Source organism: Eleginops maclovinus, chromosome 23 (genome assembly GCF_036324505.1).
Source record: "Eleginops maclovinus isolate JMC-PN-2008 ecotype Puerto Natales chromosome 23, JC_Emac_rtc_rv5, whole genome shotgun sequence".
NCBI classification, from domain to species: domain Eukaryota; kingdom Metazoa; phylum Chordata; class Actinopteri; order Perciformes; family Eleginopidae; genus Eleginops; species Eleginops maclovinus.
Genome location: NC_086371.1, coordinates 16,594,953 through 16,715,484, shown reverse-complemented (window position 1 = coordinate 16,715,484; position 120,532 = coordinate 16,594,953). Strand labels below are relative to the sequence as shown.

Below are 120,532 nucleotides of genomic sequence, written 5' to 3'. Positions count from 1 at the left end.
GCTACTCCTACTTTTCATGCTTTGCTGCCAGCTCCACCATCAGAGGAATGTTTACATTTTGTGTTTTTAGGCATCAAATTGCTCAGTAACACAAACCAGCAGTGATATAGAGATAATGTGGACTCATCTTCTTTCAGACACTTATATCTTGGGTGTGCTTTGGTATGAAGTTGCGTCCAATAAAGACGTGAAATACGAGTGAGAGGCCTGTTTATGTGAGCCTTTATCTGTGCCAGGATGATGGTTTACGGCCTCGCTGTTCCCTGGATGTTTTCCACCCTGCTTGTTTCTAAGGCTAATGTGAGGCCGACCACCTGCCAGCTTTAATAAACAGTCACTACCCATATCAAAACCTCTAAGCTAGGCCAACAGCATGATCAAGAGACACACCTGAGGTGATCCAGGAGGTAATCTACCCTTCAGCCTCTCTCTGTGCTGCTCTCTTTGTTTATTCCTCCCTGTCTTTTGTGTTTATCTTGCTTATATTTTCTCCTAGCTTGGGATGGGAAGTGTATTTTGCAGTATCATCTCCTTGATGATTCGACTCAACAATAGCATCATCTTTATCTAAAACTCTCATATGCTAGGGTTTTCCATTTCCTACCGGAGACCCAGTGACCTTAGTCCATTTCATATACTGCCAACCGTGCACTTTGTCACACATCCCTTTTTCCCGTCTCCCTCAATTTCCCTCATATGCTCAACTTCCCAGCAGTTTAATGTTGGGAAGAAAAATATCTGTTTGCTTGGGGTCAGTGTTCATATTCTTTTCCTTGTGGGGTGAGTTCACCTGTACTCTACAAGATGAATGACTTGAGCGTTCTCACTGGGAAATCGCTGCAGTTAAACAATATGATCCCCTCCTTTCTCCAAGCAGTTGAATGGACAGGCTAAGAAATGTGAAAGAGAGGTGTGCAAAGGCCAACCACTGAACGTAATTGCTGTTGTGTTCACAAGGGAGAAAGAAACAACTTTCAAAGAAATTGTTTGCAGCACGCTATGAGAGCAACATATCAAATTGCACAGGCAGAAGTAGCTCAGGTTCAATCACCTGGAATGAACTAATTCATTTTAAAGCTTGGATTCTAAAAGGTATTTTAACACTCTTTCAGACAAACACTGTAGAAACACAAATACCAGGAGCCTATTAATGCTGCTGCTCAAGGCACCTTCACACCTTAGTGACTTTAAAAGGCAGCAAGAGACAGCTCTTTGAAAAATGTGCACTCTGATACCCAGACATCATCTAATATGGTGTCAGTAAACTACACACAGCACTCAGGTTTACAAACCTGGGTCATCTCTGATGCTTTATAACAAAGACTATACTAGAGGTAAAAGGGAGGGAAAAGATCAACTGTTCCTGGTCAAATATCTTTTAAAGGGTCTGGGTTTCACCTTTTCACTTGCTTTTGGTGGGAAATATATCTTGTGAGACCTAAATAACACATATAAAGGTTCTCAAGGAGTGAAACAAAAGTAGAAATACCTCTATTTAAAGCTTTTCCTATACTGTTTTCACTATTATCAAAAAGTGGTTATTAACTGCATCCACATAATATACATAGTTCATTCAGTTCTTTATTTTGTATTTTTTAAAGTATTTTCTTATCAGTTACCAAAACTACATCTTCTACAAATATGTGAAAGGGACTAAATGTGGCTTAACAAACACATGTATGGCATTATCACTTATTAAAACAAATGTATAATATAGCAATGACTAACCTAATTGCCTGGTTTTAATATGATCTACTGGCCTCATTTGTGGATATGTACTGCATTGCAATTCAATAAGTGGTTATAGGTGACAATTTGGTTGCTTACTTACCCTACTGGAACTACACTCATTACACCATAAGCTCAGATCTACCCTGATGGGAATGTCATCTGCTGTGTTTCAAAAATACTGGTTGTCCTAGAGAAAACCAGGGGATCACAAACATCAGCACAATTAATCATCTGTACAAAAGTTACAGTCAATAAATTGAGAAGATGTAAAGGTATTTCACTGGGTTAAACGTTTGAACATTTGGGACTAAAGGAAAAATCAGGGCATCACCAAAGTCTGTTAGATCCATCCTCCTGGGGCCATAAATGTCTGTGAAAAATGTTGTGGCATTCATCAAATAGTTGTTGGACTGACCACAACACCACTAACATGTCTTAAAATATAATACTCTTTCAGTGGAAGAATCCTCCAGAAGCATCAGGTTAAAATGGAAAACCACCGGCTTCACAACCTGTTCCAGGAACTGAAAGCACAATCTCTCCCCATGTTGTTCGTATGCATAGATGAGAAACTCATAATTGCAGTGTCTGGAAAGAAATGTGGTGGATGAAATTGAAGTCTGGGGTTCAACAAACAGCCAGTGAGAAAGGATTTACAGTCAGTAATAAATCCTGTGGAGAAACAAGGTGCATGCTATCAGTATTACAACATGGTATTGTGGGCTGCCATGGGGTTAAAAGCCCAGAAATATATTTATTGGTAATCGAGACATGGGGAATTAACCTTTATTAACAGGATTTTAGTCATTGTGAAGTCATCCTTCTGAGTCCAATCAATAAAATACGTCCTTTAAGATGGGACGTACTCTGATGAAGCAAGTTCAAGACCTGGATAAAATATGGGCTACCATCATGACTTTTATTATCATGAAAGGAATGAAATAACCTTCAACTTTACTATTATAGAATACTCTCTGGCCCTCTGAAATACATTTCATTGTTGAGCGAGACAGACAGACAGAATGATTAAAAATGAGCTGTTTTTCTCTCCAGGTTATGCAAAAGACCTAGCTACAACTTTCCTTGTCTAAGTTTGTGCTGCATGGCAGATATTCCCGGATAAAAAGCTCAAAAAAGCTGCTGTGCAGGGCTTTTTTACACAAGCGGGCAAGATTTTCCAAACCAACCATTTATTCTGCCCCCTGAGCTTTTCTTTCTTGTAAAACTAAATAATAGCCACTCAAACCCCGATAATAAAATACAGCAATAATCACACCTTTGTGTTGCCTGCCCATGTATTTTTCAAGTGTTTGTGGAAATACTACCACTCAGCACTATAGGTTCTTCTCCATTCATCTTTACTGGCATCGACTGTGGTGGACACAGGTAGTCTATTAAAACTGATGCAGCAAAGGAAGTAGTTCTTTAAAGACAACTGAAGCCATCACAGAATGTATGACCAGCTAAATTAACAATCCAATATAAGTAAACCTTAGTTCTGGATTTATTACAGGTGCCGGGATACATAAAGCCGGAGGTTCTAAATGATGTAGTTTTCAAAGCATGAAGATTTAATGCGGCCAAGCCCTGAAAGCTTGTTACACTACAATGACCATAATTCATTGCACCTTTATGACACAGCACATCTGTGCATCAGAGCAGAGCATCATGGATCCTCTGATTTGCACTGCATCTGTGGCATACTGAAAGGAGTGTCTATTTGAAATGTAGCCTTGATGCTCAGGTGGAAGCAAAGCAGTGACTCCGTTGAAATCATTGTTAGCTCATTCTCACACAGGCAAAAATACTTTTTGTTTCTTGTTATACGCTGGAATTCTTTAATGGTAAGTGAATATGTTGACATTAGATTAAGAAGGTGACGGAAACTAATAGACGTCAATGAATTCCCAACCAGGGCCTTTCCAACCCTGTAAGAAATGTTGAGATTTATTATTTAAAATAGACTCTTGAAAAGCTTTTGCTCTGAATATCTCAGTTTGACCTTGAAAAGTGCCTCAAATCTCAAACTGTCAGTTTGCGTTAGGACTTTTCTGCTGATGATCTCAGCTCCTTTATGTCCTCTATCTCCTTCCCTTCATCTCATTATCTCTCCAAATATCATAACTTATTCAGAGGCCCTTAAAAGGCAGACTACACCCTGACACAGCAATATCCAGCAGGAGTCCGCCAGTTCATTAAAAAACCTCATCAAACATGCACAACACAAACACGCAGAGACACACACACACACACACACACACACACACACACACACACACACACACACACACACACACACACACACACACACACACACACACACACACACACACACACACACACACACACACACACACACACACAATGACATACTCACACACACTAATTCAGCTTTCTGGGAAGCTTTGCCCCGTGGTGCTAACAAGTTTCCTTTAGCTCTCATATATTGTGTCTTATCAGGGTGCAAGATCTAAATGCTGTCCCTCTGAAAGGCTTTTGTCTGAAAAAACAGCAATAAATCAACGTCTGCTTTCATTGTGGGACAAGAACTTTACTGTACATGTGGAAAGAGTGTGCCGTCCATAATCTGCAAGCAACCTGTGCAGCTTTGGTCCGTCACAAGGAGAGCTGCTGACCCTGAAAACTTTTACATTATGTCATCAACTGTCACATACCCTTATAATTTCCCCTTCTGGCATCCAGCGTTCAAATTACCCACACGTGGTTGCCATGTTGGTTGCGTGTTTTTGATAAAAGGCACTTGCCAAGACGGAGTGCTTTTCAATAGTCTCTCGGCAGAATAGCTTAGGGCTTTATTAGGGACCATACGGCTGTCTGACAACACACTCCTGGTGTTGTGTTAAATCCCATATGCAGCTGTGTGTTACTCAGAGCGTCTTAAGGTATGTGTGTGTTGTGTTGGGTAAACGGCCCTCTTCAGCTTTATTACCTGGCCATGAATCATGAGCCTTCATTACAGCCTGCTCATTGTGCTCTGAAGGTTAAGCAAACCAATTAGAGTTCCCCACACGCCGTCGGGGTTCTCTGCAACAACTGCATCCCCACGCCTTGCATTCTAAACAGGCAAAACGAGGGCCGGGATTAAAAAGAAAGGAAGGAAGTGAGGGTTAGAAATGGGGATGTGTATAGGAGGGTGGGAAGGGTTCACGGCTGGCAGTGCATAAGAGAGGAGAAAGAAACTGGCAGCAGAAGAAAAATAAGAGAGGAGGGAAACAGAAAGAAAAAGAGGGAAAGAGAAAGAAAGAAGCCCTATTAAAAGAAATGACACCGTCATGGTTCACTGAGCGCCTGCACTGGGCGGCAGTAGCCCTGTGCTTAATGCTCTCTGGCTGTCAGTGCCACAGTCAGCAGCACTGCCTAGCTCTCCCAGGGGGAAGCTGTGTTGGTCTATGCTCTCGATTAACTCTGCCGCTTATTAGAATAGATACTGGGAGAGAACGCAGCCAGCCAAAGAGCAGATCCGATAGAGTGCAGACGTGGCACACTGTAATCATAATGTGGAGTGTAATATTGAGTGTTCCTCGGCAAGTCAGATCTGAGGTTTCGATACAGCTTTGATGACATCCCTACTTATGCATATTGGTTTTGACTGATACAGCACACAGAGGCCTTTTAACTTTTTATTTGTAATCACAATCATTTTGCCTGGATGAATTTAACTGTTAGATGTGTCTATCAGGAGCATGTGAAAGGCTGTGTGCATTTGCATGGGGAAGAATTCTGCATCATGTGATGAGACTGTAAAGGCTCTACTCTCTTATTCTGGTGAGCACCCTGGGGATTCAGGAAGCGCTGAGAGAACTGTCAAAGGAAGTTTCGAGAAACAGCTGAAATTATAGCTTTCATCGAAACGCAAATCGGATAAAAAGGTGCCTGAGATTGGTTATTTTCAGAAGGGTACAAAGAAAGGTCACTGCGTTTGAGTGGTAGCATGAGGCTGTTTTTTGTTTTTGTTCTTCCTGTCTTGAAAGAAACTTGGAACTTAACTCAGCTGACAGAGGGACAGAACAAGGGAGAGAGAGAGAGAGAGAGAGAGAGAGAGAGAGAGAGAGAGAGAGAGAGAGAGAGAGAGAGAGAGAGAGAGAGAGAGAGAGAGAGAGAGAGAGAGAGAGAGAGAGAGAGAGAGATCTCATCCAGGAGATATAAAGATGTGAGACAAAAATTGGTAAAGGCTGCACTAAGCTGCAATATTAGCATTTCAGAGGGAATAGTAGAGGACTCAGCTATGAAACAAAAAGGCTGGATCAGCACTGACTGACAGAACCAAGGACTAATGTTCAATGATAGAAAAAATCCACTCCTTCTCTATTTCCTTCTTCTCCTCCTTTCCTTCCAGCTGAGTTCAGCCAGAACTCTGGCTAAAGAAACAGAATGTCAGGCTTTCAATGTGTCCTGTGCTCCTTTTGAGCTAAAATCACTGTTGTTTTCCCTTCAGTCTGGCAGTATGTCTGTCCTCAGTGGTCATAAAAAGGTAAATACCTATTCAGTGGTGAAGAGAACATTACAATACACCCTACACAATGTAGGTTCTTTCTTTTAAACATGATATACATTTGCAGATGAAACCAGCCAATATAAGTTGTTAGCTGGTTTAATTAAAACAAAAAACAAACTTGAAAGGGGTCTTCTGCACATTTTGCTGCTTCATTTCAATTTCTCATGAAAACTTCTGCAATATTACCAAAGTAGCCCATCATTTTAAATTGTACTTAAATGTACATGTTTTTCATTACATGTAACATGTAACATGACAGACTTCATATGTCTCTTACTGGCCTGTGTTTGAAAAAGCTGTTTTAATTCGATGCTATTTCTTTATCTTTCCATATCAACTGTTTTGATTTGATTTGTTGCAACCAGAATTATTGTTTACACATCAAAAAGTCATGGGAAAGAATGGCTATGATTGTTTGTACAGCAATATACTTTAGGTGTTTACATCTCTGCACAGTTTATACATAATGTGCATGTTTGCATATGTATGACTGGCTCGAACACACTGTTCTGTTTCCTGGCGAGTGTAATGTGTAATGTAATAGAGCTGCGCACGAGGTTAGACAGTCCAGTCCGTCCCCTCCTCCTGTCACATTTTCCTGAAGCAGGGCGGGGTGCAGGGGTCCCGGCTGCTGCCCAGTCAGCTTGACCTGCTTTAAAACGCCACCGTCATCAGAGCAAAGAGCCTTGAAATGTCTGTTAGTGCTGAGCTCCGACTTCCCATTCAGAACCCTCTGAAAGCCAGAGTCACCGCAACCTGATAACGGCTCCAGGTGTCTGGATGCTGTCCAAATAGCTGCCTTTAGTCTTCACCCAGTTAGAATGGCTCAGTCGTATAGCGCCCATGTTTTCACAGTGTCCCTCCTTACCTCCTCTCTACTCATTCTACCCCAGTGCTTTTTTCCCACATCCATTTTCCCCACACTCGCTCCCCCCTGCCTGAGAAATCTTTGTTTAAGCCTTCTTCAAACTTAGAGTCTGCAGTGATAAACATGGTTTCCACATTTTTTGACAAAGTCTCTATAGCCTGTAAAGTCTACAGTTCAGTGCCGGCAAGTTAAACTGTATTCTGAGATTGGAGTATTATTGCAGTTAGCAAGTTGATTATGCCTTCCACTGCTCTGGTAGCTGCTGTTTCCATATGATTTTTTTATAATGTGACATCTCTAGGGATCGTTTGCATTAGGCGAGGTAAATCCATTAAAATTCTCTTTTTGCCATTTTATGGCCTTTCTACATTATTCATGTGCTACAGAGTAAGTAATTCTGGGTAAATTACTTTGAGGCATTCCTGTTCTCATATTGAACCAACAGGATATGCATATTTCTCTTATTTTTTGCTCCATGTTGAGCACAGCACAAAGTTGCAAATGTGAGATTTTGATAAGATAACAAACCCAGAATCAATGGTTCACGGCGCAGATGTAATTCTTACAACTATTTTCCCCTTCTTCTATTCCCATACCACAGTTGGGAAAGTGGTCAAACACTAACTCCTTCCATATCCCACTGGAAAACAGTGGTCACTAAAGTTCACTCGCTGAATTAAAATCTCTTCTTCCCATCACCCCAGAGTACAATGCAAATGCTCAAAAGTTCTCCTTCCATTTAAATGATGTGACTGGAATTGGAGAGTGCTAGTTTGACCCAGTTTCTCTATTGTCGTAAAATGTTGAACGTGCAAAAAAGGGAAGATGAGCCTCAAAATGTGAAGCCCCAGTATACCCCCGAGGGGTATGGCTGGAATGTAATCAACCCAACCCAGGCAATCTGTTTGCCAGGGAAGGAGACATTCGAGCCCTTTTGATATATTCATGTTCCACTCGTCCACTGAGCACCTGCCTTCATCTCGTCCTTGCCTTTACTTGCTTCTTGGCTTCCTGTGTGGGTGGCTCCTGTCCCACGGGCCCTCTGGCACTCATGAGGCAAGTATCAGTTAGACTGAGAGGATGTGAGCGTCTCTTCTCAGTGTGACTAAAAAGTCTGATGAGTCGTGTCCTTGGCTTCCTGTCAAATCTTAACCCCCACAGTGTCATCATCCCTGTCCATGAGGCCGCCTTCAGCTGGTGCATAAGCTGATAAGGTAATTTCCTTACCTATCTGACAATGTTCCAACAGAAATAACACGTTTTACAAAATTTGAAGCAGCTGCCGGCTCTTTCATTTCGGACTATCAGTTCTGTACTGGCCGCAGAACAATTACGAAGTAATTTAATAGTGCAATTAAAATATTGTCAGGGGTTTTCAGTTGTGTTTGCATGTGAATGCTATTATTGGCAGCCTAAAAGGCAGTCAGTGCTTATCTTGGATGAGATTCTGCTGTCACCCAGCTGCGCAAAACTGGCGTCAACTCTAAATGTTAGCAAACAGACCATTCATTAAAGACCTCCCCGACCAGTGATTGTCCACTCTTAGCTAAGTAACCATGTATCTGGGTATGGCAGGTCTGCAAGTCTTTGAATTTCTCCTATGGAGGTATAAAGAGACCTAGATACAACGTTCATTTCTAGGAATGATGCTGTATGACGCAATAAAGTCAAAAAAGATAAATTAGAAAATAAAAAAGAAAGATGGTAGATTTGGCTGTTGGTGCATTTTACAACGTTTGGGACCTCATGATTTAAATAAGTGCTACACTGGTGCTCTTACTATCTTGGTTACCTCAAACTAAAACATATCTGCCGTTTAACAGATGGGTAAAAGTATTATGTACTTCTACAGTTTGGCCACTAAGTCGAATTACATTCAAAGACAGTTTAGTTCCTGGATTCTTGATTTCTTCACATGTCGAGTGTGCACTGAATTGTAGAGGGATAATCGGCATCTAAAGTACTGAGGGAAACTCATCAGAAAACGCTAGATAACCAGAGGGAGACAGTGATTTCAAATAACTTATTGAGGGGATGTTAGCTTATGTTAGCTAGCTTAAGAAGTAGCTCAGAACAGCTAATTAAGCTGCTAGCAGCAGTTGCATCCGCTGGCAAAATCAATAGTTGACAGTTAGAAATAAGAAGCCTCCTTTTTGTATTATTAATTCTGCCACCATTATCACTGTAAACTGCGTGTTGTGTGACGACTGAAAGCTTTACAGGTGTAACAATTGGCTAAATAAGGGGGATTGAGCTAATCTAATTAAATCAATACAGAAAGAGTTCTGTACCTATAAGTTATCAAAGTGACAAACAGATGAGATTTTACCTGGAAAGTAAAATTGACTTTGGTGGAGTTTTGAGTTATTAGCTTAAAACCCATCGTTTATGCTGGAGTAATGACTGGAGCTGAAGTTGTCAGAAGAAGATTGAAAGTCAATGCAGGCCAATAAAAATGTGCAGTAGATCTAAAAATAACACACACACACACACACACACACACACACACACACACACACACACACACACACACACACACACACACACACACACACACACACACACACACACACACACACACACACACTTTCTGCTTCTGTTTATTCCTTCAGCCCTCTTACTCATCTTATGGCTTTCGCTGCAGATGGTGCAACTAACAAACTACAAACATATGAGTCATGTTTCATAAAGGCGAGCCAATTATTGAAAATATATTTTTTCACCCATTGTATATGAATGACTTAAATTAAAGCAGTTTGGAGCGTAGTTTACAACAAGTAGTGACGATGGTAGCTTAATGCTTCCTTGCCGCAGTAGGAGGGCGGTATCATGATTAATTTAAGCTTGTTTTGTCAGGGCAGGAAGCCACAAAAAAGCTCATTACAATCAGCTGGGTTTTGTCCTAGTCCGGGCTCTTTCTAATCTCCCATAGAGACGAAGAGCGGTACTGCCTCTCTGAATATGCATTGATGATGATTGCATGATTTATACATGAGCGTCATGGCATCTTAAGAACATCCCACCCAATAGAAGTCCTTGAAATCCTGAAATTAGAGCTTTTGTCACAAAATGTTTGTTTATTAAGGCACTCGAATGCATCACTCACTGGGCCGATCTTCAATGTGTCGGATTGCAACTGAAAGAGTGTTTAACTTGGAAGTATAAGATAACAGTGGCTTGTTTGTTTGAATATTTACCAAATGCTTTTACAAAGCCATGAGGAAACATGTTGTAAGCTGTCATGTTACTTTCAGACCGCATTCAGTATTCAATTTTGCATGTCTCTGTTTGACTTTGGTCTTCACTGACATTACCTGCAATCAGGCTGTCGTAATTTCCTGAGTTGCCAGCATTAGACTTGAATTGGAGTGGTGATTGATGGCTATTTGGGAGTCACAGGAGGGATGTGTACACTGACCTTCCAGTGAGCTCATCTCATGAGGGTGTTGACCCTTCGATAAACACAGACAAGGCCTCTCAGACAGCCCCAGTGTGTGTGTGTGAGTTTTACTGTTAGCTCTGATAGATGATGATGCAAGTTTTCTTCAGAGTGGCTGCCTTGTAGAAACAACAACCTGTGTGTGCAGTGGTAGTTGAAGCTTTATTTTTAAAGTTTTAATACCTAACAATACCAACATGTGGAATTTAAATAAGTCCTTCATGCTATTTATAGCCCAGTGTTTTCAGGAAAGGAACTTTAAGGGGAAGACCACTTAAGCTAAGTATTGCTACATTGTATATGTTAAATCCATAGCCTAGTAATGTTCGATCATTTTTTCAATACATTTCAGCTACTCTCTCAAAAAAAAACAGAGAAGTCTCAAACCATAAGTCCATAAGTGTAAAGTTTGGAGCTTCTCCATAGACAAAAACCAGGAGTCTTATTTTGTTAACCCACAAAAGGTCCTATTTCCTATCTATCCTATTTCAATCTATGACAATGCAGCATATTTTTAAACTGATAGGAGGTACATTGGTTTCAGACAGATGCGGAGGAGAAAAAAAAAAGGAATCCCTCTGAAATGTTGAGTAGAAGTATAAAGGCAGAATAAAATGAAGTAACTAACAAGTACAATATTGTCGTTAAGCATGCTACTGCAGTGTTTGCACTCACTTACTTTAAACCAGTGGGTGAGTCATAAGTCACCACAGATCGCTGATTGACAGCTCACCGTCAGCTCAGCATGAATGATGGAGGGAGCTTTTCTTCTCATCTTTGCGGAAAATCTAGTAGGCAAAATTGCATGTCATGATGTAAGTCTTTCAGGAATGAATGCTGAGCATTAATATGACATTTGAACATTTTCCTTTCAAAGTAGTGTATTAACATAACTGAAACCAAGTCATTCCAAAGCAATAGGCCTCATGATTTACCAAGCAAGCTATGTGTTTATGTACATCCTGTTTTAAACAGTGTTTATTTATTTTGGTTTAGGATAAAGTTGGCGATGATGTCTACTGTATATTCTAGGGAGAAAAGTTTCAATTTAGTCCGTTTTTAACTCAAGCTGCACTTATCAATCATTTAATTAGACAAAATATCCAGTATATAGTATGTTTTTGATACCAAAGCATGTTATCATGAGAATTATCAGTTAGTTTTCTCAGTTCCCCATAGCCATATGTTCTTTTATAGCTACAGTAGCTATGAGTAGCTAGAGACTTTGTAGAGAACACAACAATGATTTAAAAAAGATGGAATTTTATATTTATCAGTTAGCCAGACAAACTATGTAAACTGTAAATATACAGCTAGTCTCGCTATCGTGAAGTAATGGTAATTGAATAACTTGTGTAGGCTCAAATGACCACCTCTGTTGAAAGTGTGCACCTCTTGTTCCCGTCCATACTCTGTGGATTTATAAACAAGCAGACTCAGGTGGACAGACTCATAAGTCAGCGGCAGATTTCTGAGTGTTTACTATAGCGATTGACAGCTCGGTCGCAGCTCAGGATGAATGAAAGAGGGAGGCTTTTCTAACATCTTAGCAAAAACGCCTCTCAGGTGTAGTGTTCCCTCTTGTCGGAGAGGAGGCTGTGTCCCTGCGTTAGCCGATTAGCAGCCACACTAAAAAGTACTTAAACACTTTTGAGCCTTTGATGTCCCTTTGCATAGAAAGTCTTTCACTCGCCTCTCACCGCAGACTGCAACCATATTTTCCCCTCCTGCACATTTCTCCCCTCCCACTCTCACTTTGCTCTCCAACTTTCTTTCCCCCCCACTCTCTCTCATCTCCCTCTGCTGAGCCAGATCTCTTCCATATTCCTTTTGCCCAGGTCCGCAGGCTGAGGCAGACTTATTTAACAAGTGCCTGGCAGGCTGGGCGGTGGATGTGGCAGCTGTGGAAAAGAGGTTGATGTGGCCCGCTCTACCACAGGAGAGCGAATCCCAGGGAGGGAGGCTCCAGATGGGCTCAGTTTGAAGCAGTTCACCCCTGGTTCCCTTAGATGAGCTCCATACGGGATAACACTGCATATCTGAATACTAAAGGCATATTGACTGAAATTAATTACCTGACTCCCTTGAAGTCTTTATTTAGACCCTGCACCTGACACTCTTTTTTAACTGAGTTTGCAGTATTTAAACTACATTTGTCATCTTCACTCCAGTGGATGGTATGTTTTTTTTCCAAGTATTGCCCAAGAGAAACTGACCTCTATCATCACGCATTCACAATGCATGACAGAAGCTTTGATCTGTTCCTGCTACAATGCTCCTCTCTCCTCTGACTTGTACAGGCTGCTGGTATTCTCTCAGCGTGCCTCTGTGCTGACACTGCTTTCTCGGCATCTCATTGATTCAGGAGCCCTGAGTGATAGATGGGTTTAATAAAGCAAGGTGCAGTCCCCCAAAATAAATGAGCAAACGCAGGATTTATTACCAACATCTGCATTTTAAGGGGAGTAAACAGGGCCTAAGCTGGGAAACACAGTTTCTTTATACTCCCACAAGCTCAAAGCCTGGTCCAGAGATATTTAGGCATGCTAACAGCATTTTGGACATGCTTAGTACACACCACTGTGCACTATTCAAATCACTGCCTTTTTTCTTTGTTCCCTGTCCTTCATGCTCTCTGTCACTTAGTTCTGACATCTTTTGCTATTCATCTTTCTCCTTCAATAAAAGGAAACCTTGGTTTGCTGAAGCTCATCTTTGGCATCTTCTTCTGAGATAGGCCTACCGTACTTGTTCTTTTTTTCTTTTGTCTCCACTTTTATTCTGAAAGCATGGTCTCCTTTTGAAGCTGTGGAGCGGTTTCTCTTTGAACCAAAGTGCTCATCATCAGTGTGTCATCATATATGATAGTCTTTTTGTCATAAACAGTGGCACATTTTATTTGCCCTCTCTTTTTTTGGCCATGGCGGTGCTCATGGCAGTGCTCAAGGCTGCTTAGTGGTGGTGATTTATCCATGCACTGTGCCAGTAGAGCTAAATCTCTACTCCCCTTGGCACTGAAACAGTAGTGTGCATGGTTTAATTTCAGCTCTGAAAGACTGTCGTGCTGCAGTGATAACGCAGGCCTGTTTGCCAGTGATTGGGCTAATTAATAAGCTCACAGATGATTTGCGGCTGCCTTACCCAGTCACTGTGGAGGAGAGCGAAAAGTAGAGAAAGAGAGAGAGAGGGAAAAAAATAAAGGGCAAAAAATAAAGCGGCTTGACCCGTGAACTTCAGAGCCTCTTAAGAAACAGTAGGTTCTCTCATTAACTTTGATGTTCACGAAAAAGAGATTAAGCTACAAAATGCCACAAAATTGCACCGACAGATGACTGCAGTTTTTCCAAGCATGTTTGTTCATTAATGACAGCGTTTTTGACCAATCAGTGGATAATTACAAACACATTTAGCAGCTCTTCCACAGGGCTCACATCCGTTTTCATTTTCCCTTGTGCACTCCCCGCTGCGGCTTGCAAATCTGACACCCTGAAAGCTTTGTACAGTACTCTGTCCCTCCCTCGCTCTCGCTTTCTGTCTCATTGCAGATGACCCACTAAAGCTTCATACAATGAGTGCGACTGATAGTTATCCCTCTGTGTAATTACAGGCTGAGCTGTGACTAAATGAAAGAAGTGGTGTGTTTACCACTAATGCATTAGTCAACAATATGTTTCAGGAGGGGGGTGGGGGGGTATTTGTGAACAGACTTAACTGCTGACAATGATGAATGACTTTTGTATACAGCAATTTGTCCCCAAAACCCTAAATCTGAAACTTACAGTAAGTGTCAGCCTAAATTATATGTAAACACACGTACGCACTTTGCAATAGAAATGTTTGTCACACACGTGCTCCCTGTCTGTTCTCATGTGTGACGCGCTCTACATCATGTGCATAGTAAAACAAGGAATGTATTCACTTCAAAGAATTACTGTTTAAACAAAGCCAGCAGAGGGGTGATGCTGTTTTAACAGAGGGCGCCATACAGCAGTGAGAGATCCTCAAATGTGCGGCGCAAAGTGCTTCACACTCATTTGATTAACCCAGTTTACCCAGTGTAGAGGCACAGCATGGGTGTAATGTGCAACAATGCAAGTACAGATGTCTTCAATTTAATTTAGCTTTTGAGAGACATGAGAATCTCTGCAGTGGTTGGTGATGTGAGAAAGTTTGAGTGGTGGGTGTTAGTAAACTGTTCTGGTATTGTTCTAGTTTTAGCAGAGATGTGCTCACTTGATATACTGTACTTATTTAAGGAGGTCGGTTTCTCCAAATGTAGGCTCACTGGAATAATAATGGCTGATAACATCCATCATCAATATCTGCCTCCTCGTGTTTTACTGCTATACATATAAGAGAGACATCAATGTTTTAAATGCAATTCAAACTGTCAGACTTATAGCACTCCCTTTGTTAATAAGCTCCATAAATGTTGCTCTCAAATTGAATAATTTCATGTTTAGGGTCATTTTATTTTTTGAGATGACAAAAATTTAAATAATGGAGAAAACAAGGGTTTGTGCATTTAGGTTGATTCAGTTAAAGTATTTGATAATGTTGCTGTCCAAAACATGCACCATGTTATGAGATTAGATTTTTACAGATGACAGTAGTAGTTACAGTACTGTTGTACCGCTAGTTAACAGAAATTGTGATTATTAGATTAATTAGTCCAATGTTGCCCCTGCATTTGAGTACGTTTCACCTATTTCTGAAGTATTGAGCAGATTATTAGGATGTTATATTTCTAGGAGTATATTGAGTATAAGTGCAACATACATGTCTTTCTTTTTACCTCCCAAATGATCCGTTTCCTGTGATCACAGCAAGTGTGTCCGCAGACTTTGATGTGAGTTTGTCCTACCAAGATGATCCTACACCCGGTCTACAGCCCCATCAGAAGAATCAGACTGCAGTCAGCCAGCATCAAGCCCTCCCAATGGGGTGAACAGAGTGCAATGCTGCCTTAACTACACAACACAGCTTCTCTGCATGGACCTCTGGGGTCAGAATCATTGTGTATTCCTGAGCCACTGGTTCAGGGTTGCTTGGGGGGCTCTGAGAGCACAGCAGCATGTTAGCAAGCACGGCTGTAAATGATTCATATAGTACAGGCAGGCACGTTCAAGATAGTGCTGATTTTAAAGCAGCTGCTGAATGATGTCCTCTAACTCAAGGTCTGGGGTCCCTGAGTGGATATTACGCCTCAGGTTAGCCCTATTAATGAGGAGGAGGTGACTCCCCCTCCCTCTCTGTAATGTTGTTCACGTATGTTTCAGGAGAGTTTTGATGAAATGTGGCATTGGAGGGCCATTAGTCCTGCCATGCTCAAGTCACTGCATAGCTGATGGTAATCTGCTCTGGGACAATCTGTGCTGGAACCGTTCCCCCAGTGGGAACATGTCAATCTACCAGCAGTGAAATGAACACCTCTCATATTTTACACCCCTCCCTTTCCCCCTTCTCTGAGGGCTCATTCTCTCCTCTGCCCCTAATCTCAATCTCCCTCTCTTCCTTCCTTTCTCCCACCTCCTTTCCCTCCCTGATCTTGTAATTTACCGCAGTCAATCTCCAAGAAGATGAAGTGGTAGGATAAGGTCGCGGCATCTGTAAAGGCTCTCATTGGGGCTTAATGAATATCATTAATTCAATCGGGGGACTTGTTTGGATGGCCGTGGCCTTTGTCCAGTCATGATTAAGCGATGCTATCAGTTATCAATCGTAATGAGCTTTTGTGGTCGTGGGAGACGGGCGCCGGCTGGTAAAATAATAACATCTTGGTCTGACAATAGCGAATATAAGGCCAGACACCCATCTCATCCCAACCTAATGATATGATGTGTGGGAGGAAGTGGGGGCATACAGTATAGGTTAGTACTTTTCCAACTGATTCATCAGCACACTAATGCCTTTTGTATTGAGATAGTGATTCTTTCATTTGACAGGCCCTCATTGTAATCATATAGGAGCTAATTGTCTTGAAGCGGCTCTTATCAATAGTTTAATATAAACAATAGATAAAACAACTGTTTCAGGAGAAAGCGATTACTCGTAATGATGAACACCCAGACAATGTTTGCCCAACTCTTCATTAGAGTCTCTAAGCCAATCTTTTTATTGAAAATGATGGTTAAAATAAATCATCTTATTCAGTTTTTCATGCTAAGCTAAGTGTATCATTGCATTTACCATACAGACATGATTTTGAATGAATCTGCTTATCCAACTCTGTTAGCAAAAAGCTATTACCAGACTTCAGTCAGACAACTCACGTGTTTCATTAATATGTTTATTAGAAGCAGTATATACACTGCCCTGACAAAAAAAAGGACACAAGCCTGTGGGGGCAGTGCTATGATCTGGGGTGGCTGCAGTTGGTCTGGTCTAGGTTCAGCAATGTTATGTGCCCAAAGAATGAGGTCAGCTGACTACCTGAATATACTGAATGACCAGGTTATTCCATCAATGGAGTTTTTCTTCCCTGATGGCACGGGCATGCTCCAAGATGACAATGCCAGGATCCATCGGGCTCAAATTGTGAAAGAGTGGTTCAGGGAGCATGAGACATCATTTTCACACATGGATGGGCCACCACAGAGTCCAGACCTGAACCCGATTGAGAATCTTTGGGATGTGCTGGAGAAGACTTTGCACTGTGGTCCGAATCTCCCGTCATCAATACAAGATCTTGGCGAAAAATGAATGCATTGCAGAAGCTTGTGGAAACGATGCCACAGCGAATGTGTGCCGTAATCAAAGCTCAAGGCAGTCCAACGAAATATTAGAGTGTGTGATCTTTTTTTTGGCCAGACAGTGTAGTTTGGAGTCTAGGCTTGGGCTGCATCACTCCACATATTAACATAGAACATTGAGTGATGTCTAGATAATTATCCCCCGAGCCTAAAGGTGGAAGCTGGGGTGGTGGTGGGGCAGGCGAGCATCGCCAATGTCAACGCAGCAGCAGCAGCAGCAGCAGCAGCAGCAGCGAGGTGAACGCATTAGCAGTGTGGAAACAGCAGTGGCGGCAGCAACATTAGCGAGGCAGAGGTAGGCAGATACAACAGCTTAAATAGAGCGCCAGATTTAGGAGACTATGTTTGGTTGGTTGCAAGAGTGGCGGGGGGCGTTTTGTTCGAATGAATCATTGGTGCTCAAGTTGACTGCCTGAACAAGCTCGCAGGCTTTGCTTCATGTGTTGAAAAATGAAATGCAATATGTTGGTGTGAATCATGTTCTCACAGACCATAATAATGAAAGATAAGAGTTCGATGTCTTTTAAATAAAGGTATAGTAAGTTTTAACAAAAATATCTAAACATATTTGACTCTTTCAATCAACTGATCTTAGGATTCAACTGGTAATTTCTGTAGTTTTTGTCATGTCAGCATTCAGGTTCATGCCCACATACTCATTGAGAATGCAGCATCTGTATGGTCTTTGCTCAAAAGATTTAAATAATTCACACCGAGCGCAGTATCCATTCAGTTTTTATGAGCCCCCGGTGGCAGTTTCAGCCTGGTGATTACACAATCTCTCTCATGAGCCCTTATCCCAGCCTTTCTTAATTTTGCATTTGATTGCAGCCTTTGAAGCCTGTAACCTCCATGTTTTCCTCTTGTTTTTAATAACAAGCTCCACAGCTATTACAGTCATTGTGTAGTCTTTACAGTCTTTGTAAACACCCACCACTATGATTCATGGTGCAGGTTTAAGTGCACATACCACTTTTAAGATAAACCCAAGGGCACATTCCTGGATAGCTTAGAAGTCTACCAACAAACAGAAACAAACAACCCATCATATACATCGAGGCACCAACAGCTACAGAAAGAGCATATTGTACAGGACGGCTGAGCATTGCCGCAGCAGGCCCGGCGTGATGCACTATTCTCATCTCTCTCATAACGTTATTAAAAGTTTGAGCCTGGAGGCCATGAAGGTTTAGCAGAGGATTATTATTTCAAGCTCACTGCAAAAATAAATCAATCCTTTATCAAAGTCTGCAGTCCCCAAGAACTGCATAATCAAATTGAACAGTGTTCTAGGCTAGTATTGCGTTACTGTTCTACTAAATTGAGCTATTGCTGTGGGAGATGGCTCAAATATAGCCTCCAACACCGGACATGGGTGTTATGTGCAGACAATGGAAAAATCCCACAAAATTGTTACGGTAAAACATTTTTCCTGAAGGATTCCTTCTTTGATGTTTTTTTCATCTCTTCATTACCTTCTGTTTTGTGTTGAGGAACAACATTGCATCTCTCAGTCCACAGTATGGGAAAGCAGTGGTGGTCGTTTTAACTTATGTTCCAGCTAAATCCTAATTTCTTAAAAAACTCTGGGCTTTGCATGAGTTAACCAAAAATGCCACTCTGACATTTGGAGAGAATACATTGGGAAGACATATTCCTATTGTTATTTCACATATTCCTGTAATGCAATTTCTGAACAACAGTATCTCTCCCGCTGCTATGACTGTCTTTTTCTCGTCCTGGTACGCCTGTCCACGCCCTATGATTGGACAGGGCCTTCCTGCAGGCTCGGCGCTTCTATTCAGCCTGTCCCTGTTGAATAGCCCCCGCGGAACCGATGAAGTATTTTTGCTGTTACAGTCAATGAAGGAAATGACAGTGAATTTGAAAATATGCTGATGAATCCACTTGAAACAGCAATTCCTCTGAATTTAGATGAGGTAGTGTTTCCATCACTAACCACCACACACACACACACACACACACACACACAAGATTTACCCAGGTTCCATCACAGGGTTTCCCATGTTGTGGGCAGGGCTTTCACATTGGAAATGCAAGCGAGATCCTATTGTCCAGGGCAATGAGTACAATATGGATATCAGAGGCCATGCTACCGCAATGCTGGATTACATTTTTTTTCTTCTGTCTGTCCTTGGCACAACATGGAAGTACATAAACATCTGGATGTAAACATTTTATAGAAACTTAGTCATGCACATGTTCTGGCAAACCCTGTAACTCTGATCTTAAGGCCAAGAGTGTAAACCCTCTATTTTGGGTTAAAAGCCACTCAACACCTCGCACTTACTAAAAATGTAAAATAAAAACAGCACCTAATCAAATCAAAAAAGCATTTTAGCATTAAGCAACATTGCTGTAGAGGCTAAAATATCTCATTAAAAGTCTGCTGGTATCTTGCAAGGTCATTTGTATAATAGAAGCAAACCAGACTTTGTTAACATATGTGAAAAAAATCTTTGTAAAAAGAGCCGTTTCATGCTTGCAATTAGAGACTGTTTTGTATGCTAAACACAACGATGGCGTTTGCACTCTGCATCTCATCTCTGTTATCCTAGTCTATGTCATTAAAAGGAAGAGTAGAATAGCAATTTAAATTGAAGCATGGTGTGCATCCACACCTGTACCACAAGAAAGAGCTGCTCTTCCTTTATTGTAGTAATTATGTTCAAGAAAGGCGGCAGTGACAGGGATTTCTCTTCCTGTTCAAAGACGTGGACTGTGTCGCTCTTCTACTGTGTCACCTATTTCCCTCTTGTGTAGTAATGAGCTGGGCTCATCTTTTCTGTTTGTCTCATGCTGGTTTTGTTATTTTTACACGCTCGCCTTCAGATGATACAACTTATTTATTTGCTCAAGGGCTTGTGAAACGTAAGAAGCACTGCCGTTATCTTATTACTGCTGTCAATTATGAATATAATAGTACTGCATCTTTTCCTCTACACCTCACACTCATACACACTGTCTTCTGATGCTTCAGTGAAGGGATTCAATTATTTTTCAGACTCTCATCCGTGTTCTTAAAGCAATGTCTCGACCTTCAACTTGTTCAAGTTTGTTGGAGTTGTAGTGGAAGCACATTATTATAAGGCAATGATGGGACTTCATGCACTGTCAGAACATTTTGCTTTTTAGCTTCAAATGGACTGGCACAAGACGATCAAAGTGGAAAAAAAAGGTCAAAGTTTGCAAAAATGACAGTTCTGACTAACTAATCAGATATGGGGAGAAGCCTGCGAGCTAGTTCAGGCAGTCAACTCGAGCACCAATGATTCATTCGCGTATAACGCCCCTCGCCACTCACGCAACCAACCAAACAAAGTCTCTTAAATCTAGCGCTCTATTTAAGCTTTCAGATCTGCCTACATCTGCCTCGCTAATGCTGCTGCTGCTTCCACGCTGCTAATGCGTTCACTTCGCTGCTGCGTCCACATTAGCGATGATCGCCGGGAAGGGAAGGTTAAATGTGTGTATGTAGCCTTTTCTACACAATTTAATCAGTAGATCATAAAGGAAAAGTTTTATCTTTTTTAGATAAACTTGTTTGCTTTATAGCCAAGACATAGCTAAGAAAAGAAACCACTCACAAGTCTGTATGCTAAATCTGAAACTATCATAGTTTACCAGTGATTAACAACTGACCTGTCCTGTCCTGTCTTGTCCAGTCAGGACCGTTCAGTTAGTAGCTTCCCTAACAAGCCTAACCAATGCTCAATTGTAAGCATTAGAGGTGTTGTCATTTGTATTTCTTCAGCCTTATTAAACCTCAGCCATAAAAGCAATCTTATGAATACTTTTGTATACTGAGCGTGCTACAAAAAAAAAAAAACTCTTAGTATACCACAATAATTCAACCTTAAAATTACTCTCATTACTGAAGTTGTCACAGACATGGCCAATTTTCAGTTTTGTTTCCATGTGAATCAGTTTTCCCCTTTCCTTTGGTGTCTTCTGTGCTTGCAGGTTTGTTTGGTGTGTCTGTGTTGTGGGCATGGCTTCTCCTGCCTGGTTCCCTGATTGCAAAGTGGATCCACCTGCTGCCAGCCACACTCCTGCAATCAATCAGCTCATCACTCTCCAGTGTTAGAACCGCAGCTCTTCACTTATCCAGATGGTTGTTGCTGCCATCGTGATAGCGATCCCTGTTTAACTCAGCTCTTAGTTATTCTGTACATCTATTGTGTACAACACTTGGTTTAATATCTGTTTGTCTCCTGTGTCAGCATGCCAGCCTGCCTGATCACCAACTACCTCGCTAACTTCCAAAAACATGGCCACTTAAGGTCAGAGGTTGGAGAAGTACTCAGATCTTGTACTTAAGTAAAAGTAGAAGTACCAGAGTGCAGAGAAGCTCCCTCACTTTACAGACCTCACTTTATATGAATAGAATATCAAAGACCTTCGATTATAAATTGTAATAATGTAATTGTTAGCTAATGAATGTTTCAATGGTGAACAATGACCATTTAGAACACAAGCAAAGAAAACCAAAGTGGGGACAGGGATGAAAGTCAATAGTTCATGGGTTTTGGGTCAACACATTGCATTCGTCCCATGAATCATTTTGTGCGCCGATAACAGCGAATATCTCCCTCATGCATGGCCGTGGGTGAGGGAGATTAATATCTCCGCTGTTCTCTGTATTTTCCCTAAGTTCATCCCCCTTCTCTGCCTCTTCCGTTACCCTTACGTCCGCCATTAATCTGCTAGCTGCGGTTCTGGTACTGGTTGCTTCTGGTTCAGAGGATGACGGGAATAGACTCGAGCTGAGTTCTCATTGGTCCTTCTTCTTTACAGAAGACCAGGAAATGATGGATGCACGGATCTTGTTAAAATCAATAGACACACAATGATGCTATAAAGTAACAAGCCTGTGGTAAAAATGTAAGAAGTAAAAGTAAAAAGTTGTCAGAAAAATAAGTAGTGGAGTAAAGTGCTGATACAAGAAAAATGTACTTGAGTACAGTAACAAAGTATTTGTACCCCGCTACTTCCTACCAGAGTGTAAGAATGCTCTGTGAAAAGTAAAAGTCCTGCCTTCAAAAGTGCAAAAGTATTAGTTCCAAAAGTAAAAGTACTGAGGATTGGTCCATTTCAGAATAATATATTTGATGTGTTTAATTATAATTCTTGAGGCAAGTGTTATCAAAGTTGGTAAAGGTGCAGCTAGTTTTAATGACTTTGTATGCTGCAGGCTAGCTTATTAATTTACTCCAGGTGTAACGAAAGTCTTATTCAATTGTGATTCTTCTTCTTATTTAACTGATTAAATTTCACAATAATAATCCAAATCTGAAAAAGTAACCTAAGTTAAAAAATAAATGTAGTGGAGTAAAAGTACACGGTTTAACTCTGAATTTTAGTTCAGTAGAGGTAAAAATTAGCAGAAAATTGAAATACTCAAGTTAAATACGAGTACTTACAAAGTTGTACTTGAGTACAGTACTTGAGTAAATGTAATGACTCAGCAATGCATGCCTGTTATTTCAACAAGCTGTCTTAAAAGTGCTCAAATCACCTTTAAATGTCCAGTCAATTAGCTGAAGGCAAAAAAATAAAAATCAGGTTGCTAGGCTTTTTACTTGCGGAAAATTAAAAAAGTGAATCTTCCAAAATGTCAAACTATTCCTTCAAGGCTAAGACCGTCTTTAAATCTAAGTCATGTGTGCAATTGTCTTAGCTTCCAGATGCTTTTGGGCAACATGGCCTGGATCGTTCTCAGACATTGTTATCAATGACTCAACAAATTATACAACAGCCTTTTTTATGGGATAGTTTGTTCATTGAGAATGTGATAACACGTCATTCCCAACAGATGTGTAAAGAATAATCCCCCCCCACAGCACAAACGGTAAGATTGTGAAAATGCCACAGAAGTGTAATAACATAGAACTGAACTTTCATCAAAAGCTAATCAGTGGTTTCTGGAGGGATGGACCACAGCTGACTCATATTCCCTTTCGTTATTATAAAGAGCAATTATAACAACATAGAAAATCTATTATGTTGTCTGGCTTACACATTGGTCTGTGAAAGCAAACGCTGAAAACCAGTGACCAGCACAACGGACACTAACAGTTACCAAAGCAATTTCCCTTTTGTAGGAAATAGAACTACTGGCAGCATTTTGGCAGCTGATGACTGATGATCTCTGCAATTCATAAATGTAGACTGAGCTGTGCATTATATTTGAATCAACATTAATTTGTTTTTAAAGCAGTCAGCTGTATGCAAAATCTATAACTGTATAAAAGCCTGCTCCCCTCAGCTATATTGAAGAAGTGCAATGTCCAGATGTGAAGTCACACTGAGCCACTTTTCACTTCTAATGGGGCGTATTAATGAAGCTCAGCGGGACTCCAACCCCTGCTACATTTTATTCATTTATTTTAGATCTAACTCTGTAATTCCCTTCAGTGGCGTCCCGTCCTTCACATCTTTAATAAAAGTACAAAATGACATACATTAACCAGTTTAATACCTCAAAACTCACTGACACTTTGCTCTAACCTGGGATTTAGACTTTGAATGTATTCGTGAGCAGCTGAAATTAAGTCTGTGCTGCAGTACCTGCAGATATTAATCTCCATGTTATGAACATCTTTTTTTCATTTCATGCAAAAGGGTGCTCAATACATACTATGCTCACTTCTGTTAATACATGTGTTTTGGGTTTCTACTTGATCATTAACTTTGATGCTCAAATAACATTTTTTAACCATTGTGTCTGTGAGAAAACCTATTCATTCTCTGTTTTTTTAAGGTAAAGTATTAGAGGTAGATGACCGCACAGCCACTATGGCCTGCAGTGGCATCATAGTTTAACCATCAGGTTTTACCATTTGTGCCTCAGAATCAAAGAGCAAAGGCTTCCTACACTACAGCTTTTTTGCAGCAGTGTGAATGCTGAATGAAATCATCGCCTCAGAGGTAGACATACCAATTCCTCCCCAGAGCATAAACAATCAATAATGTAATGCAGCAGCAAGATATTTTGTGTTTTGAGCAATAGGTTCAACATCTTCTATAAAGCTCCCTGAACACTACTTTCACTTTTTTATTTTGGGGGGGGTGGGGGATTGGAAATGGGATACATAGTAAAGGATGACCTGAGGTATCAGTCAGGCAGGTGGAAATTAAGTTAAAAAATAAACAAAATGTTATGGAGCTAGAGTCTCTGAAATTGGACCTGTTCCATAATCCGTGGCTATATTTGTGAAATTGGAAAGCTTTGTGATGTACAACCTCACCCCAAAGTGTCCGTCTGATCAGTGGTTGAATTTGAGATATTAACGGAATTATTTTGTTGTTATGTCATGTCACTTCCTCTCCGCTACTATTGAAAGGGAAATATAAAAAAATGTCTCCACTATATTTATCTGATTTGGTTATAACATGCAATAAAACTTGCAAGGAGCTTATAGAGTATAGGAGTTTTGTCATAAATCACCCTATAAAACCCTTAATTAAAACCCTAAATCAATACATTTATGATTTAATTAACAGTAATAAATAAGTTTGTGGAACAAACTATGTTGCAAATGTGGCTCTTTGGGCTCTGTATGATTATGATGGCACTTTTTTTCACAAACCAAACAATCAGTCAATTAATGTAGAAATAATCAGCAGATTCAAAAATAATGATAACAATAATTTGTTGCGGAAAACCACCTTAACCAACTATAGAAGTTATCAGTACTTCTACATTAATGCATGTAACTAATAAAATATAATGATAAAATATCATTTAGTGCCCTCCTGATAAAATATAAAATAATAAAACAGTTACAGGCGGCTTTTTCCTGCATTGAGAAATTTTAGTTTTCTCAATGTTTCTCAATAAACAGCTTCTATTAAATCACGCTTTCACTTAAATAAAACATCTGAATATTGTACGGACAGATGTGTCTGACAAAACATGCACTGAAAAAGTCCACCTGCAAAACAATGATATGAGGATACACAATTTTAGTGTTTTAAGGGCAAGTGGCAACATAAACATCTGTGGTGCCTTCAGCTGCTACATATATGTGGTCTGCCTATCAATCCCGAGCGATCCTAGCCACTCCCATCTGACCTTGCTCGATTTTCGGTGTCAGGACTGCGTTCCACTGTGTGTGGTTCTTGTACTGCAGCATTCATTCTCTATTAACTCGAGACCATGAATCTGTGGTGCATCAAACTCCCACGAGGACAGCTGTCTCTGCAGATGCTGGATTTGGCACAGCCTCTTCAAAGTGGAATCATGAGTCCTGCCTATTTAGGTTTAGTCAAACAGTAACAGGATCTCATCTTGCTATCTGCACGCTTTCTGAGTCAAACCTGCATTAGTCACCGTCTGGAGACGTGGGGTTAGGCCTGAAAGGGAGAAAAAACATGGCAAATGTATATATTTTATGTACAAGTTATGATGTTTAAGAATGAATTGTGGCCCTAAGTTCATGTAATGTTATCTTTTATTCAGAGAAGAATGCTAATGAGGTTTTTGTGCTAATATTTGTTTTCCTTTTCATATCTTGTTATTTCAGTCATGCCCTAAAGGCTTCACACATGAACTCCATGTGTCATCTCTTTACATTGTTGTTATCATTGCAGTCATTAAAATGAGCTTCAAAGAGCAAAAGAACATTTGGGAAACAAAGCCGACGTAGGAAGTCATAAACAGATTAAAAAGCCATAAATGTGATAAACTGCTCATGTCAAAACTCAATAAAAGAAAAAGTCTGATATTGCCTTCAAACTATAATTTCACAAAACAGGGTGCATGGTTAGGAAGATGATCAATGTCAACCGAAAGTGAATGTCAAGTGCAGGTCCCTTCAGGTGCACTTGAAGATAGCTGGAGAGCTAAAGTGGATAAAAAAGAGGAATTGAACCACTGAGTGGGAATCTGATTTATTCACAGCATCCTTGGAAAGAAAAAGAGGGAGAGACAGACTGCAGTACGTAGCAAAGTGAGGGAGCTAGTGAACCAGAAAGCTTCTTTTTTTTTGTGTGTGGTGGTAATCAAAGTAACCTACCCATGACATGTCCTCTATCAGACTTTTTGAGTTTTCTCTTTTCTCCTCTTACATGCATTATTTCTTTTCCTCTCATATAACCACCCTCCCCTCAGAGACAGAGCCTATGTTGGATCAGATTAGCTTTCAGAGCCACAGGCCAGCAGAGGCATCGAGCATGAGAAGCCAGCCAATAGTTTGGCACGTGGAGGAAGAAGTGTGCGGCCACACAGCAGGGGATGATTAGTCCTCTGGTGGAAGGGAGTGTGCTCACCTGCTCCTGGGATAAGATTATCACTTCCTTTCTTTGTCTCCCTTTCTGAATTAAAGGCCTCATGCTAATTGCTTGTTGCCTCTTGTTTTGTTCCTATTCTTGCAGGACACTGTTTTGCCCTGTTTCATAGGTGAGTAAACTAATTCCACAGAATAGCCTCATGAGCATCATGTACTGCAGTGCAGTGCCATCCTCGCGCACCAACTCCCCCACGTTGTCTTGTTCCTGTTTCAAAGCAGACCAGGCAAAACAAAGAAAACAATAAACAAAAGAAGAGGCAGTCGAGCAAAGGAAGAACAAAAAAGCAATATCCTTTCATGCATTGTCAGGAATGGGTTGTTTGGATCATACAGTAGCATTTCGTACAGCCAGTCTGTTCCACACTGGTGCGAAAAACAAATCCTGAATATTGGGGAAAAAAGGAAACATACTGGTCTTTTGCCATGTTTGTTGGATTTGTTATTTGAGCTGTGGCAGGCTGGATCCCTGGAATTTATTTTGCCACACAATACAGACCCAGAGACCAGTAAAATGACAAGGACTGTCTGGACAATGTATTTAGCAATGTGCTTATTAACTGGGGGAATTTACACTGTGGGAATAAGCTGGGTTTAAATGATTATCTGTCCCCTTTGCTGTATTTACTATTAGCAAATCCTAATGAAAGTGTCCTCCCTAAAATGTATCTTTTAAATCTTTCTACTTGTGCTGGAATTATAAGTGTCACATCCATGTGCAGTGTGTTTTGTAAGAAGTTGGTGGTTATAATATTACATTATTGATTGTGTCACATCTTATAGAGAGGAAGAGAGAAATATCACATGCCAGATGAAGCTGTCAATGGAGCCCTCAATCAGAGGATGCAAGGCAGGGGAGCGAGAGTGAAGCAGATGGTGCTAGCTATTGATCCAAAACATACAGACACACTTCCCCTGACTAACGGCTCAATATTGGACCTATTACAAGAAAACTCCTCTCTTTGTTTAATTGTCTGCAGGGGGCTACTGATACCCTGACATACTGGAGTGAAAGTATACAGAGTTTACCTGAGCCAAGACCTGCAGGCCACAGAAATATCCACAGTGTTTTTATTCAACAAAGACAGGTTCAAATAGTGTTTTGAGTACTTCTGTACATTTTATTTACAAAATGTATTAAAATTCTCTGTACAGCGCCTCACTAATGAGGTTCAGCAAATTATGCATGCATCGCTTGCTCTTTTATACCCACTACTATGCCTGGTGATTTTCCAATTTTTTTGTGAGGCGTAAATGAAATAAAAAGAAAGTATTTTACGAATTTGCAAAACAATAACCAGGGCTGGATTTCTAACGTTGACCTAAGGTCGGGTTGTGAGTAGCAGAGCTCGTCAAGCATCACTGAATTCACACATGCAATTTCTTAGAAAAAAAAGAAAACAGTGAATCCAATCTTTCATCGTGTTATATAAATAATTCTCATTTATCTAAATGTACACATCTTTCTCAAATGTTTCCTTAATTGTGTATTCACATTATCGGTTTCTTTTCTATTTTCTTTGAATATAAAATATCTGCCCATAGTTTCAGGTGATTAGATAGCTATCTTCCTAAATCCTATGGAATCACAGTCTTTTTGAAAGAAAGGAAATGATTACAGCGATATGGAAATGTGCTAAGCTTCAGGGCTCTCCCTGGTTTAATCTTGTACAAATCTATTTTCTGTTGTATTCATATATTTTTCATTTATTAAGTGAAATCACCAAACACTGTAATGCTCATCAAAGGAAATCAAATTAAAGGCAAACCACAGCTCAATGTCAAATGTGCAATTGTTAAAGAAAATGGTCAGGTAATCCAAAAACACTACAGTTTAAAAGCCATTACTGTTATCCTTTAATTGGATTGCAGTTAATCTACAATTAAATTACCCTTTTTGTTTGGTTTTACTATCATGTACAAGAGACTTGAATGATTCTAGTCTTCAGGGAAAGACTGTGTGGAGCTGCGAACCTTAGCCAGTCAGCGCTACTTTGATACTTTACAAACTGTAGATCAGAACACATTTTCTTTTCTTTTCCTTTGCTTTACACACTCTTTGTCATACAAAACACACTCTTGGCAGTATTGGAAGTGCGAATTATGACCTGGTTCTGCAAGTGCATAAGCCAAACCAGATCATTTTCTCATCTTCATAAGTCCCATGAAACGTTCAGAAGACAGTGGCAGCAGCACCAGAGTTTAGAGTACAAACAACACACTCAGGAATTGTTTTGCGCTGAATGGCATTTCGCTCCAGAAGATCAATCTGTCTTTTAAAACAAGTACAAGGTCACCATCAGTGACTTACAGCAGTATAAAAGCTATTGTCTTATAACCAGTGTCTTACAGTGCACTGAATAGATCTAATAAAATTATTTTAACACATATAACCAGTGAAAATCTGGCAGCAGAAGGATGAAGAGTAATCTGATCATATTGATTACAAGAAACCAATTAGACACTTGTCATATAAGATTCGTCGTCTTTCTGGCACTTCAAAGTGTGCTTAGGGTTGCAAAGGATGGCTTTAGTTCTCTCATTCATTGTAACATGTCAAATGTATTTTATATATATATATGTACACACATATATATATATATATATATATATATATGTATATATATCCATATATTTCAATCGCTGCACCATTCTTCTGTTTTTATGAGTTTCAAGCAAAAAGCAATATCATTGTGAATGAGTTGCATTGATTGGACTCGGAGTTCCATAAGGCACTGAGAGGAGGGAACCGTATCGGCTCTTCCCGTGACCAGTCCAGTCGTGTCGTCATTGCAGATTATCGTGCCGTGTACGCTCCGAGGATTTGCCTTGGAGCTCAATCCCCGTGTTCCTGTCCTTTCATAGATGTTCAGTCACAGTTGTAAGGGACAATGGAAGTGTTTCCTTAACCTGTGTCGACACAAACAGCAGAAGCAAACATGGGAAAAGTTAAAGTGTATAATTACTGGCAGGTAAATACTTTTGCTTGTGACTAATGTTGGCTGACAAATTTCGTATGAGTAATTAATATTTCAGCTTAAGTCATTAAAGAATACAAATGGTTATTTGCTTTGATCTAAGTTGAAACACTTTTCATCTAAATGAAACAAGGCACTTGTTAAAACTCAGTTCTTAATTTATCTTTAAAGCCCCTTAAAACTTGGTTTGAAATGTTGGGCTTTTCCCAATAACAGCTCAAATATATTGGACAAAAATAAACAGCAATTAAATATGAAATCAAATTGATATACATTGGAAAACTGGAAGCATGTGTATGGTAGTATTGGGTTTGATCATATTTGATTGACAGCACAGTAACATAAAACGACAAACCAGCTACACGCAGACAAAAAGCACAAATACAGAAGTCTCTCATGTAAATAAACTAAAATGTGTTATCAGGCATTCAAATTTCATTGCTCTGGTGTACAGCTGTACTTCTGTAAACACATTTAGCACTTGGTGTTTCAGAACACACATGCAATCAGTCGGATCAAATGCAAAACTAACAATTTATTTAACAGTGTACTCAACAGGCCCCTTTGTTAAGTTAAATGCCGTAGAACTGCTGTATAAACATGTTGTTATTACATTCCAACTTACTCCTGGTGCTATTAAAGTGCAAGTGAGCTTTTACTGGATATGCCGCTTAGGTTCTTACTGAAGAAAAAGTCACACTAAGCTGTTCACAGTTTTTGCGGTTTATTACAGTAAGAGAAACAGGGGCACTGTTTGCTGGACTGTTTTATATATTTACTCAAAGATAAAATTGGTTTACTATATACAAATATAAAACTAAATGAATACTCCAACTCTTAAGGGCAACTAAGCACCACACAGCATTTTAGCCTCTTAAGCACATTGTTTTGGTTTTCTGACTCACAGCTTTTCTGTTTTGATTCACTCTTACCGCACTCAGAAATGTTTGGATTTAACTTTTTTTTAAGCTCTAACAAATCACTGTACGCTGCCTGCCATGCACTTAATGACAGAATCCAGTCAGTGACCAGCTGGTGAACATATTTGAGCATTCAAAGAGAGACATATTTCCCGAGAAAGTGATGGACACCAACACAGACTGAATATTTGAGTTACAGTCCAAGTGTTGCTATTTAAAAACTCATAATATGTAAATGCAGTCTTTAGAGCTTGTTGTAGAGCAAAAAGGGGGAAAAATCAATCAATACTGCCTAAAATGACATTTAATTAAAGCGGTGAACAGCACTGATAAGGTAAGTAAGCAAACGTTTTTTTTATGTAATTTGGGATTAATTTGGGACACTTAAACATCTGATTAAAAACACAGAATAAAAGACCCCCTACATTTTAACAAAGTGCATTATCACTCTACAGCAGTTCTGTGCAGCAGATCTGTGCATGAATCAAGAGGTTGTGTATCGGGTATCCCCCTGAGGTTGTGTCGTAACCCTCAGTTAGCCCGAGGCACTAGTCAATCCGCTATACGTTACAAAGCATAAATAGTATTTCAGAGTTTTGTATTTAAGTGGGCATATCTGTTTTGTTGCACCAAACATGACAACCATAAACAATTTCACAATGAGAAACAACACAAACAAATATATTATTCACCCCCACTGATATGACAGGAAGCTAAATGATTCATCTCCCACAATGCTCGGGGATAGTGTGGTCAGAGAGCGGAGGAGACGTACCTCTAGATCTTAACGCTCTCGGTTCCGTATACGTTGTAGCCTTCTCTGTATGTGGCAAAGTTCTGGGTGTTGGTCGGAGGAGCCGGCTTAAAATTCTGGGCATTCTTGGCCAATTTCAGCCGTTTGGTTTCTTGCCGTGATTTATAACAGAACTCTATCAGAGCCACCATCATGGCTAGCCCCAGCCCTCCAACCAGAATATAGAAGACACCAGCCACATTGCTTAGGCTGAGAGCACTTGTCTTGTCCTGGGGGAAAGTGGATAACACAGTTAAGAGATTTGCAGTGGGGCATGGGCAGCAGAGAAAATACAGCCTGTATCTTTTAAACTTAGCCTCACATAGCCTTGGCTTAAACTGCTCTGGTACAACATCATCATACTCTGTCTTTCTGGGGTTACATATGGCAGATTATGGACACTAACAGCTACAAGCAACCAAAAAAATTGAAGAAGTAATGAGGTGCTAAGGCTAGAATAGTTTTGACTGAACTGATTCTCCTATGGCTGTCCCAAAGTTGCAGAGAAACTTCCGACTGCCATAGTCAAACCATTCTCCACTGAGGAGAAAGAAGCCAACTCTGAATGCGCTATCTGCTGGTGAATGTAGAGCTTTGCCTTCCCTACACTACATGAAAATAAAATGGCTTCTGCTCTTGACCATGTAAGGAAGGTGGTCAGTATCGCATAGGTCGACAGCTCTGAAAATCCCTATCTTTTTTTTAATTCTCTTGGCGACATGTACGTATAACTCTCATGGCAACATTGTCATACAGTACAGTCAAATTCATAATAGATGAATGATAGATCCATTTAAGTTTAAAAAAACGAAAACACTAAAGATCAAACCATTTTGCTGCTGCTTACCTACCAAACATATTCATAAAAAATTTGTTCATCAGAGTTTTACTATTTGCAGTTTAACCCTATGAGTGTTGAGGTATCGTACCGCATCCCTGACCTATAATCTGAGGGTTTAACTGTATCTCAGAGGGTTAAATCCTGGGTTTATTACATTCCCAAAACCTCTTATAATGTGCAAACACAGCCTCTGCCTTCAACTACGAGCAGCCACAAGAATTAGAGGACACCCTACGGTGCTCTCGCCGCCGAGAGAAGTTGAATTTCAGTAACTCATCACAACAAGAGGCTTTGCTTGTTCATCACACCACAGGAGGCAAAGGAATCTAATAGACACATCTCGATGCAAACTAGTAACAACACAAATAAATCAAATTTTCATTAACAGTTTGGTAAATAGGAACAGCAGCATAATGGTCAAATATCATGAATGTCAAGAGTGAAAATGAGCAAAAATAGCATTTATCAACAACGATTAACTGCTGTGATTCAATTGAAATAGTGTTTCTGAAAGGCACTTTCCCCACATTATTATCATTACAGTTTCCACTAAAAAAGAGTTTCTACGTTTTATATGTGGCTTAAAATAAATTCTAATTTCTATGGCAAAACAAGAGAAAATATGGATTTGGGAAAGCAGGGCCTTGTGTTGAAGCCACGTGGGAACTGTGTTACAGTTTGTGGCAGAAAAACTGAAATATATATAAAAAAAGAAAAGAGTATGTGTAGCAAATAAACAAAATGTACACTATAGATGTCAGAGAAGTCTTGTCTTGCATATGAACAGTACGTCAAAATGCAATTTGGAATCAGTACAAAAGACCTGCAGCGACTGACCTTACTTCCAGAGTCCTTGGTTCCACATTCACCCTTATCGTACCACCATTTGTTTTTCAGCTTGTCTAAGATGCCTTGTTCACTGAGTTTCAATACTGCAAGGTTTACAGGAGTTCTTCACGTGGGAAATAACATAAATAACATTATATTATGTTATTTTATGTTATTCAACTTTTAAACTACTACATACTTTACAAAGCGATAAAGCAGGGATCCTGGCTGTTCAACATCACAGAGAGCAGGCATTCTAACTATTACCTTTATAACCCCTATGCTAAAGCCAGGACCTGCCCATATCGCTTTGAGTAATCGGCAGACGCTGTTACCAGGGCGACGAGCAGGTACTGCAAGTACAATCTGCAAGTCTATGAATACCAGTATCGGGGTACATTGTTGGGGGCAGGAAACAAATCACAGGGGATTTCTGAACGGCTTTTACAAGATCAGTCAAACAGGAGCTTGGTTTAACAAACAGAAAAAATGACACACCTACTTCTCTCCTTCCACAATATCAGCTAAATCCTCCTGTCACCAGCATGACAACAATCACTTCTGCAGGTATTACAGCCAATTTCACATTCAAGCAGCTATGCCCAAAAGTAAAAGCTTAATTCATTCTTACGTGTTCTATCCCGTCACATCGCTAAGAAAAATGTATCTCCCAATTACTCCAGATTAGTGTCAGATGAGTGTGTCCCAACCAAACTGCACAGAGCTGCAGGACTAAGCTCAGAAGTATCAGTGGAATAATTCCTCTCATATTTGCCTGTAGCTGCATAATCTGATGTCTGACACAGCTGTTTTTTGCCGTTTGATATTTATAGGACGTCAAACTACTCGGTGTACTCATACATTATCATAATGTTCATTGAACTGGATTACACTAGGGGAAAAAAGCTGGATAAATATTTTGTAGTGGTAATATAACAGTGGATCATTTGTGGTTTAGGTCAATCCCTCTGTGTAAAATTGGGAAAAAAGAAGCTAAGAAAAATAGCGCATCAATAAAAGAGTAACCTGTTCTCCTCTGGAACAATGTCCCTAAAGGGGACACATGCAATGCATAATGCACTGGGAGAAGATAACACTACTGTATATCCCTAATAGCCAATCTGCAGGAACGTACTGTGAGGACCAGACCATTGTCTTGGCTCGGAGAGACATTGATTAACAATGCAATTACCCCGTAACATGCTCTGTGTCTGAAACTCAATCTAGGCTGCACTGTGATGTGCCTGAGGGCAGGAGAGAGCAGTGGTAACCGTGTGTGCTTGCAGCTGTGTGGCTGATTATGTGCATCTCCGGATGTCTGTAGAAACACAGAGCTGTGAGCGGGACAGGGCGAAGCAATGCACCGTTTGGAGCAAAGCGCTCCAGGCCGCTTTATTCCACCCAATCGGGCCTTTCCGCTGAGTCCTGAGGAGCCAAAACAAGCCAGGAAACAGACTGTACATACCTGTGCATGATAAATCACCGATGAGGGAACAAGAGACAGATGCTTTCAAATGGCTCCTGAGCATCAGTAGCACAGGGAGGCCTCCTCAGCTCAGTGACTACAGAACATAGCAATGTTAGCAACGCAAACATTGAAAAAGGTGACATAAAAAATCCTTTTCAGAAATAAACCACAGGCATTCACTAAGACATTATTTGACCCATGCCTCATGCAGCCTCTTGTGGTGATGCTCTTTCAGAATTGACCGGCTGCAGCTTAACTGTGCATTGTGCTCTCGGCCAATCCATGACAAATGATATTAAGAGTGTAATGACACAATCTGCAGTCCACGGGACTTTGCTGCTTGTCTGTAATCTAACCAATTACCTGATCTATATCATCACATTTGTGCTGACAGCATCATTTGTCACTAAATTGACCTGGATTGTATTGTATATAATGCTACTGCTGTATATGTAATTTAGTGAAAATAGCACAATCCTTCATGGCACGTAATCTTAACAACATTATATTAAGTTGTCATGGTGGAATGGGGTTTCAAAATTTGCTCCATTAGAAACCACAAAGGAGAAAAATCATTTATCATTTAACCACAGAAGAGAAGGGAGGGATCTGATGGTCAAAAGGGTCACAGCTGGGTTATTACTGAGTGGGGTAGGAACTGCATTCAGTGGAAGCAAACCAAAGACGGTTCATCAGATGACTCATTAAAAAGAAACCATAGGTCTTTTTGTATAATTAGAATTCTCACGTTTGCCTGCAATGCTTATTCCCCTCAAGACGCCGCTGTTCCCCTTGCTTCCCTGTTAGCCTCAGCTGAGCAGCCATTTTGAGGTTTTAAGAAGAATTTATCTCGATGGCTTTAAAGCTCATGGGTCCTGGGCCAGTGTCATGGGTGTGAAGCAGCTGTGCGGTTGAAGTACTGCGAAGCTATGTATTTCGGAGGATTAGCCAACTTCACCTTCAGGAGGGAAGACTGGACGGTTCTGCCTTTTTCAATGTCAGATATTCTATCACTAGCAAACTAAGAGGCCTCTTCTTGAGTTGCATGCGTGTGACTTCAACTGGTCCTCAAACTGTCAAACCTACCTAGACAAGTCATTAAATCTGCCACTAAGTGATCTGCCCTGAACATGTGGAAGGCTGAAAAAATAAAGCTCACCTTTCACAACTGCAGGGCAACCACGTTCACCTGATAGTCTCCCTTTTTTTGAGGATTTCCTTCAAAGCAAACTCCATCATTTGTATTCTATGGATATAACTGTCCGATAACAACACATTTCTTTTTCTGTCTGCTAAACAAATGCTCCTTAGTTTGATCTGAGATGTTAAAGTGCCGGTCAGAGGATGAGCAAATTTGGTTATGTGCCGCGGGCAGCAGTAGGTTGGCTGGGGGGAACATTTGCTTTGGTAATGGTTGGGTTGTCGTAAAAGCCTTGCCGATTACTCTGCACTATGGTACCCGATTGTGGTGACATCGAGGCTGACCTTGGAGTCACCTCCCCCGCTGCCGCACTCTCCCTTGTCGTACCACCATTTGTTTTTCAATTTGTCCAAGAGGCCTTGCTCATTCAGTTTTAAAACTGCCAGGTTAACAGCATTTCTTGAAACGATAAAACATAACTTGTAAGAAAATGCACAGGTCCGTGAGAAATCTAATGCAAAGTAATAATTGTACTAAGCATCATGATAATAATAATTATAGGTAATGGTAGTGAGACTACCAATGTAAAAGCAGGGGCTTATGCACAGAATCTGTAATCAGAATGGTCTAGGAAAGGACAAATTGTTTAAGAATTGAAGGAATATGGAGAGATAAGAAAGGCTCATTATTAAGGTAAAGACAGTGTTAAATCTTGGAAAAGGTGGCATGAAGGGTTACGTAGTTTAGAACTGAAGTGTGCGGGATGGGGACACTTGTCATTGAGAAGAAAAGTAACAACAACAAACATCATGCAATTAACATTCGTCACAAGTGACAGCGCAGCTTTTAAAGGCTAAATTGAAAAACCATTGAACTGTTAAATTAAAAGTGACAACACAACAGTCAGGTAGGACAGCACGCAGGACAGAAGGAGAGATCGAAGGAGAGAGAAAAGCAACAGTAAGAGAGACATACATGTGAAATGACTGTTAGCTTTAGTCTTATCATATGGATTTAATTCTTCAACTATAAATTAGCAACTCTTATCACATCTATGAAATATATAAAAAAATACATTTCTTATCATTAAACCTTTGTATCCAAGTGCATTAAAAAGCATACTACCGTTACCTCTGTGTCCATGAAAAAACAACAAGAGAATGAAAACAAGGGGGACATCAGGGTAGGTGGAATACTATAACAACAGGGAGGATATTGTTATATTATTCCACCCACCTTAATGTTGAGCCTTTGGGCGTCGCCACACCGTATCCTTTCGAGTCGAGGTTGCCGCCCACTTTCATGGTGTCGCAGGGCTTCCGCTGCTCGATGTACTCGTTCATGGTGGACTCAAGGAGAAAGGCGAATTTGCCTTTTGACTTTCGTACCCGGGCTACGCCATCGGGTGTGGTCTTAACAAACACTGAGGGTTCAGCAGATTTCATGTATGACCACATCTTCTCATACACTGCTATTTTGGATCGCTGTGCAGGGAAGAAAAAAGAGAAAAGTAGTTCAGTAAAATCCTCCAAATGAATATGCATATAATGGACTTTTTAGGATTTTTGTGCTTAATGATCCCTTTCTTTAAACTGGCATTTTGAAGTATTTATAGACATCTTGGAAAAAATGGCAGTGTGATATCTTTAAATACTTCTGTAAAAAATATAGCTCATGGACTTGTACGAGATCATGAAGTACAAAAATGTACAAAATCCATTATTCTTCATCAGCATAAACGTGCTCTTCAAATATTATGTTGCAGCTTGAGGCTCACATTCACCGAGTAAATGAGGACCACACATCACCTGTATTGTACATAATGTCATGCAAATTGGGTTTTAGTAGAAAAACTGGGATTTCTGCACTTGGTTATGCAGAAATATCTTCAATAATTAAGCTTTTGTGTCAGCAGAGTGTGGATAATGATGATTTATATGGAAACTAGCAAAAGTCTCTTGGTGAATTTGAGCCTTGGTGTATAGCCTTAATTTAACTTGTAGAACTTATTACAGTCATTTATTTCAAAAACACCATCCTTAATGTAACATTTCAACTGTGACTCAGAGGCAACCAATAAGAAGTAAGCAAAGTGAACAAGAAAGTGTTACACAGGCACAAGGCAACCCATCACAAAGTGACACAGATGAGCCTTTCTCCAGCGCCTGGGGTCAGCTTAGCGAGCCTGTAAAATCTGTGGGAGTTGAGCGCTATCTATAATAAGAATCAATTAAATTATTCAATGCCGCTGGATTTATTTTGGCATAGGCATTTCACACTTTGAACAGATCCTGGTCCAAGCAGAGATGAGCCAGTTCCCGAGTGGCACAGTGTGTTCCTCGGACTTGATCCCACATTAAAAATATACCTCTTTTTACTAAGGCTAGAGAAAGACGAAGGGTTGGATGGATTTTAGGGAATGGCTGAATCAAAAGATCTACTGTCAAATAAAGGCTTTGTGTATGTAATATGGACAAACTGACGATATACCAGGGTCTCCTGGAGATACTCCCCTCCAGTATGTTAAACCTGACAAGGCCACAAGTCCCCAGTTTTGTAAACACAGTAAATGATAGGTCAATGAATTCATTAGTTGATTGACTGTGGGGCACAGCGATGATGGAACTTAATGCTTACATTAGCATGCTAATATGCTCAAAAGACCAATGTTTACATGCTGATGTTTTTCAAGCAGTTCATTTGTATCATTTTCCTCGTCTTAGAAGGACATTAGTTTTACAGGGTTAAATTACTTGTCCAAATACACATTTCACATGATAATGGATGTTTTTAGTAAAGTTACAGGCATTTTAAGCTACCATAGCTAAAGAGGGAAAATGTGGGTGATGCCCTCTCAAATGTTTCTGTTAAATTATTGGACTGTTTCTTGTACAAAACATGCAGCTTGAAAATGTCAAGATTGTAATGGTCATTTCTAACTGTGTCTGACACTTTAAAGATTTGCTTGATTGAAAATATAATCCACAGGTTAATCAATGATGTCAGCAATGGTCAGTTATAACCAACACATCATTTCATTCAGTCAATGCTAAAATAACAGTGAAGATTATGTGTTGTGGAAATGTATTATTAAATGTTGAAGATAACTGCAGCTACATCACTACACATGGATACTATCCAAACACACTGATCAGTACACAGACCCATCACTGTCCTCAATTGGTAAAAGCCCCCTTAACAAGAGCATATCCATCTCTAATGCATTTCTATTAATAAACAAAAGCATTAACCTTGACCTAACTAAAGTGCTTTACTGGCTTTATGTAATCATATATGATTTGTTTGCAGGCATCTGTCACAGAGCATCAGGCCAAGGGTGACGATGAGATGAGACAGCAACATAACACAAATTAAAAAGTCTGCATGATGAATGTCCTCTGCTCGGATGAAAGAGCCTTCAAGTTGGGGTGCTTGCCGATCTAGTTTAATGCAACGGATAGGTGGGGCAGTCACAGTTGGATCTGATGCTTTTGTTGACAATCTTGTTAAATGTGTGCAATTTGCATGTGTCAGACATCATGGAAAGGACACTGGTTTAGAGGACAATTTCCCCAAAGACCCGGGGCTCATCTGCTCGGCAGTGGGAAAGCTCCCGACGCCTCCTCAAATGGAGAGAAAAGAATGGATCTGGGCATTGATTACTGACGACAGAGTGTGCTGCCTCAGTGCTTTATGAAGTCAATTCATCAATATCAGCGCGGGGACCAAGTGCGACCAAAACCTAAATAGGCAGATTTGTCTGCAACTAAAGTCACCACCAGTGAGAGGCTTAACACAGATTCTAATAGAGAGAGAAAAAGACAAAACAATATACAGTGAGATACCCGAGCAGAGAAAAGAGAGATATTTGATTATTAACTGCTAGCACACACACATGAATAATCAGGGTAACACACAGGACAAACATAAACATAATGCATAGAAAGTCTACTCCCATTTCCCTTTAAATGCATTCATTCACACGGTAGTCATTTACAATTTAATTAAGGAATAATGACTGCAAAAGTCCATCAATCAATAAACAGACAATTTGTTAAGCAATTATAGACTGCCATAAATACAGCTTTACACATGTGGCTCTCCTTCACACCATATAATGGCCTGTTAGAACAACCTGCTGTATTCTAAATGGGCTTTCAGGCAATTAATGGGGAGTGGTCGAATTTGATTGACGTGAAACGAAACAAAAATGTATGCTGGGTAACTTGCAAACAGCCTTATCTTCCTCCTTTAAATGTCTTTAAATGATACTGAAGCAATCACTATGTTGATCTGCTAATAATAAAGTACCTTAATAGTGGATCTTAGCCAATCCTCCTACCTAGGAGACACAGTTATATCATCTGTGTAGGCATACCTCCTGAAATCTGTCTGAAGCTGAGCCTCCTGCTGTCTTGCAATAGTCATAAAGACAAACTCATGTCTGTTATTCCAGCCTGGTGTCCTTAGACAAGCAGCAGAGAGAGCATGACTTGCCTTTAGCGAGACAAGGTTAGAGGGAAGCCAGAGGAAAACTGGTGGGTGCTTATTATTCTACTGGGCAGAAGTCTTTTGAATCACCATGTCCAAATCCCCTGCCTATATGAAGGCACAGGCACTCAGGCAGGCGGACTAATGCATGCACATACAAATGAAGGTTTACTTAGAGCAGTTGTCTGCAATTACATAAAAGCATTGGAAAGTTATTTCTTGCTTTTTTATTTATTTATCAGGATATCACTATAGTTTCATATTTAGTTAAGTGTTGGAGGCAGGCCTTCAGTTTTTCCTCTTATATATTTTTTAAAAACCCAATTGATTTGTTGGCCACTAGGGGGCAGCAGAACTATCTATAGAGTGCATATTATGTACATTTATAGCAACGATGTACATACCTTTCAAACAGGAGTAACATTTGCAAACATTTTTCCTATTATAATATTGCAAATGCTTCACTATGATGATCATCTAGCAGCTAATTTGACTGTATGCTGTCCGGAGAAGTTGAAAATGTCACTTTGAGAAACCATTTAAACAACAGTTTGAGGATTAGGTATTAAGGGGAGACCAGGACTTCAGCACTTAAATAATAAATGACTCATATGCTAAAGGTCTGTGGGATTTACTTGTCTTGTCTGGCATACAATAAACAGAAGTTGTTTGCTGTTATTGTAAGATGCAAATCTGCTAAACCCGGGGAATAAAAACAGTGCTGTAATACTAAGTTCCCTGAATAAAAATAAATGGATAATATTATTCATCAATTATTTCAACAAGGTTAAGTTTATAGAGATTTGTGAGCTCTGTTTTTAAATTGTTTTCTAAACAGTACAGTAAAATGTTTGGATTTTCACCCCAAACACTTTTGTTGGAAGACCAGATTTGGCCAACAAGTCAATATAGGCCTTCCACTGCCTTAGAGGATGCAGTTATTTGTCCCTTACACAAACAGACTGCCCTGTGGTTATCTTGTCGCAGTCTAGAGATAAAAAGCTCACTGGCCAGAAAAATGTAAGTCTTTGAAAGTTTTCAATGATTCACAGAAAGACAGAGGCAAAACTGGCAAAAAAGAGAGAGATTTGCGTGTTAGTGTTTTTTCATAGATCATTAGTAAATCTACAGATGAGATTGAAATCCCCCCCTAAAAATGTCATTACATGTCTGAAAAGGGACAAGTGATTAAAAACCAAAGTCAAAGCAATTGCCCTCTCCATTCTAAATGAGCTCTTAATCTGTATTGATTCTCAGTTATGCAGCATCTCCAGACCTCTGTCCACTACCCTTCGAACTGCAGCCTGCTTTTTATTCTTCCTTTGGCGTCGCAGGCTGCTTTCATAACGGTTGATCCGAAAAACGCTCCACCGCTTACGTATCTAAATTCCATCTCCGAACACCCACCACTACATTTCCCTCTACTTTACTTCCATTCTGTTTGTGGACATCACCACTTCCCCCCAATATCCTGTATGCCAGGACTACCTGTATCTCAAGCACGCAGAAATGAAAGTTGAGGCTCTGGTGGTGTACTTTGTCATTGAAGTGCCACACACTACACCCTGAATACCAATTGCTCGCCTTTGATGCTTGTTGCTGGACTCCAAAAGCTCCCCTAGTGCCTGCTGTTGCTGCTCATCTGAGGACGGCACAATCCCTCAGAGGTTACGCCGATCTCGCACTACTCTATCATCACTTGTGTCAGCGTTTTCTTTTATGCAAACAGTCTCTAATCTTTATAGGAGCCTCCCCTACACTCAGAACTGTATCCAAACACAGTGTGACAAGACCTCGGGAATTCTGCTACAATGGGCTGCATATGATTGCAGGGCAACCTTCTCCCTGCCAGCGACTCTTCATGCAACTCTGACCTAATGCAGGTCTGCTGTGCATAAAAAAGCAACTTATTAAACACTGTGGAACCAAGCAGAAGCTATAGTGTCTGTGCCAAGATAGCTGAGACGTGAAATTGATTTTCATGCTTAGTAAAATGCATTGGTGACTGCACTCAAGCAGTTGTTTCCCATCCCCCCCCCCCACACCTGCAGATCAGTAAGATGCATGATGTTTGCTGTTGAGGCTTTAGGTGATGTATAATCTTTTGAGGGGAACAGAAAACAATGCTGTGGTCCCATTTCTCAGCACAATTATCCTTCTTTCATTGTTACGCTGTTAAATTAGGTGCATGATGGGACAGCGGTGTGGTTGTCTTTGATGGTCTCACCCCGGTCTTTACACGTAATTAAATAGCCACATCAGCCCATTTTATCATCGCAGCCATTATTACAACCCAGCTTCTCCTTCAACGTACAATTCGGAATGTAAGCCTTTTGATGGCAACAAACCTCATCAAGAGGATACACATGTCCTCGCTGGTACAACTCATCATCTTCTAATCATCCACCAAAACACAAATATCCAACTGACTGTATGAAAAGATCCTTGACAGGAATCATAATGGTGAAACAATGCACAGTGGTGCAATGGCGCATGACAGCTGCTATGTTGAGGAAGAGCACCACAAAGCTTGAAGCTATGCCACATTGTTTTAAGGTAAAGGCTGGAGACAGGAGAAGCTGGAGCCCAAACAAGAAGGGCAGTCTGGGGAAGAGGAGCCAAGCAAGTAGAGCCACACTGCCAAGCGCCTAGAGCGCTTCAGGCTTCCACTGGGCACGTCAACGGGCTCCCAGGCCAGCTGTCCTACTTGGTTGTGATCGGCAGAATTAGGGGCTTTCTAGGGGCTCTGCTCGAACACCTTTCCTTTGAAAATTCCTCCGCTTCTTCTCCACCAAATGCTGTGAGTGATGACACTGAGGCAATGAGCCCTATGTCCAATCTGTCAATTTCTTAGGAGCTACAAGCACAGTCTTGGAGGAATTACCGCAGAACACAGAGAGATAAATTACCTGATTTGAAAAACATATTAATTGGTCATTATTACGCGCTATTTTCATGTTACTGCATCTTTGTTCCTACATTACTGTGTTTGTGCTACTTGTCAAGCAGTTTTTGGGAACTAAACCAGGTGAAATCATCAAAAGTTAACGCCTGGAGGGGGGGTTCAGAGATGATGACATATGTCTCGTTTGAAACATTGGACTTGATTTGAAATTTCCAGCTGGCTGATGCCGTATGGGTCTAATTAAGCCTGAATGTATTTCCCTGAAAAACAGATCTGAAATAGAACTTTAACTCTTATTAATCAGTGGGGTTTTTTTTTTGCGTGTCAGCCTTCTACAGCTTTAATTAAAAGTCCCTTGGAGTATCAGTCCACACATGTCATTTGCTATTTGAAGAGATGGGGGATGTAACTAGGACATTATTTTTACAGAACATGGGAAAACTGCGACTCTGACCATCACTCAGATTTTTATACCATCAGACCCATGGTGGACCCATTGTCAAGCTTGAAACCTGATCTGTAATTGGCATCTATCATGTATGTGATGCAAAGACATATCCTTCATATACACCTGCGCATGTCGGATGAAGGGAAGAGTTATGACAGCCTTTGTAGAGTGCTGTATGGAGAATAGAGTGCTGCTGTCACACGTGTCATGTGCCATGTTTCCCAAGATATATTACCTTCGCATCATTTTACAACCAACTCCTCAGACTCAAACCCTTTAAATATCAAACTCTGTTGACATTAGCGTGTCCTTTTTTGTGAGAAAAACATGGATTTGATTTTGCATTTCGTTGTCCGAGCAATTCAACCCAGGGGTAATACAAATGAATTGCTCTTTCTGCCAGCAGCTGCAGCTGTGAAACATATGATTTTTTCTCTCTCCTGCTGATGAGTAATGAGGGAGTACAGGATAAAAGACTGTCATATTGCCTTTTGTCATCACAGGCAGAGTGCTGTTTCATAATTTTTTTTTAACTGATTGTTCTGCAAAAGCAAAGGATTGGACGGCCAATGCTGACACGCCACAGGCTAAATCATCTACGGATTTCACACCAGAATGTTGATTCCCTTCAAGATATGCATGCGCCTAACTCCTGCATAGCGAGCATGTGGTTGCCTTTCGGAGGCCTATGTACTTTCGCTTCAGATTTTACTTAATTTATGACTTAATTGCTAGGCCGGTCCCTAATGCCGGCGGACATATTGCTTATTCCATCTGAACCGTCTTTCAGACGGCTCTGTTTGACCTACAGGGCTCTTCTTCATCAGGTCCAATTTGCCAGCCATGGCCAGCTCGCTAATTATATTTCATGAGCTGACCCCTCTGAGTTTGAGCCTGATGTGGATGCTTTGATTAGCCTCCTGTTTTTATCACCTCAGAGTCTTCCACGTTGTTATCACACTTTCTGCTCACAGGCCCAGTGCCTCAAGGTTGCACACTGCAGTTGTGCCGCATAAATTTAACAGTCATGTCAAAAGAGTTCAAGAACTGCCTCTCTATCAACATGCCTCATTTGGGGCAATCTTGTGCGGGTCAAAAGTGCTGCAAAATTGTCCAAATACATTTAGGCAGACTTTCAGAAACACTGTCTGTGTAGTGAGTTGGTGTGTGTGTGTGTGTGTGTGTGTGTGTGTGTGTGTGTGTGTGTGTGTGTGTGTGTGTGTGTGTGTGTGTGTGTGTGTGTGTGTGTGTGTGTGTGTGTATGTGTGTATGTGTGTGTGTGTGTGTGTGTGTGTGTGTGTGTGTGCATGCTAGTACTCACCCTAAAAAACTCCTTTGTGGAGCCTGAGTCCAGAGTGCCATATGCTATCTCTGTCTGCTTAGCTAAATCTTCAGCACTTTCTATAGGAGAGACCATTCTCTCCACTGTCAAGAAGGCAGCCAGGTTGGCTGTGTAGGAGGAGATGATGATGAGGGTGAAGAACCACCACACACCGCCGACGATGCGGCCAGACAGAGATCTGCGAGAGGGAGGTTGATGGCAAAGAAAGACAGAATGTAATTACACGGTGACATGTGGCGCTCATCAACCTGCTAAGATGCTAACAGTTTGTGTTTAATGTACCTAATTGCAGCGGTAATCAGAATTTACTTGAAAATAAACCCCATGCATGCGTCAGCACTCTAAAAGCAGCACTTTGTCAGGAAAAGTAGCAGACCCTTGCTAAAATAACTAAAGTATTTGATTGGCTGTGGAAAAAAAATAAAACAGGTTCAAAGTTCAGTTTCATAGCCTTAAGACAGTATCGATGAAACCATTTTGATAATGACAATGGCAGCTTATAAACTGACAAATTCAGTTGTATATTTATTAGCTGCAATAAATGTGAAATCAGTTTAGCTTCAAATAATGGACGCTTTAAGGGTAAATGACAGGAAAAGAACATAATTGAGACTTTAGATACTCTTTGTTAAATATTACTCCTTATCCAATTAAAGATGATCAGTTAAATGTTTACTTTGGTTTACGAACTACAGTACTTTATTTTTAAATTTTACTTTTTAATGTTAACACATTTTTTAATTTTACCTCGCAAAAATGAATGAATCTCATTCAAACTACTGAATGCACTGACATGCTTGTAGAACGAATAGTAAGAAAGCCTTTATCAATAAATACAATTCTATAAGCATTTCTTCAATCCTTCTTGATTTGAAATTCTCAAACATCGACTTAGGATATGCAGTCCTGGTGCCAAGTGGTTGTGATATACAGTTTACAGCCTATTTTCTTCAGGAAAACAAATATACTCATATTCAAACATCAAATCTATGATTCAAAATAAAGAGTAGTGGGATCCTTCATGGAAACATGGAAATGGATTCAATTGTACCGTACTAAACTCGAGTAAAGCCCACAGCTAACTGCTCTCTGCTGTCCTTGTGTGTATCGAATCGTACCCACCTGGGGGAGATGTCACAGCCCTGCTGCATGAAGGCGCCCAGAGAGAACCAGAGGGAGTTGAAGATACCAAAGTCATTTGGCGGATCTGGGGGCGTCTGGGGGTCTTTGGTCTCATCCTGTTCATCGAGGTTCCACTCATAAGGACTGAACCGACTGACCAGGAACAGGACCACGCTCACCCCAATATAGGCAAACACTATACACATCCAGATCTCATAGGCCAGCGGGTCCAGGAAGGAGAACACGCCAGGCTTGGACTTTTGGGGCTTCTTTATCATAATGGAGATCCCCAAGCTCATAAAGGGCTTGGAAAAGTCTATCACCTCCTCTCGAACCAGAGTAATGGTGAGAGGTGCAACAGCTATATCTGCTCTCTGGAAACAGGGACATGCACAGTAAGCATTAGTCAAGGCCTGCATAAAGAAACGGGACAATATAAATGATGTAGTGTGAATATCTTGAGCTGGAGAAAGAAAACAAAAATACTGTTATCACATGATTACAAGAAATAAGCCACTATAGCTGTGACGCTTCAAGAGAGTCTGGAAGAAAACACACACACACACACACACACACACACACACACACACACACACATACACATACACATACACATACACATACACATACACATACACACACACACACACACACACACACACACACACACACACACACACACACACACACACACACACACACACACACACACACACACACACACACACACACACACGGCTGCATGCACATACACAAGAAAACAAAGTGGCATTTGCACAATGTTCCTTCCTGGGGTATTAGCTAATACATCTGAGATTCAAATGTTTAAAATTAATCCGGGTCCTTAGTGACATTTTGCCACAAAAGATCACCAACGTCCTGCAAGATTTTCAGAGAGACAGCTTGAAACAAATCTACCGAGGCAGATGGGTGTTTGAGTCATGTTTGACCGAATGCTTCCTTACTCAGGACCCAAGGACATACTGAAGGAGGGAAACTTTTCAATTGTGCTATAAAACAAGCAATTTCCTGCTACATGATGCGACGAGAATCACCATTTCAATAATTGAATGATCCAAATTAAAATGGAATACTTAATAAGTAGTGAGCTATCTGATGTCTAAAGAATAAGTGGAATAACTTATTATTCAAACTGAGGAATATAAGCAATAAAGGATTTCTGTATACAAAAAACCCTGCAAGCCCTGGCAGTGTACTCTTCATCACATGCCATTCAGTAGGCTGGGTTTCCCAAACATGGGTTGTTCTGGCTTTATTTTTTTCCAAGCTGTTTCTCTTTATCTTCCTCCTTTGCTCGGTGGCTTCAATCACATTATGTTATCAAAACACATCCAGGGAAGTGGTGCTGCCTTTTAAGAAATCACAATGGGTTTCTTTGTAAAAGCAGGAGAAAATAATTAATCACATTAGACAGTGTTACTGCAGCCAGTGCGTGTGTGTGATTAATTAAATAACTGCTCCTCTTCAAAGGAGGACAATTCTTTGTATTGGGCCATGTTGGCTTTTTATGTAGAAACTGAGAAAACATTGGATTGAAGCACCACAAGGCAGCAAATGTTTCGTACAAGGTCAAACTAGGAGCAATACAAATAGGGCCAATAAACACGGCTGTTTTCTTTAAGCTGCCAACACAGCATTGTGAAGGGGCTATAACCATTTAATCCTCGTGCAGGCGTAAGCAGCACTCAATCAATGTTGAGGCAGCAAAGCAATAAAGAGTAGCCCCGGGCCTAACCTTTAAAAGACAACTGAAATCAAATTAATTTACTGGTCAAAAGGTCAAAATGTACAAAACTATTAGTCGCGGCCCACCTGCTTAAAAATTACAGGCCTTGAAAAACTTGACAGCGATGTAAGTGGGATATTTTTTTCACTCTCCATCTGCAGGGAGTGGACTTTTCCCATTCGAAAGATAATTTGGTGGCGAAAGCACATCAAACCAAGCAATCTCTCTGGCTGATAGTTGGGAAATTGAACAGATGAGGAAGCCTAACCCTCATGCATTTTGTATCTGGCACCTGTTCAACTACTGTGGCCTCAGAAAAAGGCGAGAAAATGGGGGGGGTTTCAGGGGTAATTTTGGAATGCCTGAGGTGTTGCGAGAGCCCGAGCGCTCGTCTGTCAAATGTAAAACACGGTGTGACCCTTCCCTAATGTGAGAGGTGCAACCTTAATGGAGCAAAACACATATGGAGCTTGTTGTTTCAAACCGCAAACCACCATTTAGATGTTGATTCTGCAGCAGATTTTCTCAGCTGTGAATTTATAATGTGGCATATTCATCATACACATCAAACATCGAACATAATTACACAATCACTTCAAAGGCATACAATCTTTCATTCATCAAAGTGATTACAGTGTGTTTGCCATATGGACTCTGTTTTCATGTACCTACCTCTGTATGTGACTGTGAAAGAGTGTACTTTCTATGCTAAGCAAGAGGGATTAATAGCAATGAACAGCACTGAGAAATGATTTCATTTTCTCCGTCTCAAGATGATCACCAACTCCCCAATGCTAGAGGCTGCATTTGACAAATTCACTCACAGCTGAGCTTCTTGAGATACAGCATTAGACTTTTGAACTGGGCAAGAGCTGACAAGTTCACAACGAGTTGGTGATGACCTTAAGACAGAAAAATGAGATCTCCTCTCATGTTGAAGTTCCTTGCAAACTGTCATGTAATCAGCGAAAACCGAGGCTCCCAGTACTCACCCCATAGACCAGTTCGCCAACCATCCCGTTCCACGTCTTGGTCTCGGGGTCTCGGGCTCCATACTTCCCATCCATTACTATAGACAGTTTGTACTTAATTCCAACATGTTTGGCAATCTCAGATGCTAAATCGACGCAGTAGCCTTCATATCTGTCATTCCCATCCAGATGCATATAATTTTTCTTGTACATCACATAAGGAGCTTCCTGTTGATTCAAACACACGCTGGTTTATTCACTCCAATGCCCTGGCACACACGTCATTTATACAGAAATATGCATACATGCCCTCATACTTGCACTCACACCCGCACACGCACGCACACACAGATTGAATATATCATAAGCTGCTATAACCACATCCATGCAGTCATGCATCTACAGATGATGCCCCGCAAATGCACAACTATACTCTGATAACCGCAGTGTGATGTTGTGGTCACACTGCTTTCATCAAGTCGTGGCAGCCGGCAGACACCAAGCCCAATGCACCCAACCCATTTTGGAGCCCAAGGGTGCAACTCTGTGGCATAATAAAGGAGGGTTAACGGAGGGGAGTTTATTTATTTAGTGTAGGAGAATACAGAAGGCCAAAATGAGTTTGTATAGGGCTGGGAGGCACTGGTAGGCAAGGTGTGGGTCAGCTAAGAGGTGGGTGGGGATGGGAATGGGGATGGGTTTCATAAGTAAATGCCAGTGACAGGAGAGGGATCAGAGTGCCCATAGTATCTCAACATATTCAAGCACCAATGCGAAGTTAAAGGCTGATCATTCCTCAAAAAAATAATAAAGAGCTGTTCTTTGCTATCCAAAAAAAATGCAAAAATAAATACTCCATAAAAAAATAATTACATCAGGAGAGCAGGAGCGTGCTAGATTTCCTCTCCTTTTCAAAATGCTGGTGCAGCTCATCTTTTCTCTTACTGAGCACATTGTCATTATCAAACAAAAGGACTGCTCAGGAGAGCAGGCATTGTCATTACAGCCACAAACAATTAGAGTGCAAGTAGAAGAGCAATGGTTTGTTTGTTCTGTGCTGAACGTATCCCCTCACCTTGGATCCATTGAGCGTTCCCCCTCGAGTTAACACATGTTTACCTCCTGACGGTATTTTTCACAAACAGTTGTTAAATGTTTCCTCTCGCTACGGAGTAACACATTGGAATACAGATGATCTAACTCTGCATAACTATCACAGCTTATTATAGCTTTCTGAACATCCTTTCTTTATCATCTTAAAAGGTTTGTTTGCAGCAATTGAGTTACTGCTTCAGGTGATTATGTTGCCATTATATAGTCACTAAATTAATTTGTAGATAAAGCTATCCAATTAACCTGGAACATTTAGTCAAATAAATACAGTTGGAAATAAATAAGATAAATCTAAGATATTCTGTTTCGTTATCTGGCTTTGATCTGGGAATATCCCACTTCTAAATCACTGACAGGAAGTTATACTTCAACACAGAACACGTGTAGGAGCAATACAAAATAGATTGGAGAGGCGATTACAAGGAGAAATACCAAACCTGCGTATCCCTCTTCCAATACTGTTTATTTTGCTTTGCCCGGCTTGAGAAACCATTGCAGTATCATCCTCTAGTCATTCTTCGGCCAGTCTATCCCAGGTGTCATTGAACATTTACTTGATGAGGACAGACAGGTCTACTTACGTATGCGTTTGTATGCTTTTTGTAATTGATGGAGTCAACCATTATCATTTATACCATTATTGTGATGTCACTGCTACGACAGGCCACTGAAGTATGGAAAATCAAAATGCTTTGACACCCACACGGATACAGTTGAAACACTCCCCCGTTACGGACCGACTGTTTCAACATGTAGTGAGTGGATGGAAAGCAACACAAAAAAGATGTGGTTCTACCCGCCCAGGACAGAATGTATCACTCATTGGAATCAACACCATGACCTTGAGTGGCAGAATACGTGAAACATTTAAAACTGCGTGGAAAGTGTACCATAATAGTAGTGACCACAATCGTTCGGTTTTCCACTGAGGAGTTGCCGGAGGAGACCGGCGATTCCATAATATTTACAAATCGTGCGTACTCGTTCCAGTACCCAATCTGCAAAGAAAAAACAGCGGTTAGTGAAGCATTCATACACACGCACGGTATGTAAATGAGTACATAGTAGCAATATTTCAAAATCTTACAGGGAACTGCTATGATGCAGGGCTCATTAAAAAAAACATTGCATTTCCCAGGCCTGCTCCCTTTGCCCCAAAGTATGACCAAAATAGCATCAAATGAACAGAATGCTTAAATGGCATAATGACCAAGGAATGTCAGCATGGAAAAAGCAATTGATATTTCTACATTCAACATGCAGTTGTTTCACGATCAAAGATATTATGAGAATCTACTATTGGTTTTTATGATCTCCATCAGTTCAAACAGCTAAATGTGCATGAAATTATCTGCATGAGCATACGGCAGACAGCTTCAAGCCCCCCCCCCACCTTCAGTTTCGCAGGTTTTATGGTAAATAATTGATATTAAGGCCTGTGAACTGCATACACGTTTAATAATTAAGCACAATATTCCAGTGGCTGCACAGTTTCTTTTGCACGGTCCTGCCTCTGCAGTTTTTCTGTATTCTGCTGTACAGATGCTTAAGTCAAACCAATGTCAAGTGTTTGTTTGCCCATCTGAAATAATGGCTGCTCTGGCTCACGATGAAACGTGTTGCATATGTTGCTGCCAATAGTCTAACTGTTGCCGGCAAAGTTCTCCCCCGTCACATCTGGTGCACATTTTTTTTTCCTCTGATCTTTTAAATGTTTGGGCCAGACAGGTGTACGGCAGTGCAGACTTTTTAAACACCAAGTGGAGGCGCTAGAAAGCAGCAAACTTCAACTTTACAAATGTTGCTTACAGTTATGTCTTTGGTTAGTGCACTTGCCAGACCAGAGAAAGCTTTTAAATGTTTATACCGCCGCTCTTGTCCGACAGTGATATTTGTGAAGTTATGCTCGGGGGACGAAGCTGCGGTGGAGCCGTGTCACGGAGTGCTACTCCGGAGGCAAAGTCCTGATCTCAGCCTGAGCAGCTGGGACAGATATCAGGCCATACATCACTGCTGACAGCCACAGCTAAGAACCTTCATCCTTAAACTGTCAAAGGGGTGACTAGGGCTTGAGGTCCTGACAAACTGCTGCCCCACTTGTCTCATCTTCCCTCACTCTCTCCCCCTGACCTGTTTTCTCCTACCGTCTCTCTCTCTTCTTCATCCATGTTTGGCTGTGCGATGCTAACTGAAGTGTAGGCTTAAGAGGCCTAGGAGGCAGGCAGCGTAACCACACGTCATATCAGACTGAGCCCACACTTATCCAGCTAACGAGAAATTTCCAGATGTCGCCTGGAACTCTAGGTTACGAAATAAAACCAGAGGTCATCATATGGTTCCGGTTATGATATGAACGTACCGCTGGGAATTACCATTTTGAAGAGGAGCCAGAAGGGATTCTTGGGTCCCCTTTATAGTAATTGGTTATCTGAATGGTAATTACTGTCAGGAGAAGACCAAAAATCATATCTGCGATATCACATGGCAGGGAAATAGTCTTAAATCACTCCTCTGGTAGGGCAGTTTGAGTCACGCGATCGCAGGCTGTGTGTGATTTGTGTGGCTTGCGATGCCTCATCAGTGCTGCTACCTTACAGCGGTAGAGAAAGGCAATTAGCATTACTCTGCACTGTCCTGTCAGTCCTGCTGCTCCCACATGACTGCAAAAGTCCTCAGTGTAATAAACGGAGGTATTGGCTTGTTTCAATTTTTCTACTTTCACACAATCAGTTCCCTCAGAATAGTTCAGGGAAAAGTTTTAGTATCCCTGGCCAACATTCACTGAGCTTTGTTATCTAGCGGAACATTTCAAACTACATGATGGCCAAATTACACAAGTCATGATGATAACCCTTGACGTGAGCAAGCTGTCAACTGTGTATGCTAAAAGGACTTGTGATCGTGTCTGGATCTGACAGTTGATGGATGGGAGTTGATAGAGGTCACTGATTCGACTTACCTTCCTCGGCCCACCTGTTTTCATCTCATAAACGTCTATGGTGAAGTTGGTCCTGCGGCCGTAGTTGTCAAACTGGATGTTCCCAGTCATACCATTCACTTGAACCTGCCACAAGGGACAAACAGACACACAGACAGAGACACACAGACAGTCACAGGGGAATGTGTAATAGCCATCACTTTGCATATATAGCTGGTATTAAGATGCCTGTGTCCATGGAGCTACAGGAGTGTGCGCAGTCTGTTAATCAAATGATGAACTGGATACGCTTTAATAAAATATGTAGTTTTATGGTAATGAGAGCCTGGATTTGAGTGAGCTCTATGCAGAGATATCTGCAGGCGGAGGGAGGAGAACAGCTCTGCGCTCTCTTCCCTTCTCTCTGTCACTTTCCATCTTTATCACATTCTCGCTCCCTATCTCTGTTTCACTTCTTCTAGCCTCTTCTTTAGTTATCAGCATGCCACTCTTCCTCTCTTTTCTCTCTGTTTCTCTTCTCCCGCCACCCCCTACCGTTTTAAGAGCTCTCTCGATGTCGATGCCTTGGCTCCAAGGTACGGCAGGATTGGCTAGGCAGTCTCCAGCGCTGCCACGACGAGACACGTCCACACGTTGGCGCCGCAGGTACCTGAAGGCCTCTGCTATCACCAGGATGGCATCATGGGTCAGAGCTGAAGTATACTGAACAAAATCAAAAAGAGAGCAGTGCACACTGTCAGACAGGAGCGCATGGTGAGAGGCAGCAGATGAGATAAGATTACCATTTTTGTAGTTTCTATATAACCTTCAAGGTCTGGATAAGTATTTTTTAGTAAAAGGAGTCCCAGTGTAATTTGGTGCAGTCTATGTGTTGACTTCAGCCCATGCAGTCAGTGCCTCCAGGTCAAACTCTGACGCCTTGCTTATGCCAAAAAGCTTCATTAGACAGATTTAATTAGAAAAACCAAGACTTGTCAGATGGTCAGCACCTCTTTCAAAACTTTAGTGGAGAGTTGAGAAGTGAACAGAGCACTAATATGTGATTTTATCTCCCACGCACTTCCCCTCAAACTTCACCTGACCTTTTCACCACTGAGGGTTGAGCCACTTGTTTGTTGACCACAGCACCATGACCAAATCTAATTAAATGCCATTCAAAATCCATTTCTTCCTTGATCATTGTTTAATTAGATGTAAATTGAAGCTGCAGTATAACCTTGCCTTGCACCGCCTATCAATATATTGATTGCTTGGAGGGATGCAAAGCAAAGAAAAGAGGAGGAAGCAAGGGGTGGGAGGACTGGCTGCATGACAAAGGCAAACAGAGGATGAGAGGAACCGATAGAGAGAACTTCAGAAGGGCTGATCGGTGTATTCTGCATGCAAAATGAAAGGCCTTGCAAGCAAAGTACCTTCAGAGGAGTGTTTCGGGCTTCTGGGAATTCTCTTTCATCTAGCCGCTCCCAGCGTTGCATAAACTGCTGCACTATCGGGTTCTCAGGGTTGACGATCTGAAACCCAGAAATGTTGGCTCCACCGGCGAAGACTTTGTCCAAGCTCACATTAGTAAATCCCTGAGAGGACATAAAAGGAGAGAAGAGGATTCATGTCACATGTTTTTTTTAAATAAAAGCTGGTGGAAAGCACCACAACATGTTAGCAGCTATAAAAGAGCGACATGTGTTTACCATTACACCGAGGCAAATGTTTTTCTGCTGTAACCTGGGTTCATGTAAAAAAACAAACTGCCGTTAGACGCTTCGTTTGTATCTGTTCATGAAAGACAAAACAGGATATTTGGACTATCCTGGCCTAGTTTTATTAAAGGAAACCAAACCTTTTTTTTTAATGCATTTAAATCTGCTGCTGCTCCAGCTGCCTACAAATGTCCTACTTTAACCCAGACCTATATCATGGAGCTTCTTAATTTTTATGGTCAAATCGTTGACTTCCAGAGTGGCATTGGGTCATGGTGTGCGCGGACATGCATTTGACTGCATAATTATAACTTCTAAAGTCGGGGAAAAAGCAGCAGGGGATCAGCCAGTGAGAAACGGGGCTGGCCTCCTCTAAAAAAAACTCTCATGCTAATATCAAGGCTAAATGAAAATCTTTTCCCCCAGAGTGGGAGCAAAAGATGGCTGCCCTCCAAAAATGTTTTAAAAAAAGGTTAAATGCTGTTTATATGCAGACATTAAACTTGAACAAAATATGGAGGTATTCATTTATGATAAATATGTAATTTACTATAGTCTGAATGCTATTTTGAGATTGATTAAACATGAGTAATAAATATGATAAGACAAATATATACGGTACAAAAAAAAAAGCAAAACATATACACCTTTGTTTTTATTCCTGATTTCATACGAAAGCCTATAATCCACTTATTGTGCATGCACATTAGCGCTCATGGCTGAGACTTAGTAGCATCACATGCAGCAAAAAGCAGGTTCCACTTCCTCCCAAGGGAACGGCTTGGTTATTACTCACAAGATTGGCCAGAATGTAGTGGTAACCACGGCTGTTCTTCCCCAGGGTCACAACCTATGGGGGAGAAAAACATCGATACATTAAACCACCCATGAGATGAGAGCTAAGAGCCACGACTTGTATAAGTGGCTACAACAATCTCTGTAAATGCAGAAGCTTCCTTTTTAGCACGCAGGACACCAACTGAAGTCAAAACAAAGCAAGGTTGACTGCATTATAACCAGAAGTGTTTAGGGAGGAGATGATAATGAGAGAGAAGCAGGAACAATGGAAAACCCTTCAATATTCTGCTCACTTTGATGTGATTCAGGGTGCAGAGACATGAGTCCCCAGCAAATGTTGGACAGAAGGTAGAAATAGGCTAAAAAAAACATTTCAAAGGAATTTACAGTGAGACAGTGAGATGTAGATCTTGCTCTGCTTTGAAAACATCACACCTTCGGAGCATAACAGCATGTTTCAACCCACGCAGACAGACTGAAAATAGTAAGTGGTGTTCTAAGCCATTTCATCACTTTAGACCATATGCTGCCTTTTATTCTAGATGTTCTTCTTCCTTTTGTTCTCGGCCTACAGATAAATCAAATAGTGAGTCTCTAAATTGTCTTGGCTTTTTTTCTCATTACATGCTGGACAAGGTTTTCGATTGGGCCTCGGGAGGTCTGTTATTTATGAGTTTGCCGTCTGCTGTGGATGGACTTCTGAGTGGCTGCCATGCAGAAACCTGTCAACCATGTCTCGGTTTTCATCTGCGTTATACAAACACAGCGACACAAGTTTACAGCAAAATCAGCATGTTTGCACATGTTCTGGCTCTGTCACAAAAACAAACTGTCAGTTTATCATCTGTTTGTGTGTGTGTGCGTGTTAGGCTGGGAATGTTGGATATTTGTTACCCTGGATCATTTACGACTTTCCCGCTGAGTAGGGGATAGTGATGAAAAGCGAACGTTTGTCTTTACATCCGAGGCCAAAACAGATATATAAAGGACGTTTCCAGTTTCACCCGTTAGAATTAAAGCTTTTAATTTATCCATGGTGAACTTAAACTGAACTGGGTGCGCTAGTATACAGTAGCGCCAAACAATAATCCTGGCTGTGATTGAGCACCTCTTTCTTGGAAATCTGAAGGTTGTTCTTGAAAAAGGGCAGGGAAATGTGTAGTTTTCGGCACACAAGGGAGTATAAACACACAAAGCCTTTTGCCACGCTATCAAGCTGCTTGAGTGGGTCAGCTTTCTATGACAGCTTCCCCATTATTATGGTTTTAAACCTCCAACGCTGCGGGGTGTCAGACAGAGAGGAACAAACCAAGAAAGAGAAATAGAAACTGAGAGGAAATGAGCTGATTATAATGCAGAAATAGCAGGTGTTGGCGTTTAGAATCCATCAATCTGCGTCTAATGAGAAAATGACAGACAGCTCCATAAAAAGAAATCTCTGCAGAACTCTTCTGATATCGCAGCTAGAAGGATGTAATTGTCCCAAAGTCGAGCTTTCAAGACTTTTAGCTCTGCTGCATTTTCTTGGACAAACCCCACAGCTTCCCACTGCTTCATCCGGTGCTAACCTTGACCCCGGCCGTAAGCCACCTCACACCTGCGTCGGAGCTGGGCAGAGAAAGGCCTCACCTCCCGCCTGGTGCCCGCAGCTCACAGTCATCCTGGCAACAGCTACAAGCAGCAACCTTGGGATGGAGCACAGCAGACACTTATGACAAAGAGATACACATAACCTCCGCCAACCTCTCCCCTCAGCCCTTTAATTAGGCAGACCGCGAGACCCGACTCCAGTTGAGACGGAAAAATGTCATTGTAACTTGTTGTGTACACCGCTGATTGCCCTAAGTCCCTCCGGTGCTGCAGATGGTGATAACTGCCTTTTAATGATGTTGATAAGAAAAGATTCTCTTGTATTTCCATTTTAATCCAAAACTATTTGAGCAATAACACACCATTATGGAAAACAATATTTACTCAGATAAGACAGAGGCAGATATTTTTTTAGCTCACTGGTGTATACAAGAGAGCAGCAGTGCAAAATACTGTTAAGTTACAGACATAAGAAGATGAGTAGGCTAATCACATGTATATCATGCATAAAGACTATAAACACAGGGGAAGAACTTCATGTAGATGTGTTTATAGTTTAAAAATACAATGACAAACAACTAAAGATCACTTATGAAAATATTGTGTCTAGTCTAGATAGTGTTTATTCTGCATACAAACTGAATAAAAAAAAAAAGATGGGCTTAAGTGGACTAACAAAATGTCTGTTCTTCAATGGTTGTTATAGAGTGGTGCTGTGATGACTTATTCTTGCAGGCTGACCCAGAAGTTAGCATCACAAAATTATACATTACATTTACATACAATCTCCACATATTAACACCACTGTGATTTTTGAAGCGTGAATGCAATCGGCAGGAGTAAAAAGCGAACACTAGGCTATAAACAAACCACATCATGGCTGCATGGCTTTGCATCAACACCGCTAAGCTAGAGGCGGTATCGTTTTGGTGTGATGATGTTTCATAGTCTCTTTCAGTCACTACTGACAAATCTTATGTTGGAGATCAAAACGTGAAAATCTATATGGCTTAATTTAACCACTTATTTAAACATTCTGAACACAAACGATATTGAGACCTATTTAATTGCGAAGTAGTCCGACTGCCCGATTGTGATCGTAATTAGCAACGGTGCGAATCTGTAGCTGGGGTCATAACCTGATTAGCTTAGTTTAGCATAAAGACTGAAAGAAGGGGAACAGCTTAAAGAAAAATAAAATAATCCACAAAGCAACAGTGTTCGTGGGTGGATAAAAAAGAGGAGAATTTGTAAATGAATACGCTTTAGAGGTGTTGGTATATGAGTAAGTTGTTTCTCCTCTTGCCTTCTGTATTTATGTTAAGCTAGACTAATCATGAAAAGTTACATTTTTCATTAACAATGCTTTTATGGTTCTGCTAGTCAGTTTATAATTGACATCGGCATAAACACAGACAGGGGTATTCGGCACTATCTTTAAAGACTGACTTTCATCACACTCTATTTTTTGCCAGCCATTTGATTTGAATTGATCTCTGTTGCTGTTTATTGCCATTAGAGGCCATACATACAAACACAAGCCCACTAACCAATTATTCTGTTTCCCAGTGACACTGACGAGAACAAATGTGTTTATTGTCCTATCCCTTCAATAATGCCATTCCCCTCTCCTATTTCAAACAGTGTAGCCTCTCGCACATCGATCCACCAACTGGCTGCACCACCTTTGGTTCTTCTGCTAAAGGGAAGACAGTATTTCTTAGACAAGAGTTTTCTTTAAAGCCTGATGGGGACCGACAACTAGTGTGACCTTGATTTCATCCAGACTCGCCGTGCCTCGCCCCCCACCAGATTGAGACCTACAAGTAAAACTACAACTACACATTTCCAATAAACGCCAGACACTTTGACCTTTCCACTGAGGAGTTTGCCAAGATACAGGAAGACTGAAAATGATTGGTTCCCCAGAGTCAAATATCATACCATTCACTGAGGCCTAAAAAGAGAGGAGCAAATAATGATGCAATTACTTTTAAATTCTACTTAAAATAAATAACCAGACCCTCAATTCAACAACCTTCACAGTTCCTGAGGACATGTGTTATAACGATTGTTTTGTCCAACCAATGCTTCATGACTCAAACATACAAATCTACAATTATTTAAAATTGAAAAATCCCTCACATTGGAGAAGCTGAGCAAAGCACTGTTCTTTGGTTCTTTTTTTTATTATCTCATTTAAGTTTGGACTAAAAATGTATATTGGGGTGGGGGGGGTGGGGTGAAGAATGCACTGAAAACTGTACACAGTGCTACAAACAATTAATTCTAGACATTATATTAGACTGACAACTTTCCTTTGTAATTACTTCGGAGAATGGTAATGATCAAAACTGCTGCTAAGTCACTTCTGACAATCAGAGTCATAGATATTAGAAATCTAATATGAGCTAATGTTATGTAAGGTAACTGACAGGTTAATCTGCTTCTCAGTCTGGACAAAATCTAATTAAGGAAATAACTTGATGTTGATGTACATCAGTATAACTGAGGATTTCCATAAGCTATTTATTATTTAGCTATTGTTAGCTCTCAATCGGCACCTTCGTTGACTGCAGTAGCTATAACATACAGTATGTGGCAGGTAATGCAAGCTAGCTGTGTTTTTCTCCATCACCATGAACACTATTTGTCAAGTTTACTTTACCAAAGCCTACTAACGGCCCTGATCAAAGCTTTGGTGACAGCGCATTTTATGATTATTGCTCAAAACGTACAGAAAATTATAAATCACATTAGCATGAACTCTCCCCTATAATGTAACGGCTGCAGTGATACCATAGAGTTGCACTTAATACAGGATAGGGCTTTTTAAAGTGAACCATACTTTGACGTAGAAAGACCTGCTTTATCCAGTTCTGCTTCAAGGCTTTTGGTAGAAGTGCTCTTGCTGGAGTGCTCTCTAATTAACAGCCAGTAGTGACTGAAGCTAAGATGCTTTTCTTGGCAGTCGCAATACTATTTGTCCCTAAAGATAGGAAGGGAAAATGTAGGGTTCACTTTTGCCCATCCCCCGCCCGCTCTAGATTTCCGAAAATCATACTCATATTCAAATGATAACGTCTAGATACAGGAACTATGTGAGACTTGATACTTTGGGAAACCCTGATACTGCTGCTGGGAAGCCATCATTCTTTTGAAGTAAAACTTGGCCCTGAAACAGCAATATGTCCTACTCCCTTTTCACTGAAAATGATCTGGGTCATTTTGCAAGATTGATAAAGGTTTACGGAGAGTATTTTTACAAGACTTTGTTACTGATACAGTTATAACTATAGTTGCATATTGTCAGAGCCACAGCACGTCCGTCTCTGCCTCTCATTCAGTTGTGGAGTCAGCAGGTCACTTTCTGTTTAATGATAACACTTTAATCCCATTTAATATAATCACAGTTAGTAAATGGCCCTCAACAGCCAAGGTTGGTACCAAGGACGTAAACCACTACGATGCCCCGGCTTTGCGTAAAGCAGAAGGGTTTTTGGATATTATTCTGTGAGCCACTTGGGTAAGTATCCCACCAACAATAAGAGGATGTTGAAATCAGGAGCACCTTTCATATAAGTAGGACACATAAGACATAAATCTCACCTTCTTGCCACTCTACTCTACTCTATCTTTCAGAACAAATCGTGACACATACCAGTAAGTGTTACCAGAGAGCAGAGTCAATGTCTGAATGCCTGTTAGGCTTTTTATGTGGCACATTTTGTATTATATCATTCTTTACTTCTTTGCCAATATGTTACATGAGTATACAACTTTTCCCTTGACTTTTACCAAACGTTATTTCGCCCCTTTTTCTGTATCATCCATGCCAATGATTAAGCATCATCTGACATATTGCTGACGTTATTGTAACTGCTGCTGGAGTTTTATAGCCCATACTATCCCATGACTTCTACACTGCTCTTTCTTATTCAAAGTTGATACAACATAAAGTTATTACATTCTATTATACATATACTGTAACAGTGGGTTTTCTCCCACCTCTCCATTCAAGAGCAAACAGATATGGAGGATCTCGTATTCTCCATGGGGAGGCAATATGGCCACCCTTCATGCCTCTGCAGGCGGCAGAATGTTGTCCTAACAAATCCCCAGATGTATTTCTTTTTTCTCTCTCCGTGAATCATTGTCAGTTGTTTTTCTTTTTCCTCCATGAAAATGCAGCTTTTTGGCTGGCAGAGCGCTCACTGCCTGACTGTCTTTGAACAGCTTGCGTGCCCTGGGCCTGTCCCAGACGACATCCTTTCTTTCCTTTTTTCCCTTCGCCTGCCTCTCTTTACACTAGTGATGAGCAGGTTGTTGCCTCTGAGCAGACTACAGCAAAGAAATCCCCATAGGGAAGAAAGCCAGGAAGGTGCAATAAGGCAGATATGATGCTATATGTGAAATCTCATAGATGGATCAGATTAGTCACGAGCATATGTACTGTCAAACACACATGCAGGCACTCAACGAAATTACATACGCTCACCCTGAAAAATCATCATCACAACAAGTGGAACTAATACTAAGATCATTCTCTTATTTCAGTCATACTGTAGTTTTTGTTTTTCTCAGGTATCAATATCATAAACCTAGCTGGTTCGACGAAACACATGTATTGGGTATGATTCAGTGACAAGAGCTGGCAGAGGTTCTCCCGTTTTTGTCGTAAGGGAAGGATTGCTATTGGGTTAATTTATCTGCAGTGCAGTATATTGATGGAAAAGTCCTATGGGTGATAAATCCTGAGTGGTTGTTACAGCATGAAATGATAATAGCGCGGGTGTAGCATTCTCTTCAGCACCCCAAAACAAATTTGTAGGGAGACACACTCTGCTCTTATACGAGCAAACAACACTGCACCTGATGCAGCAGTATGCAAATAAATTCCTGACCATGTTTCTACATCATCTCAGGTGATAAATGAAGCTAATAAAAGTGACATTCAGCTGAGTGAGTGTGTGTGTGTGTGTGTGTGTGTGTGTGTGTGTGTGTGTGTGTGTGTGTGTGTGTGTGTGTGTGTGTGTGTATAAAGCATCAACCACTGTGGCTGAGAAATGAAGATGACATGGAAGTCCAAAAAAACTGCAATTCCTCAAACGGCCACTTGAGGATGGCTTAGAGTAAATCTCCTTAGAGCCCCATGATAACATTTTACAGAAGGTGATTATAAAAGTACTTAAGTGTAAAATTACTACAGTTATAAAATAATATTAAAGGTCAGACAAAGGCAATTCATATTTAGTATCAACATTTAATCCGCTTTTCAAGGTTTACCAGCTTGCAGTGGAGTGATATCGAACTGCCTTAAACATCTTATAAATATCTATATTTTGTTCTTTTTTAGTTTTAGTTTAAAAATCAATATACAAATGTTGTTTCATTCAGTTTATAGTACATTTTCAACGTTAAAATAAATAAAACTTCCAGCTTCTGAATTTGTATATTTTACAGTAAAACAAATAACTTTGAGTTGAAGACAGAACAACACTTTGAAGAACGTCCAATAGGCTTTAGGAAACACTCATCAACATTTTCCCTTAATTTCAGACATTTTGCAAACCAAAACCACAATATAAGCAATAGACTTGAAGACAATGAAAACAACCATTTGTTTGCTGCCTTAAAGAGTGAAAAGAAAACTGTACTCAAGTGTAGTACTTGTGTTTATATACTACTAACACTGGGTGTCCCTTTAAATATTTAGGTACATTGTTGAAGTGTTAAAACACTCTAACAGTGTGGTTAACAACTGTAGTAGAGCATCAAAGGCCCAGCAGGACTAAAGCATTAGCAGCCGCTGGATCAAAAGTGGTGCTAATAAAGAGCAGCACGGTTTGCTTTGTGTGCCACAATTGAACCATATTGTGGAGCCTCGACACTCGCCTATTGAAGATAGCTCTACACTCCATGAACTTCATTGCCTGGTATAAAGACATTCATTCTGTAGTGGGATAACCTCGACTGAAATCATAAAACTGAGCCACAGAGCTGATTCCCATTTCCCCCAGCAATCAGCTGGCTGGATCTGTCCTGCCTCATGATCCTCTCTCAACAGCAGTGACCTTGACAGATTGAAGTGACACGTCGACATTGCGACACAGAGACACAGGCCTCTGCACACAGGTTCTGTTCAAACCCTCACTTCTGCCCATATATGAAACTCTATCCATCAATCATTTGTTAATAGAAACCCAGCAGCAGGCAGAAGCAGCGTGTCTCCACATAGCTGGCAGTGGGAGCAATTTTTGGTGTGATTGCCCTCATAGGAGGCGGTCAATCCCTGCTTCAATGTATAATGGTAAGGCCCAATAGGGGGGCGGCTACAGAGTAGAGTCCAGCAGCTAACATGAATGCATGTGACTCATCCATATTGCCGGAGCTAGCCAGATTATTTCAATTAGCTCCAACAACAACAAAAATCCCACGCTGAGGTTGTCGCTGAAACAAGAGGCCAAATTGAGCACACTGCCGCTTTGAAGGTTAGCTGTTGGAGGCCCTGCTAAAAGTCAAGGCATGAAAAGAAAGTATGATGGTGATGATTTGAGGCAAAGCAAGGGAAAGAGCTCCCTCTAGAAGAAAAAAATAACAATTAATGAATGGGAAAAAAGACAGAAGAACATCAAGCGGATTAGTACTGTGCATCCTTATTTTGTTTGCAAGAAGAGGGGAAATGCAATTAAAGACGCAACCATTAATATTCCTCACATTTGATTTGTAATTAATATTATAAGCTTTTCTTAAAAGCTGAGGCATAGCATTCACACAAAAAGGAACATATATTTCAGTATAGTCCCTCAATAGGAACTGGTTAGAAATTTGCAGCACAACAATTAAATTAGACACAGCAAATTAATACTAAAAGCTATTCTGTTTTAAACTACCACTCTGGGATCAAATTAGCTTCATACAAAAAAAGACAACTGAAATCCAACACTTGGAGGGGGATATTGTGAGGCACAGAGAAGCCAATATCTAAATGATTGTTAATGAGCAGAAACCAAACAGGAGCTGATTTCCTTGTGAGCGGGCAACCGCAAGCACAGGAGAGCAGGGTGGAGCGGGGCGGCCCAACAGAGGAGATCCATGGCATAATAGCCACTCATCTATTCATGGTAATTGTGTTTTTCCCTACTACAAGGACTGGTGGACCTTTCATTTCCTCCTCAGGCAATGGACGTGATGGAGGAAAGGAGGGGTTTGGGGCTGTTAGAAGAGGATTACAAAGAATGCATCATCCATTGGTCTTTCCAAATGGCTGCTCACATTCTGACCTCTCAGCCTCAGGCTCTCAGGAAGCTACAACATGCACTGATTTTTAAACAAGCTGGCTTCAACCTTAGCAGGCACACAACACCTAACAGATCCTCTCCAACAGGTAGTATTACCGCTGTGGGTCATATTCGACTCAACACACTGTTTAGCCTTAATGTGGTTACACATACATAACAAAATTCAATATAAGCTAGACATAAAAAAGAACCTCAGTGCAAAATATATATGAGATCCTACAACATTCTAAGACATAGAACAGACGTTAACAAGTTACAGAAGGAAAAAGCAAAGGTTTAAATAATAAAATGAATGGTGGCTGACATCCATTTAGCTGCTTTGATTTTAGGTTTCTTATATCTTGCATGCTGGCTCACTGTCAATCACTGAGACACTTGAAAAGAACTGAGCCATCATAGGTGTTGCTAGTCCTTCTATCCTTCTAAGTCAAAATGTCTGCTGTGAAAAGACCTATTAAATGATCAATGGTTTTCTTAAATCAAAGGAACATGTAACACTTCCAGTAAGGGAACTCACATATAAAAAACATGTACAGACAGGTTATTTTTTGCCACTTTTTTACATTTTATCAACTAAAATGCAAACATTGGCAAAGGGTAGCTGTGGTGTATCATTTATATGGAGTCACTATTCATTCAACAAGACCAATATATACACTTTTTCTTGCTCCTTTTGTTACCTCCAAATCCTGAGGCAATTATGTGGCTCTCATGTTGCTAAACGCTCCACTATGTTCACCAGCTAGTCGCCAACTTTGACAGTGTGCCAATTTGTGCAGGGCAGGTAGTGTAAACCAGGGTTTTATGGATTCTGAAAACAGCTGCCTCTATGGACAAAAGCAAAGGGTATTGAAAGTGAATCAAAATAATGAAGCTGCTGGCCCTAAAACCACAAGGTGCTAATTCTTTGTGGGTTTTTTCACTATAATCTACCCCTTTCAAAGTAACACCTTTGATCCATTGTTCATGGGAAAAAAATGATTAGAGCAGCCTTAAAATAAATATGAATCAAATCAAATTCCCACAATGCAATTCAGTAGCATCTTTTGTTAGATCCTCCTTGCATCGTTAGCGCCCATGTCTTCATACTCCACTTGCCCAGTTTTTGTTTTACATAAATCAAGAACACCTAGGACTCCAAAATGTTCCATAGCGGAGAGGGCATTTGATATTTGTCAGAGTGTGCATTAAATATGCCTGGTGACTAAAGCAGGAATAAACAAGAGGGCTAGAATCGATGGACAGCGTAGGCGTTTGGTTATATAATGTTCCGGCGTTCCCACGTGTGCAGTGACTGCGAGGCTCACCTGTTCCAGTATGGTGTTGATCCTGTCCACCTCGCAGTCAATCACAAAGCGCTTCTCCTGCCTCCTGTCCATCTCCTCGATGATGCGCTTGAACTCTGATGCATCGGTTGTGCCGCTAACAGAGCGAGCGGTCACCTGCCAGTTGTTAGCTACTGCTGCCTCCATGATGGCCTGCAGTATAGAGAAACCTGGAGAGAGAGACAGAGAAGGAGAGAGCCAGGAGATTAGACCTGCACACAGTAACCATGTTATGCAATAACTGAGAGGCTGCTAATTTATTCTAGAGAGGTTTTAGCTTGAATCCAAAGGTTAAAGGCCATCTCATTACAATCTAAAATAGCATTCCAAAGTCTGCAGGAGCCCTGAAATATTGTCTAGAGTCTAGACTCTGTGTGCAAATGTGGAAGTGGTTTTGAATTTACATTTGCATGTTGAGAAGGCAATATAATAATGAAGTGAAAGGACACGTATCTCCATATTATTAAAAGATCAGCGGGTGACGTTATTGCGCTTGGCATCAATTAAATTATGGCACTTAGCTCAGCCACATGTTAACTTTGACAGTGTGGTGAAACACACCGCGGCTTGCGTCTCTTTGAACGTCTGTGCCAACTCATTTAAAGATAAAGACAATGAAAGATTCAAGCAGGCCAGCGCTAGAAAGAGATCATTATTGTAGCAGAAGAATGGAGAATAAGCTCTGCTAATGATTAATTTACACGGGAAATATTTTCATTTAACAGGACGCTCAGAAACACCAGGGCCAAATGACATACCACAAAATGAATTATGCAGCCCTATTTCTGGCGGGATAGATTGCACGTAGCACAGGCTGAAATAAGAATGGCTTAACTCTCACCAATGTTCAACTGGCGAGAATGAACATGAAGGTTATTAATGAAAATAAAGCACACTGCTGGTATTTCATTTAGCCACGGACAATGCAGTTGCAAATAAGCTTCTTTTCAATCTCTCTCTTTTCATTGTCCGTCGTGTGGTTAACTGATACAGGGAAAGGACAGAAAAGTTGCAGCAACAGCAGACGCTCGCACGCATTCAGACATATACAGATCCTATATGACGATTGATATTACGCGATTTGGTACTATACAAATGTTCTCAAAAAACAGTCCTTGCAGCTGTGTGTAGGGTAAACATTTTGACATATATTTGTAAATGTAAACCATTTCTCGATCAACCTTATCTCTATGAACCGGCTGCAGTCTGCCAACAAAGCCAGCATAGAGACCAAAGACACAACAACAGCTATAGCAAGAAACTACTTTGCGACTTCCTGTATTTCTCTGCTTTTGCAATTCCCTTCCTTTCCATTCTGTCTGAATGGTCAAGCCGCCTTTTTTTCTTGACTCATAAATGCTCTGAGACCGCTGCGCTGTGTGCGCCTGCACTCCTGTCGTGTGGCCACATCTCCAGCAGATGATCTTTAGGCCAGCAGCGCAGCAAGCGGCGGACACCGACGCACAGTGTGTCATCTGTCCAAAGGAGCAGTGTGGCACGCTGCCTGGAGACATCAGCCTGCCAGACCTCAAGGTTATCATCTGGAGTTCCGCCTATAGTTCATGAATGTAACTTGCAGCACAACACACGATGTTATGATGAGGGCATGTAGATGCACAAATATAGTCCCTTTGAGGCTTCTGGGTCATGGAGCTGGATTAAAGTAGCAACACTTGAACATGGGACATGAAACACCCCAGCACTATAACAATATGAAGCTAGTGTGCTGTAAAGGCAAAACATCCTCAAATGTACTTTTTCTTATTTTACCTGGACACAATTCCCTCAGAAAAATGAAAGTCTTGGAGGGAATAGAAAAACATCTGAAGCTTTTCTGAAGTATCATCATTTTTACATGAGCTCAGCAGCGGCAGTCGCTCATGTAGCATACTTCCTCACATCTCCCCTACCTAAAGCAAAAGTTACAGAACGAGGGTTTGAATAACATGGATGCATTATTCATTTTCCTCAGGCATATGCTCAGAACCTCACCAACCACAAACCAGCTGGATAGCATGGCAGTCTTCCCAGCAATAAAAGCTTCTCACATTAAGAGATGTCATGCAGATTAACTAGGTCAAAATGGTCTCTGTTGGTTTGGAAACTGCACAGAATGTGGCTGGTAAAGGTAAAAATGCCAATGAACAATTTAACAAACGGTAATCACATTGTGTTTGCGACATGCCATGCATATGACTTCAAATGATAGGATGAGTATTTGTTTAAGGGCTTCAATTAGCAGTGAAATTACCTTCTTGAAAGACACATTAGCGTGTCTCAGAAGATTTAAAAAAGGCAAAAGACACTCCTGGGATCTGAGCTTCCTATATGCGAGTATCTGTTGTGTTCCGTCTGTAAAATCTGTGCATTTCCAATTTCCTTTACTGAGGTGCGAAAAAAACATAAATTATGCTAACTCTATATGTGAATGAGGGAAACAATGTCCTGTCATTCAGATTAGAATCACAGAGGGCTTTTATTTTGAAATTGCTGATTTTTGCGCCGCACATATCCCCCTGCCTCCAGCAAACCCTGAAGTGTGTTGGAACAATTGGATTCATTTAAGATTCACAGGAGATTCCATGCCTGCCTAGTTTTACATTTGTATGGAAATTAAGAGATGGGATCTTGTGGTGGTAAATAGTCTCTCCAGAAATGGATTACTTTTTCTGCAGTTTTTTTCTACTGTCAGCAGAAAAATGTATGTTTATTGTGATTTAGACTTCAAAATCGAAAGGGAACAAAATCCTTTGAGCGCAACTTAATCTGACAACAGCAACGAGACTGACAGCTCATTTTTCATCTCCACCAGAAAGTAAAAAATAGAAAATAATTGTGTTAGTCCATGCTTGTCTGCATACATTTACTACTGCCAGTCAACTGAGTTGGATCAGAGTCCATTTCAGCTCCAGCCAATCAATGGAAGCAGAGCATCACAGACTCCTCATAAATGCTTGATATTTATTTCCAACGTAAGAGGAAAGATATAAATCCCTTTCACCTCGTCGTCTTCATGAGCTCCACAGTTGTGTTACATCTAAAAATGTAATACAGTCAACTACATAAATTATGGAAGACAACAACAACATTTCCTTATCACCAGCTATAAATCCCCGCTGTGCAGATGCTGCAGCAGCATGCGGCAGATTCGGCTGATCATGCTCCTCAGAGCCAATCATGCCATCTAGACAGTAAGAGTTTTATCATGCTTGAATAATAGCTTTCGTCAACCAAATCATGTAAAAACATTCTGACATTGTAGTCTAGTAAAATGTGTTACATTATACTTGTTCACATTTGGTATGTTAGCGCAAGACACACATCACGTGAATTGCATGGTTTATGTATTTTTCTTCCTACACCTTAGTTTTGTCAGAGTATCTGATGGTTTTTGAGTAACTACTGTGACCTATGTAACATATTTCTAAATGTATATACCACACAACAAATATAAAGCAGCTTTAGGAGTATGCCTTGCAATTTACTACACTTTTGTTTGTGTTTAAGAGATGTTATATAGCATAGTACATGGTTAACAGACAGGTAATTGTGAGTCAACTGAAACTGTTAGTCGAATAATGGATTAGTCAATCAAAAGAAAAACAAAAAAATAATGTTAATGATAGATGGATGGATAGATGGATACTTTATTAATCCTGAGGGAAATTCAAGGTCTCCAGTAGCTTATAGACAGCACACACAACCTACACATACAACATAACAAAAGGATGATGTAAAAATTGTAAGGTGCTCAAAGAGAATGTGTGCCATGGTGAAGTAGACCATGTAATAAGTTAAAAGTTAAAAGTTAGGAAACAGTCCAGGTTGGGGGAAGGAGGGAGGGGTGTGTGCGTATGGGATAATATAGCCAGTAGACAGTCAGACAACAAACATTGTTATAAGTGGCAGTGGAAATGGAAGCGGTGGAGAGGGAGACAGACTTATGCAGAAAAGTCAATCTCTCCTCTACCCCTTTAGAGGAGAGATTGCTGTACAGTTACTGACTTAAGTATTTTTTCAGGCAACATTTTAATTGGAGAAATTGGAATGGACATTTTTGAATGTTTTCTGACATTTTATGATCCACATCAATCCCAAATATAATCTCTTGATCAAATCAAATAATGAAATGTAAGTAAATAAGTCAACATCATCTACACTACAGTACACAATAAAAATAGGAACCAAAAACAGCGGACTATACCAGCTAACTGCCAAAAGTAAGAAATGAGGGGCTGATCTGAACTCATTTCAGAGGGATCAAGATCCAAAGCCGGTCGTGAAAAAGAGGCAAGGGCCGTTCAGTCCAAAAGTAAATGTGGCGGCTCTCTCTAACTTGGAAGTGTTTTTTCAGGCAACATTTTGTTTGGACTATGAGAATTGGAATGGACATTTGGCAATGTTTTCTGACATTTTATGGAGAAAACAATTATTTCATAAATTAATCAGCAAATTCAATAAAAAAAAAAAGTGGGACAGCAGTGGGTTGGATAATATTTATTAAGTAACTTGACACTAAATACATTTTAGAGTCAGTAAGTCTCTAGCACACATTTATTTTATTATAATTTCAATTGATTTTATCCCAGTCTATTTATTTCATTGCAAAGTATCTGCATTTTTCCAGAGAAAACAAGAGTCAAGGAATTGTCTGTAGACCAAAAACTATTCTGTAAGGAATTAATAGTGGTGATTTGTATTGTTCTCAAGGCAACATCTCCACCAGCAGACTTTATTTGATGCATGAGTACAATGCTGCAGTTTATAGTGTGTTGGTGTTATATTGCACACAAAATAAAAAATACAGACAGAATGAATCAGTGTCTTTATTAACAGAGGTAAACACAGACGTTTAAGTCTACAAGAGCCGAGTGAAGATTGCATCGAAACACATGCTTGAATATGTTTTGGCTCTATGGAGGCAACGTGTACAGCTGGAGACCTGTGTTTTGTACAGACAAGGACTAATTGTTTATATTTTTAGTTTTTTTTGCTTTGCAGCCTTTCACTGCATCTGTGCGAAGAGATGTCTAAGTGTATCTTTGCTAATGCAGGCTGTAAGTCCTTCTTCATTCTTACAAGATCCATTAAATTGAAGAGTAGGGAGAGTTAGTATTCCCAGAAAGGAGGGAGTGGGAGTGTCAGTGATTGTGGGTTAACAGCAGAGCAGGGCCATAGGGATGTGTGTCCGGATCAGAGTGATTTACTTTGTTAATATATAGTGTTCCTACTTAAAATGGGCCTTAAATTTCTCTTTAATCTCAAACACAACACAACTCTGGTGGAGCAGTGTATAAATTGCTGCGATGGGTGAAAACTCAATTATTTCTGCGTTTTCCTTTGAATCTATATCAGAACGTTGCAGAGTGTGCTACCAAATCCCGATGGAGTCTAATGATGCCCTGTGTGCTTATAAATCAGAGCTGTTGCGAATGAGATGTTGTGGCAGTGTAGCATACAGCGGCTGAGTGAAAGCTGCGGTTCTCTTCTTCGTCTGTGAACCGGATCGTAACAGGATGAGTTTTGAAGCATCACCCGTGGCGGCTCAGCGGTAATTGAATTGAGTTGCATCTAATCTCATTGCCCAGCTCCTTTGGTTCCATGCCTCTCATTAGGGTACAGTGCAGAGTGTCACAGGCCTCTCTCTCTCTTTCTCTCTCTCTCTCTCTGTCTCTCACAACAACCTCTCACATCTTGCAGCTGATCCGGGCTAACTAGGCAAATCAGAGAAGCCATATTGCAAATTTCTCTAAGCATCCAGCTCGGTATTAGCCACAGTCGACTATCAGCTTCAGAGTCCCAAATATACCGCTTGCTGGGGCTACACTGCATCATCACACTGTGTCATCGTTGGTATTACACTAATCCACATCAATCCCAAATCTTATCTCCTGATCTAATCAAATAATGAAATGTAAGTAAATAAGTCAGCATCAACTACACTACAGTAAACAATAAAAATGGGAACCAACAGCAGCTGGCTCTACCAGCTAACAGCCAAAAGTAAAAAATGAGGGGCTGATCTGAACTCATTTCAGTGGGCTCAAGATCTAAAGCACACGCATGAAAAAGAGGCGAGAGCCATTGAGCCTACAGTAAATGTGCCTCTTCTCTCCTCTAACTTTGCCAGTTCTCTGGTAAATGAGTATCTCGAAACGCCCAACTGAGCACTGTCCAGGGTCTCACCGGCCATCAGGAACAACTGAATTTAAACCAAAAAGGTAATGGTTGGATTTATAATTGTGTGGATTGGTTTGGGTTTGAGAACAATGGAACATCTTAGTTAAACTGGACCAAACATGCACATTTTACAAAACTTGGAACATTACAAGAAGGGTGCTCACTAAATCAATGTTTCCTTTAACCCCCTGTGCCGTGAGCACACTTGAAATGTCAACTAAAAAAATCCTCCAACTGTCAAACTCTGACTCTTCATTAGCTACTTCTCTATGTGTGATTTAATTTAGAAATATTCCCAGAGCTAATTTCTCCCCGTTGTCTTTTGAGGAAGCCAAAAATAAATAGTAACAGTGTTTAGGGCTTGGTGTGTGTTTGCCTCTGGGTTTACTATGCTCACAGGGCTCTGAGGATCCCCCCAGTGTTTGTACTGAGCAGATCAAAATCTAGGGCTTGGATAGGGAGACAGCTTAATATTTCTTCTCATTAGTCATCAGGCAGAGGCCCACAATTTATACCCAAGAAAAGGATATGTTCACTGGAATTATATGACCCGTGCTCTTGACGTCTCCGGCAAAGTATATACAGAGGCAAACGGGCAATCAGTGTTTGGTGGGTGATGAATATTAAGATCTCTCAGCATGTGTAGAGACATGGTAATGGTAGTGCCTTTAAGGGAAGTGTTTAACTAGTGGCAATTAAAGGTGGAAGAAAATATGGATTCAAAAACAGGTCCATTCTACTTATGTGATTTAGAACAGAGACCTTATAGCCAGAGCTACAGTATACACTTCTTCTCCACTGCCCACGGGAGAAGAAAGTGTGTAGCCAAGGCTTTGATGTGTTGTTTACAGTAGGCCTATAACCAAAACCAGTTTCACTGCCAACTGTTGTCCTAATCAAAATGACAGCGCATGTCAAGGCAAACAGAAGCAGCAGGCTGTCTGTATCTTTAGACGAGCATACATGCAGGAGGGAGGAGAGCAGCGCCATGGAAATCCACCCACAGACTTTTCAGAGCTTCTCCATCTCTCCCTGTCCGTCTTTGTTCCCTGGTCTCCTTCAATCTCACTCACACTGCATACTGTGACGTATCAGCACATATTCACAAAAGGGCAGCCAACACACACCTACTGTTGTGTGCGTGCGTTAGAAGGGATTGATCAATCACTGCAAAAAACTCTCTGAGCAGCTTTAGCTGATCATCTGAAACTGAAGAGAAAATTACAGAAGATGGACCTACCTTTCATGAAAAAATATTATTTAGCATGAGAATGGCATATGTTTTCTATTGGTGGTTTATACAAACAAATTGACCCGTGACATAGTGTAACATCAAAGCAATCAACCTCTACAATGGCTGCATGAAGTGAAGGCCAGGACATTTTGTTATAATGAAAAAAAAAAAGACCCTCGAAGCAATAATTTCATGGCTGCTGAAGCTAGCAGTGGGTAGGTAGTAAAGTGGCTTTTTTCCAGGTTCATTTAAAAGAGGACACTGAAGGAGCATAGAGGTTTATTGTGTGCTTATTGTGACAGACGATGGCTCTCGTATCACTTCTTTTTAAGGCACAGGTGCTTGACTTATAGTCTTTCAAATGGTTACTGAATTACAGAGGTTGTTAATGCAGGTGGAGCTATCTATATTGGGATGTCACTTTGGCAGTGATACCAGTTTATGTGTGCAAAATAAAAAGAGATAGAAAATCCCAGTGATGCATAGCTTCATCCATATTTCTTTAATATTATTTTTCTTGTGCATTTTATGGCTTCTCTGTTGTGCCCTTTCTTGTCAGCGTGTCCAAGCTGATTTATTCTCCTGATGCATGCATAATTTAGTTGTTATGAAGCCGCCATGAAGGAGAGGGCCACTAAAGCACAAGAGGCATATGTGTGCGTCTGTGTGTGTGTGTGTGTGTGTGTGTGTGTGTGTGTGTGTGTGTGTGTGTGTGTGTGTGTGTGTGTGTGTGTGTGTGTGTGTGTGTGTGTGTGTGTGTGTGTGTGTGTGTGTGTGTGTGTGTGTGAGTCTCAGCTGGGTGCAGCTGATGTGCCATTATAGTGGTGGTGATGAGACCGTGAAGCCAAGGAAACAAACTGCAGTCTATGATATAGACATGGTTGAAGTCGGAGATGGCATTCACACTTATTATCTCGCATTGTGAGCAGAGAGTATAAATCAACAATTGTGGGTGACAATATTGCACTTGACTAGACATTATTTGTGTGAAATGCAATAAAGAGTGGCATAAAATTTGCTTGAAAAAATGTTAATGGAAAGAAAGCAGCTGATGGTTTGTAGTCACAGAAAATATTTCATCTGGCTTGTTAGACATCTGCACACTAATGGCAGTGCGCATGAAAACATGTCAACACCCCTTCTTAACTGATTATGTAGAATAAATGGGAATAGCCATTTCATGCTTGTCTCTATGTGGTTAATCACATAGAGTTTGGACAATGCTTTTGATAGTGTATCACATAGCTTGATTTGTTATGGTGTTTACAACGGGAAGAGCAATGCCAAACGAGTACAATCAAATTAAAAGCCAGACTTGATTTGGTTTGCCATCAAAGGCATCCAGGAGAGCAGCAGGAGGCAATAATTATTTGACTCTTTTAAAGGAACAAAGGCAACTGTCTCTGGATAGCCAATTAGAGGGATTGCTGAAGTATAGGGAGCAAGGTTCGCTTCAGTTACAGTGTATCTGACACTGCCTGATTGCTCCCTCCCTCATATCTGTCCTTCTATCTTCCTATCTACAGTAGCTTGGCAGGAGCTAGAAAAATCGAGGCTAACAATGTGCGGTCATCCAATTCTCCCATGCACAAGCCTCTTGGCCCTCTTTGCGCATCTCTCTGCCAATTGTGCCAGGCCGGAGTTATCTTGTCTTGCTGTTAGACAGCCAATCACCAGGGTCAGTGGAGAGTTATGAGAGTTTATTACAAAGCCAAGAGGTTTCGATTTGCTGAAACAGAATGTTATCAACCTGATGATATTTTTTTTCCTTTTAGCATGCTTGCAAATAATTAATTATCTAGACATAGAGAGCCCAGTCGTCACTAAAGCAAGTAGTGCATTCAAATGTTCCTTGGATGGTCACATTCCTGAGTTGTGAAGTCATTCTTTGTATTTTGGTGTTTTTATGAGCTCATTATTTGGAAACAAGATAGAAACTATACAAAATGTGCTTTATTTTATTGCATACACATTGGTATGGTATTTTCCAAATCAGAAACTTGTTTTCCCTATCATTCCACATGAATGCAGCCAAAACACTACATGGTAAATGGTTAAAATGTGTAAAGCAGTACGCTGTTGTTTTAATAGATCTTTGATGAATAATTTAAAGGAAAACACAAGAAGTGTTTCGGTGTAAAAGTCTTGTCTTGGGAATCCTGCCTGCCACTTCTGTAATGGAGTTCATTTGCAGCACATTTACTAAACAAACTGAAACCGTACCACAACAATGTATTTGACAGTTGGATTGACTGTGCAAAAAACTATGGAACCTCCTATTCTGGATCATTTTATTTTATCAATTTACTTTGGTTTAAAACCCACAGAAGCATAACAATACTTTCACTTTGAGAAACCTTAATTAGCTTGTTTGATTAAGAGTTTAGGTTCCGACTGTCGCCTGAGAGACAGCTGAGTGAAGATGGAGGAGCCAGTAACTTTATTTTAGAAAGTTATTATATTTCTCTCAAGGACAGATTTAGTCTTGTTAATGTATTTTTGCATTGTAAGGACTGGCTTGTGTTCTGCTATAAGAAGTACAATTTCAATTCAATATTTGACATTTTTAAGACCTTTAACAATGAGTGCAACCGACAAGTGAGTGCCAGTAAATACTGTATAAATGCCTGCATACACTTTGGATATGGGTCATGCAGTAGGTCAGAATTAGCACATATTTACATGTTTTACAATGAGCTGTTCCATTTGTGGTTACAAATAATGCAGCAACATCTAATGATCAATACTCTACAGTCGTCTTAATGTCACAGATAAGTTTGGTGAATTAACTCCGCAGTAGTGTGGGTCAATGGAAATATTGTAAGGCAGAATGAAAGAAGTTCCCTGGAGATATTTTTGGACTGAATGCTTGAATACAGCTTCCAGGTTTTTGTTCAAAGAATATTTGACTTCCTGGTAAAAAATGAGGCTATGACATCGAACACAATTTCATCCGTCATCAGTTAAATGATAAAATTAAATAGCCACAACAGCAGCTACGTGTTGAATCACTTTCCCCGCCCACTATATCACATTCAGAATATTGATTAATATAGAAATGATGGAAAGCTACGACATGAGACCCAGCATTGTTATTCATATGTCATCAACACCTTGATGTGGCGATGGATATTGTGAGACGGGCTTAATCCTGTGTGTCAGAACACCATCATGGATATAAAGCGATTGCAGCTCCAGGGCTTACCACAAAATATCACTGGCACTGCTCTCTTCAGATTGCTTTCTATTCGCTAAATGTCAATGGAAAATCTAAGTGCTTTCTCACTGTCAGAGCACTCCATCAGTCATATTTCCATCTTTATTCACATCGTTTTTTTGTTTTTGTCTTGCTGCTCAGTTCAAGGTGAACCAGATTTTCTCAAGACAAATAAAATTAAAATAATGAAGAGAGGTAGCGGGGTCGTGAAGACAATGATGGAGCTAAATAAAACAGCAGCCGAGAAAGAAAGGACAGAAACACAATTGACCCTTTGCTAAACCCCTCCCCCATACAGCAATTGTCCAGTCACAGCTTCGCAACTGAGACTAGGCACAGCAACTGTCTCAAGCTTAGATTTATATACTTTGGATTCTCTAATGAAATCATGTATTAGCATCTCAGAAACAAAAACACAAGACAAATATTGTAAGTAATGGATTATCAGTTTTAAGGCCAATTACATTTTTCACGGGTACAATTCCCCATCCCACCCGCTAAGCATTTTCATTACTTGTTGTATTTACCCCCCAAGTGGAACCTGCTCCTGGATTGCTATCAGAGTTAGAGATACTATTAGAGGTAATTTGATACCCTTTATTGGCTTTATATTTGTACATTTGTTAGTGTTCCATCTAGACTTTTATTTTGTACATTTCAAAGTGAACATACAGTATATGTCTGATACAGGAAGCAATGCAACTTATGAAGCCAACCTGAGTATTATTTTTCCTACTTACTACCTCTACACTGCAAACATCCAGTGTATACAAGTAGCAACCGAATATGCTGTTCTTTTAGCATGTACTTTGTTTTTTTTACTACCTTTTACAGGGTGTAAAAGTCAGCTGCAGACAGCTTTTCAACCAACTCGTGGATCATACGTTTACAGTAAACATGTCTGCGTCTACCTCAGCCCGACTTGTTTGAAAACTTAGTTTGTATTATAAGAGATAAACCTGCCACTAAGTCATTGAAAACGGACCAGTGCACACTTACGGTTTGTGTCATAATCCACCTTTTCTTGACCCCTTTACAGCATTAAAGGTAGGATTGACACTCAGGAAGAAGGGACATGAGAGAAAGCTAAAAGCACATGAGGACACAGTATATAGAAGGTGGTGAGAAACAGAGAGAGAGTGACTCATAAATCAAGTAGAGGTGAGATTGCTGAATCAGGGTTGATTGTGCCTGGGAGAGACAATAAAGCCTGTAATCATCTGTCTCTGCTGCACAGACCTGGCAATTATCTGCCCATACCTGACCGCCACAATAGAAAGGCCAAGGTCCATCTACCCTTACCCCATACAGCTAGAGATTTTTAAGGGGAAATGTGTCTGCTGATGCAAACTGAAAGGACAGAGAAAGCAATATTCCCTGTTGGAGAGCGAAGTGGGGAAAACAGAGGATTTGCTTAAAGGAGTGCCGTGGGATAGTCAGCTTTTCCTGGGTGAGCCATATTTTATGTTTGGGAGTTTTTCAAAAGAACTAGTGGTGATATCTATATGGACCATTTGAGTCTCTCTGCCCACACTATTAACACACACAAAGACACACATAAACACACAAGGTAACCTGTCAATATATTATGTCAGAAGAATGAAAAGTAGCCAATCATTAAGCTGCTATAACACTGCCTATGAAAGCTACCTTTGCTTCCACTGCAGTTACTTTAATATAACGTCTGCTTTCATGCGGATGTCTCATATTGACAGTTAGGGTACAAATGTACCTTAATTTCCCTCCAATACATCTAAGCCTGAGGCATATGGACCATCACTCTCTGACTGAAAGCACTAGACTACAGCCTAAAAGCCTTTTTTGCCAGTCCAATATAGGAGCCAAATGAATAGTGTGGCTGTAATTATCTTTTCTATTGACGAAATGAAACCTCTTGGCAGATCTCAGCTCAAGAATACGCTGTATTTTCCTTCCCAAAAAGCAGAGTTTTGTTAAACATTGCAACGGTGCTTCCAGTTTTAGCTTTTATCAAACACAAATGATAAAGAAATAAATAACATATCGCAAAATGTGCTTGGTGTTCATATCATGAGCAGAGTGTCCTTTGTTATGTGGCTATTTCTGTTTATATACTGTTTTTGCACCAAAATTAGAAATATGTAAAAGAGCCAGCTGCTTTCGGGATGCTTTGTTACATGCTTTTGCTTTTTGTTGTGAAAAGATGATTAACCTTCAACTTTGAAGAATACTGAGGGGCTTCTTCAACACGCCAGGGCTCTTTTTTAGACAATACTAACAAAAGAAAATCAGCGCAGAGCAATAACACAAGGGACAGCGATTCAATAATCTTTTATTGACTCAGAGATACTCATCAGGGTACTTATACCCCAGGGTGTTTGCTCCTGGAAAGATGGTAGATTACCTCAAATAAAAAAATAAAAAGTTGATTAAAGATTTGTGTTAAGGAGGTTAATATAAAGCATCCCAAAAGAGCTATGGTTTGGTGTTATCAATGCTTGCTTTATCAAGAAGTTATGGATGAACACTTGAAATCCTTAGCTAAAAAGATTAATGGACAAATAGATAAAATAGCTGAACGTAATGGATAAACACTTGACATAATAAGGTAAATATAATGGATAAACAGTTGATGAAATAGTTAAATCTACTGGAAAACAGTTTGTTAACGTTGGGTTAACACCTATGTAAACACAAACAATTACTCTTTTAATGTTGCAACATCATTAGCTTTTATGACCCGTTACTTAACAAATACTTTTGGGTCAGTGAAGTGGTACTTGGCCTCTTATTGGACTTTAGTGGTAAGTCATAAAAGATGGTTGGGAACCTCCAAAACAAATAAAACACATAAAATAATACGGACAATAGTAGTTGTATGAAAATGTTGTCTTTCTTCAGAGCCAGAGTGTAAAAAACAAACACCCTTGAAGACTATTTTCCCTTGTCAGTCCTCCAGGTTTAGCCAGCAGTCAATGCCTATATTGCCTGGGGAGCTGCACTACCTGATAAGCGGAGGTAGAGGCTCTCTGACACATCTGTCTGCTTGATGAGCCAAGTGTCAAAGCCCCCCAAAGTGCTGGATGGAGTGCATCAATAAACGACTTTAATCCCCTCCTGGGGCCAATGTCCTCCCGCTAATAAGGGATCGTCTTACACCACTGGCAGTGAAGAGAGAGGTAAAAGTGGTTTGGCATGGGCTTCAGCACGGGGATACACAGTACGCAGGGAATTGTCGGTACACAGGTAACAGCCTGTAAATCACACGCGCCTGCTGTTGGCTTAATTGCTGGATTGGATAGGTGTTTTGTTTCCTCCGCCTTTAGAAACTTTCCCTCACTCTGTTTTCCTTTGTCCCTCTTTTTATTCTCTTTAAAGTATAGGTCTATTTGTCATCCTCAACACCTTTTTGAATTTCAGCCTCCCTTCCCCACCTCCGCTAAATATCCAACTTTGCCCCAGACAGTCTCACTTGCCAGACAGAAGAGGAGCAGCAGAAGGGATGGGGACGGATATCTGGGCAGTATTGGTAGCGCTGAAGGATGTGTGGGTTGCTAGCATCCGCAGGGAAGATCCAATGAGTGTTCTAGTCAGAGTGACCCTAATTAACCACATATTATCTGCAGGCTGCGTGGAAGATTAAGGCCCTCAGCTGTAGACCCTACAGGCCTGGAGACCCAGAGACAGGGGACTCTGCGTTAAAGCACACTTCAAATTCTGTCTCAGAGCAAGACAGGGAGAGGTGGGTGCGTGAGGCAGGGCTAGGAAAAAATAACCACTCAGAGCAGATAACACGCCGCAGAGAAGAACCGTTGCTTGAAGCAAATCAGAATCTTTCTTTAATGAGCAGATAAACAATGCAATCCCAAATAGTTATAGGGCTGCAAGTAACTATTATTTCAATTATTAATTCATCTGCAAATTAGTTTTTAGATCAATCAATTCATCGTTTGGTCTATAAAATGTTGGATAATAATTAAGAACTTCCATCCTAGTTCCTCAAATTCCAAGAAAATATCTTTAAATTTAAGTTTTGTTAACCAAAAAGCAAAGATATTGAGTTTAATATGATATCAAATTAAATTGGAGTGGCTAAAAATTGTATTAACTGACATTTTTGCTTGATTATCAAAATAATTTGCGATCTTTATAATATTGATCAACTAATCAATTTTGTCTAACACAGAAATATGCAGACATCCTTTTTTTTGCACCCCCACAAAAAGGCGGACATATTGTGTCTTTGTCTGTCATATCCTGAACACAAACACCCCCCCTGCCCAGTTGCTGTGAACAGAGTAGATGTTTCTGTAGGAGGGGTGGGATCCTTACGCCATTGAGACATAATGAGCTTATTTTCTCATTTGACATTAGAACACCCAGAAATTAACACTTGGACAAGTTGACAGGTCATCACACGCGGCACGCTGCTGCATAAACCAATGTCTATTATCAACAAGGCAATGCAGTCTGGGAACTACACAAAAACCCTCATTGACGCAACACAATAAGCAGCCCCCACAGGCAGACAGAGACTCTGATTCTGCAGAATACATTTTAGTTGCAGCTGTGACATACCTCATTTCAGATGAAAGACGAGCCAATATCAACAACGTGATTAAAAAGAAGATTAACCGACGCCAACCAGCCAACTGCTCAAAAAAAGCCCAATCCAAAGGCTATAGCTCATAAGATATGTCATTTCTTAGAGTGTTATTACAAGTGTTATGAGGTGCTGGTGAATATATTTCACATTTACATAACACCAAACTATTATATAAAACAGTAAGTACAGTGTTAACAGCTCAAGTATTTACAGGGCTTTCATAAAGTATTACAGGGTAAATCTATCCTCTCCTAACCCCACTGCTATTCTGAGCCACTGTAACACTTCCTGTGGTTCCACACTGTAATTCAAGCTTGATGTCCTGACTCCAGGCGCATGCTGGCACCTACCTCGGTCTGTGTCGTAGAGGTAGACGAACTTCTGCCACTTGTAGTGAGAGAGCAGGCTGAGGACAGCGCCGCGGAGGGCGGGGCGCATCTGGATGACAAACTGCACCTCGTTATCGGTGGGGTAACTGGGTGTGACGAAGGAGGTGTGCAGGGCGCCGCAGAAGGAGGTCAAGGTGTTCATGGACTTCTTGTCGTAGAATCCGAAGATGGCGTACACTCCGCGGGAGAACTGGGAGCAAACTGCAGGGACAGCAGAGGACAAGAGGACAGGAGTGTTATGAAAACATAAGTCAGCATAATGTGAGTTTGCTCCAAAGCCTGGCGAACTCACCTCAGCACTTCTCTCAGTGATAGATACAGTGAGTTGTAATATTGGAATTATGTCCTTGGTCAAAACGTTCATTATTCTGTTTGTTAAATGCAAAGAAATACAGTGTGATAATTACCTAAAGCCTAGGGGGGTGATGTATTCAAATTGTTTGTTTTAATTGACACTCAAGTCCAAATGATGTAACAAAAACGTTTTTTTGAAATGTACCGGATTTCTAACAACCGACTGATTATCTAATCAATATCATTGCTCTATGTTTATTCTTTAAACAGATGGTTCCTGATTCCTGAAATTGGGATGATTGGGGAATTACTAGGCGTGTCTGAGAAAATAACCATTTAACTATAAATTATAACAGAAATCCTGTGACAATAAGAAGGAGGATGAAGTTAAAAAGATGTGGACATTCTTATGAAGCAAGACAGATCAAATGAAAGACCCAATTGAGTTGCATTATTGGAGATGTAAAATCCGCTGTATTTAGAGTTAGATCCAAGTCATCAGTCTTTATTGAGTCACATTACTTTGTGGAAGAGCAATACTATCACTGGCAAGTTAATTAAAATAATTCACGGAGCAATCACTTGTGAAGCAATTTTGTTGCTACTATTCGATTTTCCATCATAGTGATCACAACATATAATCCAATTTTAATCTGGTACCAACAATTTGAATAAGACAAATGCATGGTAATAAACAATAAACACTATATGTTTTGCTTCACAAATTGAACAGATCTGGTAACAGTGGCAGCATTGTGACATGATGTCAGCAAACATCCTGCGGCTGTAAATCGGCAGAAAGTGTTTTTGTTTAAGTAGGAAAGTGGAAGCCAATGTATTGAAACGTCACACCATTAACTGAAGGTCTCCAGCTTCCACCAGGGGCTCCCACCAGTTATCGCTCTCTTCCGTCATCCCCTGTGAACGACTGACTGCAGCATTCACAGCAGATGTGAGTGCCACCGCAGCCTGTCACCTCTTCTGTTGCCTCTTACGAAAAGAGCTGAAAAAGACAACTCTTTCTGACTCCAGTGAATTCTGTTTTTCCATTCAATGGCCCAGGACATTTGTGTTTGCTGGTGGCAAGATGTCAGAAACAGCTACATACTTGGTGTCTGTGCAAATATAGGATATATACATTACATATACATATACATACACTGCATTGACCCTTGTTTGAGGAAAAACAACCCTATTTACAAGCTGCACAAAAACCAGACTTTGTTTAGTGAAATGATGCATGCAAAAGGTAAAAGAATATAAGCAGTTGCCCCATCATTTGAATGTTTTTCACTTCAACAAATCTATGACAACTACTTCGGGGAATGTACATCTCAGTAATACAAGGAATTTATTCCTCCTATCAGAGCATGCATCTGGTGACATTTCTTGAAAGGCGCAAAAACCTTTCCATTTGTTTGTGTATTCATCATGCACTCTAGTGGGACACCGTAAATTGTCAGGCAAGAGCGACTTCCATTCAGTCAGAAGCCATTAATGTGTAAACTAACATTCAGAGCTACAGGTGTGTTTTGCTTCCCCACCCTATCATGAATGGGTGCTCACTTATTCTGATTGACTCTCAAGTACTCCCACTGGGTAATCAAGCATTCTTAACATCCGTAAACACTCTCAATATTCCAGTACAATGGTTGGATGATGAGAGGGAAGGCGCTATTCAAACTTATGTAATGGCTATGTTAAATATTTGCTTACCAATAGCTGACAGGGATTCATTCAAAAGGTATGGTTGGAGATCTCAGACAAAGCTTAGCACTATGATCTTGTGCAATAAATAAGCTGTTTTGGCATTCTTATGGTTATTGGTGGTAAACTGACCAACATAACATTTTGTATTGTGTTTAACCTAAGATGAAATCACATGCAAGAACAGCACTGAGAGGGGATTGACCTCCAACAAGGCCAAATCGGACCTATCTTGCAATATTACTAAAGTTAAGAATTAAATACAGCTCCTGAAAAAATTAAGACAACTCATACTTAAATCTGTATCTCTACATGTATGGCAGCCATTACAGTGTCTGTTGAATTCCAACACAGAGAAATGTTGTCAGTAGTTTATGGAATACATCATCGTCAATCATGCTGGTCTCTTTTTTTCCAGGGCTGTAAACATATAAAATGCAACAAATGTAAATGATATCTTCTCCATGATTCGGATACACTTAAAAATGTCAGTAGTTCTTCCTTGGCCCATGCTTCCTACCTTAACCCAGATTTATAAAAATTAGGCCAGTATTTTCTCCATATTCCTGCTGAAAAATAGATAAACGGACATAACCATAAACATTACTTCCTTGGAGGGGGTTATAATCATGTTTTTTCCCCCCTGTCCGAGCAAATTTGTCCGTCTTTGTGAAGAACCATGTTTGGGTATGTGCAAACCCTTTACACATACTAAAGAGGACAACATGACAGTGCTCATGTATTCAGCTCTTAAGCACCATTGCTGCGTGAATGAGAGATCTAGTCACTGGTGGGATTTGCCTCATCCTTTTTAATTCTATTCCCTCCCTATCTGTCCTGGTACAGACACCTCTCCCAAGGTATAAGCATCCATTCTCAATGCGCACACACACAGGCAAGCTCACAAACATGCACTGATGCAGACATACAAACATGCGCACACACACACACTGCCTCTAGATAAGTGAATCAACAGATGGACAGCAGTATTGTGGGTAAGTGCTGCAGGGTGAGTGCTGCAATCTCCCGGACTGAATAGCAGCCAGTAGGAGCTGCAGCCCTCGTCGAGGCCCAGTTTTCTCTGCACTCCCTCTTAATTTGGGCCAGTACTGACACAGAACCTATCCTAGGGGACCAGATCCGGCAGCCTCTTTCTTTCTGCTCAGCTGTCCTTTGCTTATTAGGTTGAGCTTTGAGCAAACCAAAGCTTCAACAACAGATATGTCCACACCCTCTCATCTCGCTCCCTGTAACCCCACTCCTGCTCCCATACATTGTCTTTATGATGCAACCTTAGCAGGGTTGCCATCTTACTGTAGTGGAAAGGTTGTGTTGCAGTGATCCCAAGGGCCATGTCATCTACAGTGATCTGAGCTCCAGGTATGTTCTCTCTTGGTGAAAGGCTTACAAGGATGTTCTAGACAGAGAATGACCTCTTCTGTTTCTGGGGCAAAGAATCCAGTCTCACTGCACCAGATCTGCCAGCATCATGCAGCTCTGCCCCTAAGACACAAGGCATCCTGTCACAAGAAATGTGCGCTCCTTTATTCCACAATATTCCTCCTTTATCCCTCTTCAGAGTCTTCCCTCACAAGCATGTGTGTGGCTCTACAGGCTTGGCATTACCAGCCAAATGCATGCATTGCCATAAATAGACCCAACATTCAGTCAATGGAAGCAGCGTAATTTATTTCCAATGGAGAGCCATAAGCTGCACTGTGCAGGAACCTCTTGTTTTCTCACACTTAATCATTACTGGCACATTTCCATGGTCAGAGGCCGCGCCACATGTTGAGGCTTCATGGGTTCATAAGGTTTAAATACTGAAGCATGTAGGGGATAGTAAATCTGAACTCCGGGAACCTTCATGTGGAGCTAGCGGCGCTGTTGATCATGATTGATTATGCAACTGTGTCAAGAAAAAATGACCCGTCCCTTGGTAGCCTGCAACCATCATTTTCACAAACTGCTCTGAGAAAATAAATAGGAAAACAATTTGCTGTTTCACCGAGTGCTGGTGTTGAAAAACAAAAGAAGTGTTGGCTCTTATCAACAACAGCCTGGATCACCTGGAGGAGAGAGCAAGTGTGTTTTTTATTTAAACCCCTCACATTGTACTGTTACTTTCTAATTAATCTACATTTTTGTTTCAAGCTGCACCAATTTGCTACCTTGCTAATTTGTCCTGCATGTACATTTCTCACCCTTTTATATTTGAATAAACTCTAATTCTTTTTCAGTCAAAGGTGAATAACAATACCACAGAACAAATGAGAAGACCACATAAACCGGGAGGTTTGTTAACAGGAAATAGCAAACAAAAAAAGCAATCAGTAGAAACAAAGGAATGTTAAGTTTTTTGCAGTGGAAAGGAAAGTCAATTGCATCGAGATTTCAGCTCAATAGTTAATAAAATGCTTAAAGTTTAGACACAAAAGCCCTTTCACCTTCATCTCTGAACCTTTTTCCTATTTATTTTAAATTCTGAAGAGCCAAACTCAAAACTTAAAGAGTTTCTGAAAGTGACCTCAGGCTGTATAAAAAGTTCTGGATTAACCTCTTGCAGCCTGAAAGAGCAATACTCTTTACATGGACATATTCCTCTACCTCACTCACTCTCCCAGAGAGGTCTCTTCATGCATTACAGACACCTCCCCGCCCCCCTTCTTTAAACGCCTCACTGTCTCTTTCCACTCTCCTCTCCTCTAACCTCACCACTCGATTTGACCTCTCTTTTTGTATCCTGTCTTTTGCCTCAGCCATCTGCTCATCCCCCAAAGCATACACCCTCTCCAAGCGTGGCGGTATCTCTCTCCACCTGAGTGCCTCTCTCCTTCCCCTCTCACATTGTTTCCCCCATAATATCGCCTCGCTCCATCAGCGGTGCAGAGATTCACGTTGGACTTTGGTTAAAAAAAAGAAGAAGTGCAGAGTACAGTCACGAGAGACAGCTGCTGTGGAGAGATGCCCTGGCCTTATCCCTCTTAGCGATTAAATAAGGATGAGATAAACATTGTTCTGTATGTGGAAATAAGATGGCCAAACCGGTCTAGAACTATGATGAACACATTTTGTTAATTTAATTCAATGAGTCTGCGAGTGTCATCTTCAATTTAATTAATGCTCATGAGTCCTCCGAAAACCATGTACATTTTAAGTCATTAAAAGAGTCTGAGTGGTAAACAACACAAAGATAATTCTCTCTTATCTGCTCCTTCTCTTTTCCTCCTCCATTCTCATTTTTCCTCTTTTTTTCTTCCTCTGCAGCTAACCGTGCCTCCTCCTCCTCCTCCTCCTCCTTCCTGCTGCAGGGAACCATGCATCCCATCTCCAGTTCACTGGTCAAAAACACACAGTGTGCTGCCCTCGTTCCCTTCTATAATCAGGACACTCGGCAGTGCTACGGGGATGGTGCATTTCTGACGCATCACTGGGATGGCTGGCCTGGAATGCTAGTTCAGAGGGATATGTGGTGTCCTGCAGGCATGCCAAGCTAATACATAAGAGAAAACCTTTTCATGCACTCAAAGTATTTGCACTCACATGCTCTTCTGTGGCCCATGAGCCAGAGCTTTGCACAGCCTTGGGGAGGCGGCTGGGAACAGTAAATGTCAACCATGATTGTATCTCTTTAGCCGTTTTTCCAGTCCTTTCCGCAAAACCCACATTCTGTCCCTTGTTGGCTTGGCTGTTTCTCCTCTCAGCCACATGCCCTCCATTTCCTGCCTGCATCTCGCTCCGGCTCTCCCCCTGGTACTCGGATATCCTCTTGCTGGTTTCCCCTTGCTTGCGGTTCGCTCCCTCCCCCTACCCAGTGTTCAACAGCCTACATCAGGACCAGCCCGTCCTGCTCTGAAGGAGGGATGCTGTCACTGGGAGATAGCTCGTAAGTGCCCGGGGGGATTGCATCAGCTCTTGTCATATAGAGATGTGAAGTGCTTCAAACTGTTAACTCAAATGGCAGACCTAGATTCAAGAACGACTCAACTGCAATGGTGCCGTGAAACGTTAAAAGGAAGCTGTTGGTGGTCGTGCTCCATCAACATCCAGCGTCTATTTACACTTTAAATTACCTGGCGGGTAACACTGCTACACACTGTGGTGGAATGAAAACACACATTTACTACATGAAGTAAATGTATTCAGTGTTTTGACATTAAAACAGGGCTTCTGTATATTTGAACATCATTGTTAATCGATGTGCAACAAAATCGATTTATATTAATTTTACTGTAGATTCAAATACTGAAAATAAAGATTATAATGTTTATTTAGATTTTCTATTTGATTTTCCCCAAAGTGCAGTGTTAGTGTAATTAATTTTTGGGGGCATTCAATGCTTTTATTAGACTGCTGAAGGAATCGAACTGGGATGGTTTCATTATCAGCTTCTTAACCCTAACACAAAGAAGCATCCACCATAACTGTAAATGGAAGCAAACCACCTTTCTACCCATTGCGACAGCACTAACTGTCATAGACACAAAACATTTTCTACATTGACATCATCCTTTCATAAAATAGGCACATTTACGTAATGCTGATTTAAAGACGCTCAGTGGATTTCTGACCATTAGTTCGCTAGGGAGCAGTTTGCACCACAGCACTTGCACGCACATGTGCACACACAGTCCTGTCAGTGTTTCCACACTGATTGCTGGTGGCAGAAGTGGGCCGAGAAGCACAGCAATGCTCGAGAACAGGGCAGGGAGGAAGAAGTGTGCTCGTAAGTAAACAAGATGTGACGAAAATGTGGAAAAAACCTACTTTTAAAATGAATGTAATGCATTACACATGTTTGGGACACCTCAAGGATTCACCCAATGAGTTATTGGTGACACTGGATATTTCTTAAAATGTCCTCGTGTCTGGAGTACAGAACCAAAATAGTTTCCCTTTTTAAAGTTGATCTGAATCTGTTACAGGCTATCAAATATCTAAAATTCTGCTCGGTTTTGGACACCTCTGACCATTTCTCTCCACAGTCCCCTGTGCTCAATACCTCAGCTGCTGTTAGGTTTGAAAAAAGTACAAGCAAATCACTGGTGGGTTCACACGAGTGGGTCACTTGATGCATGTACTTGTGTGTTTGCCTGAGTGTATGATGGATGATAGGGGGTAAAGAGCCTGGCCTGGGGATGCTCTGTCACTCGTCGCTGTTGAGCCTGGAGCTTACCCACCCAGAGATAAGCATCTCCACACACTGAGGACAGGTTTCTAAATCCCTCTGCTCCTGGGGTCAGTTTTCCTCCCATCTTTTTTTGTTTTTATTCTTAAAACTTTGTATTTATTTTTGGGTTACTGAACTAACCCCTATTAAAGATTCAGATATAATGTTGTAGCCATGTAAAGCCGTAATACAGCATGCAAAGGTTTAATAACAGGACATGGATGTGTACATTTAATTGTATCTATAAACAACTGGGGTTTGACATTTCCCTCTCGGCTAGATACATTAGTTAAAGTCACAAAAAAGGGTTACTGGCCAGTAACTTTAATGGCTCATATTAATGTGTCTCTATCAAAGAGGGGACTGAAGGACTTCTTGTAACGCTGGCTCTGCACAAAGGAAAAGCATATAAATGCTGCCCGGATACATGGAGGACAGGTCAAGTATAAGAAGAAATCTGATCCTATTCCAACATGGCAAACACTTGTGTGAGATTTTTGTCAAGTTTGGATTTGAAACAATTCAGATCCAAATGTAACGTGAGAAAAAACAAGCATATTTTTCTAAAAATATATAGAATTTTTTTCACATCAACAAAAGTGTGAGCCATTTTTTGACACTTGCTGCTGATTTTTTTTTTTGTCTAACACATGAAGCCCACAGCAGAGCAGAGATCTTTACAGCAAAAAATGACAGCCTTCATTTCTGAGAACAAGCAAAAGGAAATGTCATCCGATATAAAGTAACTGCAGGGTTTTAGTCATTGATTAGCATGGTGCAAGTTTAAATGAAAGCCAAGTTAGAACATTTATTTTGTTATTGCAAAGATTACTTCTATTGAAATATGTTGCAGAGTTGTATACCTACCAGGTAAATATTTCCATATCCTATTAGAAGGAATCCATGGACATTTTTGCGAAAGTATGAAATTAAAATTCCCATTAGGCATTTAGGATTTTATTTCTCTCTGAGCATAAAGCAGAGTGGTATATCCAATTGAGAAGGACATTATGGAAATCTGTGTGAAGGCATAAAATTCAGACTCTGGTTAGCATGATTTACAATCTCTTTGAAGCCTCGTGAATTGGGCCTAAAAGGCATCCATAGGAAAAAAAAACCTAATCCCATAGCATGCTGTGCCTGAAGGTTTCATATACAACCTACTACCCCAGCCAATGAGATGAGTGGACCTCAGGTCTGTGAGCAAGACGACAGAGAAATCTCAACATTACTACGTGATACGTGATGGCTGTTGCGTCTGTGCTAGTACAACAAGAATAACTTATGCAAACTAGAACTGTCAGCTTTTAAATAAAAGCTTTATTACAATTCAACAGAGTAGTCTGAACATTTTTTAGATAAGATTTAATAGGACGATTAAAATGTAAAGGCATGTAAAAGACTGTAGAAAAGTGGCTCAAGAACATTACAGAAATATCTCCGATCTACTGCTATCTATCTGTTTTCAACACTGTTGCATTAGACTATTAAATGGTGATGAAATTTCATCACCATTTCATTATGCTTATCATGTTTGAATTATTTCTCCAAAACAATTTTGCCTGATGTGACTTATCTTGGTGATTTCATTGTTTTTCCTTCTATATACAAAGTCAAATCAGGATTAAAACTGTTCTGCATTGAAAATCAGTTTTGTCATTATTAAAGCTTGACTCACATGAGAACGCTCTGTGCAAATATGATTAGAGGATAATGGTATTGGTTTAACATCTGGTGTAGATAGGTCCTGCCAATTAGGATGGTCTCTCTTGAATTTAATCTCTTATCTTATCGTATCCTCTCTATTTTACATCAATATAAACTCTGATGCCAATATACCAGTGGCATCATACAAAAAATGTGACCTGTTTAGCAAAATGTGGTATGTAAAATAGCATTATTTGAGTTTGCTGCATTTCGTCCCTCCTTGCTGTATTTTTATTTAAGACTTATATTATTTATTTACTAACTTACTTTGTTGGGGCATTTGGGATATCTTCTATATGCAGATTTCTATGTTTGTCACTGAAAGCAATCACGTTTTACAAAATACTAATAATACGCATAATGGTGATAAGCTTTGACTGCTGCAAATGAATAAATGTATTTTGTGCATTGAAGATTAGAAACTGATTGTCAGACCAGAGTCACTGACATCAGAAGTGGCTCAACAGCACGTCATTCCCCTTCACTGGAGGTTATCAAATATTCTTTTTCCTCTCTTGGTTTTTCTCTGCAGCCCTTCAACCCGCAGCTCATTCTCCTCTCCACCTGCATTCTTGCATGATATAGCCCTGTACTTGTGTATGAGTGGCTGGTGAGTAATCCCCAAGGGAGTCAATGACTCTCGTCTCCATCTCCTTCTGACAGTTATTTTCACCTTCCAGGTCTGACCATCACGCTTTTGTTCGAACACGGGGCAACACACATGGCTGAAAGCATTCTGTGGGTCCATCAGAAAAACATGCCTCTGTGTATGTCTGTCCAATATGTTGGCCATTTCAAAAGTTCGGATAACGTTATCTTGCAGGGTTTGCTGAATATCTCTGTTCGATACAACTCAATGGATACATGCAGAAATCTCACTTTCCCCTCATCCACATTTCATTTCCTTGACACATGTAATTAAGGACTATCTATGCGAGCAGATAACAGAACTAAATCCTTGGCCCTCGCTCCACCTCGAGAGCCGCGCTCCGAGATGCCCAGCCCATCACGTTGAACAAATAACAATCCTTTCTCCGACAAGCTCTTGCAGTCCACCATTTGCTGCAATGCAGAGGCTGGAGGAGTGCTACGGGACTTGTCTTATCCTTTCGAAGATGATCACTACCCTCACCTTCAAGAAGATGTCACCACAGTACACAGCAAAGAAAGCTGCTAAACACTGACCCTTTGAGTGTGTCTGTGTGCATTTTAAGGAGGATTCAGCTGAGTATGAAACATGTAAGGCTTATGATATTCCGTAATTGGATTTCCAAGAAAGCTGGTGACAAAACCTCACACACCACTAATCCACCCAATCAGCACTGCGGGCCTAAAGTGTGCCCTTTTTTTTTGCAGATGAAAATGAAGGAAGGGAAGAGAGAAGAGCATGAAGTGAGGAGGAAAGTGGGGGTTGTGGATGGAGAGGGGTGGGGATGGAGCCACGACTACATGAGGACGGACAGCCGCTGAAGGCCGACGCACCCTAACTTACGGTTTAATCATTCTCTCAGTGCTGGAAGTGGGACCAAGTTGTAACGCCAGGATAGGAGAGAGTTTAACATGTCGGACCACCAGAACAAACATTCAAACTGTTGCTGTCAGAAGCAGTCAGGGCTCTGCCTTCACAACAAACAAGGAAGATTAGCTCTGCTGGATCACAGGAAACAGTTCACTTTAGGACTCCATGAAGGGTTGCCGTTAAAAAAAAGACGACATGAGAAGGAAATGTCAGCAATCTCAGAGAAATACTTTCAGAAGATGCATATAAATGATTCCACTTGGGTAGAGATCTTTGGTGATATTTCAGATAGACACTGCCGATCCAAACTGACTTGTTTTGAATCCAATTGTACGCAGCAGGGTAAGTACCTGGCATTGAGAACCTAGGTGGTTGCTGTTCTTATTTGGATGATGGAGAAAAAAACAAGCAACCGTTTTGGATGTCTGGTGGGTACATTTATTCCTCCATCACTGTCAAAACACTGGATTGTTTTTCCCGCCTTACATCAGCGCTATCTCTTTTTCAGTCTTGCTCGCTAAACTAGTTTCTGTGTGTCATTTTCTCTTCTACTAATCTGCAAGACAGAGTAGCGAGGAGTCTTGACACGTCTATATTCTAGTTAAGAGCGCCGATCATTTGAGTTTAATGCTTCCTGACTGGTTGTTTCTGTCCTTTAGGGAGACTTCTGATCTGCATGTTTTCTGTATGTTTACATGCACACGCAAAGCCAAGAGTGTGCCGCACAGAACTATCAAGAGGGGATGACAATCTGCCACTCTCACGATGGTCCACTTCCTGCGCGTGTAAACTAAGCCTCTGCCCCCGGTGTCACTAATCAAATTACAAGTCACATTTCATATCCCATACCAATGAAACAAATCTAGCCATAGAGGGATTTGCATTGTATAGCTTGATTACAGAGCTGGATTTTAAAACAGCGCCTCTCTAGGACCAGACTCTCCCAGCTCATTGCTGTTCTCTGAAGAATAATAGAATAAGTCAATGAGGACGAGAGAAGGAACCAGTTGGTTAACCTTGAAGACATCCCTTAAAGAATTCCCTCTCCTTCTCAGACTGATCCATGCCTGGTTAAGTATGCATGTGAGTCCAGCGCCACTTCTCATCTTGTTAGTGCCCTTGCTGAGATGGCGCTCCGTCCCTGAATGATAATGTTGGAGGTAGTTGAGAGAAAAAGACAGAGATGGAAAACAGAGAGCTATGACAGTGACTGAGCTGTAATCCTATACGCCAGGGTCTTGGCATATGAACCCTTAAATATGCCTTACTCACTTTGCTTCTATAAAGTACATTTCTCCTCAATCACGATTCTTAGCAAGGGGCATCACTACGAAGAAATTTTATAGAGTTTCTTGGAGAGGAGAGCAAAGAGTTTTCTCTCATTTGATGAAAAGATGGATTCTCCAGGGACCTTCCATTGTCTGGATAAGTGCTGTGCACTTACAACAATAAGAAGAAATTAGGTTTAATTTGGTGCCTGTCTGATATCTTTTCTGCTGTGGTCACTGTGCTGCAATGCAGTGGAGTCAGACCAGTTCCAGCTTTAACAGTATCATGATAACAAAAGAAAAACACACTAAAGTGTATCATGGCATAGTAATAAAAAATCAAAATGAACTGCAAAGTAAATTAATTTCTAAGAGACTTACAAAGCTGTGATAAAAAAATGTATTAAATGGTTACCAAAAAACAATATGCTGTACATAGTACAAATGTTGATTAGTCAGGATAGTCCACATAACTCACTTTAACCAAATTCCATTGAAATTAATTTAAGCCAGAGGAAAACGTGGTTTATCACAACTTACATTCATTTATTTTTAGCTTTGAGCGATAAATACAATGAGTTATTATGACATTGAACTCACCAAAGGGATTGCTTGAATTCCATAAGCTACTACTAAAAGCGCCCCTAACACATTTATTTGGAGGTAAAACCAAAAGTGAGCATTATGGGGATGATAATCTTTTATCACACAGGTAAGCTATGGGTTCATATCTACGGTATGGCAATAACACTAGGACAAACTTCAAGTAGAAAGTTGGGGTGTGAGCTGTGATGGAGCTCCAACTGTTCAACCTCATTCTTTCTTTCAAATAAATCTGACTAACCTGTCTTTTTTGTTTTGTATCTGAATTTTGTTTAGAAAATATCTTCTACATTGAGAAACCCTTCATTGTACCTAAATATTATATCCAGTTACAGGGCATCCTCGGACTAAAAAGCTTAACTCTGAGACAAACCCCTGAAATTGGGAGTGAAATGTTCCCTGATTTTTCACAAACTTCGGCCACTTGAGAGCAATTTCTAAACTTAAGCTTCTTTGTGCATAAAAGACCCAAAGTCTATCCCCTTACAGCTCAGGGACGGCACATGGAACAGCAGCAGCAGCAGCAGCAGCAGCAGCCCTATAATAGGCAAGAAGAAAATACATGGGACAGAGAATAAAAAAGAAGAAGAAAGCAAGGGAACTGACGTCTCTGTGCCCTCGGCTTAGGAAAGGTATGCAATTCATTCAAACTGTCCATTAACACTAGACAGAACGGGGTGCTATTTCGCTTCAACCATTCACACCTATTGTACGTTCCTTTATGGTCAGTTAATTTCAAACTGGACATCAAGTTACTTCTGGCCACTGTCCATTGCGGGTCTGCTTTTCCATACAGATCATCGACAGAGGCGTTTATAGAAAATCGCAAACCCTTGACCAGTATATTCCTAACAATCGTCCTTAGAATAAAGGATAGATGGGAAGATGGAGGGATTTCTACTGGCTATTTACTTACACTCCAGTTCACATAACACACAGGCATACACAAACACAGCGGTAGGTCACCCGATTTCCCGATCTGTGATCAGCACTGTGCCTCTATCCTCGACTATTCCCTCCCCTCATAAACATAGCCAAGCCACTGAACTCTCCCAATCCTTTTTCATCATATTCTAGCACTGTCAGGGCTGCAAAGGGCACTGGCATCTGAGAGAAGCTTTCCATTGAGGCCTTTGGAATGGATTCACTCCAAACTGCCTTTTCATTCTGCAGCTGCGATGGATTAGCTCTGTCATGGGTCCAGATGAGGTTTGCCTTCCTGATCTGCACACTACGCCGGGGAAAATAAAGCCATGGCACCGAGATAAAGAAAGCAGAAAAAAATAAAATTAAGGGGACAGAAATCGCGCCGGCGGCAACCCAATGGTCAATGATAGAGAACTTCAATATTTCATCACACAGTCATGCATGGACACACAAACACAGACAGTGGCCTGGGAGCAAACGCCCACAGGTTTTATGAAGCCATGTGTGAAATGGCAAGAGCCTCACAACAGCACTCCGAATTAACCATTGGAGGGAGAAACAGAGGAGGGTCATGGCTGAGCGAGCACATCATGTTCACTTAATTCTCACTCATGGGCATAGTGAGCACTAAAGACAGGATAACCCGCGGTGAGACGCAAGTTAAGTAAGATATCACAACTGCGTCACAATCAAATTGCTCACACCTACAAAAACATCATCTTAATCCGAGTCCGAAACAGCAATGGCTACCACCTCATTGAAGACCAAACAGCACAAGAAGTAAAAGCATGTTGGATGCATTCAAAAACCGAAAAAGCCCACGCACATTTGATTTTGGATGCTGCCCTCTACAACGCTGATTCAGATTCAATTAATGTTGTGCATTCAATGTAAATCAAAAAAATATATTGGGTGCTTGTTATGGTGACAACCCAGATAGAAGTGATTTGAGTGGCCTTGGTTTGCTCCTCCGGCCTGTTATTTCTGCATTGTTGTCATGAGCAGTTTGTTCCAACACATCAACAGATCGGGCTCTGACATTGCGTGGGTCCTCAATATGCAACTGCAATCACAGATGCGGTAATTGTCCCCAGTTTCCAGATGTGTAGGTCTGCGTTATGTCTCTCATTGCATAAGATGTGTTTAATTTTAACCACAGAGGCTATTCATGGCACCTCATGTCTTATTTGCATCCCTGTATCACTCCAAGGAATATGCTAATAACTTCCTTCTCTTCCTTCTTTCCTTCAGCATGTATGCTAGAGTACCCATACACTAGTTTCACAAGGTTATGATGCTCCAGTGGCCCGGCGACTGTGAACTGTCACAAGCAATCAGTCATGATGGAGCCCTTGTTTCTGCACAGACATGCAGCTTTGGCAGGGCTCTTCTAGCGACGGCCTCTTTTAAAACAGGCCAGAAACGTGTGGATCAATCTGCTCAGTCGGCAGACGGAGAGCTCGAAGCTGGAAGCCCCGTCGCACTGTGATCCAATATTTACAAGTTGGTAGAGTACATCGTGACACTCCCTGTTGATGTTTTGTATTCATCACAACGCAGCCCTGATGTCCTCCTCATATTTGCCTGTCTTTAGCGCAGAAATCACTCTCCGCCACACACACAGAGGGGAACCCAGACAATAAACAGCTGATAACGCCGTCCAAGTGGACCGACAAGATTAGACAGCACATAGGTGCCAATTAATGCTTTTTCTCTGCGCTTTTCAGCAATGATAAAAGGCTCAAAAGTGTTTTCTTTCATAAGCTGTTTGACCTTGGATAGGACAATGCAGTCAGCAGCTCTTATTGAGGAGGACTTAGAGTTCCCTCTTTTTCTTTTGCACCCAGTGAAGCCAGGCCAATGCATTAACTTCCGATGAGGCACGATGCGGATGTGCTATTCCAGCTCAAATAGGGGATTACTGATTCAGTGATTACGGGTATTGTAGGGGAGTCTAGAACGGCCAATAGCTAGCTGAGTGTGACTGCAGCGGCTGCGGGAACATGGCTGTAATGGGCTTTGAGGGAGAGATTAAATATATATAAAGGGAGAAATATAGAAATGAGAAGGACAGAGAGGGGGAGTGAAAGTTAAACAAAAATGCTGACTGCGATGTGAGAGATCTCTACAGGAGATTTAAAAAAAAGCTTGTCTTCTTCTTCTTTACCTGCTCCATCCCTGCCTATCCACAACTGGTGCATGAGGGTAAATTACATTTTCAAATAAAAGGAAATCTCTGTCACAAACAATGTATTGCACTCTCCTTGAGAGGTTTTGTTCATTGAGAAAACTAAATGGAAAGCAGCCATCACATGGAGCCCAGCTGCTGGCAGACACATGCCTGATGCACCTGAGATGAATAGATCACAATGGCAGCTTGCCCCCTGTTCATTTTACTTAAAATGCACCCCATGTGCAGGCTTTTTCTTATCATAAACAGTTTCTTGTACAGAGCCTGACAGAAAATGTGTCTAATGCGCCACTAAGATTTGTGTCTCCTCCTGTGCGGTCCCTCATAGCGTTTATCGTTTGCTTTTTATATGGTCAGCCAGCTACTCTTGTTCCTCACAACGCAGCACTGATATCATCTTCAATAAGGGAACACAGACTTCGCCTGTCATTGTTGACTTATAGTCCAGAACCCACCCTATTATTTGAACAGTGGTGAACAGATGTGCGCAGCGGAGATGGGTTGTCATGTTGCGTCATGTCTGCTCACAAAAAACACGGCTTGATCTACGCTTTGCGTTCATGGGTTTGCCATAAAGCTCACATATGGGTCAGTGGTGCACAAATTATTCTTCAACCTATTCTTGGTTGGTTGCTTAATGGTTACATCAGGGGTTTTATTGCTCAGCTATGGCGTACATTTTTTTTTTTATAGATATGGTAATTTTATTGTCAACAAAATCTACTTAAGTGTGGAAGCTTTCTGAGCTATCATGGATGTCCCTTATACATGTAAAACATTTCTAGCAGTCCCAGAACAAGTATATATTACATACAAAGCCTTAGTTATCATGCTAAGACAACATGTATGTTGGCTGCTTGTTTGAAATAACTGCATGTTGCAGGGTGAGGATATCTTCAGGGTCCCATGGCTGTCTATCCATAATCATTTCACCTTAATCCCTCTTCTCACGTGCAGTTTGTCACACTTGCCTGTGAAAACTGAGCAGATAGATAAATAAATCAATAAGAAATCCAAAGACCCCAACATCCCCACAATAGGGCTGAACTCACCACAAACGATTGATAACTATCAGGGCTGGGAAAATCTTTAAAAGTACAGGCGGACATCTGTGATTTACTCGTCTTTTAAATCCCAAAAATCTGTCCCTATACTGGATTATTTTTTGTATTCTGGAGCTGCTGCAGTGGCCAAATGCCCAGTGTTTGTGAAAGATATATGGAGATTTGAAGCCACCACAGCAGCGTGGGAGGAGAGCTGTTGTTTTATCAAATAACATCTGCCAGTGTCGTTGATTCCAAGACAAATAATGACCCGACAGCAACAATTCTCCTCAGGTAAGGTTTAAGAGGATCTTTTGATATTCCGATTAAAAATTCATTGTGTTGAATCTGCCTCCCAGTGTTCTATGTTTCCTAGTCTGAGTCTCATTACTGCTTCAGCGGTGTGCCTACTTATAAATAAATAAATGAAAACACAGCAGAGGGCAACTCAGGGCCAGGAAATTATGTCAAAATGATGTTCCATTTTGAGGTTTTGGGCCTTTGGAATATTTTCAGCCTTTTATGTGTTTGCCTTATGTGACCACAACACACAATTCAAGTCCTAGCAGTGATGCCAGCAAGACTTCAAGAAAATTATAGAAATTGAATTCATCTGTACTTAATTTCAAGACATGCACTGTTTTGCTCTTATGTTGTAGCAATTAGCACTTGTAAAAGCAAGTAACAGTGTTTAGGAAGAAAACATGATATAAACTCAGCCAGACATTTTTCTGCCTGATTGAAATCATAACTAGTGACTTTCTCTGCCTCATCACTTTTTTATATCTGAGCAACGCTGTCAACCACTCGCTTCTGCTGACGTCCTGCTTCTCTCAGAGGGCTTCCTGTTCCCAGTAGATGTAACCTCATCAGGGGCCGTTACTGTACCGCTCATCTGAGGCCTCATACCCATCCACCTCAACAGACCTCTGAGACCGCCTGGCCTCAAGTTCACACCATTACGTTATTCTACAGTAGCTCATGTTTCTCTCACAGGCTTTTGCACAGTCACGGTGCTCATCAAAATACACTAATTTATTCATGGCATTCTGGAGAAATCCAAGCCTCAAAGATGGCAAATCATGTTTGCACAAAGACACACAGGGAGAGCGCACAATATTTTTTTACCCTGACCTTTACTTTGGATGAAAGACGAAGTGTATCACGGGAGCTTTGGTACAAAAACACTGATTCAAAGTAAAAAAATGTGAGGAGGGAGATGGGATGTGTCTGTCTATACCATGTGTGACTGCATATGCCTACAGTGTGTTTATGTGTGGCCTGGCATATGTGCACACACACGCATGCACATGCCTATGCATCGATAAATAAACCTCCATCTGTAACTCCAAGCAGCTGGACTGTGATGGCATGTCCCTCTGTCCCGGAGAAGTCCCTCTGTCGTTCACTCACACACTTATGTACACACACCCTCTCTCCATATATTAGCTAAAACATCCTTTAGTCCAATTATTTTACCTCTTGCTTTCCCTCACTGCAGTCTTCCTCTCTATCCTCCATCCACTTAATTGCCCTGCTCTGTCCCAGCTTCCCCCATGTTACCCCGGTCACACCTTTCAAGCTGAGTTACAGCCTGCAAGGATGTAAGAAGTGTGGCACTACTACAATCACCTGAGGAGCTTCTCTCGACCATAGCCTTTATCTGTCAGGTCCATGCGCTGCAAAAAACATCCTGCCTGTCGCTTTGTTTACCATCCAACACACCAACAACAGCCCCAAAAGCTATACACAACAATACACCCGAAGATTTGGTAAGGGCCCTTTTCCTCTGTGCTTCACAACATATGCCATTTGCCACATGTGCTCAGTCATAGCGTGGGCCGCTGGTGCAAAGAGACTGTTGGTGTTTCTGGGCAACATGTGCAGAGCTAGCACTCTCTGGGTGGGCGTAAAGGTCATTGAACAAGATGTCTCTAAGAATGTGTTGTGTCGAGACAAAAAGTAGTAAACTATAATATTGATTGTTTATGGTAATGCTGGTCAATGAAGTTGATTTCCAAGTCCAAATACAAGCATCTGCTGGAGTATTCTTCCTGACTGTTAAATGAAACGCTCTGCATCCTAATGGACTCCAAACACTTTCTGTCCAGACATTGCTCACAGATTATCACGGTTGACTTTTTTCTGAAGCACACAAATGATGTGTGATAATGATGTTTTTTTCAAAGTGATGCTTCACACTGACAAAAAGGCAGCGTACATGTCTAGCATCATATCATCAGTTGAAACAGTGTTAAAGGAAATAAAATATACTTGTCTACTTTGTTGACAAAAGTTAAAATGGAAGATTAATCCCAACTGTATGTTAAATATGAAGCTACAGCTATCATAATGTTAGCTTTGCTTGGCATAAAGACTTGAAACAGGCAGCAACAGCTAGCTTGTTTTAGCTGTTCTCTATTCCCTTGAACAGTAGCTACTAAAGCTTTCAGCAGATTTTTAAGTACACATGTTATGACTTCTAAGACCTTTAATTACCTTTGAAATTAAACTTTTCTGTGCTTAAATAAAATGTATAAACTAGAAAGCCATAAAAATATTGAGCTTCTTTTTTGCCCGCCGCAACACTCAAATAGAAACACGATCTTTCAAGGTGAAAATGTGGTGTTTATTGACAAAAGGAGCAATAACAACACCTAACAAACAGAGCGAATGTTACCGATTTAATATACAAACAAATAAGAAATTGCTGTAAAAACAAAAATCCTTGTAAAAATATGTGGCCAATATTATATATAATGCTTACCTTCCTACACTTGCATAGATTTCTAACCTTCAATATCCCAAACTAAATCAGAGGAAAATGCATTTTTAGGGGACCTTGCTACTGTAAAAGCGGTGCGAGATTGTGGCTAAACTGTGCGGCCAAAAAAAAAGCATCTGCTACTGCCAGGGTTTAAGGACCTGAAGGATTCAATGAAGGAGGGGAAGGCACATGTAAAAGGGCTGGCTGAGGGGACACACACCATTAGCCTAATGACAGAAAGAGCAATGAGGAATAGGGAGATGAGATTCAAAAGCCAAGCATTGCAAAATTTGCCTTTTACAGGAATCAAGGAGAGTAATCTAATACATAGAGTGGCAAAGAAAGGTGGAGGGTGGCTTGATGTTTTCTTCGCCTCAGGTAAAGTAAGAAGAAGAAGGGTAAACAGGAGAAAAAAGGATGGTAGTGTCATTAAGTTGGCTAGCCGTGACCATCAGGAACATTAATGCGGTCTACTTTGCTTTCTTCAAACCGGAACTCTTTGCTTTGAACTCCTCCTGTCTTCTTTGTGTGTACCTGACTCCAAGTTTCCACAGCTATTATGGACCCTGCACTGGTAATTACACATTTCACAATTTCTGATGTCACTTCAAAGCAACAACAGTCCTGCCACCAAAGCACACACCATGCCTCTGCAGTACAAAGCCCAGCCTTAAGGATTACTGAAGCCACACATTGTTTTCCTGCCGGCCACTAATTCAATTAATGGCATATGGTTTAAGCTGACTTGAAAGAAATTCTTCTCACACAGGACTGTTCATTCATAAAACTTGAGGTTTTCCATGTTTTGTTTTCTAAAATGGAAATAAACTGCAGCGAGTTTAATTTGAATTACTGTATGCACATCGTCTTGTTTCTCCGCCTCTTATTATATTACTTTTAGAGGATGTAAAGCAATTGAGGGGGAGTGATCTACATGATGAGTCAGAGCAGAACTTTGGCAGTATTTGTCCCAGAGTAAAGGGAGAATGCACACTAAAGCAGAACATCCCCTTCAGGAAAAGAAACAAATGCTGTCATTTCAACTTCTATGCATGGCCTTAGGCAGCCAGAACTCATCTTCATTTGAGCTATGAAGCTTGCCTCAAAATACATGTAGTCCCCAAACATATATGAATGCCACTGTTGAAAAAAAAAATACAAGTCCAGATCGCCCTGTCATAAAATAGATGTGCGCTACTGCTGACTAAGGTCTGAGTCACACACATGGGGCTATTGACGACAGAGGAGATTTGAATGTCCACTAAATAATTGTGACAGTTTGCAGAACAAACAAAACAATGCTGACAAATAAACATTTTAGAACACAGGAGGTCCTCGGTCACCAGAGTCAAAGACTTAAAGGCCTGGAAGTCAGCAGATAAGTGATATCTAATAAGCATCATCTGTATTTTGTTCGCTACATTGGTAGAGACAATCTGAGGTGCTTATGGACTCTTGTGAGCTCAGCATGAGCTATCTGCGCTGTGTGAGCACAGCTTGACGAGAGCCTCCTGGCACTACTTTAAAAAAAAAAGTCTTGGATCATACATTACAAAAATCTGATTCGGGAAAAAAAATCATCTTCAAGTCGTCTCTCTCAGAGTTTGTTGATTGTTTCACAATGAAGAATTGGGCTTTTAGTGCGTTAAGTATAGAACTCCTTTATTATGTAGTAGGTTAACATTCTGAACTAAGGAGAAATTTCACGCAGAGCAGATTATTAATATGCACATCAAAGCAAGACAGATGCTCTATCCTAACATTACAATACCATTTGCTCTCCCATTTCTGCATCATTGAGCAATGCATTTCTCTTAAGCATTGGTTTCTGTGCATCATTCACAGCTCATAGTGTTCTAGTATAAGAAGTTCAAGGCAGTCCTGAGACAGTGCTCTTGATGGAGATGGCAAGACATGGCAGTGAGAAAAAGAAACGGGGCCACGGCTCCCACAGGAGCCACTTTCTCACACTGAAGCTCTGTCTGCCCCTGAATTTAATTAGATTCTGATATCAAGCCTTTTTGTACTATGCTTCCCTTCCTCTTCAACATGCGTGAAATTGCATGGCACTATCTATTATTTATTCATTCTCATTTGCTTATTGTTTCTTATGGATGCCTTCGTTAGGGCACTTGCAGCTCTGCTGCCTGTGATATGACGCTGTGCTTTATCTCCCTCGCTGCTCAGACCCACCTCCTCTGCAGGTCTGAGCCCAACTCATTTGCTGCCGTTGGTTGGGGAGCTATGGATTTTTCCCCCTTTCGCCCAATGACAGCACGGTGTGATGCTATGAGGGCTGGGTGCTAATGAGCTGAGTCTGCAATGCTGGGGAAATGCTATGGAACACAGGGGGGAGTCAGAGGACGGCACAGGAGGAGATGCTTGGGCACATGGAGAGTCAGAGGGGCCATTATGACCGTGCCTCACAGGGGTTAGAGAGACTCAATCGCACCAGTCAGACACAGCTGCGTGTCTCCAAAGCCGGCCATTCAACCAAACTCAACTCATCTTTTTAAATTACATCACAAAATGGCATACCCGAATATTTCTTCCCCTTATGCCCATTTCAAGAAACTGCAACCAATGTGGGACATAAAAAAAGAGAAGGTTATTTGTTGGATCACACACCTCCAGTTGCACCATTGGATGGAACATAACCACGTTATAGCACACATGGAGAAGGACAAGTATATATAATAGCTACTGCACCAATGGATATCCTCTCTTCTTGAATAGTCAATAGTGTATGGTGAAAATAAAGATATTTGTAAATCACAGTTATAAAATCCACATCTAATTTTGTGCCATAACACATGAACTCCTCTGGTGCTAAATCTTTACACAGGGTTTGTTTAATTGGCTGAATTCTCAAGGCCAGTGTGTGTACAGCAGGATACCAAAGGAACTTATTTTAGAGTGTGGATTTATTGGATTTGTATTACCTCTGTAAAACTGAACAGACACAAATGGAGTTAATGTGGTTTTTCACTCAAAGCTGCAATCTCTGTACAAACAAATATACATTTCTATTAAAACAAAAAAAGTGTGTATTTACTTTGAGGTAAAAACCAGGGAAAATATATAGGATTAATAAGAAAGTAACCAACTGTATATCTAACAAAATCTTGAGGCTATTTCTACAATCCTGTCGAACCACCCAGAGTGAAGTGAGATGAACTAGACTGCTCTACCAGGATTGAGATGTAGCCTGTATAAACTCCATGTATGACTTTGACATAAATAATTCTGCACGCTCTGCTGTGGACATAAGTGGGGGAAGAATCTGGACATGACTGAAATAGATGCACACTTACACGCATGGGTGACTGAAAAGCTGTTGGACGATTCGAGGTTGTCGACATTGTAGAGGAGGTGGAAAGGCTTTTCAGTGGTGTTTTGGTTAGTGTTGTAGAGTTGGACAGCGAACCTGAACGCGCTGTGCTCCTGCGCCGTGGAACGCATGAACAGTCCCCCTTCAAAGAGATGGAAACCAAGATCAGACAACGGATCTGTGCCTTTACAGTGCAATGTCAGAGTCAGACCGCATTTTATTCAGTGAGCAATAACTCTATATGTCCCGCTGTAAAAGAAAGCAGGCTGGTTGGTATTAAAAGCATTTTTGACCGGTCTGTAACTCTTCAGATCGAGCGGGGCAACTGTCTCCCGTCTTCCTCATTATGTTACACTTGTTATTTTTAGCAAGCGATTACAATGACACAGAGAGCAAAGTATGCACATTTAACCGACAGTTTTACAGAATCAGCAGCTTTAACATCGCAACATACGTACAATCAAGTTAGTCTCTCATAACATTGCGCAGAGCTCCGCACTCCGTGCACATCTCTCCGGTGTAAAATAGCAATCTTAAACCAGACAAAGCACACTCTGCAGCTTTTTTAACATAGCAAAGACACTTACCGATATTAATCTGATTGGGAAAGCCTGCGTATGATCTGTCAAAGAGCCACAGTAGGAACAAAACCGCGCGTTGTGCCATTTTCTCCGACCTATCAGTTCAACTCCTTAAAAGGGTCTGTCTGAGCAAATTCATATGTTCTAGATGGAAGCCGGGCGCGATGGAAATCCACTGGATAGATGATGGTCGCTCACAGTGCACCAATTAGGTTCATTGAGGTGCAGCCCAGCTGCAGAGCATTTTTTTGCAACTAAGAGAGGCACAGAGAGCGAGGGAGAGGGAGAGAGACGAGGGGTGGGCTGGTGGGGGGAAAGGAGCTGATCTGAACTCCGATTGGACCCTTCGCGCTGGGCCAATCTTGGTCAAACTTGATCTGACGTTAAATTAAAAAGCCTCAGCCCGCTAGATTACGACGGCTTGGAATAAACGCTGCACTTGTCAATATTAGCCTTCTGTCGGCCGAATCAATAGAAACACTGCAATCTCAGGTGGCCAATGATTCTGAACAGCCCGGCCACTGCCAGCTGCTGCATATCTCCACGATCTACACAGAGGGAATATGCAGAGGTGCTGTTATTGCCACAGTGGGAAAGTTATTGTGCTGGCTTTTATATTAATTCTGCAATCTTAACCTACCCGTGTTCATCTACACTTTTTAGGTTAGAGAAAGGTATAACAATACATTATTATAAGAGATAAACTCAATGCCTGCTCACACGCACACACACACATACCCGTGTATGAGGGGGAAGGGAGGAGGGACATATAGCTAACAGAGCTGTCTATGGTCCTGAACATAATATGAAAAGCTGGAAGTGAAAATACAACTGCTCTATTTTTTAAAATTCCTCCTCATTGGAAACACATTCAGCCTTCATTTAATGATTGACCATCGTGAGCCATCTGATATCTCTTAGTCTTATTTTATTTACTTTCAGCTTCACCCAGTCTCTAATGAAACATCTATCATTCCTGTGATTCTGCCAAAGAGAGAACAATTAAAGGATTACTGGCCCGTTTATCACCCTCAGCAAAGAGCTTTGAAAATGTAGTTTTTAATTGCACAGCAAATGGCTAAGACTTCAGCTATTGATACTGCCATACACTTAGTTCACTCTAACACATGACTTCTGTGTCCTGCTGTAACAGTTTTTTCAGCATAAAAAGATGTGTAGCAAAAAAATGTGTAACCTGGTGATGTGTCTAAGAGAACAAAGCATGTTTGAGATCTGTTGATGAGTTGTATCAATTTTGACATTTACATCAATGCATACAAGTGGGACCATGTGGGGGAAAGTGTGGTGTTAATAATTGATGCCAATCAAGTAATGATATGGCATGACCCCGCCATCAGAGAGGGGGCTTTCCTCTCCAAACAGGGTCAAATGTAGCTCTGTTCCCACGGCTAACCGGCTCTCTGGTGAAGAATCTGGGCTGACATCACATTGATCCTCGGCTCTCCCTGCCTTCATGTCAGTGTCAGAGGACGTGTGTTGCCTAACCTTAATGCCTTAAGTCACAATAACCAATGCTCAACTGTAAAGCACTGCAATACCCACAAACTCATCATCACATCATACCTGCTTCACATACAACCAATGGTTGTTTTAGTGGATAATCAGAGGCCACCTGTGATATTGTTTTGCTAGTTGTAAAGCACATTTAATTGGCAGCATACCAAAAGAGCCATTTAATTGGTCATTTACATTGCATGCTGCTACTCAGTGTGAATAGAGCTAATCATGCTTCATTTCAAACAAAACTGGTAAAGAAAGAACATTATTCACTGCAAGGGGAGCCAGAGTGTTTCAGATAAGGCCTCGATATAATTGATATTAAATGGTGATGATTGCACAGCATTATTTGCAATTAGGACATTTTGGCCATGCTGCGTAATCCTCTAAGCTCTTCCGCGGCAGGAATTCAATTTCGTCACAAGTGTAGAAAATCACAGATAGGATCTATATGAAAACAAATAATTATATGATATGCCTTCCAGGGTTTTGATAACACTCACAGGAGTGTTACTCGAGCAGGCAAAGCGAAAATGACTGAAAAATAGATGAAAAGATGTTGCCTTTATCTCATGATGATGATGATTCACAGGCTATAGCTTTGAGCACCACAAGACTCACCAGCAGAAATTGTTCATTTGCTCCCTGCCTTCTCTTCGTAACACAACAGGATAAACCCTTCACATTTGCCTCTTTGAGGTTATGTGAGGAAACAAGTATAACCTTTTTTTTTTTTAAGTAAACTACATTCTCTGTCTCTATTGGCTACACGGTGTGACTATTTTTAGGTTTGACTGCTCATGATTATAGGAGGTCTTGGTCATCTCTGCCTGGGATTTGGATCAACTTTAAAAGAGTTTCTTCTTTGGCCCATGCTACAAATTTCCCCAGAATTTCATTCAAATCAGGCCAGCTGTTTTTTTTGTAATCTTGCTGACAGACAAACAAAAAGACAAACCAGGCGAAACATAACTTCTTGGCGGAGGTAATAATAATAATTATCCCTAGCGGCCTAACGAAAAGGAAATCATCCAATATTTTTCAAGAAAAGAAAGCCAAAATTGGGGCTTTTTTTTTTTACTCATTCCTTGACATGTTTTTAGACTTCGGAGCTCCTGTTCCTAAAGCATTAATTATGCTAAACAAATGTTAAAGCCATATAATAATCGTTTTGTTTAATAACAGCTTAGAATTAATCCTTGAAATTGTCCTTTAAATTTCTGAAAAAGTACATTTTAAGCCTGAATTGGACCATCATTATGTACAGAGGCATCAATCGAACATACAGTGTTTTCAATCTAAAGGAAGCTAAATATCTAGGCCATATTAATGCTAAGATGTAACATTGGTTGGCACCCGGGTGCTGCAGAGTGAAAACACTCGCCCACCACTGCAGAGCTCCTTTCTAATCTGTGGCTCCAGTGTTTCCAGCTCCATAAAACCCAACTGGCAGCGTTCCTTGTAGCCGCGCTGGTGACTCCTACTGGTCGGTGTTGACGTCTGTGTGGAGTTGCATCACAATATGCAGGCCTTTCTTTGAACCTCTGCATGTGCTGCACCCTCCTGGAAGGGCTCCTTGCTGTCAGGAGAAAGAAGCAGCTGGTGACTCCATGTGTATCAGAGGACACACATAGTCGTCTACACCCTCCTTCCTATACTCACGAGAGCAGTGGGTATTACCGCAGCAGGTTCTGCAGTGCATGGGGATTCAGTCTTATAAATAAAAATAAAAACATCAGCAGATGAATAGGACTGCAGGTGCAACTGACCGAAAAGTTGATGTTGCAATCATGATAAATTGACCGTAGATTAGTCATAGAGGCTTAGACTGGACCACATTCAAATTCACTATTTAATCCAAGATAATATCAGTTTATGAAATGTTTAATCCATGATCACAAGAAAGGACAAAGACTATTGGAGTGGAGATAATATCTTATTTATTCTGTGAGAAAACATTAATTAAACTGATTGGTTCATCCCACCACTCATAATGGTGGGAGACAAGAACAGACCTCTCTGCTCAGACCCTCTTTATGTCAGATCAGAGGCTTGGCATCCGGTGACTTGATTAAGATCCAGGTGTTTGCATACATTCTTAAAATCAGCTGCAGATTACCTTAGAGCTTTAACATAATGGGCTGCCGTGTATCAAAGCTTTACATTTTCAATCTACACTGATTACTTTAATTTAGCAAGAATAATTTTCCCAAGTGCAATCAGAAGGAAATTGTTTTTTTGTATGAAAGACTTACAAAACAGCTGTGAATGCAATATTTATCTGTATGAGGAGGACTGGTCCCATCATATTTTTAGTGGCTCACATATGACGCAACTTTCAAATCTCTCTTTTTCCTACAATTCAGTTCACAGGCACATCACTCCTACCCCGCTGAGAAACTGAATTCAGCAATCATAGGAATGGGTTCCTTTGGTGAGATGCACATAATGAGAGGGGGTGAATTAGTATTGTAGAAAAGATGCAGTTAAACACGCATTAAGCAGCTCAAACTCAATGATATTTGGAGAGCTATTCCAAGAGCCCATCAGTCTTGGCCAGATGTTGGAGGCTGATAAGAGACTCCACTCTCAAGGAGCTCTTCTTTATTCTGTCAGTGCCTCTTCCAATGAAAGAGACTTCGAAAAGGCAGTGGCCTAAGCAGATAGAGGAGCTCTTGCCATTGTGGAGTGTCACGTAGATGTAAAGAAACAAGAAGTCTGGTGGAATAAAACATTCTGTTCCATGTGGTAATCACATTTGGTTAACAAAGTGTAAAAAAGGAAAAATGTCCAGTGGGATAAAGCTCAGCGCATGTCAAGTGGCGATACATTCTGATGGGGAGAGACATTCGTGAGGATTCGCTGTGAGGACGCCATGAGGAAAATGGAAACGCATCATGTGGCATAAGATAAATGACGTGACATAGTTCAAGGGATGATGGAAAAAGTGGCTACCCCAATTCCACTATTTGAATGCCATTGCGTGCTGCGTCACAAACCCATCCCGCGCTTTGGCTCCCCAGCAAACAGACTTTGGCCTGAGTGTGACAGCGGCGGTGTTATCAGCTGCACAGGCTGACACACTTCACTCTCTTGCCTCTGGCTCTGCACAGTCAGAAGCATGCGACCGCAGCAGTCAGCGCAGCGTGGCAGGAAGACATCTTCAACACATGAGCTTTAAGCTACATGGAAGAGGCCGTCTGCACGCAGAAGGGTACCTCACACTAACACTTACACACTTATGTACTACACAACCATGTTCACGCACATGTGCCCGAGGTAAATAACAGGGCATTTATGGTTAATCATGGTATCAGTGCATTTGTGAGGGCAGTCAGGAGTTTCTTTATGGTCTATTGCTTAAATGATGAGCTCGATTACACAATGACTGTTGCAACAGAGAAAAAAAGAAAGAAACTAATGTGATCATTGATTGGACATTGAACTCATTTAATAAGCATGAATGCAAAAGAAAACTTATTTTAAATAAAATCTGGTTTAAGCTCACACAAATGCTAGTTTTACTTTAGTTGTTAAACTTGAGAGTTTGAGCTTATAAAACACAAATGGTTTGGCTTTATGACTTTCAGGGTTTAGTGAGTTTCTCTTCTTATCATCATTATAAATTAATATCATGGTGTTTTAATTATAAGCCTAGTTAGACAAAAATCAATGTGTTTTTTTGAAAATGTGTCTGAGAGCATCTCTGACATTCATGATATTTTAAAGATTAACTGATTTTTTTAATTAATAAAAAATAGACAGCTGATTATTTGCAGCCATAATGTGGTCCATGGACCAGGACTCTGATCCTGTATGTGGTTATTAAAGAGTATAAACACTGCTACCTTTAATAGCTATTGCTGAAGAAACATGTCAAATCCCACTTGCCTACTACTGGCTGTATTTCACAGATATTAAATCATCATAACCTGGGCTTTTTTTTATAGCCTAATGTTGTCCGCCCAGCACAGGGGTCTAAAGAAAAGACAGCAACCACATCATGGCTCTGACTCAGGTTAGGTTTCAGTGACCCATCCATTTCAGACCTCCAAAAGGGAGGGACAAAGGTTTAATAGCAGAGGCGAGTTATGGTGGAGAGAATAAAGACATGAAATGCAGCCAAGAAAATGCTAGGAACAATCCTTCAATAGCAGCAGCAGCAGCAGCAGTGATAACAACAACAGCAGCCTGCTATTTTCCCTTCCCCCATGGCCTCTGTAGGCATATCCCAGTAATGGGAGATGGGTGTTGCTCACTGCCTGCGTGCCTAATTGAGAGGAAAACAAACTGGTTGATATAGATAATGGGAAAGGTGAGGCAAAAAAACCCATTAATAGTCAGTGATCCTTTTAAATAATTAACAGTGTCCGCTGTGTCACGCTAACAGCCCAGTTCCTGTGATCGATGTTCCAGTTATTATGGGTGTTGAGATAAACCTGCTAATGTAAAGACAAATCATTCATATGTGTTTGATTGTCTGGTAAATATGCTCTATGAGTACATACTGCAGTTTAAGGTGATTTTACAACATTGTTATGTAAGGTTTTATGTTGGCTGAGCTTCACACATGATAAGCAACACTAAACGTACATGTTCATCAAGTGTGGCAAATTAGGATAAACACAGGCATATTAGAAAATATAGACAATGTATATCTTTATATACCACAAAATAAAGTTTTAAGGCACATTTGGTGCGCAATTGAAGTAAAGGTAGTCCCTTATGCTTTGACTTCCAACATATAGAGATGTATGAAAGCAGCTTTCAAGGTCAAGCATTTCATAGGAACAACACACTAAGCCAACAGCACATGATAAATGATAAACACTCTGCAGATAGTCTGTGCCATACTTCTTAATAATGCACTCCACATCTCTGCAGTTTTAATGAAACATTCAGTAGCTGGGAGTATGAATATTGCATGTCATTAATGGATCAAAGAATCAAAAAGGTCAGGAGCAGATTTATCCTTTTTATTTCAAGTATCTGAACCAGCGTATGTCCTTGCTGGTTTTATTTATGTGCCTGTCTGTTAGGAAGGGAAGGAGTCTCCTGCTATTTGTTAGTCCCTCACACATTGTAATGCTTCAGTTATCCCATTGTTAGCCGCTTCTACTGTACCTGCAATTAAATTTCCAAAGTCAGAGGAGCTTAACTAATTACTCGCAGCAAATGCCTCCTCTTTCCAATACACATAACACCACAATAAGCTCTAATAGTGCAGGAAGCCATAGCATGGGCTCGGAGAATCTCACACTGTCAATCAATACTAAATTGGATTTGCAACATAATGTTATGTCAGCTATTTCTGCGCATTCATTTGACAGATAAAACTGCAATCTAGCTAATGCAATGCTCTCAACAGAATAGTTTAGCAGGGCAAGTTGAAATAAAGCCACTTTCTCCTTTTTCCCCGACTGAACAGAACCCAACAAGTGCAACTGCAACATTCCTCATGTATGATACCGACCGGAGGGCCACAAGGCCAAGACCAGGCAGCTTGTCTGCACGCCAATGAGAATTAGCATTTGTTCAAATAGAAATCACCCTGGAAACATCACCTTGGAATATGAGGTTTAATGAAATGTTCCCCATTTTGATGCATATTTGCATATTCTCATGTAGCGTGCTGTCAGTGGCAGCAGCGGGTGGCGGTGAAGCACGGAGATGCTTCAGTGTTTGTTCAGTTCAGGCAGAAAAACTTTTGCTATAATTATATGAGTACATCTGCAAGGCCAGCGGCGGCCCATAAACATCACCTGCAGACCTTCACAACAGGCCCTGCACGCTTGTCTGACTGTAAAATATTGTAACAAAGTTGGAGCCTCATCTCCGAGAGATTTCCATCAGCAGTAACTCGTAAGATATATAATAGTGTGAAAGAAAAAGAAACGAGTCAGTGATAAGCCCAACTTAGCTATACAACATCCACAATGTTGCACTTTGCAAGTAGTTTGCAGTCACATATTCTTTGTGTTAAGATTTTATGTAAGGACAGATCAGCCATGGGTAGTATCGGGGGGAGGGGGGTAGAGCTGATGATAATGGTCCTATTGACAAAACAAACTGTCCACAAAGCGTTTTAGAGAGCAAATAAAAGTCAGTCACAACATATTGCGGCAGGTTTAAGCAGTGTAGTGTGAATGGCATAAGGGTTGCCTCACTGCATACGATGTGTGAATTATATATTAAGTCGGGCTGCAGATGCACAGGAGTGCATTATTTACTGATGCCAGCAGAAGAGACCCAGATGCTCCCCTGTATTACTAAAATATACTGTATTCACCTGACAGCTGGGGGGGCTGCTATAAGCACTTCAGTCACTTCAAGTTTTGATAAAGACAATGGTTACTGTTAAATGAAAGTGATAGCCAGAGAGCTGTCATGGTCTATATAAGCTGTGTTAGTTTTATAATGATGTACCTGCGATATTGGACTGTATTAAAAATATAATCATAATCTCAACCATGACCTTCATAACACCTCTTTTTAGTTTTCTTTCGCCACAATGTATTTTTAACATAATATTTCTGGGACATTTTGTATGACATCCTCGAGTTTATCACATTTCTCACATCACTCTTTCTGAACACGATATTCCTCTTAGAGACATTAAAATTTAACATTTTCTCTTTTTATTCTGGAGGTAAAGTGCACCAGATGTGTCATCCGAGTGATCCAATTCAGTCTGACAGAAGCCTTTATTTCTCGGTCACGTTTTCTCTGCATGTACGCGGGTCCTTGCAAAATAACCCTTATTCATTTCCATTTATCTTGACCAGCGGTGGAGCTGCGGCAACACTGGCAATAAAACAGCTCATTTATTTGACATGAAAGCTGATGATTGCTAAAGACAGCTAGAGTGGTGACAACAAAGGCAGAGGAAATCCAGAGAAGATAGAGTTGGATTGATCTGCCTTGGAGCAAACAAATGGCCCTGTCAAAGAGGGGAATAGTTCTACTTCATCCTTTATTGCACATGTAGTAAACCCTGATTTTTGTTTAATGCTATGAAGGAAAAAAAAAAACCACCCTATTGAGCATGATCTGAATATGAAACAAGTTCTAAGTTCTTCAAAAGTCTTGGCAATTTGGTGCTAAGCAAGCTCACAGACAGGTCAGTCCAGCTCAGTGGACTTCTGCTTTATATAAAGGGTTTTCAAGAACAAATCTGAACTTTAACAAATTGGTTTGAGCTGTAAGATTCATCACTGTCAGATCTTCTTTTTGCCACACTGCTATAGGTCATCACAAGCCCCCTAAAACAGTATTTTTCTGAGCATATGGCACTTTTTTAAAAAACCTTTTCACCTGACATTTTAAAAGGTTATGCTCCCTGAAAAGGTCAAGCTCATCAAACAATTCCTTCTCAAAGAGAAGTCGTATCACCTAATTACAGTGGAGACGTGTCTCACAAATATTTGTTCATCAGTTAGAAGCACTTGAGAGGAAGCAGGAGCAGCGTGTCGGAGTAAAGAAACAGTAGCAGAGAGGAGAGGCTTTTTCAGCCACAGTTTACCATTCTTAGTATTTCATTTAATGGTTCCATTTTTTATATAACTCAATAGTTGATCATGATACAAATTTAAAGATCAACCCAACTTGAAGCGGTGTGTATGGATTCATGACATTGATACTACTTCTAAACTTATATATATTTTTGTATTCTTTCCATTTCCCAATAGTAAGGCATATTTTGCCCCTACATACCTAGCTTATTAACTACCAAAGTAACTTAGCCTCACTTTTTTTATTTGTTGTGGGGTGACAGGTCATATTAAAACATCTTAAAACAAACTGGGAAGGCCTTGTTCACTTCATACTCTTTGTAGTAATTCACCAAAGTGTGTGAGCTGCTATTGGATGCTGTTATATCAGTGTTGTCTAAAGTCAGCCGCTCTGTCCTGCTCTGTTCAATTTGGAGAATGTTACACTCCAAAAACCCCAGCAAGACTTCATTATAGGAGATAACCAAACACATTGGTTAGTTTTCATCCTAAAAGCTTTTTTTGTGAGGTTAGAAAAAACTAGCCAACATGTGCATCCAAGTGTTTTGTTTTCAAAGCAAGTCATGTGGAAACATTAAAAGGTCAGCTGAAGACAGGGTCGTCAACCATCTCCAACAAACATTAATTCAAATCGGTCAGCAAGAAGAGTTATTTCAGTCAACAAACGCTATAGTCACCTGCGTTTGTCCATCTCTGTCTGACATCAAGGTCCTATTGTTTTGAAAAGTATCAGGAAGTCAGCGGTAACTGCCTCTGTTGACTCTGTTCATTATGCTCTTCAGAAAAAAAAGTCAGACAGTATGCAACAACAATTTTACGTTGATTTAACTCAGGTATGTTTTTTTACAAGTAGACCCGGGCAATATACAGTGGGGCAAAAAAGTATTTAGTCAGCCACCAATTGTGCAAGTTCTCCCATTTAAAAAGATGAGAGAGGCCTGTAATTTTTATCATAGGTATACTTCAACTATGAGAGACAGAATGAGAAAAAAAAATCCAGGAAATCACATTGTAGGATTTTAAATGAATTAATTGGTAAATTCCTGGTAAAATAAGTATTTGGTCAATAACAAACAAGCAAGATTTCTGGCTCTCACATACCTCTAACTTCTTCTTTAAGAGGCTCCTCTGTCCTCCACTCGTTACCTGTATTAATGGCACCTTTTTGAACTCGTTATCAGTATAAAAGACACCTGTCCACAACCTCAAACAGTCATACTCCAAACTCCACTATGGCCAAGACCAAAGAGCTGTCAAAGGAGACCAGAGACAAAATTGTAGACCTGCACCAGGCTGGGAAAACTGAGTCTGCAATAGGTAAGCAGCTTGGTGTGAAGAAATCAACTGTGGGAGCAATTATTAGAAAATGGAAGACATACAAGACCACTGCTAATCTCCCTCGATCTGGGGCTCCACGCAAGATCTCACCCCGTGGGGTCAAAATGATCACAAGAACGGTGAGCAAAAATCCCAGAACCACGCGGGGGGACCTAGTGAATGACCTGCAGAGAGCTGGGACCAAAGTAACAGAGGCTACCATCAGTAACACACTACACCGCCAGGGACTTAAATCCTGCAGTTCCAGACGTGTCCCCCTGCTTAAGCCAGTACATGCCTGTCCCGTCTGAAGTTTGCTAGAGGGCATTTGGATGATCCAGAAGAGGATTGGGAGAATGTCATATGGTCAGATGAAACCAAAATAGAACTTTTTGGTAAAAACTCAACTCGTCGTGTTTGGAGGAGAAAGAATGCAGAGTTGCATCCAAAGAACACCATAGCTACTGTGAAGCATGGGGGTGGAAACATCATGCTTTGGGGCTGTTTTTCTGCAAAGGGACTAGGACGACTGATTCGTGTAAAGGAAAGAATGAATGGGGCCATGTATCGTGAGATTTTGAGTGAAAACCTCCTTCCATCCGCAAGGGCACTGAAGATGAAGCGTGGCTGGGTCTTTCAGCATGACCATGATCCCAAACACACCGCCAGGGCAACGAAGGAGTGGCTTCATAAGAAGCATTTCAAGGTCCTGGAGTGGCCTAGCCAGTCTCCAGATCTCAACCCCATAGACAATCTTTGCTGGGAGTTGAAAGTCCGTGTTGCCCAGCGACAGCCCCAAAACATCACTGCTTTAGAGGAGATCTGCATGGAGGAATGGGCCAAAATACCAGCAACAGTGTGGAAACCTTGTGAAGACTTACAGAAAACGTTTGACCTCTGTCATTGCCAACAAAGGGTATATAACAAAGTATTGAGATGAACTTTTGTTATTGACCAAATACTTATTTTCCACAATCATTTGAAAATAAATTCATTAAAAATCCTACAATGTGATTTTCTGGATTTTTTTTTCTCATTCTGTCTCTCATAGTTGAAGTGTACCTATGATAAACATTACAGGCCTCTCTCATCTTTTTAAATGGGAGAACTTGCACAATTGGTGGCTGACTAAATACTTTTTTGCCCCACTGTATCTATATCATATCAGCTGAACAAAATGAGACTAGATATTTTCTCGGGTAATGAAAAATTTAATTTCAAGTGTTGTTTTCTTTCGGTGTTTAGAGGCTGCATCATGTGTGTATCATGCATCATGTTAAGTGATGTCATTTTCTCAGTAACCAGAATGTTCTAGCTCCACATTGCGGAGGATTATTTATCAAAATAGTCATTGTGCAGACATTTTGTGAAAGCACCAATTGCAAACCCCAGTGCCAACAACACTCTGAAGGACCACAGTACTCTCAAAACGTACAGGGTCAAACTTGGGGGAACACGAGGGTGGGCGTTACGCCTCTGCGACAACTGAAAGAGGCAGGAGTGTTGTTAGCATGAACCGCAATGAGAGTGCACAGAGAGGCTGGAAATACAACACACAGAGAGGAAGTGTGTCTTTATTCTCTGCTAAGAACACCATTAATCCACTATATCTTTACATTCCAAAAGGTTGTTTTCTGCTTTATCAATGCTCTGTATTTTGTATATAGAGCATTTAAACACCGGGAGCACAAAGTCCCTTGCTTCGACATACTGCATATCACTCCTACTGCTCCAGAGGCACTAATTGAAGCGCTAAGATCTTACATAATAATCACATCAGTGATATAACGCCCCCACAATGCAGTGAAGTGACAAGTTCAAGAGGTGTGTTCAGCTGATTGCTCAGATATCAGACATTAGTGTGTGACAAAATGAAAATATCTCATCCCCAAAAAACATTGTGCCCTCGTGTCCTCTACACAGACACAAACAAACCCCCACTAATCATAGCCTCTGAGCCCCGGGCTATGCTGGCACTTCCCCTCCAAGTGCCACACATGCAGAATTGTTAAAGCAAATTGGTTTATTTTCATGTTGTTTACCTCTTGGTCAAATCAGAAAGAGAGTCAGACCTCAGTGCAGCGACTGCCCAATTTAAGATAAATTGTGATTCCCAAAACTCAGGCTCATGTTGCTGGGTAGGCATGAAGCAAAACAGACCATCTGCAGATATAATGATTTACCAGGATCATCATGTACCCAACATCATCTTGATATTTTCACCAAGACATTATGTCCTAGCCTTTGCATAAAAGAATGCATTAGCGTGATTAGGATCGGTGCAGGGCCGATAATGCTTGGTGCAGCCTCCGTGATTTCAGATTTGACACAGAGGGTTACGATATAAGACTGTATCCTATCAGACAGGATGAGATGTACGGACGAGACCGGTGCACTAATGTAGAGTGACACTAGCTCTCTCAGCGACTCATCTAATGGCCCTCAGATAGACGTTCAAAACTGCGCAGCGTGAAGGACACAGGGTTACAGGTTTATTCAACCACTTTTCTTTCTAGAAAATGTATTCTATTATTGAAGTGTTCACATTTAGATACCAGTGAAACGATATCCTACTATCGTTTAAAATAAACCCATTCTTCAGGAATTTTGTATTTTTATCTTTTTTTGTTTTGTATGAGAACTCTCAGGGGAATATTTTGAGCTTTTCACATACAAAAACCCCACACCATAACAAAAGACTGCACCACAGTACATAACTGTAATAAAAGTGCAAGTACAGTAGGTGTTTAGCCAAGTGACAGTACTCATTTGTCCCCTCGCAGACCGCTGCTGGTTGACTGTTTGGAACACAGGAGTAGAGGTTATGTGTAGTTGTGTGTGTGTGTGTGTGTGTGTGTGTGTGTGTGTGTGTGTGTGTGTGTGTGTGTGTGTGTGTGTGTGTGTGTGTGTGTGTGTGTGTGTGTGTGTGTGTGTGTGTGTTGTGGCAGAGAGATGCTACTAACAAAAACACTACTCTGCAGGGGCACTATGTGATTGGAAAATAAAGAATTGGATGCTTTTAGCAATGGCCCTGACGTGAACCCCTCTATAGTAAATAAGAGATTGATCAGCCCTTTTACAATACAATAAATTCAGTCACTGAATGACAAGAATCCTAAACATGTGTACCATAATGTTACTGCATGCACTGTAGGCACTATACTTCTTTTGAAATTGTAGTTGTTTTTGTTTGTCAAGCTTTTATTAGATATGCTGTATCTGCGTCTAGGGGTAAACAGACATCATCAGGGAGACACTTCATCTGCCTCGCTCCGCAGTATTAAGACATTATATAATCTGCCCATGCAGTGGCCCTGAGCACCATCGAGGCTACGGCTGCAAGTTCAGAGTAGGCACCTGCCTGCAGAAAATGTACTGAAACCGTAAGCAGCCGGTCCTGGCTCAGCTTAGCCTTCTGATGTTGTCGAGAGACACTGGGAAGGCCGCAGGCTGAGGGAATGGAAGCTGTGCACAGAAAAAGACATTCATGTTTATGTGTTTAAGTAACTTTTCTGGAGGAATAAATGAACATTTCCTCCAAGTGTGTACTTTCAGATTTTCAATATTTATCTTACTTTCACAATAAGTTTTCCACTGCAGTGCACACTGCAGCAGATCACTGCAGTCATAAAAGATTGGAGACTGCTGGGATATGACAGCACATCTCTTGCCAAAAGTCCCTTTCAGACAGTAACTGTGTATGGAAATGCAATGTGATGATTTGGCATATTTCAAAGAAAATCTCACTTGATCACTACATTTTAACCAATCAATTTTTATTTGGTCAAATTTCAAATGAAAATAACTTCGAATAACATAACTTTAGAGTCTCAATAAAACACTGGTGGTTGTTTTTCATCCTACCATTATTTGTTTTCAAAGCAGATTTGACAAGATAAGGTTTAAATACCACAGTTACCAAGGGGTGCATTCCATTTATCTGTATCAGATTCAGGTTCCTGGTATTGTGCATGCTGTCTCACTATGACACTCATGGCTTGCTGGGACATTTGAATGAAGAACTCTGCTTTTACTGCAATGACAAGTTAAAATGTCTGCTCGGAAAATGAAAGGGTAAAATCTGCATCAATTAAATGAAGATAAAACAAGACAAATTCCAGTTAGGGTAGAAAACACCTCAGCAAGGTAACCACCTGTATGTGCATATTATGAAGATAAAAATGGGATCATACACTTTTCTCTGTCATTCATAAATGTATCAGAAAATAAAACCAAGAGCCAGAAACCAAAGTGTTATGTGAACCTTTTACTTTCATTTCACAGATGTGCAGATGTCCTATGGGGATCTCTGAATCACTGGGTATTCTTACCTGTCTGGGCAGAAATGAATCAGAAATGCTGAAGCAACCTAGACCACTCACTTTGAATGAAGTCTGTGATCTTCCTCTGTGGGCAGGGACAGTTAAATGTGTGGGTATTTTCGGCTATGCTTTTACCTTAGAGTCCTGACTAAGCTTTTTGTTCTCCTTTGCTATAAATATACAGCTTGCTACAAAAAAAAAAACTGTCTATCTAAATGAAATCTGAAACAGGTAGAGCTGAATATATTGCCGACTGCCTCTCAGTCACAGACTTTCAAAGACTTCTCTTTTCAGTAATAGACCAGTATGTATATTGTAGTTGAAGTATGAAATTAAAAAAGGTTTAAAAGGATTAAAGATCTTTATTAAAAAGCAGAATTTTGTAACTGATTGAGGGATTTTTCTAGCAAAATGACAGATGACAAAAAGAGGTATTTTTTAAGTATTCGCTGCTCTATATTAAACTGGAAATAATTCAGACTATTGGTCGGACCATCAAGTCATTTGATGAAGTCATTTTGGGCTCTAGTTATTGAGATGGGTATTCTTTACCATTTTGTAATGTGTTATTGAATTCAATTCATCGAGATTAATCGATAATGGAAATAATTTGCATTAACATATAAGCAGTGTTTTAACATTGTAGTTAAAGGACTTTGTAGTAACTGAAACTGCTTAATACATATGTATATGTTCTTGCCTTGTTGTAGTCTAACTTGTATTCATGCATCACCATTTTCAAGTTGGACATATGTTTTGTATGAAGTTATAAATTCAGTGGAGTAGAACATGTATCTTTTTTCTAACCAAATGTATTGAAGTAGAAGTATGAAGTAGTAGATAATGGAAATAGTCAAGTAAAGTACCTCAAACATGTACTTGAGCATAGTACTGTGTTTGATTTGCCCCTTTACACAAAAAGCTACTTCAGAGCTGTCAGTAGTTAAGAGGCTGAAACAATCAGATTCTCTCAGCTCCACTACACCCAACATATCCAACACAGTATCAGAGACATGTTTCTATTTGCTGTTGAAATGTGGCTGTGGTTTATGTGGTTATTGCTTCTACAAATGTAATAAGTTATATTATGTGTGTTAATAGTTGGCCCTTCCTTTAGTTGTTGCTACAGAATATACTGTTGTGAATGAACCTGTGTTATAATGAAGGCTTTTCTCTCATGTGGTAACTTGTCAGGCAGCTGCACTAATTGGTTAAGGGATTTTCGCTGGGTTCTAAAGGCAGACTCAAAGTGCCAATCAACTATAAAATAATTTATTTCTACATAAGCCCCAATTGCAACACCTCTGTTATTCAACACAAACCGCCCACTGCTGTGCACTGCCAACGTACATGATATTCAATAGCCAGATTTAAGTTAATTAAATCAGTATGTACATAATAAGTATTTCTAAGAGAGTAGAAAAAACATTATTGTCCCTTTAAATGAAATCAGAATTTTAACCACTATAGAGGTTTATCTTTGAATGATGTTGTCCAATGCTTAGAAACATAACATAATCCTATAGAGTGGTGCAGGGATGACATATTTTTGTAGGCCGACCTGGAGTTAAACTACGCATGGGTTCCCTGGACTAAAAAGCAATGCGAATTCTCCATAGGGTATTGGAATATTGTAAAAAAAAAACAAGATCTGTGGAAAACGAATGCACGGCTGGATAATCTCCGCATGTCTACCCTACTTTTATAATTTTGGAATCATAAATCTAATTGCCAGAAGCAAAATGCCAACATTATGCTATAAACGAACTACAGAGGA

At 40.7% G+C, this 120,532-nt stretch overlaps 1 protein-coding gene across 3 annotated transcripts; it reads right to left on the bottom strand.

Moving 5' to 3' along the window:
- Window positions 1-27,670: 27,670 nt before the first annotated feature.
- Window positions 27,671-104,329, bottom strand: gria3b (glutamate receptor, ionotropic, AMPA 3b). Of its 3 annotated transcripts, none has more exons than XM_063876471.1 (16): window positions 104,094-104,329; window positions 103,490-103,648; window positions 80,941-81,180; window positions 65,357-65,544; window positions 55,157-55,210; window positions 54,076-54,237; window positions 53,198-53,365; window positions 52,685-52,789; window positions 50,616-50,723; window positions 48,634-48,840; window positions 45,895-46,268; window positions 44,752-44,950; window positions 36,823-37,070; window positions 35,931-36,045; window positions 31,291-31,538; window positions 27,671-29,527 (listed from the first exon to the last, which is right to left on the bottom strand). In XM_063876471.1, exons 1-15 carry the CDS (start codon window positions 104,170-104,172, stop codon window positions 31,293-31,295), a joined length of 2,652 nt encoding a protein of 883 aa, XP_063732541.1. In that variant the 5' UTR covers window positions 104,173-104,329; the 3' UTR covers window positions 27,671-29,527; window positions 31,291-31,292. The 3 variants fall into 3 exon arrangements, 2 of the variants coding, with proteins under 2 accessions (XP_063732541.1, XP_063732542.1); XM_063876472.1 differs by lacking the exon at window positions 35,931-36,045 and adding an exon at window positions 32,987-33,101; XR_010165158.1 differs by lacking the exon at window positions 27,671-29,527 and adding an exon at window positions 32,987-33,101 and having other exon boundaries at window positions 31,289-31,538.
- Window positions 104,330-120,532: the final 16,203 nt, after the last annotated feature.

Bases quoted from the DNA above. Each gene is read 5' to 3' on its own strand.
- gria3b (XM_063876471.1), bottom strand. From the start codon at position 104,172: ATGGCACAACGCGCGGTTTTGTTCCTACTGTGGCTCTTTGACAGATCA. The intron at 46,269-48,633 runs GTGAGTACTGGG...CCCTGTTTCCAG, and splicing joins TTGGCGAACTGGTCTATGGG to AGAGCAGATATAGCTGTTGC. The intron at 31,539-35,930 runs GTCAGCCTCGAT...ACTTTCCCCCAG, and splicing joins GCGGGGGAGGTGACTCCAAG to GACAAGACAAGTGCTCTCAG.